The 144,179-nt window shown below is 39.5% G+C and overlaps 1 protein-coding gene across 2 annotated transcripts; it reads left to right on the forward strand.

Annotated features, from left to right (window-relative positions):
• The first annotated feature begins 10,288 nt into the window (after positions 1–10,288).
• On the forward strand, positions 10,289–70,912 carry si:ch211-51c14.1 (protein kinase C and casein kinase substrate in neurons protein 3). Of its 2 annotated transcripts, XM_039774258.1 has the most exons (10): positions 10,289–10,522; positions 13,451–13,537; positions 33,927–34,083; positions 34,372–34,607; positions 35,394–35,549; positions 42,428–42,603; positions 52,624–52,744; positions 52,829–52,914; positions 53,270–53,349; positions 69,629–70,912. In XM_039774258.1, exons 2-10 carry the CDS (start codon positions 13,478–13,480, stop codon positions 69,739–69,741), a joined length of 1,185 nt encoding a protein of 394 aa, XP_039630192.1. In that variant the 5' UTR covers positions 10,289–10,522; positions 13,451–13,477; the 3' UTR covers positions 69,742–70,912. The 2 variants fall into 2 exon arrangements, with proteins under 2 accessions (XP_039630192.1, XP_039630193.1); XM_039774259.1 differs by lacking the exon at positions 53,270–53,349.
• The last annotated feature ends 73,267 nt before the right edge of the window (positions 70,913–144,179 follow it).

Here is a 144,179-nt window from a genome sequence, read left to right on the forward strand (position 1 = left end):
ATTGCATAATTATACAATATACTCTAGCATATTGTGGAAGGGAGTGTCTCACTTTCCCAACCTTCTTTTACAATGTCCAAAATATCACCGGGCCATCTTCCATACAACTAGTTAAAAGGCAAGAATCCTATGGAGGCTTGCAGGACTTTCTAATATGCAAAGAAAATGAGAGGGAGTAACTGTGTAACACAATCTATGAGGACCAGAATATATATATATGTGTCCTCGGGTCGAGGGTTCAAGGAGCTCAACTGTAACAACCACAATCTGTTCAAAGCAAATATGAATTAAAGGCAGGGGGACTAGAGGAGCACAGTCCCGTTGAGGAATCTGCCATAGCTGACACTTCAGACAAGAGCTAAAAAACAGTGGACCTCTTTGTTTATCCTCAGCCAACATAACTGTAACTTCATCCTTACTAATGTCTTATCAGAGACCAAATGGGCTTCTATGAGATAGGAGTGTGTTATTTTGCAAATGTGCTGCTGGTAAACTTACAGTACTAGCAGCAATGTCTAAACGTTACCCACATGTTCCACTACTCGGTATTGGTTTAACAGAACATTGAGCACAAAAGGTTAATCCTGCAGCTTTGAATGTGTGGTCTTTAGAACATTTATTAGTACAACTGCATATTATGCAAATTTAAAGGATTTGTTATTTCACTACTCCCTTTTGTAAGACACTCGCAAATATTTAAATTAGTAGTGCACTTCAATGAGAGGAGTGGTTGCAACCTCCCTGGGCAAAACTTCAGAACCTCTGGGGGAGTGTCAGGGGTAGATGAGGGATATCTGCTGCATCACGCCACACCATGTCTTTGTCAGCTGTGAGAAGTACATGATGTGGAGACATCCTGAGAAGGGAATTCCTCATCAACAGCCAGACCCATGGCTATTACATGTGGCATTCCTGCCCATGTGTGACTGGATAAAGACTGCAGATTAAACCCACCATAAGATTTCAAGCTTACCTAACAGTTTTATACCAAGGGGTATCTCAGTGGATAAAGGAAGGATAGTCTTTCTGGATCTGTACTGTTATGGAGTGACATATCAGTAAACAATAATAGAAATATTACTTCCAGAAGCTATGAGAGTGCTGGTCTTGTGCATATTCATTACCACTGCAAACATATAGGTAAGAGTAAGGGGGTTAGCAACCATCAATCCACAGTACCATCTTCCCTTGTGCCCATCCACAGCCTATTGGTTTTTCCATGCACAGACAGTGCAGTGCAATGTTTCCCACCTCACTGCTCTTGAAACAGTGCATGCATTTAGGTGAGGGTGTTTTTTCCTTTGGTTGAGAAATTAGGCCTTGGTCACATTTAGAAGGCTTGGGAAGGCTTGGTGGCATCTTTTTACGTGGTTCTGGGAAGAAAAGGCAGGTCCATTGTCAGCAGCAGAAGTGATGTGAGAACTCCTGATCATCTGTTCTGGGGCCAAGAAAGGTGAGAGGACATAAACCACACCATCAACCTCTGCTTTGGAAAGTAATTACCATTAACAAATTCACTATTCTGTCTTCTTACCTTATTATGAGATTAAACTTGTACCTGAATATCTAAATAAAATATTTTCAAAGTAAAATACTATATGACAGTTTCAAAACACAGATGCTGTCACAATCTGTCACTGAAGCAAACATTTCACTTGAAAGCCTCCATTGCCACAGCCATACATGCTGATCCATGTACTTGACAAAAAAATGATTTCAAGCATGATCTCTGATCTTTGGATGAGCCTGCAATTTCTTAAACCCTTGTAGTCTTTTAGCCACTCTACAGCTTCCTTTCTTTCAATTCCACTTGGCCTTGTCCAGTCTTTTTTTTATAAACTACCTAGGTGGTGGTAACAAACACCCATTCTTTTTATACAGTTTTATTCATACAAAAATGTGGCTCACTGGTATGTTGGGCATAACTTGGATACCCTTGGCCTCTCCCAGAAAAATGAAATGCATAAATACACACAGTGGCAAAGTTTTTTGGGTAAACTTTGCTGATGAGTGAAGTATACACAGTCTACTTTAACCAAAATTACTTATCAAATATGTATAGTTCTAGAGCATCATCCTATTCTGTAGCTTGCTTCTTCTTCCCCTTTCCTTGTTAGCCTGGTCACTGCCAGTAAATGCCCTTCCATGTGGTTTTTTATGTAGTACAGAAAGTTCCAAATTATAAGCAGCTGTCATTCAGAACTTATTTACACTTTTGTGTTTCAGTACAGCTAAAATAACCCGCCACTTCAGAAAAGAAGAATCAGCTTTATCCTTAGTGAACACTATACATTTTACAGCAAAGTTACTTATGTTTCCCTTTGTATCATGGAACATTGTCTATCTATTTTCTCTTTACTTCCTCTCTATATGTCTACTATTTATGTGCCCTTCTCCCATTTCTCTTAGTTTTCAGACTTTTTCCTGTGGTTTTCTCAACTTAGTCTCCCCAACAGTTGCTTTAAAGGTCTAAAGCCACATGCATACCTGCCAGCTCCATGCTGGTACAATGTTATGTTAGTTACACAGCTGTATAATGATCACTTACTCTTCATCTCCAAGTGGTTTGAAAAAATTATGCAGAACATTACAGAAAACAACACAAATTTACAGACAAATGAAATTAAATAACAACCCGGATCTGGTTCCAATGTTTACAGTGCATCTTTGTTATACTATATTGCCTTGGATAAAAATCTAGTTCTATTTTTAGTGGACTTTTTGCTCTCTTTCTATATTTGTCACTGTCCATTATATTATGCTATTGATTAGTTTCAATTTTCTAAATGAAATTTTCTCAATTTAAAAGACTAGGGGGCTTTGCCCCCTGCTCGCTTTGCTCACCAACCCCCATTTTTGTTTTTCTGGATACGCACTTTTAAGATTTTTCTTTCTTTGAATTGTTGCTATTTCATTAGTTTTACTTTTATTTCAGAACTTGTGTAAAAACAATATTTGGAATCTTTCGAGTCCCAACGTTCTGAATCTTTTAAATGAGGTCCGTGAGACATGTGTTTATTGACTTTGTACCATAATTCAGGATAGCTTTCTCTGTTTGGAATTTCAGCACAGACAATACAATCTACATCATCAGCAGTTAATAATTTTTTTTGCAAAGTAACCAATAAATGCCTGTGAGGTAAACTCCGTTTTTGAAATTCTCTTGATTTAAACTTCAAAGCCTTACAATATTTACATACTTCTGACATATCATCTATGTCCATATATTCAATCTCTATTCACCTTTTCGTTATTTCTCAGAGTAATAATTTCTCTTTATTTGCGCTAATGCAATGTTTACTTCCTTTGTTTTGACACTGTCGTTTTTTTCTGCTTTCATATTCTGTATCTTGCTCTGCATGTGTTTCGCGCCTACATTTTTTTGAGTCCTTTGAATTCCAGTTTTCATTATCTCTAACCTGCTCTGCATGTGTTTGGCCCCCTTGTTTTTTAACCTTTTTATGATGTTTTACTTTGTTTTCTACTCTATCTTTTATTTCTGACCTCGCTTAATCCTGCTGTTTTTTTAATAACACCTGGTCCGTGGTGATTATTTTCCCTTTTTCAAGTAATAATTTCCATTTGTTTGTGCTCCTGCGATCTTTTTAGTTTCTTTTTTTTATACTTTCTAATTTTCCTACTTTCATATTCTTTAACTTTCTCCACATGTGTATTGCACCAACTCTTTTTTTTTTACCCTTTCGAATTCCACTGCTTTCATAATCTCTAACCAGCTCTGCATGTGATTGGATGTGCTTTCTTTTCAATTCCACTTGTTCCGGGCTGATAATTATTTTCCTTATTTTCTGAATTTGCACCTAGATTATTATTTTTCTTTTTTGTCTCTCCAATGCTTTTGTGTCTCTTTTTTCCACGCTGTTATCTTCTTCATATAGTCGTCTACCTTTCATTTATAACGTATTGTCCTTATACGCTTTATATGCGCTGAGAGGCCTGGATCTGTGTGTGCTCAAAGCTAAAACACGACTGAGTGTGTTGCTGGCTGCCCTTGCTCTTATTTATTTGTAAGTAGGGCATGTCTTGCAAGAATCTCATGTTCTACATCATAACTACGGTCCTGGGTCAATCTCTTGGCACAAAGTCTCATGTTTAAGGTCCCCGCGAGACACTCCGTGGCCAATGTCTCTAGTCTTGTGGGTCTTTTAAGTGTCTTCTGTGATCTTAACGTGAAGATCACGTATCGTTGCCCTACTGTTTCTCTCCAGGATTTTTTTTTATAATAGATAGTTATATAAAGGTGTTATTTATTAATAAAATGGGCTCTTCTAAAGAAAATGCTTTAAAGGTTATTTCATTCCAACTGCCTTCTCATTGGATGGCTTACATATTTGTCTGTGTTCATTTGTTTAAAATTTCTGTTTCAAAAAAAGAATAATATTTAAAAAGAATTGTGCAAGAGAGTTGTACGAATAAGTATACGGGCCATTGCTTAAACATTTAAATGCTGTGTTCTGTCAGTGCTTAAATATTCTTACAATCATAGTTGTTCTACTGATAAGAAAACAATATACTTCTGAGGCTAGGGAGCACATACTGATAGATAGATAGATAGATAGATAGATAGATAGATAGATAGATAGATAGATAGATAGATAGATAGATAGATAGATCTTTATCTGTCCCCAGAGAGAAACGTCACTTTTTATAGAAGCTCTTTAAATAAATAAATAAATACACACATACATAAACAAGTCAAGTCAAGCTGAGGACCATGCTATGGTACAGTGCGTTGGCGCACCAACTACACAATGAAACAACTCAGGATCCCAGTTGGCAACCCCCTAGACAGACACGCAGTCCAGTCCCACCCTCCAGAAATGACCCTCTATCTGCCGCAGCCAGGTGTTACGTGGGCGACCCCTTGGCCTGGTCCAGTCACTCGGGTCCCAACAATGAGGATCTTATGAGCTGGATCACCCTCTGGGAAATGCGCCACATGGCCATAGTGCTGTAACTGACGCTCCCTCACAATGCAGGTAATGTGCCTCATTTAAAACTCCATGAGCAACTGCTCATTCGACACAAAGTCAAACCAATAGTTTCTAATAATAATAATAATACATTATATTGATATAGCGCCTTTCCCATGCTCAAGGCACTTACAGAATATAAGAAAGAACTGCAGGGTATACAGTGTATAGCATTGTACAAACCAAATAAATAAAGAAGATTAAGACAGTAAATTCAGAGAAAGCCTAACAGACAACAAATTTGATGGCTTAGCACACACACACACAGGTTACATGAGAATCTTGACAGAGAGGTAAACTGAGAGAAGGGTAATAAAGTCAAGTAGAGCTAAAAGCCTTCCTGAACAGATGAGTTTTGAGTTGTTTTTTAAAAGAATACATGGAGTCAGCTGACCTGATTAATTTTGGTAGGTCATTCCAAAGTCTGGGTGCTATACAGCTGAAGGCCCTCTCACCCATGGAGTGTAGATTAGTGTGGGGCATAACAAGATTGGCAGAATCGGAGGACGTTAGTGGGTGGGCAGGTACATATTGATGGAGAAGGTCACTGATATAGTTTGGCGCGAGGTTATTTAAGGCTTTGTAGGTTATTAGTAGGATTTTATATTCGATTCTGTAAGACACAGGAGCCAGTGAAGACGGAACAGGATGGGTGTGATGTGCTCGGTGCTGCTGGTTCGAATAAGGACTCTTGCAGCTGAGTTTTGAATTAGCTGGAGCTGTGATATAAGATTAGAAGGGGCACCTGCCAGCAGCGAGTTACAATAATCTATGCGGGATGTGACAAAAGCATGGACAAGTTTCTCAGCATTAGAAAAGGAGAGGAAGGAACGAACACGGGATATGTTATGGAGGTGAAAGTAAGAAAGTTTTTTAATGTGATTTATTTAGGCGGAGTAAGAAAGGGAGGAATCAAAAATGACACCAAGATTCTTTGCGGTAGAGGCAGGTCTGATGAGATCACCACAAAGATTGACTGGGAAGGAGCTCATTTTATTAAGTTGCATTTTAGTCCCACGTTGCAGGAGTTCAGTTTTGTTGCAGTTTAATTTTAAAGAGTTCTGCTCCATCCAGGTTTTAATTTCACTAAGGCAGGTTGTGAGCTGAGAAAGCTCTGATGAAGTTTCACTTTTAACACTGAAGTAAAGTTGAAGTTGAGTATCATCTGCATAAAAATGATAGCCCAGTCCATAACTACGAATAATATGGCCAAGGGGAAGCATATAAATACAGAAGAGAAGAGGGCCAAGGACAGAGCCCTGAGGAACTCCTTGTGTGACTGGCGCCAAGCTGGATCTGCTGTTGCCAAGACTAACAAACTCTTGCCTATCAGTCAGATAGGACTTGAACCACTGGAGGGCAGTGCCAGAGATACCGGACAGTAGAATGTCATGTCTGACAGTGTCAAATGCTGCACTGAGGTCTAATAGAATTAATATGCTGGTTTGTCCAGAGTCTGCTGCCATAAGCAAATCATTGGTTACCCGTAGCAGAGCAGTTTCACAGCTGTGCTGTACCATGAAACCAGACTGAAAGGGTTCCATCAAGTTATTAGTGGTTAAATAATTGGTGAGCTGGGAGGCTACAATACGCTCAAGAGCTTTTGACAGGAAAGGTAAGTTGGAAATAGATCGGAAATTGTTAAAATTGTCAGCACCAAGACCAGACTTTTTTAACATTGGATAGGAACTTTAACTAAGGATAGGAACAGTCACCAGAGACATGAATGTCACTGCCAAGGTAAAGAAACCTCTCGATAAGGTCAACACTCCCTCCACAAACAGATACATTGCTGATGGCTGTGCCCAAGAGGTCATTAAAAGCCACTATACATATACATAAACAGATAGATCGATAAATAAATACACACACACACACACACATATATATATATATATATATATATATATATATATATATATATATATATATATATATATATATATATATATACCAGCACTGTAGACTAAACACACACCAGAATGACTAAAAAGCAAGAGGATTAAAAAAGAAGAAAACTGCTGACTTGGCTTTCACAGACACAGGGAGGCATAATGCAGGCATATTGCTGTTGGTATAAACAAACCCCTGTAGCGTTTCTTAACACACCTTTGCTGAATAATACGTTAGGTGAAAGTCTTCAATGTTGCTGTGTCAGAAGGGGATGTGCAGAATTATTTATAATAGCACTTATTTGTTTTTAATTCTCTTTTTTGCGACTATCTCCAGGGGGTCCAGAGTGGTTCCCATAACTAAGCCTCCCTTTTAATTATCTTGTTGATTCAGTGGGCCCAATATAACCATATTAGAACAGTAGTGAGTGAAGAAGTACAAAAAAGTAAACTATCCATAGAAACATGAGTCAAATCTAGTTAGTCATTTGTTTTTGAATTTACTTAACTTGTTGACTGAGACAGTGACAATAGGTAAATTTGTTCTTGATGTCAATGTAAAATTAGGGTGTTATTTTAAAGTATTATTTAAACTTATTTTTTGTTATTGAGCAAAATACACAATAAAAATGTATTTTCTCTAAAATTCGAGTTAACTAGTAGATTGCATATGGGACAGAAAACTCTCTCAACTTGTAGTTGACATGATTCATCGTCATAGTTTGGAGCAATGATCACAGCCTAGGGCAATGAGAAGACTATCCTTAGACGGTGTGCCAGTATATTACAAGGCAGGTACACTCACACACATGTATACTTGGCCAGTTTAAAATCTCAGAAAAACATATCACATGCACTTCTTTAGGATGTAGGAAAGAAATAAGAGCACCAGTAGAACAATTCACACAGAAACAAATTGAATGTGCAATCCCTTCCTAAGAGCAGTGAGCACGCTAAGACTGAATTCTAACAAAGTCTCTTAGAGTTGTAAGGCAAGTATTACAAATACTGTGTAAACATTCCTTCTTATAGTTTTACACATAATTCTCAAAATAAGAAACCATTTTTCCAAGACTAGACATACAAAACCCAATGTCAATCACCACTTCCCCAAAACCATAAACACACAAGAAAAAAAACTCATCTTTGCTGAAAAAATCTACAAGGCATCTTCAAATTCAAATAATTTAGTCAAATTGCACACATATAGAAGACAAACATTTATCATAGTGAGCACTATTTAGATATTATGTTTCAAAAAACAAAACTATGGCATAAAAAGAGGATTTTCTTTAGGAAATTAAAGATACTACAGTTAGAACCCCATCAAAAAATCACAGTTATTTACAAAAATGCACATAGAATGATATATATTCAGTAATCCATTCGTCCATTGTCTTCACCCACTTTCGCAGGGAAGGGTCACGGGGCAGCTGGAGCTGGGCTCAAAGCAGGAGCAACAACAGTTCATCATAGATATACACAGCAATGATAGATGAAAAATGAAATTGCTACAGTAAATATTGTTCAACTACCATGCAAACATCTAGAATACAAACACAAAAAATGCATTGCATCTATATGGTGTAGCCAGGGCTGATACCACCATTAAGGCACATTACGCATTTACCTAGGGCACGGATTATAAGGGGGGCCAAAACCCAGCCTGGCCTATGGTGCAAAATAACCTAGCACTAGCACTGGGTCTTGCATACCATAAAGTACAGAAAGCTCAGTGGTAAACAGTGCAGACAAAAACAGAAAACTCTGGCATCATCCTGCCTAATGGTTCAAATTGGGCTGGACTTGCTGCCCAACTTCTCACATGCTTATGCCTTCGTTGATGATGCTGTCAATCGCAGTTGCTCTTACAGCATCTTAGTTGAAATGTTTCTCTTTCACCTCTGCATCTTCTTTTTCCTCTTTGTTGTTCCATTGTGTTCCTAAGTCACTGTGTGATTTTTAGATAGATAGATAGATAGATAGATCTTTGAACCTGGGTAGAAATCTAGCTTTTTACAGAAGCTCAATAAACAAATAATCCACCTGTCTGTCTGTACATCTGCCCAGTTGCTATGTCTCTGTTTCTCTGCTTTAACAAATCACATACCAAACTAACATACTGTATAGCTGACATTACATGGTGCATTGGAAATGTTAACGCGGAGGTCTGCGTTATTTATTTATTCAACCCATCTTAGACATGTAGCACAGCTAGTATTATCACATTATGACAAACAAAAATCCTCTCTCGAATATACAGCAAAAGGACTAAAAAGAAACAAACCTTGGTCACAAACACCATAGTAGCGCTTCCTGAGGCTGAAAGAACTCAGTATTAGTGTGTCTGACAACAGATGGGCACTATTGTTCAAAATGGCATTAAGTTTTGTTTTTATTTTCTCCTCCTGCCAGGGGGTCCAGGTGCTTCCCACAACGGAGCCTGCCTTCTCAATCCGCTTGTTAATTCAGTGGACCTCACTTACCAGCCCAGCATACCATAGTGTGCAAAATTGCACTGGCCATCACAGAGTTTGCCTGCTTATACAGAAAACGGAGTATGTGATTGGAGTTGATTGTGCTTGTACATGTGATGTTTTAGTGCATTGGCATACTGAGTTTTGTTTGGTAACTGAGGTTTTTCTACAAATGAATGGTGTGCTCACAATGAAAATGAGTGTATCAGATTTGAAAACTATGGTGATACAAGAATATGTTTTTGGTTTCTGATTGTAGAGAAACAGTATATACCTTTGTAGTGTCAGCATGAGCAGTTGATTACATGGTGTATTCATTCAATCACAGTGTGCATCGGATTAGAAAAAATTAAATTACACATTCACACACCCTACTAAAGTCTCAAAAGGTGAAATTTTTTATCTCGGTTTTCTAGGATATACACAACAAGTACACGAATGATATTTAGATGCTTCATTGAGTTGCTACTTAATACTGGTGTGTACACTTTTTTTGAAACGTCCCCTAATTTTATCTACGCAGGACCGCACCCACATTCTGATGTCACTTCCGTGTACTGTGCCGTTATCGCGGGTACATGAATAAGCGAGCTGCAGTTTGTTTTATTGTTGTTTAGTTTCGTATCCGACACGTTATACATATTGGTCTTCCCAACCCGCTTATTCAGAACAGGGTTAAAGGGTACCTGCAGCATAGTCTTTCTTTGTTTGCTTTTCTTAATGTCATCATTTATTGTACTCTTTTTCACACTTTTTTAGATGTGAGTTGACAAAGACTAGCATTGCCACATAAATTCACCGCTTGGAAACTACAGTATCTGGAACAAAGTGCTGGTGACTCCGACAATGTTGCGCATGTGTGATAGACAGAATTTAATTTTAAACTGAGTAAGTGAATGTGTGTGAGAGAGAGAGAGAGAGAGAGAGAGAGAGAGAGAGAGAGGACAGACAGTCCCAACTGTTGCTGCTTTCCAAACAGGATTCCACATCATCCTCCGCCCTTTCCGCGGTTCTAAGACTGTGCCGAATGGGAGGGCGAGGATCGAAAGGGGAATAACTGAATAGGTAGGCAGCGTTTCCCCAGGATTAAAAGAGACAGGCAGGCAGACTGTGGGTGGCCAGAGGTTGAATCCAGCGGTGCAGGCGATATCAACTGCAGGAGGTGAGTCCTAAAAGTGATGAAAGCGGCAGATTGTACTTGTCTATCTCGATGTTGTTTTTAGGTTCGGTGTGCGTTGTCAGTCAAAAGCTAAAAACTTAAGCAGTGAGGGGACATGCAGAATGCCAAGTTCCAAGTCAGTTATATGAAGCGCTATAGTGGCCTGGGACCTTTCGCGAAGTATTTATAAAAGGGAAGAGAGTTAAAGAAAAGTGCGTTAAATGAACATTGAAATTATTTTACATTATGCGGTTTGCATGCTGGATTTGGGGGTGTGTGGGGGTAGTGATCTACAGTAATGAGCTGACTTCAATACCACAACCTCTTTTAAGCTCCTCCTGTCATGTGAAGGTTAGTTATCAATGCACGCACACTCATGTAACATTACTAAGTTCTCAAACCCTACGAGTCCGGTCCATGGTTATGGAGGCTGGAGATTATCCTGACGGCCGGAGCCATCTGTGAAGAAGACACCATTCCATTTCATTGCTCCCTCATGCACTTACCACGCTCAATCACAAAGTCAAATAAGAATAAACAATTAAACTAATATATTGTGCTGTGAACTACATGCTGTTCCCATAATTCAAGCAATAGGAATTATAGGTTCTGCATCACTTTAATAATTGTGTGTCATTTTGCCTGCAGTGCTTTGGCTAGCGTGATTCTAGATTATTTATGAAGCAGACACGCTCCCTGACTAAAAATACACGTTATATTTCTATTTGTGTAAAAGGGCCTGTTGGCATTCTGGAGAGGGTAGAGGGATAGGGATATGGAAAATATTTGGCTCATAACAAGTCAAGGATTAAATTACAGAAGCAGCGCTTGGAGACTGGGTTCAGAAGAGTGGAAAAAGGGACAGAGAGATACTTAAAAGATAAGAAACAAGACTTATCTGATTAGCTAGTACTGACCTAGTTGTCTGATCTAGCCTTTTGATATCAGGCAGGAGAAATGGGTTTTGGTTCTATTTCATTTAACCAACTGCAGGATACTGTACACAGCTGTCAGTGCAGTGACTGTACAGATGAACTGAAAATAGTCCCCACTCCCTTCTTTAAAGTGTGTCACTCTGAAGACCCTATGGGGAATTTTGGGATAACTTTAGTCCTACCACTGGGCATGGCATGTGAAACAAGTTGCTCTCTTTGTTGTGCACTGGTATTTAGAAAAAAATAGTTAATAAGACAGTAAGAAATAATTTTCTGTATTGAAATAATAACAGAGAAATAACACTGACGTCTTTCACTGTGAATAAAATAAAAAAGAGCACCTTATGCTGATGCATGGAAAAAGCAAGTAGAACAAGATAATGAGAATCAAGTGAATCTGTCATAAAATATGTCACATGTGTAAAGATTAGCAAAGTTTTTGAAAATGTAAGGGCTAGGAAATGGTGCAAGATTGGGATCAATAGCAGTTGAAGCACAAGTGTTCATGTATAGTCTTTCTGGTGTCGAAAATAAAATGTTTGAGCATACAGAGTGCTTTCCTTATTTTTCCTTTTGTTTTTGGCATGAGCTTGAGTAGGAATTGTTCCTTTTCAGTTTCTTAGTATTTTTCCTCTTATTCCATTCCATATTTCAGCTGCATATAATGCAATAATTGGCCACCATTCAGAGTTAAGTTTTTAACTTCTTGTAAGCAATGTCTAAGCCTTTCCCAAAGCAGCACAGTTTTGTTTGGTTTACATAAATTCATTGATTAGTGATGCTGTAAGGGATAAAATTATTTAATTAAGATTAAGGTAAACTAGACTTTCTAGCATTCATATGCTCATCTTTCCTTCATTTTCCAGTGCATAGTAGCCAGAAAGGGAAAAATACAAAACCGTTAAAAAGTCAAAAAAGGTTATACTGTATACATACCTTTTTTTCTTTTTTAAATAAAATTTCATTTGCATTAAACTGCGAGAGATCCCAAGAGGTTGTTATCAGTGTACATTTTGCTTTCTGAAAGGATCAAAGATAATTTTATTCTGTCATTTGCTAAACCTGCAGAGCCCATTTGACTTTGTTGAGTGCAAGGCAGGTATCAAAATCTAGATTTCTAGTACTGTGACACACACATGATTGTACTAGCATAATTTAAACTCACCAGTTAGCATTGTTTGGGTCATGGAAGGAATAGTGAAGTATTCCAGGTAAGGGGAGGGCAGCATGCAGACAAGAGAGGAATAATAAAAATACAAATAGATAGTGACTGGGTTTGGATTCAAACAGTGCAGAAACAACAGTTATTTTTGTGGCACCTGAAAAATAATCAGATTGTAAGAAGAAACATCAGTCAGCTGCATGCAGTAAATCTGTATAGTTAGTGGATAAGGGATTAAACATATTCTCAGTCTCTTGTCTAAAAGACGACAGGTTATCCAGTTGATTAAAGTGGAGTTACATTGTTTGTTTCTGAATTTTCATTGGGAGCCTCTGAGGATTATAGAAGTCCAAAATATTGACTAATATCTTAGTGAGTTCTTAAAGCAGTCGTTTTTCCTAAGGATTAAAAGCCCAACGATGCCACAGAGCCTTTTGTGTCATGCATGTGGAATTCTGGGAATGGGGGATGAATAGTTTGATCACACTTGAGCATTCCTCCAGCTGATACCCGAGATGAATGAAGAATGATAGATATGTAACAGTAGTCTGAGAAGAAGGTGTGTATAGTAAGACCCTGCTTCTTAGAGTCAGGAAGGGTCCTGTCCCATGAAATGCTCAACTTCTTTAGTTAGATATGGTAAGAAGAAAATGAGCTCGGCAAGCTGGCTTTTTCAGCTCTTCAATGCTGACGGCACTACTGTATGTCTCATGCAAAAAATTTATTAGCCAGACTAACAACTGTCATATGACCAGCTGTGTCTAAATGTGTCATTAAAGTTAGTTGCCTTTCCCCTTTGTCTGCTGTTCCTTTGAATCCTTGGTCTGTTTCCAGTCCCAGTACACTGGCGTGGAAGGAGACATGTCGGCACAGATCAATGAAGTGACTCCTAATACTGCAACAGATGAAAGCTTCTGGATGGTAAGAGGACTCGTATGTTTTTTCATATAACGTGAGGTAATTTTCCTCCCTTTGTAAAGTTATCTAATAAGAATTATATTTAGAATATTATACACTGCTGCTAATAATAAAATTGTGTTTGTTTTTGTTGCAGTTTTTATTTTTCCGTTTTTCTAGTAACATGTTTGCAAAATAGTCACTTAAATCAGGCATGCAGAAGGTTGTCATAGGACATAACGTTATGTTATAATGTCTGTTTTGCAGAGTCATACTTTAAAGATGTTAGAACAAAATGTATTCAAAATACAGACACTATACACAACTGGATGGATAATATTCAATTTTAGGGAGTTATTTCTTTTTAAAGGATTGTCATAGACACGTCTTTATTTTGACCAGGAACTATGAAATTCAGCCTTTCACAAATATTATTATATTTATTATTTAGTTATTTTATAAAACAAAGAATTAAATTACATTTTTTGGATAACATTAATTATCACTGATTATTAAGTGAATTGCAGCTAACATTAAATGATAAACCTTAAGCTTGGCAGAAACACACACAGACCTTACTTAAAGGAATATTTTGCATAGTTTACACGGTAAAAAAGGACTGCCATAGGCATTTTGGAATTATCCCTTTTCATTCTGAATGCTGTGTTTTGTATTGATGATCTTTCATATTAATGTACAAATACAAAAATGTTAATGGTATTAAAGTACAAGAGTGGGGAAGTAAAATGATAGACCACTTTACATAAGGATTTAATGGTTAAACTTCACCTGCAAGAGTGTACTTTCTAATTATTTTTATTTACTTAGTTACTATGTAATTTCATTATGTTTTGATATACTGTATATGTTTTCTACTTTTGTTTCTAGTTTCATGTATTTAATGTATTAGACTTGTCAGCTAAGAGATAACAAAATGTTAGAAAGAACAGAACAAGAAAGAAAGGATGAACAATCAAGCTAGAAGGAAGGATACTGTGAAGATAGGTAGAAAGAGAAAAAAGAAGGAACAAGACAGAATGTCAGTCTGAATTTTAATTTCTTGGATGCCTTTCTTTTTAAGCTGTCTGCTTTCTATATTTCCTTTGGCAAAGCTGTGCAAAGTTGTGGTCTGCCAAAAGGCAGTAAGAAATCAGAGTGAGGCTAATAGAAAAAAGAGCTAAAATGAAAAAAGAAGGGGTTGGAAGAAAGAAGAATTAAGTAATGGGTGAAAGGTGTGCAGAATAAGGATTGGAAAGTTGAAGGAATGTTGTGGAAGTAAGTGAAGATAACTGATTAGTCAAGTAATAGTGAAGCAATGACAGCTACAGAGAGAAAGACAAAGGTAGGGTGGAGTTTTTTAAAGGATCGTTGTAGCCAAGCTCCACATCAGCAAACAGTGTATCTGCTATAAGATTTTTTTCCCTTGCAATATCATATGAAGTTTGAATCCTTATGACAGCTTGTATTTAACATTTATTGGTTCACAGTCTAACTGTGAATTCTAGGCCAATTTAGTCTGGACTAAAAATACTTCAAAATGGAAGATGCCTTTGTTTTCTTTCATGATCTGTCAAATATTTTCTCAGTCTTTTCATTTTGCTTAAGTGACTGCTCAATAAACCAGTCATGCATCCATATACTGGCAGTTTTAAATGATGGTTTTATTATTTAGGGAGAAAAAAATCCAAACCTACATGGCCCTGTGTGAAAAAGTAATTGCCCCCTGAACCTAATAACTGGTTGGGCCACCCTTAGCAGCAATAACTGCAATCAAGCATTTGCGATAACTTGCAATGAATCTTTTACAGCGCTCTGGAGGAATTTTGGCCCACTCATCTTTGCAGAATTGTTGTAATTCAGCTTTATTTCAGGATTATCATGAGCAGCCTTTTTAAGGTCATGCCATAGCATCTCAATTGGATTCAGGTCAGGACTTTGACTAGGCCACTCCAAAGTCTTCATTTTGTTTTTCTTCAGCCATTCAGAGGTGGATTTGCTGGTGTGTTTTGGGTCATTGTCCTGTTGCAGCACCCAAGATCGCTTCAGCTTGAGTTGACGAACAGATGGCCGGACATTCTCCTTCAGGATTTTTTGGTAGACAGTAGAATTCATGGTTCCATCTATCACAGCAAGCCTTCCAGATCCTGAAGCAGCAAAACAACCCCAGACCATCACACTACCACCACCATATTTTACTGTTGGTATGATGTTCTTTTTGAAATGCTGTGTTCCTTTTACGCCAGATGTAACGGGACATTTGCCTTCCAAAAGTTCAACTTTTGTCTCATCAGTCCACAAGGTATTTTCCCAAAAGTCTTGGCAATCATTGAGATGTTTCTTAGCAAAATTGAGACAAGCCCTAATGTTCTTATGGCTTAACACTGGTTTGCATCTTGGAAATCTGCCATGCAGGCTATTTTTGCCCAGTCTCTTTCTTATGGTGGAGTCGTGAACACTGACCTTAATTGAGTCAAGTGAGGCTTGCAGTTCTTTAGACGTTGTCCTGGGCTCTTTTGTGACCTCTCGGATGAGTCGTCTCTGTGCTCTTGGGGTAATTTTGGTCGGCCGGCCACTCCTGGGAAGGTTCACCACTGTTCCATGTTTTTGCCATTTGTGGATAATGGCTCTCACTGTGGTTCACTGGAGTCCCAAAGCTTTACAAATGGCTTTATAACCTTTACCAGACTGATAGATCTCAATTACTTCTGTTCTCATTTGTTCCTGAATTTCTTTGGATCTTGGCATGATGTCTAGCTTTTGAGGTGCTTTTGGTCTACTTCTCTGTGTCAGGCAGCTCCTATTTAAGCGATTTCTTGATTGAAACAGGTGTGGCAGTAATCAGGCCTGGGGGTGGCTACGGAAATTGAACTCAGGTGTGATACACCACAGTTAGGTTATTTGTTAACAAGGCGGCAATTACTTTTTCACACAGGGCCATGTAGGTTTGGATTTTTTTTCTCCCTAAATAATAAAAACCATCATTTAAAACTGCATTTTGTGTTTACTTGTGTTATATTTGACTAATGGTTAAATGTGTTTGATGATCAGAAACATTTTGTGTGACAAACATGCAAAAGAATAAGAAATCAGGAAGGGAGCAAATAGTTTTTCACACCACTGTATTTTCGGAATCTGCTATGATGGTTGGTGGACATGGGGATTGTTGGCAGAAAAAGATGACAGAAAACAGGAACAGTTCATAGCAAAGTCATTACAAAGACAAAGAGAAAGAGGAAGATGAACTCACAACTTGGTGCAAGCCACCATTCCAGTTCAGAAGGAAGGATATTATCTGGGAAAATCTCCTTAGCAGCCTTGAATATCCTAGACATTTTACAGGCAGGGATACTGTAGGAAGTGTCTTGCAGATGGGATGGTGTACTTGGGAGTTAACAGGCAACAGTTCTTCAGAGCAGTAGAGAATAGGCAAACCAACAGACCCCAAAGATCCCTGACGTCCTTTAAAAAGAAAATGACACCATGTAAGAGGAAACATTAAATTACCCTCTGGTCAATAAAAGGCAGTCGTTTACATGGTACACTTGCTTACACCTGACTAATTTTGAGATACTAATCAACGGGAAACTTGCACATCTTTCAAATGTGGAGTACTCAAAGCAAACCAACACACATTGACAGCAATGCACCATTACAAGATTAATATTTATGCAAAATCAATTATTATTTATGCAAATAAATACTAGTCAGGACTGAATCTGGAATTTTCCTAATATGTTACTGACCAGACCACACTTATTGCCAGTGTGAAGTATATGCTTCTTTTTACAATTCTAAATAATAAACATTTAGAAAATACTTACATGTATCTGGTCTTTAAACAGTGCATGTCTCAGAGCTCTGCATCATAAGGCTATTTACAAACCAAAACAGTATAAGTTAAAAAATAAAGTACAGTACAAAATCATGAAAAAGTTAAGTTAAGCAAGAAGAGAAAGCAAACAGCAAGTCATTTACAGTAGTGCATGCTTCTAACTGGAAAATTTTACCATTGTGAGGTTCTTAACCTGTTTGATACTTTTTCCAAAGGAGAGCATCTTAACTGGTGAGTGCCATCGTTCTCTGTTTCTCACCTCCTCATTTCCGCACCTCTATCTCTCTCTGTGTCTATGAACCCCCGGTAACTCACCCCCCCCATCTCAGGTCTGATCAACCAGAGTTACAAAAGTTTTGGTTTCATCGTCATTTTTAGAACAGTGTTAGAAACTTTAAGACTAATGTAGAAGAATATACATTAATAAACAAAGGTGAATGTTAACAATTATTATTAAAATAAACATTTAAAATTTCTTTTTAGTGTTCATTAATATTAATCAATATTGTTTGATCCCTTCATCATTCCTTAAAAATAAATGCAGGAACAAGCTAACATAGTGGCAGTATTGCAGAGATCTGAAGGAAGCACAGCTGTCACATTGACTTTAAGATCTTTTACTCTTTTTTTTGAGCTGAAGTCGTTTGTAGCTTGCATGAGTTTTCCTGATTGTCATTCTGTAGTCCCTTGTTAAAATCCCTAAATGCAGTATCAAGGTCGGGGTGGGTGTGGGTAAAGAAATACCACCTTTAGTTCTGCTTAATAAGAGTTCAGTAATTTAAGAGCAGAAATTGCATTTGCTGGAGGGGTTACACCAAGAAAAAAATGAGAGAACCCCTGGCCTTGTTATATCACACAACATTTGGACATACAAATGCCAACAGTCTGCTGTAGTTAAGCATTTGCTTTGATTAATAGGTCTACTATTATCCAAAATCATGCCATTTGACTTCTGTTAACAGTTGCCAATCATGCTCTGCTTCATAACATTAGGTTTATATTAGTGTGAAGCCCTGACCAGATGGTACAACAATTTAGGAACCCCTGATCTAGAGCAGGTATCTGAAGTTCACACTGTAACCAGTTTATAGGACCTATATGGCACTTTTACTGAAAAAATGGATAGTAAAAATTTTTTTTTTGCATAAGTAAATAAGCCATAATGAACACATGAAGAAGAGTGTGAGGTGGACCTAAATATATAAGTTATTGGATATAATGGGAGTTATATTATGAATGCAATTAGCAAGTTTACAAAAGAGTCTAATCAAGGCCAGTATATCCAAAAGTGGACCAGGTGCTTTATGTATAAAACCTTGCTTAGATTTTATACTAAACTTGTGCCTGTGCTCAAAAGGCAAAAACGGTGTGCACACAAAAAATATATATATATATACGTACACCATGTGCCACACCAAGTTACTTTGTAAATTTCAAATCAGCTTAAAATTATGTGCTCGTGCATGCACTTTTAGATACTGCCCATCACCATCTGTCAGTTGCCATTTACTGCTTGGTGTAAAAATGCTTTTTTGAATATTCACAATCTAATTTACCCACATTTCTGAGCAACTTCTTTATTACAGACCACCACACAATTCCATTCCCGACAACTGCACCCACTGATGTGTTTTGGGGTTCACCTGCTAACAAACTAGGCATCTTTAGCAGTATTTTGCGGCATCTCTTGCTGTATCTATGACCACTTTGTGTCACTGTCAATTAATTGTAAAATGGTTTTAAGTGTCATTGCTACTTGAATGTCCCAAAAATGAGCCTTTTGAATTAAAGGGGTCTTAGTAGAAGAAAGGACAACTGCCTGTGTGTTAATAACCTAGCATTTCAACACTAAATCTATGGGAATGTCTTCAGTACTTTAACTGTTTGTCATGATGCAAAAAGTAGCAGCAGGTGCAGTGACTTTAATAGACTCATCAATGAACATTAGCACTTGTCTCCTAAACTCTTAAATCTCATATAAATGAATGTTAACTGATAGTGCCAGGGGGGTAAGGGCTATTTTCCTTCATACGAAATCAGCATTACTCCTGTGGCCTTGATTTTTTTTTTTAATTTTGAATTCTTCAGCCTCATATCTGTTATTTGCTATTCTGCCAGCGTTTTTTTTAAACTTGAGCACTACTTTTATTACTCTCATAACTTATTCAAACCTACCACATTCCCTTTCCATTTATTATGCTTACCTAACAAAATTAACTTTTCTGTCTTTGTTTTATTAAATTACAAGCTTTTTTTAAACATGCTGACACTGATATACTATAGTATTTATGTTGTATCTTATCAATTTTGCCTTAATACTTTTTCATGTTTTATATACCAGCTGACCTGGGCATGGATTCCAGTCCTTTTTATTAATCATTCCCTCTCTTGTCAATTTTTCTTAAGATATGCAGAGTTCCATTTTCTTTTGTATGTACATTTCCAAACATTTCTGGCTGATGCATGCTAATAGCTTTGGCAGCTCTTCATGTAGTGCATGCTAACTCTAACTCTGGAATTCACAGAAGAAAGTAGGGTGAAATGACACTTTCTATTGGCTAACTAAAAAAAGAATATCCAAGAAGAGGTCTACAACTTCATTCTTCTCCTGGAGAAGAACTTGCAAGATATGGTTAAATAGCTGCAATTATATTAAAAGAGACTCCAGAGACTTCTGATCAAAAACAAACAGAAAAAGCTAAAAGACTGAGAGAGAAAGCTGGACGCTTACCCACATTATCAATAAACATGGAGCACCAGACCTGTATTGTTAATCTTTCTTCCTACCCACCGAACGAAAATGAGATGTCAGTGCTCTCAAAGGGCCTCTCATTCTGTCCAGCTAAACCTATCGACAAAATCAGACACTGCAGTGATATGGAAGAATTTTTCAGAATGCTCAGACTTAAAGAATTCTTCCATAATAAGGAGGACAGTAATACATAGGAAGCAAGCATGAGCTGATACAATAATTCCACCAAAATACCCACATGGACACCAAAACCCGGAAGAAACCCCACTCTGGACAGATATATAGACAGCTTCCGACAGAGGGTCAAAACTGGGATCCTGGACTGAGAGCAGAACCAGGTATACAGTATCAGTTTACAAGAAAAGCAAGCCATATATTCACTAGTATCTATTTAGTTAGCAAATAAAAGGTGTCATTTCACCCTACTTTCTCCTGTATCAATCTATGGCTAACACGGTACACCATTCTATTGCTCTGGAATTCACAGAAATGTGCTTTATGATCATAGAACCTAGTCTGTTTACTGGGCTTTTTTTTTTAGCATTTTCACACACAATGAGGTGCAGCTTTTCAAATAGGTTGTATAAAGGGGTGACATGTTCAAGAATATTGGTCTGATTGGTATATTGGTCACTCCCACCCTCCTGATTAAATCAAGGATTCCCTGAAGGTTGCTTCCTATAAAGTAATTCAAAAGGCGAAATCCCTGTGTATGCCTTTGGATGCCTTCTTTAACATTTCTCTGTACTAGTTGATATGTTCAAGTAGACCATCAGATTGGGAGTGATAGACGGATGGTTGTCTTTAAATATTTAATATGTAATAATGTGGTAATTTATGTAAATGGTTTGTATGCAAATGGTAAACCTTAACTAGTTGGGATCACCTTAGATATATCACACTCCCACCAACTCCCAAGCAATAGATTTGGACATGGCCACTCACAGTGAGGTGGCTTATGGATACTGTGTGACATACATGACCGATATACCCCTGGGCCTATGGTTCTAATGGTCTTACTATATTGTGACCTTGTACTTGTACATGTTATTTATATTCAAACTAAAGTCAATGAGGCAGGGCAGTAAGCAGCAGAAGCTGACACAGGCATCTCAGTAAGTAAATAAATGGCTTGTAGTGACAAATAGTTATAAGTAACAGAAATAACAATTCCTTAGTGGGGAAAAAAGGTAGTGTCTTACTTCATTGTGGTAAAGAGTAGAGCTCCACTGCACATAAGCAGGCTAATAGCAGTAAGACGCCAATTTTTTTGTTTTACCATTTAAGTTAAATCATTTAATTTTAGTTAAAAGAAAGTGTTAGTAATTCACAGTCAAATTTTAACAATTAGGCCAGTGCAATGCAAGTCCTGTCAGATGTTGGACTTTTTAGAGAATGGTTTGGAGTAGCCAATCTTCTGCAAGTTAGTGAAAGTTGTGGACTCAGCCATTAGGAGGACTGAAACACAGGTTTGCTCAAGAGACAGACAATCTCACTAGGTGCGTTGCCTTCCAGGTGCAAAGGTTGGAGACTTCCCTGGATTGGTTGATAGGCTCTTGGCCAGAGAAAGGGTTGAATCTTGTGGTCATTGTCCATGTTGGAACAAATGACTTATACAAGGGTTCTGCAATCCAAATTTAAAGAGTTTAGTTGCCAGGCTGAGTAGCAGAACTAACGAGGTAGTATTCTGCAAAGTTATTCCTGTACCATACTTCGATCCTGGTAAATCTGAGGAGATTAGAAGGCTTAATGCGTAGCTTACATCTTGGTGTAGGTTAAAAGGTATAGGTTTGAGGGACATTGGGACTCCTTTTGGAACAGATGGGACCTGTTCCTCAGTGACAGGTTACATCTGAAATGGAGGGACACCAGTATGTTGGGGAGGTGTATGCGTAGGTTAGTGAAGGATTGGTTAAACTAGGATATGGGGTAGGGGATTGTTTATGACAGACTAGGTTTAGAACTGTACATGAAGGAACAAACAATGCTGTAAAAATAAAAGTGCATAGTAATGTAATTTATATCCCAACATTTAAATGCAAACGTAAAATGAGTTACAAATTAAAAAACAGTTTGCCTTAATGCTAGAAGTATCAAAAATAAGTTTAGTGAGTTGGAGTTGTGTGTAGCAGAGCATAGTTACGATACTATAGCAATAAAAGAAACCTGGCTAAATAACAAAGAAGAGGATGAGTATAACATACAGGGATACACATTTTTAGGAAGGACAGCAAATCAGAAAAGCAGGTGGGTTGCTGTTTAAGTCAAAGAGAATTTAAACACAAGTCCTATTCTGTTAGACAATGAGGACATCTCGCTTAGCCTGGAAAGCATTTGGGGAAAGAGGCTTTATTTTAGGAGTGTGTTTTGACTGCCCATGCAGACTAATTTCAATGCAAATCTTTTTACTAATATTAAAATGGCAAGTTTACAGAGGGATACACTGGTCTGCAAAAAAATATCTTTTGTTTGCTACTGGGAACTTCAGACTAGCTCTCTATTAAGTTTTCTACACTGATTTCATATATGAAATTGGAATTAAGCTAGCACATCATATTTTTGAGATACACATCATTGCCATTTTGACACTTTTAAATATCAATATAATATCTAAACAGTATCTAGAGTTTGAACTCTGTCCCACCAAAATTGTTTGAATGTGTTTACTATGAAAACAAACTAGAAGATGATACCAGAGACACTTTAAAACATGTTTATGTTAATTTACCTCAATATAAAAATGAGGTCAGGGTGCTCAAATTTGTCTGAGGCAATTGCTTGGAGTAAATTTTCCCTGATATTGGTTTTCTATCACCTTTGTATCTTGATGAAATCTTTCCCCATGCTCATCTCTGACATCGCTTAGATTTGGTGGTAAAAAGTCGAGATGAGAATGTAAAAAAAATGTGTCTTCAGTAACATTCTGGTTGCCATAAGCTAAAATACTTTCAGCATATTCTCCACAAGTTCAGCATATTTCTCTGCTCTGTGACTGTCAAGAAAATTCTGGACAACCATCACGAATGAGGGTGCTGATTCAGTTAGCTTCATTTTTCTTTTGAACTCATCGTCAAGCATCAGTTCACGGATTTCAGGGCCAACAAAAACACCTTCCTTAATTTTGGCTTCACTTTTCTCGAGACTAAACTTATTTCTTAAATGCTGAAACACATCACCTTTACTGTCCAGACACCCTAGTTGTTCAAGACCTGGAACATCATAACTTAAAAATGGGACGTGCTGGAAAAAATGGTTTTCAGATTTGGAGTCAGCAAGTGCAATTTGTTAAAGTATAGGTAGAGAAAAGCCAAGCAAAATGACACATTTTATTGGCTAACTAAAAAGATTATCTTTTTAGTTAACCAATAAAAGGTGTCATTTTGCTTGGCTTTTCTTCTACATTCATAATGGCCAACACAGTACAACACCCTAGTATTAAAGTACAGGTGAAAGAATCCCAGTAGCAAAATGCTTGTTGACCAGTGATATAATAGACATGGGAGACTACATGAATATTAACTGGGATAACCTTGCAAATAGTGGAGCACAAGGGTAGGAGTTTTTAGAAGTAATCAGTGACTATTTTTAATACAGTATGTTTAAAGGACCAATGTGGGGTAAATCCTGTCTGGATTTAGTATTTTGAAATAATCAGGATTGAATTGAGCTAGATTGAATAATTATGGTCAAGTAATCCTAATATAATACAGTTCAAAGTATTTTGGAAGAGTGCAGATGCAAAGACTAAAACTGTTACAACCAGTTTAAAAATGTTTTATATGTAGTGCAGGACAGGTACATATTTAAATTTGGAACTTGTAGGAAATTAAAAAGAAAAAACTTTGCAGTGGGTTAATAAACAGTTAATAAAGAAGCTGCAAAGGAGCTATATGTCTTTTAAAATGAATAACTCCAATGTGAACTGTAGGGAATTTGATAGAATGAAGGCAACCATTTAGAAGAACATTAGAGAGGCAATAAAGCAGTTAGAGAGGGATATTGCTGACAACGCAATAGATTACCCAATGAGATTTTTTCGGTATTTTAGTAGTAAAAGAACGCCAAGGAGGCGATGAAGTACATCAGGAATAGTATAGGGGAATTTAAAAATGCAGACAGTGAAACAGCAGATGCTCTGAACTCACATTTTTCTGATGTCTTCACATGTGAGGAAGTAGATAACCTCCCAATGGTAAAAGAGACTAATAAGGAGGTACTAGGGGATTTGAAAATTTTAAAGGGAAAATAATAAATATTAATTAATTTTATAAAATTAATTTTAATAAAATTTTAATAATTTTAAATTTAAAAGTGGATAAAAAAAACCAAAACTTGAAGAAGGCATTAAGAGATATTTGGGGAAAAATCACTATTTTTTCTTCTGTAGGCCCATCGGAATTTCCTAATCTGACATACCCACTACCCAAATGGAATTCGCCCACCATCATTTAAATTCCCCCAAATCTACAGCCGTTTAAACCCGTGACGATCCTGACCTCACCCCTGCTCCCTTTAAAACCCTTGTTTAAAATTTTTTTGGACTTGTGATTAAGTTGCCGAAGAAAAGCAACTTTGCAAGGTTTTACAATATCTGGTTCCCAAATTTTATCTTGTAATGTCTTCCTGTTGAATTCCAAAGGAGGAGTTCGGGGAGGAAACCTTTCTTTTCTTACTCCGATTTTCCCCGTGGAGACCCGGGTTTCTCCCCCGGGCTGCTCCAGCATTAAAAAATTTGGTCCAATTTGGGGGGTTGAAATTTTAAGTTGGGAAAGGAAAATTAATAACTTTGGGAATGTTCTTTAAAACAAAAATTTCCCCTTTAGGCCCCAATCATTTGTTTATCATATTATAGCGGAACAACAAAATTGGTCTTATTGAAGGCAATGGAAGGGCATGCCCAATTTAAACTACCTTGAGCGGTGCTTTTTTGCTTGAAAAGTTTTCCATTACTTCACCCCCGTTTAAATAAAGAGACCAGGTCGGTTGGGTTAAGAAAAAACCCTAAGGGGGCCCTCAATTGGGCAGAATTTAACAAAAATTCAGCGGGGGTTCCAAGAAAAATGGGGAAACCCCGGCCGTGAATCCAAAATTTGAACAAGCCAAACGCTTAGGCAGGAAATAGGTTTTAAAAATTGTTTTGCTTGTTAGGCGTTCCCATCTGGCTTTACTTAGGGAATTTCTAGTTTGAAAACTGGACAACATTTAAGGCCCCCTGACTATTAACAACTTGCTAAATTTTAACCAGGTTATAACTGTGAAAAAATTTTTGGTAAGTAAGTTTAATCAAAATTTGGAGGTAGTGTGGCCAAAATTTAATTGATTAAGGGGTTTATATTAGGGGAAGGGAAAATCAAGGTAAAAACCAATCGGAGTTATATGGGTGACGGGCAGAAAAAAACCCGTTGGGGTCCCCCTTTTTCCCCTCAAAGGCAACAGTCGCCAAAAAATAAATCACGGACCCGGCAACCCAAATTTATAACCCAGCGTAAAAAGGCCCGGGGCCGTACGGCACCCTCCTCGTCATTGCTTTAATTTTAAAAGCCTTTTTTAAGAACAATAATATCCCAATTTTAAATCTTTTTACAACCACCACCATTCTCGATCCAGGGGCCCCTACTTTGTGTGATAACCTCATTTACTTAGCATATGGCGGAAAGCGGTTCTATGCCATTTTGGGTTCCCCTTTTGTAAATGTTTTCGCTCCTTTTAAGTCCCAAAATGGCCCGAAAAAGGGGCATAAGGCAACATTTTGAATTCTTCAGCCTCATATCTGTTATTTGCTATTCTGCCAGCGTTTTTTTTAAACTTGAGCACTACTTTTATTACTCTCATAACTTATTCAAACCTACCACATTCCCTTTCCATTTATTATGCTTACCTAACAAAATTAACTTTTCTGTCTTTGTTTTATTAAATTACAAGCTTTTTTTTTTTTTTTTTTAAACATGCTGACACTGATATACTATAGTATTTATGTTGTATCTTATCAATTTTGCCTTAATACTTTTTCATGTTTTATATACCAGCTGACCTGGGCATGGATTCCAGTCCTTTTTATTAATCATTCCCTCTCTTGTCAATTTTTCTTAAGATATGCAGAGTTCCATTTTCTTTTGTATGTACATTTCCAAACATTTCTGGCTGATGCATGCTAATAGCTTTGGCAGCTCTTCATGTAGTGCATGCTAACTCTAACTCTGGAATTCACAGAAGAAAGTAGGGTGAAATGACACTTTCTATTGGCTAACTAAAAAAAGAATATCCAAGAAGAGGTCTACAACTTCATTCTTCTCCTGGAGAAGAACTTGCAAGATATGGTTAAATAGCTGCAATTATATTAAAAGAGACTCCAGAGACTTCTGATCAAAAACAAACAGAAAAAGCTAAAAAGACTGAGAGAGAAAGCTGGACGCTTACCCACATTATCAATAAACATGGAGCACCAGACCTGTATTGTTAATCTTTCTTCCTACCCACCGAACGAAAATGAGATGTCAGTGCTCTCAAAGGGCCTCTCATTCTGTCCAGCTAAACCTATCGACAAAATCAGACACTGCAGTGATATGGAAGAATTTTTCAGAATGCTCAGACTTAAAGAATTCTTCCATAATAAGGAGGACAGTAATACATAGGAAGCAAGCATGAGCTGATACAATAATTCCACCAAAATACCCACATGGACACCAAAACCCGGAAGAAACCCCACTCTGGACAGATATATAGACAGCTTCCGACAGAGGGTCAAAACTGGGATCCTGGACTGAGAGCAGAACCAGGTATACAGTATCAGTTTACAAGAAAAGCAAGCCATATATTCACTAGTATCTATTTAGTTAGCAAATAAAAGGTGTCATTTCACCCTACTTTCTCCTGTATCAATCTATGGCTAACACGGTACACCATTCTATTGCTCTGGAATTCACAGAAATGTGCTTTATGATCATAGAACCTAGTCTGTTTCGCTGGGCTTTTTTTTTTAGCATTTTCACACACAATGAGGTGCAGCTTTTCAAATAGGTTGTATAAAGGGGTGACATGTTCAAGAATATTGGTCTGATTGGTATATTGGTCACTCCCACCCCTCCTGATTAAATCAAGGATTCCCTGAAGGTTGCTTCCTATAAAGTAATTCAAAAGGCGAAATCCCTGTGTATGCCTTTGGATGCCTTCTTTAACATTTCTCTGTACTAGTTGATATGTTCAAGTAGACCATCAGATTGGGAGTGATAGACGGATGGTTGTCTTTAAATATTTAATATGTAATAATGTGGTAATTTATGTAAATGGTTTGTATGCAAATGGTAAACCTTAACTAGTTGGGATCACCTTAGATATATCACACTCCCACCAACTCCCAAGCAATAGATTTGGACATGGCCACTCACAGTGAGGTGGCTTATGGATACTGTGTGACATACATGACCGATATACCCCTGGGCCTATGGTTCTAATGGTCTTACTATATTGTGACCTTGTACTTGTACATGTTATTTATATTCAAACTAAAGTCAATGAGGCAGGGCAGTAAGCAGCAGAAGCTGACACAGGCATCTCAGTAAGTAAATAAATGGCTTGTAGTGACAAATAGTTATAAGTAACAGAAATAACAATTCCTTAGTGGGGAAAAAAGGTAGTGTCTTACTTCATTGTGGTAAAGAGTAGAGCTCCACTGCACATAAGCAGGCTAATAGCAGTAAGACGCCAATTTTTGTTTTACCATTTAAGTTAAATCATTTAATTTTAGTTAAAAGAAAGTGTTAGTAATTCACAGTCAAATTTTAACAATTAGGCCAGTGCAATGCAAGTCCTGTCAGATGTTGGACTTTTTAGAGAATGGTTTGGAGTAGCCAATCTTCTGCAAGTTAGTGAAAGTTGTGGACTCAGCCATTAGGAGGACTGAAACACAGGTTTGCTCAAGAGACAGACAATCTCACTAGGTGCGTTGCCTTCCAGGTGCAAAGGTTGGAGACTTCCCTGGATTGGTTGATAGGCTCTTGGCCAGAGAAAGGGTTGAATCTTGTGGTCATTGTCCATGTTGGAACAAATGACTTATACAAGGGTTCTGCAATCCAAATTTAAAGAGTTTAGTTGCCAGGCTGAGTAGCAGAACTAACGAGGTAGTATTCTGCAAAGTTATTCCTGTACCATACTTCGATCCTGGTAAATCTGAGGAGATTAGAAGGCTTAATGCGTAGCTTACATCTTGGTGTAGGTTAAAAGGTATAGGTTTGAGGGACATTGGGACTCCTTTTGGAACAGATGGGACCTGTTCCTCAGTGACAGGTTACATCTGAAATGGAGGGACACCAGTATGTTGGGGAGGTGTATGCGTAGGTTAGTGAAGGATTGGTTAAACTAGGATATGGGGTAGGGGATTGTTTATGACAGACTAGGTTTAGAACTGTACATGAAGGAACAAACAATGCTGTAAAAATAAAAGTGCATAGTAATGTAATTTATATCCCAACATTTAAATGCAAACGTAAAATGAGTTACAAATTAAAAACAGTTTGCCTTAATGCTAGAAGTATCAAAAATAAGTTTAGTGAGTTGGAGTTGTGTGTAGCAGAGCATAGTTACGATACTATAGCAATAAAAGAAACCTGGCTAAATAACAAAGAAGAGGATGAGTATAACATACAGGGATACACATTTTTAGGAAGGACAGCAAATCAGAAAAGCAGGTGGGTTGCTGTTTAAGTCAAAGAGAATTTAAACACAAGTCCTATTCTGTTAGACAATGAGGACATCTCGCTTAGCCTGGAAAGCATTTGGGGAAAGAGGCTTTATTTTAGGAGTGTGTTTTGACTGCCCACGCAGACTAATTTCAATGCAAATCTTTTTACTAATATTAAAATGGCAAGTTTACAGAGGGATACACTGGTCTGCAAAAAAATATCTTTTGTTTGCTACTGGGAACTTCAGACTAGCTCTCTATTAAGTTTTCTACACTGATTTCATATATGAAATTGGAATTAAGCTAGCACATCATATTTTTGAGATACACATCATTGCCATTTTGACACTTTTAAATATCAATATAATATCTAAACAGTATCTAGAGTTTGAACTCTGTCCCACCAAAATTGTTTGAATGTGTTTACTATGAAAACAAACTAGAAGATGATACCAGAGACACTTTAAAACATGTTTATGTTAATTTACCTCAATATAAAAATGAGGTCAGGGTGCTCAAATTTGTCTGAGGCAATTGCTTGGAGTAAATTTTCCCTGATATTGGTTTTCTATCACCTTTGTATCTTGATGAAATCTTTCCCCATGCTCATCTCTGACATCGCTTAGATTTGGTGGTAAAAAGTCGAGATGAGAATGTAAAAAAAATGTGTCTTCAGTAACATTCTGGTTGCCATAAGCTAAAATACTTTCAGCATATTCTCCACAAGTTCAGCATATTTCTCTGCTCTGTGACTGTCAAGAAAATTCTGGACAACCATCACGAATGAGGGTGCTGATTCAGTTAGCTTCATTTTTCTTTTGAACTCATCGTCAAGCATCAGTTCACGGATTTCAGGGCCAACAAAAACACCTTCCTTAATTTTGGCTTCACTTTTCTCGAGACTAAACTTATTTCTTAAATGCTGAAACACATCACCTTTACTGTCCAGACACCCTAGTTGTTCAAGACCTGGAACATCATAACTTAAAAATGGGACGTGCTGGAAAAAATGGTTTTCAGATTTGGAGTCAGCAAGTGCAATTAATTAATGGAAGGATTTATTAAGGATAGATTTAGCAACACATGACAAGAACGGGCGTTTTACTGAACAGTCATCATGGATTCAAAAGAGGGAGGTCATGTTTTACCAACATGCTGGAATTCTGTGAGGAAAAAACAAAAGGATATGATCAAAGTGGAGCATGTGATATTACTTATCTTGACCTTCAGAAACCATTTGATAAGGTGCCACATAGAAGGTTGAGTGCCAAACAAAAAGAAGTGGGAGTTCAGGGTGTTGCTTGTAGATGGGTGCCAAATTGGCTCAGGCACAGGAAGCAGAGGGTAGAAACCTATCATAATTGGCTGATGTTAGGAGTGGTGTTAAACAGGGGTCAGTGCTAGGGCCACTGCTATTTTTAATATATATATATATATATATATATATATATATATATATAAATGATTTGGATAGGAATATAAGTAGCAAGCTGTTTAAGTTTGCAGATAATACCAAGATAGATGAATTGGCAGATAATCTGGAATCCATTGAATCATTACAGAGGGAGTTGGACAGGCTGACTTGGTCAAATTTGTGACAGATGAAATTTAATGTCAGTAAATGTGAAGTATTATATGTAGGAAGTAAAAATGTTTGAATACACAATGGGAGGTCTGAAAATCAAAAGTACACCTTATGAGAATGACTTAAAAGTGTTAGTGGATTCGACACTATCAACTTCCAGACAGTGTTCAGAAGCCATTAAGAAGGCCAACAGAATGTTAGGTTATATAGCATGATGTGTAGAGTACAAGTCCAAGGAGGTTATGGCCATGCTTTGTAACTCCCTGGTGAGGCCTCATTTGGAGTACTGTATGTGGTTTTGGTCTCCAGGCTATAAAAAGGACATAGCAGCTCTAGAAAAATTCCAGAGAAGAGTGACTAGTCTGATTCCAAGGCTATAGGGAATGAATGATGTGGAAAAATTACAGAGCTGAGCCTTTACAGTTTAAGCAAAAGAAGATTAAGAGGTGACATGATTGAAGTGTTTAAAATTGAAAAGGGAATTAGTACAATGCATCAAGACTTTTATTTTAAAATTAGTTAATTAAGGACAGGGCGGCACGGTGGCGCAGTGGTAGCGCTGCTGCCTCGCAGTTAGGAGACCTGGGTTCGCTTCCCGGGTCCTCCCTGCGTGGAGTTTGCATGTTCTCCCCATGTCTGCGTGGGTTTCCTCCGGGCGCTCGGTTTCCTCCCACAGTCCAAAGACATGCAGGTTAGGTGGATTGGCAATTCTAAATTGGCCTTGGTGTGTGGGTGTGTTTGTGTGTGTCCTGTGGTGGGTTGGCACCCTGCCCGGGATTGGATTCCTACTTTGTGCCCTGTGTTGGCTGGGATTGGCTCCAGCAGACCCCCGTGACCCTGTGTTTGGATTCAGCGGGTTAGAAAATGGATGGATGGATAATTAAGGACATGGGGACACAGCTGTTAACTTGTTAAGGGTAAATTTCACACAGACATTAGGAAGTTTCCTTTACAGAGAGAACTATAGACACGTAAGCTACCAAGTAGTGTGGTAGACAGTAGGACTTCAAAACTAGACATGAAGTTATTTTGGAAGAATTAAGTGGATAGGGCTGGAAAGCTTTGCTGGCCGAAAGGCCTGTTCTCATTTAGATTGTTCTAATGTTCTAGAGGTTCCTGGTAACTGCAATGCATTCTCTTTCTGAAGTGAATATGCCAGACTTTTGATAGGTTTTTATACAGTGCATACAGAAAGTATTCACAGTGCATCACTTTTTCCACATTTTGGTATGTTACAGCCTTATGCCAAAATGGATTAAATTCATTTTTTTCCTCAGAATTCTACACACAACACCCCATAATGACAATGTGAAAAAAGTTTACTTGAGATTTTTGCAAATTTATTAAAATAAAAATTGAGAAAGCACATGTACATAAGTATTCACAGCCTTTGCAATGAAGCTCAAAACTGAGCTCAGGTGCATCCTGTTTCCCCTGATCATCCTTGAGATGTTTCTGCAACTTAATTGGAGTCCACCTGTGGTAAATTCAGTTCATTGGACATGATTTGGAAAGGCACACAACTGTCTATGTATAAAGTCCCACAGTTGACAGTTCATGTCAGAGCACAAACCCGATGGTCACTCTGTCAGAGGTCCTCTGTGGAGAGAGGAGAACCTTCCAGAAGGACAACCATCTCTGCAGCAGTCCACCAATCAGGCCTGTATGGCAGAGTGGCCAGACGGAAGCCAATTCTTAGTAAAAGGTACGTGGCAGCCCGCCTGGAGTTTGCCAAAAGGCACCTGAAGGACTCTCATATCATGAGAAACAAAATTCTCTAGTCTGATGAGACAAAGATTGAACTCTTTGGTGTGAATGCCAGGCGTCATGTTTTGAGGAAACCAGGCACCGCTCATCACCAGGCCAATACCATCCCTACAGTGAAGCATGCTGGTGGCAGAATCATGCTATGGGGATGTTTTTCAGCAGCAGGAACTGGGAGACTAGTCAGGATAAAGGGAAAGATGACTGCAGCAATGTACAGAGACATCCTGGATGAAAACCTGCATCAGAGTGCTGTTGACCTCAGACTGGGGCCAAGATATCAACGGAGTGGCTTCAGGACAACTCTGTGAATGTCCTTGAGTGGCCCAGCCAGAGCCCAGACTTGAATCTGATTGAACATCTCTAGAGAGATCTTAAAATGGCTGTGCACCGACGCTTCCCATCCAACCTGATGGAGCTTGAGAGGTACTGCAAAGAGGAATGGGCGAAACTGGCCAAGGATAGGTGTGCCAAGCTTGTGGCATCATATTCAAAAAGACTTGAGGCTGTAATTGCTGCCAAAGGTGCATCGACAAAGTATTGAGCGGCTGTGAATACTTATGTACATGTGATTTCTCAGTTTTTTATTTTTAATAAATTTGCAAAAACCTTAAACTTTTTTCACATTGTCATTATAGGGTGTTGTGTGTAGAATTCTGAGGAAAAAAATGAATTTAATCCATTTTGGAATAAGGCTGTAACATAACAAAATGTGGAAAAAGTGATGCACTGTGAATACTTTCCGGTTGCACTGTACATTCACAGAAAACTATGTGGAACAGTGCTCATATTGAAAGTGATTTGGTTGACATTTACTACAGCCAGTGATATAGACCACTCAAATTACGGTATAACTGTAATTAATGAGAGAAGCACAGTGGTTAATTGTGGTATCTCAGAGCTATAGGGTCCCAAGTTGAATTTTCAGCACGGTGACACATATAATCTCTATGTGCATGCTTAGGTTTTTAAAGGGTATAGGCACATGCTACTTGATGACTCTAATGTGTTATGAATGTGCCCATTTTTGACTGTTCCCTGGATTACTCTGGTGTCTCTTCCATGGCCAATTCATTCTTTGCACCCTGGGCTACCTGCATAGATTTGTCCCCCTCTCAGAACTCTGTAAGGGGCGAATATGGCTTCAGAAGTTGTATGGCTCACAGTGTGGGATTATAGGAACAGAGAATTCCCATATAGATTTGATTAGCAGAAATTATTACTATATGTTAAAGGAATTCTGCTTCTCTCCATTTTTTCATTTTGATGAACAGAAACACACAAGATGTTTATATGAATTTTTCTTTTAAAATTTGGCTCAGGGATTTATTGCTTTCTTTAGGCTTCCTCTCCAGTTTTATTATGTCAATGAAATAAAAAAAAAAGGGTATCAAAGTTAAAGGTTTCATGTGAGCATAAAATAAATTTGTCTGAAAGTTATTGTTGAGATGTATTAGAGATGCATTATGTACATATCAACATGACAAACTGTAGACACTTCAACAATTTATCCTAGAATAGAAATGACTTGAATCATTTTGAAATTGCCCAATACATACTCTTTATTTTTGTATTATATTTTTTCTATACATTTGTTACTGTTTTTTTAAGATCTTCATTATGAAAGTGCTATATATACTCATAAGTTAACAGTTTGCTTTTATGTATGTTGTCTTTTTCTCTGCAATGCATTTGTAGTTTATGACAGTTATGTGTACGGTTAAGAGTATACAGTACTTTAGATGACACAATGAAATACTATATCACAGAGAATACTAGCGATCATATTTTTGTGTCTTTCAGCCCGGTAACTACCAGGTCACTGTGAAGCGCTTTGATGATGCATACCACACCTGCAATGAAGTCATCGCCTGCTTCCAGGATCGGGCAAAAATCGAGAGGCAGTATGCCCAGCAGTTAAGTGAATGGACATCAAAGTGGAGACCTCTGGTGGATTCCAGTGAGCATTTAAGTATTGTGCTTTCAGAGTTATTTTTGTGGTTTTGACAAAGGATGAAGAGCAATGCAGAAGTTGGATCATATGTGTAAAGAAATTACAAATAGCCTAGCTCCTAAGAGGTAGGATCAAGAACAACAGACCAAGACTATTGTCATGCAGATGCAGAGAGGACAGTGTTTTCTGTTGTAGGTGCTCTTTGCTGTGTGTAGTCACACAACCCCATGCATCTTGTCCTGCCACCTCCTTGAACTCTTGTTGTTCTCTTTTTTTATTGTCCCCACCCACCAGGCCCCTTGTATGGCTCTCTCCTTCGTGCCTGGCAATGTTTTTTCACAGCAGCTGACAAGCTGACTGTGCTTCATGGCTCTATATGTCGCTCACTTGTATCAGAGGATGGAGACCGTGTGCGCACTTGGCAGAGAGAGATGTTTCACCGAAAATTGTTTGGTGGTTTCCGTGAGTCACATGATTTGGAGGCTGGTTTTGCACGCGCACAGAAGCCTTGGGCCAAGAAATTGAAGAAGGTAAGGTAGTGGTTTGTTGAGATTGATGGAAATGGGTTTGCAAATTAGAGTTTATAGCAGAATGTAAGGTCACTACATTGACCAAGTTAGTCCTCATAGCCATGATGGAGGCAATGACATTACTATTGCCAGACCCAGTATTGCACCACTGTATGAATTTTATTGGAATAGTATGCAGTACCTTAATCCTTATGATATTTTAGAATGCCCAGTAAGGTAATGAATGGTCAGCTGGTTCAGCTCAATGAAATTTTGACTTTGCCCAAGAACTGCGGGTCTTAACTTAATGTACTCTACATTTTTACTTACATATATTATTACAGTTAAAAACAACATTACATCTAAATATATAAACAGATGCTATATACAGTGTATGTTTTTCAATGTTGCTTTGTCTTATTTTTTTTTTACTACATTTGCTCTGAACTTGCAACGTAGTTACCTTCATTCACTTTACTTACTTTATGAGCTATAACGGGCCATAAGCACCTGAAGAACCTTGAAAATATTATAAAAATTTGAGCCTGTATTTTTTGTGTATTATCTCCATGGTACTTATGGTACTCCTTATATTTTAAAATGTAAATGTATTTTATAAATAGATACAATACTCTGAGCTTGTCTAATGGGAAGAATAAATTAAACTGAATTTAATTCTTTTAGTATATAATTCTTAAAAAGCCTCTGAAAATAACATTTTATAAAACAAGTAACTCCAAATACAGTACTTTAAATAGGTACATAAAAATCCAGTGATTTATTATCTGTTTCTTTCATGTTGTTCAGCTGGAAAAAGCCCGTTCAGCATTTCACAAGGCCAGTCGTCGTGAGCACCAAGCTTCTATGCGTGAAAATCATGCCAAAGGGAACCCAGATGTCTCTATTGAGAAGCAAAAGAAGATCCAAGAGGAACGAGAACACTGTAGCCAAGAGTCTTTGAAGGCAAGTCAAAATTGGTGGCATGATATTTTTTAAGTATGTCTCAAATGAAGGCTTAAGTCAGTGTTTGTGGTTTTGTTGATAGAACATGCTGTAGATGAAGATAGAAATATCTGCTTTTATGTGCGATAGTGTTGCATTCAAGTCCTGTATATTACTGAGCTAATAAAGTCCAATATGTCACACGGATATAGCAGAGTAACACTAAGTAGAGTGGCTCCTAAGTGACATTACAGTGTAAACTTGTTGACACTAGTGCACACAAATGTCATCAACCACTCTCTCTAAATGTTACTGTGTTCATCCATCCATCCATTCTCTTCCACTTATCCAAGGTCGAGTTGCGGGGGCAGCAGCTTGAGCAGAGTTGCCCAGACTTCCCTCTCCCCAGCCACTTCTTCTAGCTCTTCCAGGGAGATCCCGAGGCGTTCCCAGGTCAGCCGGGAGACGTAGTCCCTCTAGCGTGTCTTGGGTCTTCCCCAGTGCCTCCTCCCGGTTGGACATGCCCGGAACACCTCACCAGGGAGGCGTCCAGGAGGCATCCTGATCAGATGTCCCAGCCACCTCATCTGACTTCTCTCGATGCAGAGGAGCAGCGGCTCTACTCTGAGCCCCTCCCGGATGACTGAGCTTCTCACCCTATCTTTAAGGGAAAGCCCAGACACCCTGCGGAGGAAACTCATTTCAGCCGCTTGTATTTGCGATCTTGTTCTTTCGGTCACTACCCATTGCTCATGACCATAGGTGAGGGTAGGAACATAGATCGATGGGATTAATTGAGAGCTTTGCCTTACGGCTCAGCTCCTTTTTCACCACGACAGACGGATGCAGAGCCCACATCACTTGCCAATGCCGCACCTATCCGCCTGTCAATCTCATGCTCCATTCTTCCCTCACTCGTGAACAAGACCCCGAGATAATTGAACTCCTCCACTTCGGACAGGATCTTGCTCCCAACCCTGAGAGGGCACTCCACCCTTTTCCGGCAGAGGACCATGGTCTCGGATTTGGAGGTGCTGATTTCCATCCCAGCCGCTTCACACTCGGCTGCGCACCGATTCAGAGTATGGTACTCATGGTACTGATTATTTGTCTGTATTTGACCTGCATCTTTTCCTACTTTTCTTTCATATACACTGGCTTCCTGTTGCGGCATGTATTAAGTTCAAAATCTTGATTATTGCCTACAGAATGTTTCAGTGGGTCAACACCTTAAATATAAAAGATAAAAACACTTGCCTGACTCAAAGCTTCTTCTTTGAAGTCCTCTCGAAGCATTGTGTCAGCTTCTGCTGCTGTTTTCCCCAAAAGGAAACAAAACTTGATGCAAACATGTTATTCTGCCATCACAAAATCAACGAAGATGGTAAAAGGGGCTCAAGGAAAGACTTACACTGACCTTACAGACCTTTCCCCAAGGAAGCCTGTGATGATGCGGGTTCATTGCATGCTCCCATCGTCTGTCCAGGAGCCCTTGAACCCTACACTGTTGGTCATGTTACCGATGAGCTTAGCAGTGAGGCACAACAAAGCAAGGGGATGGTGCAAAAGTGTAAAGTGCTTTTATTAAAATCAACAACAAAAACAATGTTCAAATTAAATAAAATGCAGTGCCTTTAATAAGTCAATAAATAAGTAAAGAAAAAATCTTCTAAAAACAATGAGGTTAAAATAGCATATGAAGCAATCCGTTAAAACAACAAAGCCCGGTGTCTTCTTTTACCTGGCGGCTCCCCTGCTTCACCCATCTGGGCTTCATGACAGGAGAATCGCCTACCTGCAGGAACAGCTGCCTTTCACACGGGTTCGGTAGCCCTCCGATCATTGGCTACATCGGGCTCCAAACCGGACCGAGACTTGGGTTTCTTCTCCAGTGGCCAGGGCACTCACACTGGGAATCAACACCCAAAGCCTCCTCGACTCCTGCTCCTTTCAGCGGTCAGTCATCTTCTCTACAGGTCACTCCAGCTCCATAATCACTCAGCTGGAGCGAACGCTTTCTTTAGCCCCTTTGAGTGTTGGCCAAACACTCCCCTCGAGGGCTCACCTCCCAGCTCCCTGCTCTCCATTGATCGAGCCTGCTCTTGCTTGCTCTCCTCGCTCGCTCGCTCTTCTTCTCCCTCACTCCAGCTCTCTCCACCTGCTTCCTGCCTTCTCCTACCACCTCCCATTCTTTCTCTTTCCATTTTCTTTCCTTTCCTCCCCATAGCTGACTCGCGCTTCTATTTATCTAGAGGGCATGGCAGCTGTGGCAAATCAGTAGCCCCAGAAACAATCACGGATGCGGACTGTTTCCCACCTGTGCACTTAGGTGAGAAACGCCCATACCGCGAATCGCCCTGAGAACCGCTTCAGCCACACTACCACGCTCCATCGGTAAGCAAAGAGAGTGGTGATTATTTATTTAAAACTGGACCTGCTACACTACAAAGCCCTTTGGCCAAATGATGCAGAATGCAGTCTAGTACACACAGTTAATGGCAAACGTCAAAATTAACAACCCCGGAGCCCCCCCTCAAAAATTCTCATTAATTGTGGTTCCCCTATATATATATATATATATATATATATATATATATATATATATATATATATATATATATATATATATATATATATATAGAACTACTTAATGCATTTAGATCGGGTTTTTTACTATAATTTGCTTCAACATTCCAGTTGATTTTTCTCAATGTGCTAAGTATCATAGTTTGCTTGCGGTGATGATTTATTTGTGCGAATCCAAGAGACAAGCAGCAAGCCGAAGGGTGGGGGGCAGAGCCCTCCTCACTCACGCGCCAACCTCAGGGCGTATCTTACATCCACTTAGGTAGCGATCGAGAGCATTACTTAACGGATTCAATTCCGTTTCTTTTCTGGAATTTTCTTGAACATTCCGGTTGATTTTGTGACTTCTGTCATTACAGTAAGAATCATAGTTCACTTGCAGGAGCAATATATTCATGCTAATCCGAGGCAGAGACTGCGGGCTGAGGGGGGGAGGAAGTGTGACGTCAGGAGTGAGGTGCTGGATGGGGCCTTCCTCACTCACGCTCCAGCCTCGGTTCGAATTGCTCTATCTCTCACCACGTTTTGGAGCGGACCTTGCCTCCACTTAGCTAGTGATACCTGTTTGTTTATTGATTTTTAAAGTTTGTCCTGTTTCACTAGTAGAGACTTTACAGCACTGTGGTTGAACAATCCTTCCCCCTACCATGTACCCTAAATATTGGGCCTGTGTTATCCCAAAGTATCTTTTTTTTTTTTCTGGAGCCAAGCTTCGAAAAGTGTGAGGGCTGTTTTAGCATGCGGCACGTGCACCTGTCATATGCCTGAATTGCTGACCACATCATCCAGGTAGGCGACACTATAGGAATTGTAGGGCCGTACCACATTATCCACCAGATGTTGGAAGGTGGCTGGTGCCCTGTGCAAACCAAATAGGAGAACACAATACTAATGTTATATGCAATCAGTGAGGTCCTGCGTGGGCTGCTTCAAGCTCCAGCTATTGTTAGGACATCAAATTAGGCCCAAAGTTTAATAAATCCCTATGGATAAAGAGGGAGAGTAGCTGGCTGGATTAAGGATCTGGCTCCTTTTCCCTCAATGATTTCAGAAAATTGATGTGATAACCATGCTTGGGAAGTCAACAATTTGTTTGTTTCACCAGATTGTCTATCAGTCCTTTCCTCTCTTCTATCTCATAGGGTCCTTGCTAATGGGCCAATAATTTAGAATCACTGGTAGGAATAAGAAACGTGACTCATTCCCTGGGATAGAACTCATGGAAGGTTTAGCCTGTACTTCTTGTGAATGCATCATTTTTTCTTTAAAGATAAGCAGAATTTTTGTGACTCTGTCATGTAAATGTGTGATATATTTAAGGATATTAGTCAAAGGGAGTGCCTCACCCTTCTATCCTTGCTATAGGATCTCCAATACCATGCACATAATTTGATGGAAATGAAAATTATCAACCTACAGAGGGCTGAATTCAAAGGCACCCCAATAATGAAAGTGAAAAAATGATGTGGCAAGCTAGTCCATTTTGCTGAAATTTCATTGCAGCAACTCAAAATTGTACTCAACATTTTTTATGGCCCCCACGTGCTTGTATGCATGCCTGACAACATCAGGGCATGCTCCTAATGAGACGACAGATGTCGTCCTGGGGGATCTCCTCCCAGTTCCGGACCAGGGCATCACTGAGCTCCTGGACAGTCTGAGGTACAATCTGGCGGCATCGGATGGACCAAAATATAATCTCTCAGAGGAATTCTATTGGATTTAGGTCAGGCAAGCGTGGGGGCCAGTCAATAGTATCAATTCCTTCATCCTCCAGGACCTGCTTGCATACTCTCGCGACATGAAGCCAGGCATGATCGTGCTCCAGGTGGAACCCAGGACTCACTGCACCAGCATAGGGTCTGACAATGGGTCCAAGGATTTCATTCCAATACCTAATTGCAGTCAAGGTGCTGGTGTCTAGCCTGCAGAGGTCTGTGCATCCCAACATGGATATGCCTCCTGAGATCCCCGATCCACCACCAAACCGGTCTTGCTGAACAATGTTACAGGCAGCATAATGTTCTCAACGGCTTCTCCAGACCCTTTCACATCTGTCACATGTGCTCAGGGTGAACCTGCTCTCATCTGTGAAAAGCACAAGGCACCAGTGGTGGACCTGCCAATTCTGGTACTCTATGGCAAATGCCAATTGAGCTCCACGGTGCCAAGCATTGAGCACAGGGCCCTCTAGAGGACGTCAGGCCCTCAGGCCACCCTCATGAAATCTTTTTATGATTGTTTGGTCAGAGACATTCACACCAGTGGTCTGCTGGAGGTCGTTTTGTAGGGCTCTGCCAGTTCTCGTCCTGTTCCTTCTTGCCCAAAGGAGCAGGTACCGGTCCTGCTGATAGGTTAAGGGCCTTCTACGGCTCTGTCCAGCTCTCCTAGAGTAACTACCTGTCTCCTGGAATCTCCTCCATGCCATTGAGACTGTGCTGGGAGACACAGCAAACCTTCTGGCAGTGGGACATATTGATGTGCCATCCTGGAAAGTTGGACTACCCATGCAACCTCTGTAGGGTCCAGGTATCGCCTCATGCTACCAGTAGTGACACTGACAGTAGCCAAATGCAAAACTAGTGAAAAAACAGTCAGGAAAGATGAGAAGGGAAAAATGTCAGTGGCCTCCACCTGTTAAACCATTTCTGTTTTGGGGGTCGTCTCATTGTTGCCCCACTAGTGCACCTGTTGTTAATTTAATTCACACCAAAGCAGCTGAAACTGATTAACAATCCGTTCTGCTACTTAACTGACCACATCGATATCCCAGAAGTTTAATTGACTTGATGCTATATTCTGATTAAAAAGTGTTCCTTTCATTTTTTGAGCAGTGTATATGTGTGTGTGGAGAAAATTCTGAGGTCATATGGTCCTTCTTGATCAGCCAGGTCTTTTGTTATTTTGAGCCTTTGTGTGGTATCAAATGTCAGTCCAGGCTCTTTCCATGTGTCGCTCCAGGCTGGTGGAATGAGCTGCCCACTTCCATTCAAAATTCGGACTCCCTTACCATTTTAAAGAAGCGGTAAGACTCTTGTGAATTAGTTTTTAGGTTATTGTTACCTAGGAATTGTAACTTGCTTGCTTTCTGTTCTGAGCTCTTCACTTGTAATGATCAATTTTGTAACTTTGTTCTGTTACATTGGTTTTCAAACAGTCCCCCAGACCTCTGTTTACTCAAAAATATTGACCACTTTTGCAAGTTGGCTTGGATGAAAGCATCTACTAAACAAAAAAATGTAAAACAAAATGTAAAATCTAAGTAGCCAAACCCACCTTATGACTTACAGTACATTATATCTGGCCTTTCGTAGGGAACCTTTCAACAAAATACTTTTTTCAAGACTATTAAATTTCTGGAAGGAATAAATAAAATAAAAAATATCACAGCTTTGTAAAAGAGGCACATAGGACACCTAAGATATACCAAACTGTAGGCTAAAGGTAGACTCTGTAGTTTGGACTTTATTGCTAGGTCCAATGAATCTTTATGGGCAGATTCTGAAGGGAGTTGTAGGCAGCGATTGCCACAAAAAGCTTATTTGGCTATGAAATTGAACTTTAACACTCCAAAAAAATTATTCTAGTGCTGTCCTTTGAGCAGAAGATATACCTGGCTATAATGTCTTGTACGTACTGTATCTTGTCTCTACAGGCAGAATTTTTAATTTTTAAAGTTTGTTTAGTGGGAACACCATGAGATCAGCACAGATTTTTCTTAGCTTTCTTACGATTCCGACCCTGCATTTCAATTAGGTTGTGGTTTGGACTTTAATTCGGCCATTCAAGGACTTGAAGGACAATCTTCATGCTGTGAGGTCTGGTTTCAGTCAGACTTTTACTGTCAGACATATAGCCTCACATTTGTATTTATAATACTCTAGTATGACCATGATTTTATGATGGACTTGGTGATTACCACCTTTAACATGTGGAGTAGTTGAGTATGTTCTTGTCATGTCCTCTACGAAGCAGAAGTTACTCTCAAGTGTACAGATATCGTCAACATGTGATTTCTCTCATTCCCGGGATATAAAGACTGAGCAATATAGGAGGAAGGAGATTTAGGAAGAGGGATACCACTCACAGTGGATCTAGAAACAGTTTAACAGGTGTAAAATGAAGTAGAAAGTCAGTAATATATCTCTTAAAGGTACAGGCTATAAAGGGTAATGAAGTGCCAGATGAGTGATTTAGATAATAAAAACAGAGGAGATAATAAAAAAGCAATGTTAATATATACTTAGTGATGTTAGGGTTTAGAAAATCATACTATAGGGATAAAATATATGGCCCTCTTTTGTGTGACACAGATGCGTGCCCGCTATGAGAAAGTACTGGAGGATGTTAGCCGCTATGCCCCAAGGTACATGGAAGAGATGGAAACAGTATTCGAGAAAAGTCAGGAGATGGAGCAGAAGAGGATCAGCTTCCTGAAGCAGGCATTCCTTTCCATTCACAGCCACCTGGATGTGACTACCAATGAAAGGTCTGGAACTGGCCCAAATAATTCACCTGTACTCTGATTTCAAGTGAGAATTATTATGAGGTTAAGTAACACAGGAGTCAATAAAACAGGTATTTCTTGAGATCTTCAAAGTCGTGGGATAAGTAACTCTTTTTGGCTACTGGAATCTTCCTTCCCTACCAGTGTGTGGTTAAAAACATAACTTCTCTGCTTGTCTAGTACATTTAAACATTCTCCTAACAAATAGAACACAGTAAAAAATGTTCATTAAATATCTTAAATGCTTCTTTAAAAATGTATTAATACTAATTGTAATTACCATTATTATAATTGTTTCTTATACAGCCTCCCCTGATGTAATAGTTGGTAACAATTTGTGCAATTCTGACTCCTTGAGTTCCTTACTTATTCATAAAAAGTGAACAATAAACAGTACAGTGGGTTCAGAAAGTATTCTGACCCCTTCTCTTTTTTTTACACTACTCTATGTTTCAGCCTAGTTCTAAAATCACTTAAATTCATTATTTTTCCTGATCAAGTAACACTCTGTACTGCTTAATGTGGAAAAAAATAATTTAAATGATTTAGGCACAAGGCTGAAACAGTAAAAAGTGAAGGGGAATGAATATTTGCTGAATCCACTCTAAATCTGATGTCTACCATGAAATTACTGAAAGACTGTGTTGGCTTACATGTACTAAATAAAATAATAGGTAAAAGTTATTCCAACATTACATTAAATAGAAAAGAAGGTTAGGTACCACTTGATGAAGACTATACTGCTGAAACTGTGTTCTCCTAGATTTACTTTTATTGTTTTTCAGCATGGACATAAACTTAACCTATACTTTCTACATTTATAACTATTTGAAATAATAATCATTATGCCATCTTTTTTCTCACCTGCTCAGTCCTTTACAGGATTGTGAATGTCCGACCAAATTCCGACTGGATAAGGGCCAATTTAGAGGTGCCAGTTAACTTAACACATCTGTATTTGTGATGTTGAAGGAAAAAAAAAAGTACTTAGAGAAACTATTGCAACATAGACAGTTTCCATTTAATATTATATTTATTAGCTATTTACATATTAATTTTATATCTAAATTTATTAATAGTAATTGTATACTTGAACATGATTAAGCTACCTTGATAATAGAAATAATATCAAACCATGAGAAATCTCTTGATAGTAACATTTTACATTAAATCCTATTCATTTTAATTATTTCATATTATGTCAATTTTAATTATTATAAATAAATCATCATATTTCATATTATAAACAAAGTAAGTCATACAGTGTTTACAGAAAACTATTCACCCCATTGAGGATAATAAAAGTTTTCACATTTTAATATGTTATGGCATTGAATCATCACTTCTTAGTGTATATCCTGCTTACTATAGGTGCAGGGTCTGCTTTGGAGCACGATTGTCATCATTTCTTCTGATCCAGTGTATTTTGGGGGCAGCGTCCACTTTCCACTTGCTGCATATCATTTTTTTGGTCACCTGTATAAGCATTTTCCTTTTGGGGTTAGACATAGTGCTGTGTTTGCCACTGTATGATTGTCACTTTTGACAACATGGCTATACCAACACAGCTGGTTTTTGAGCATTTAGTGTTCAATTCTATTCCTGTTATTTTGCTTGCATCCTCTTTGGTGACAAAATCAAGACAAGTCAGGCCAAGAATCCACTGGAGCATGCATATCTCCGTGTTTTGTCGTCGCTGGCCAGCATTCTGATCCATACAGGGCAACTGGACTGAAGACTGTTTTGCAGATCTTTGCCTTAAGGTTGAAGGACTTTCACTATTTGATCCATAAGCACTGACACATGTACGGGTGTCTGGTATAGTGTCACCATCTGTGCAGACGAGTGAGCCAAGTGATCTGAACTGGGTAGTTTTGTCTTGCCCATCAACTTGTATATGTGCTATTGGAATGATGAGGCTATAATTTGAACATTCTCCACTTCTGAATTTGAACAATAATGCATGTTGAATGGATTGTTTGGGGAATGCTGTTTTCAACATTGCTATTGAACACTGTTGTCAGAAGTTCTTCACCTTACCGCCCAAGCATCTTCAACACTTTGGCTAGAATATTGTTGGGGCCAATTGCTTTTGTATTCTTCATCTTTCCAATGGCATCCTCAACTTCTTGAATGGTGATAGCCGGCACTGGTCCTGGGAGTGGGTCTGTGGCTTGCATCAGTGGGCATGGAACTTCCTTGTGACAAGCTTTTGAGAAATGTTTGCTCAACCTTTTCAGGATGGTGGGTGTGTTGCACAGAACTTGGTGGTCTTTCATTTTGTTATTTGTTATTTGTTATTTGTGTCATATTGATATGATAGATCATGTTTGTGCCTTTGAGCATGTTGAGCTTGTGGTACAGGTCTTTATAGTGTATGACATTTACAGTGGCCACAGCTGTCGAATTTAATGACCTAGAGGATTGACAGTCAGCATCAAGACACAATTTTTTGCAGATCTTTTTTATATATTTATATTGATTTTAATTAGAAACAGATAACATTCCTTACAGTCAAGACAAATTTAACAAATCAAAGCAAAATTTGGCCCCCACCCAAGAAAAACAAAGAGGAGCCAGCAACCGAAGCTACTGTATAAAAGGAGCAAGAAAAGAAGGGTATTCTTTTCCCTGAAATGGAAGCTTATTGTAAAATGTAATTGATTAGATCCTGCCAATTTTTTTAAAAAAGTTTTGAACAGATCATCTAAGTGAGAATTAGATTTTTTCCAATTTAAAGTAGTATAGAATAGTATAGTAGAATAGTAGAATATAGAATAGTATAGAATAGTAGTCTACATGCTTTTAGTGTAGTAAAGGAAATTACAGTTTGTTTGTCCTTCTCCACTTTAAGGCTGTATGGAAGTACACCAGACACAGCTTCTAATGGGTTAGGAGTGATTGTGACACCAAGGCTGTCTAATAAGCATGCAAAGATTTTTTTCATCCAAAATGTTGTTAATTTGATGCATACCCAGAACATGTGGCCGAGTGAGGCTGGAGCTAGATTTTAACATTCATAGGTTGAATTCTGCCCTGGAAAAATTTTGGACAACTTTAAACAAGATAATTATAAGCAGACTGACTGAATGCTTTGCACATATAGAGCTTGAGTGTGTTCTGTGCATGGCTGCCTTCTACTCCTTTTCTGAAATATTGGGTGAGAGATCCTTTCCCCAATGTTCTATGGGGTCTTTGAAAGGAAGGGACATCAAAATATTTTTATAAATTGTAGAGATGCTGTCTGAATAATCAAGACTGATCAATAATTCTTCTGGAATAGAACAAGGTGGAAGGTGAGAAAGATTGGGCAGGTTCTGTTTTAGCAGTTTCTAGCTTGAAAGTAATGGAAGAATTGTGTTGATGAGAAGTTGTATTTGAAGTGTAATTGTTTGTAGAATGCAAACAAATTATCTGGGTACAGGTCTCTAAGTGTTTTAATCCCAGACATTTTGTAGACATTGAATAGTATATATGTTTGAAAGGGTGAAAAAAAGCGATTGTTATGCAGAGGTGCAACAGATAAAAGCTTCTCTGTCTTAAATTGTTTACTACATTTGTTCCCTATTCTGAGAGAATGAAAGGTAATTGGAATTTTAGTGTAATGACGGTAGTTTGTATTAACTGGGGGACAGAGCAGGGAATATAAAGAAGTACTACAAGATTTTATTTCTATTGCAGATCAGACTTGTGGATATTCATCAATTTGTGTCGATGTCCAAGCTAGCCTCTTGACCTTGACAGCTGAGTGGAACGTATTGTCAGTCCTCTATATTTGCTTGTCATGAACCGCTTTCTGGGTTAAGTTTTGACAAGGACAGCAGGAACATTGTAGATTTGGCTGATGATGCCTGTGGACACCAGGGGCGTACAGCTCCCCAAACCCCAGACACAACAAACACAAAGCCCAAGTCCAGCACATAACACGTATTTATTAAGAGTAGGAAACGCTTTTGTTTCATTTCCCACCTTATGTAGTACATAACAATAAGCACTAAATACACAAATCACAGTCCTTCTTTCTTCCTTTCTCTCACTTCTGTCTCTTGTCTGCCACCACTCCTCCTCCCGCAAACTTTGTCCTCCATCCCTGTCTCTGGCTCCCTGAATGGAGTGAGGCGGCTCCCTTTATAGTGCACCCGGAAGTGCTCCAGGTGTTCCTTAAGCTCTTTCCAGCCACACTTCCACATGTGGTGTCAGCCCTGCAAAGGAGGGCTCGGCCATTCTCCATGGACCCCAACAGAGTTGAGCTTTCATGCTCCAAGCTCATAGTCCTGTTGCAAGCCAGGAGGGCTGCCCTCAGTTTGATCTGGGAGAGGTATTGCCATGTGCAAGCTCATTCCCCCGGTCCTTCCGTTATGGAGGCATCCCGGCCAGGTAAGAATCCCAGCTGTCTGTTACATACCGTTCAATACATCTTTCAGCTGGCCTGGTCCACGTTGAGTGTGCAGAGAGCAGCTCTTTATAAAACTGTTCAAGCTCTGTCAGATTGTATATTTTTATTTTTATATAGCACAAAATCACACAAGAAGTGCCACAATGGGCTTTAACAGGCCCTGGCTCTTGACAGCCCCATAGCCCCCAATTCCCCCCACCTTCACTCACTAAGACAAGGAAAAACTCCGCCCAAAGAAAGGAAAAAAATGGAAGAAACCTTGAGAAAGTCAGTTCAAAGAGAGACCCCTTTCCAGGTAGGTTGGGCATGCAGTGGGTGTCAAAGAGGAGGGGGTCAATACAATACATAGAATAGAATAAATCTTCAATACAGTATAACAGTAAAATAAAAATATTACAAGTACAGAGCAGAATTTAACAGTAGATGATATCACATAATAAGATTTGGAATCTGTCTTGGCCACTCAAGGACATTAACAACTAGCATTGTGAAATGCCTGTTTATTAAAATGGGCACAATGGTTCAATTGTAAGTTTGTCTTTTTCGATCACATTATGCACTTAGGAACCTCTGTTCATTGGATATGCAGTCCCTTACATCTCACTTTCTTTGTGCTTCATTTTACCTTTGTTCATCAGACATTGCTGTCATCTTATGGATGCCAGATGACATTAAACCTGGTTATGGATGCCGGGTGCAAATGTTTTATTGTTTTATAGTGTACTGTAGATATACTAGCTGTGCTACCCATCTAAGACTGGTTGAAATCTAACGGATCAACATAGATCTCAGTGTTAATGTTTGTAGTTAACTATCTATTGAAATGTATTTTGTAATGCATGTAGTAAACAAAATGCATTGCATTTGTCATTCCAACATATGGCACATCACAAGCATTTGTAATATTACTACAGATGTTTGTGATGTGCTATCAGTTGGAATGACAGAGACATAGCAACCAAATGAATGCACATGCACTTAACCTTTTATAAATGTGGATAGATATAGTTTTTAAATAATTCCTATGTAGTTTTGACTTTATGCTTGGGGTGAATATCTTGTTGGTAAACAAATTGTTTCCTAAGTTGCAGATTTCCTGCAGACTCATCAGGTTTTACTACAATAATTTCAACCTCTTACGTCACAGACCTTCCATGGCTTGCTGCAGAGAAACATCCACACAGCATAATGCTCCCAACTTCATGCTTATTGGTGGGGATGATGTATTTTTGATGATGTGCATTGTTTGACTTATGCGAAATATGGCGTTTAGTGTAATAGCCACAGACCATAAATCTTCTTCCAGTTGAAGTCAGAGTCGGTGTGCCTTTTGGCAAATTCTAGATGAAATGTTCTGTGTGTGTGTGTATGTGTGTGTTTCTTTATTTTGTGTGTCAGATTGCTGTATTCACAGTCTTTCCAATCTCTACCACTGTAGCTTGTAACTCCTTCAGAGTTATAATAAGTCTTTTGATTGTGTATATGTGTAATCTCCTTCTTGAAGAGCAGATTTACAGCTGTGCCATGCTGTTTCCATTTCTAAATGATTGATTTTAACTGTAGTCCAAACAATATTCAATTATTGGATATTTTCTTGTATCCATTCCCTGACTTGTGCGTTTCAATCTCCATTTCATCTTGTTGCTTGGAGTGTTGTTTGTCTTCACTGTGTAGGATAGACTACGACACTAACTCAGCAAATGTTGGCCCTTCCAGTTACAGGAGGATTTATACTAGTTTGTTGACTTCCCTTGACAACAAACAGGTGATACCCATTTAACTAATGATGTGACATCTAAAACTAATTGGCAGCACCAGTGATGATTTAGGTGTGTCACATTAAATTGGGTGAATACTTATGCAATCAGTTCTTTTCAGTTCCATTTAGTTTGTTGCCAAGCACTGCAACATGTTCTCAGGTAAAATGCTATTTTAAAGTAGTTTACAAATTATTAATTACAGAATAAGTACACATAAAGAAAGAGATTTGTTTAAGCACACTAGAAAACAAAGTAGTTTGAAACTGTCTGACATAGATGCAGACCAACAACACCTGTCAGTTCATTAAATGTTGTAATTTGGCCAGTTAGCAAAGGAAGAGAAGAAAACAAAAACTGTAGTCAGTAACACTGGGGGAGTAAGCGGCTGGTGGATCCATGGTCAATTGTAAGAGAGAAAGTCAAAGCCAACTCAGACACAGTCACAGTTCTAGAGGCCATGGCCAACTAGCCACCCACCGCCTTGTGGACATTCTATAGTAGAATCTGTGCTGGGGAATTATTTTGTGTTTTGAATTTGTAATGATTTTAAAACCACTTAGCAGAGATCTATGTTCTCTTTGACATTAAAATGTCTTTTTCTGTTGATCATTGTAAAAAAGCCAAATTAAATTTACTGTGATTCAGTGTTGTATAATAGTAAAATGTGAAAACTTCCAAGGAGGTGAAATCTTTTTCTATGTACTGTATTTGAGTAATATGTAGTTAGTATATTTAAATTATTACAAAAGCTCATCTTCCTTTATGTCTGTGACATTCTAGATCTCTTTATTTGCTACCAGAATGCGTGTGAAGTCTAAAGGATTTGAAAGTCAAATTTGATCAAATCATTTCTGAATACTCTAATGACATCAACATAGCATATCTATCTATCTAGCTATACTCAAAATAACACCTCATAATTTCTTTCAAAAAAATCAACCATTGTGACACTATCAATATGAAAAAACTGTGGGTGAGAGATTTGCTTCATAATTTCCCAACAGAGGAAACAAACTATGTTGACTCCAACAAACATGTTGTGTAAAAGTTCACTAGAACTTTACAAATATACTTGTTTATATTTATGGAAAACATAATGCAAAATTTGAAATGAGAAAACTGTAATTATGGCTAGTATATTTTTACAAATTTGTTTAAACCCTCTGACAAATAATATGAAGTGTTACAATTTGACAGTAGTAAGTAGGCACACTTTTATCCAACATGGTCCAGGTGTCACAGTGCTTGATTAGGTCTCATTTAACAGACATTCATTAAAAGCTTAGCACACAGTTTGCATAACGCCTTGAATGTCACCAGAAGAAAGGAAGAGGGCTATCACATGCTGCAAGTAGGCATGTTATGAGCCACCATTGCCACACCTTATAGATAAAGCCTTTCCAGTGTTTCCCAGCTGGAGGCAGTTTCAGCAGACTATTTCCAATCTACCACCAGAGCTGCTACTGAAACTGCTGACAGACAAAATTCCTGCATCAGTGATAGGACAGTAAAGGACAGGGTTCATGCCGCTGGCTAAGAGTAAGGTGATCTTTCAGAGGCCCTCTCCTCATACCTCCTACCCACTCTTCCCACGCTTACAGCAAGTCAGTGCCAGCTGCCCTGAGGAGTGAATGTTTATATGTAGCTAGTGCCTTGGCATTCCTCCTGGCCACTGGCTAATCAGGAGAACCAGAAAAGTAGCTATTAGACTAATACTGGTGCTGCTGATTAAGACAGCCCCCAAGAATTAATCCCAAAAAAGCTTCTAGGAAAAAATAGAAAAGATGTTGGGAAAGGCAATTCAGTGAGAGAACCCCTTTCAGGTAGGTTGGGTATCAAAAAATATAGTACATACAATACACAAAATAGAACACAAGTAATCCTCTTCACAGAGCTGGATGGCTGGTCTATCATTGCCACCTCAGAAATATATTACAATAGTAGAAACTACTTTGTTCTTGCACAGTGCTTCTCACCGTGTGCAGGCACATGCCCCGTGACAACTCTCAAGGTAAAATGCAAGAATAGATTATGCCACTCACTAAATACAGAACTACTGTATCACATATTAAAATAGAAATTTGTTCAAACACCTCAAAAACAAAGTAGAAACTAACAAAACTAATAAGAAGCAATATAAATATTAAATGCATATAAAGATATAAATTAATAAAAATATTAAAGCCAAATGAAATAATTAAGATAATATCAACAGAATTGTATGTACAGATTATTCCTGCATTTAATATTTATTTCCTACTCTTGTCAATGGAAGGCATGGTGAAATAAAATACTATATGAGTCTGTTTTCCACAGATTTCAAACCAAAGTTGATTGCCTAGTTTTGAATACACCTCTTTGCATCCTAGTCTTCATTATTATAATCTGGCATTGCACTTACATAGTCAAGAAATCTGCAAATAATTAAATTTATATAAATGAAGCTGCATTTTATAGTGACCAAGTAAATAATAGGAGATATTGTATGCCTAATAACATATCATAATTTAAAATCCACTTCATCGTTACTGGATTAATACCTAATATTTTGTTGAAAACCTATTATGAAGTGTATAAATAAACAAGTTTCAAAACTCATGCACAATATTTATTTTCTATGATGCAATGAGCTATAAGCTATGAGCATACATCAATTGATAATATTGAGTGTGTAGCATGTAGTGTGCTTAGTTCTTCCTAGTTCAAGTCAAGATGGGTGCCATTTGTGTGTAGCTTATTCTTTCTTCCTTTATGTATGAGACTTAGTGTCTGTTTCAGGATCTGGATGATATTGTTCCAAGTGGTTTTCTTTACATGTTCCAAGATATGCATGTTGACTCAGTATGAATGAGCGTGAGTGTGTAAATGTGTCCTGGGATGGACCAGTATACCAAATAAGAAATTGATCCTACTTTACATGTGATGCTTCTGGGAAAGGCTTTGGAGCTTTTTGACGTTGTAATGGAGTAGGCAGCTATGGAAATAGATTAATTAAGCCATTATGCATTTTAATCTAATTCAGAAATACAGAAACTGAGACCCTGTAAGATGCCCCTGGCCCTAAATTTAATTTGTGATTATTGCAGTTATTAATATTAATAAAAGTAGCAAAATAATAGTTCAGTACTCTGCAGTCTCATGCACATTCTCTTACACATTCATTGTTTGAGGCCAGTCCACTACAGAGACAAAAACACAATTGATCATACTACCATAATTCTGCACTAAAATAAGCAGGTTCTGAAAATGAATGGCTGAACAGTAATTACTCACAGAAAAAGTAAATTACAGTCATAAAGAGAATAATATAAAGGATATCAACAAACCAAGATGTACTGGAAATTGAGGAAAAATTAAAACAGTACAATACAAATTTAGAAGAAATACCCCTTTAAGGATACACAATCATTGTAGAATTTAGAATACTCACAACCAGCTTCATTAGCAAATACATATCACTTAATTAAATATAAATATATTTCAAACAAAAACCTGATCAGGCCAAACTTTCTTTCCTTACAATAACTCAGAATCTCCTTTTGGTTAAAGGTATAATATGCCATGAAAGATGATTGGCTAAAGATTGGCTTAACTTTCCACTCCTGTGTTCAGAAATTTAAACATTAGCTTCTGCTAGTCCTTCCAGATTATTTGCAGTCATGCATATGCTAATTAAATGCTAGAGAGCTCCAAAGCTGAAGTCGTGTCCTTTTCCAAGTACATCCCCTCATTGACTTCCGTCTTGCTTTTTCCTATTTTTTTCTGTAATGCCCAGGTTTTGTTATCACCATTTCCCTTAAACAGTAGGTGTCCCCTCTCTATCTCTCTGTCTCTCTCTTTGTTCAGTGTCCAGGCTGTCTACAATGAGCTTCATCAGACAATCATGGCCATTAGTGAACAGGATGACTTGCGTTGGTGGAAGAATAAGAATGGACCTGGCATGACCACACACTGGCCACAGTTTGAGGTATGTGAATTATCATTGCCTGAGTGTTTGTGTGGGTGCATTATAGAGGGTAACCATGCTCATCTCCTATTTTCTGTCTTGCAGGAATGGGCTCCAGAAAGAGACAGGTTGAAAAAAAGCAAGGAACAGGATAAAGTAAAGCTTCAAGCTGATACCTTGACTGAGAAAAGGTAAAAATCTGACTGCCAACATGCTCTTTCTTTGGTGGATCTGTTCATTCATTCAGTCTTTCACCTTCCACCTGAATTTCTACCACACTTTCACCAATTCTTTGGTCTGTTTCCCCTGAGGGAAGCTACTGAGACATCTCCACCTTTACTCACTTTGCTTTCACAATTCTAAACTTTGCAAAGCTGCATTCATCCACCAGGAATCTCCTACAGGGCCTTTTTCTTTCTACTTTGGTTCATCCACCATTTGGTTCTTAGACATTCAAGTCTTTCATTTTAATCATCGACAGCTACTTATTTGTGCCTGCTTTAGCAGTACTGAGAGAGTTAACGCCTCACCTGTGTTTTCCTGCAGCTATAGCGGGCCTGGGGTTCGAGTGAGAGCGCTGTATGACTACAGTGGTCAGGAGGTGGATGAGCTCAGCTTTAAAGCAGGTAACTTTCAGATGCCCTTGTCTACCAGTAGAGGTCCTCTATTGCCTGCCTTCCTGCTTGCCTGGCTGCTGTGTAATTGAGTTAAGGAAAATGAAGCGAGAGAAGACCACATATGTACTGTTTCTTTCAAATTTGTTGAGTGGCAGCCAGGCAATTGAGTTGGCCAGATTTGTTTAGATGCTCAACAAAAACATAAGTCGGTTTTGCTGGGAGGTTGTGCTGGAGTGTGAAATTAAAGACCAAAATTGAAGAGGATGCAATATTTTTAATGCCAGTTAACAGACCAACTGTATGAAACTGCAATGAAATAGTTGGCATGTGCCATCCTGATAAAATGGACCTCTGCTGGACCACTCCTGCTGTGCTTTCCACTTAGCTTACTGCTGGATTGCTCTGCCGCGCTCTCGCTCCCTCTGCCCATCAGCTGCTGCATTTACCATGTCTTCCTTCCAGTCTTTGTCTTCCTCACTAACCAGCATCTCCCTTTTGTCTGATGGTGCCCTACTTCACACAGCTAAGGAACTTTTCCATTTGCTGGTGACCCACTTCACACAGTTAGGAAATATCCCATTCTTTTCTGATAACCGACACATGCTAATGAGAGTCCTGCTTTAAGACTACAGTGCAGAGCCCCGATGAAATGTCTTTTCATATAACGAAAGGTAAAGTGTGCAAAAGGTGTAGGCCAGAGGCAGTGAATTTCTAGAGCTTGTTACATTTTTCTTTAAAAGTGTGAGTTCACATGCCCAGAACTAGTGATCAGGTATTAGATTAGTTTAGATTAGTTAGAATTTTATTTGTCCCCAAATGGAACTTTTTTACAGAAGCTCTTTAAATAAATAAATGCATAAATAGATAGATAAATAAATATATATGCACACACACACACATTATGGTCTGAACACACACCAAAATGTCTAAAAAGGAAGAACATTTTAAAAAGAAAGAAAACTTCTGACCTGGCATTCACAGTCACAGTGTGGCATATACTGGTGTATTGCTATTGGCATGAAGGGTCTCCAGTAGCGTTCCTTGACACACTTTTACTGAATAATTTGTTGGCCAAAAGTGCTCAGTGTTAGTGTCTCAGGGAATGGATTTGCAGCATTGTTCATAATGGCACTCAGTTTTGTTTTAATTCTCTCCTTTGCTACTACTTCCAGGGGCTCAAAGTGTATCCCATAACTGACCCTGCCATTTTTATTAGCTTCTTAATTCGGTGGGTCCTCTCTTGAAGTGATGTTACCATCTCAGCAGATTACAGTGTAGATGATGTGAAAGATGTCACTTCCCCATTTAAAGGAATGCAGTCTCTTAAGGAAGATGAGACGGTTCTGCCCTTTCTTATAAAGTTCCTCTGTATTCCAAGACCAGTCCAACCTATCATTGATGTGTACCCCCAAGTTTATGTAGGAGTGCACCACCTCAACATCCACTCCCTGAATAGTGACTGGACATAAGAGCTTCTTTTGTGTGGTGAAAGTCTATAACCAGTTCCTTTGCTGTTTTTTTTTCTATTTTATGATGTGATGTGATCTGATCTCTTTTAGCTCTGTTTCTTTCTTTTACACTTCACATAAATTATACATAACGTTTGTGCTTATAGCTTTATTGGATGTATAGTACTTGTAAGGTTGACACAGAAAACATGCAAATAACAGTCTACTTTGTGGTGCACTCACCTAAATGTGTCTTATTTGGTAGCATGTATTAGAACAAGAGTCCTTGATTTTAACAAATTCACTTTTTACAATTTTGAAGCCCGGATTTCTTATTTTTTATGCTTAGTCACCTGCCAGTTAACAATATGTCCAATGTGAACTGAACCATACCATCTATTTAACTGTTCCACAGTATACCTTATGGAAGTGGATTTTCACTCTTTTATTTTTAAATATGGGCTCATGAAGCCAGTGCAATAACTGCACTTTTGTTGTTTAAATAACTGTTCTATTTTTACTCATTTTTTAAGTTTACTAATCTGGACAAAAAACTAATTTATTTACCATGATGTTGACAGCACATCGAATAGCAATATTTACCATTTAAAAAAAAAAATAAATGTCAATGGATAAAAAATGTCTTTTTTGCCAGTTCCATCATGCCTTTTTATTTTTGATTATCATCACTTTCTAATAACTTGCCCACTTTGGAAGCCAATTTATTCTTCAGCTTGTACTTTTCAAAATGTAAGAAGGTATAAATTTTGAACAACTTAAATGATATTTGAATTAAATTGCAAGAACATTTGACTTGTAATGATTACTGCAGCCATTTAAATGAGGTGGGTGTGTTTACAGGAATGCTTGAAGGACTGAAAACCTCAGATGTTTGATTCCAGACATTTATAATATGATATTTCCCTTTTTCTCTGTACACAATTTAGCTTGCATTTGAATAGCCGTGCATAAATTGGGAATGTCTCATAAATAGTAGATCACATGAACATACATCCAATGATGTAATCAACCACTGTGTCCAACCTCAAAATATCAACTATTAAATTTAATTTCAATAAGACTCATTTTGAGAAGATGCAGTAAATAAAGTCTTATTGTAATAGCCTGGGATGAACCTCATTGTGTGGAGACAGATGGAAATATCACAGTAGTTGCTGAAAATGTTAATGATGTAGTAAACAGTTTGGAAATCACAGAGGGAAGTGGTACTATGATTTTTAAAAAGCTAAAATCAAGTAACTTGACAAAATTCATGTACGAGTGCTCTAAGAAGCTAGTGATAACTTATATGAGCCCTCAATATTCTCCCACTTTATAAAAAAAGCGATTGAATCAATTATTGTACAATCATCTTGTGTTTAGACAGGAGGAAATCATATTTCAGTAATTGAATGTCATGAGAAACATGATAGGCAGTGATATTCAATCATTCAAATGTTCAAATGATATCACTGTCAACTGTCCATACAGAGTGCTTTATTACAGCTAACCAAAGTTGCACTTCAAGCTATAATATTATAATGTCCATTTTTCTTAATTTTTTTCTTTTAAATTCATGTTTTTCCTCAGCCTTTCCTTTTCTTTCATTTTTAACCAATATGTGCTTTTTCAGAATAGTAAGGATTTCAAGAGCAAGTTAGATTCTCTGTTAAAGAGCTTAGTTGGTTATTTACAAACAGGTAAATAAACAGACAAACAATCTATCTATCTATATATCTATCTATCTATCTATCTATATATCTATCTATCTATCTATCTATCTATCTTGTACTGGTATTATAAAATGGCACAAATGACAATGGCAAAATTTCCTCTCAATCTGTAAAAAGACTGTTTCACTATAGTTTTCAATAAGTGTAAGTGACACTATTAGAAGAAAATTAGGTGTTTTACTGTTTTTCTTTACATTCTTCATATTAGCCCAGTCATTAATATACAACTTTAACTAAACTTAATATGATTTTTGCCGTTGTCATTTGTGCCATTTTATAATACCAGTACAAAGTGTTAAAAATATAAATAAATAATAATATTCACTTTAAGAAAAGAAACCAAAAGAAACAAGGAGAGTGGTTAACTTATGAAAGTATTAGAACTTACATTCAATATTTACATAGCACCCTTTTCAGGGCAATTTAGAATCTTTGGTGATTGCAATAGCACAAAGAAATTACATATCCCACAAAAATATATTGAAAATACTTAACCTTATATAATATAATGTTGTAATAAAAGGTTTAAAACAAATTGAAAATTAATGCATTTTTGATATACAGTCACATGAAATGCTTATTTTTTAACATATGTGGACATATCAAGGTTTGATCTTCATTTAAGTGGTGACTTTAGATTAAAGTAATGTAATGAAAGAAAAAACATTGAAAATTTGACTTGAAAATCATCCTTCCATTTTGGTCTATGAAAAAGTAAGTATACCCTTGACACTAATTGCCAGTATCGCACATTTTGGCAGAAACAACCTCAAGTTTGTGTTTCTTATAACTATCTACCAATCTCTGACTGGTAAAGTTTTTCTCACTCATCTATGGAGAATTCTTTCAGCCATGCGATGTTTGACGGTCTGTCTTGCATGCACAGTCTATTTCAATTCTCCACGCAGCATCTTAATAGGAGTCAGATTCTGGTTTTAACTTGGCCATTTTAGAACCCTTAATTTCTTTCTTTTCAGCTATTCCTTGATGAATTAACAAGTATGTTTAGAGTCAGTGTCCTGTTGGAAGGTCCACTTTTATCTGTATAACGCAGTATACATACTTTAATGCATTTCATCTTAAAAATGATATCAAGAGCTCCAAGACGATAGCTCTTGGAAATCTAAATTGACTTAGAAACCAATTGTCATCATCTGTAAATATGCACTCTCTTCTATTAAATTGAATTGAATTCCTTTCTTGTTATTATATGGTACAATGAGATTCAATATGCAAATTATTCATAAACGTATTTTCCTATAAAATGATAAAATAACAATAATATTAATATGATAAAAAAATGAAAATATGCAATATGAAAGCATAAGTACAATATACATGTACATATAGTGGAGATAGTGCAAATGGTTCATAAAGTGGCTCAGGTTGTGCAACATTACAACTGTAGTGCAAGTTTATAGTGAGGTAATTGTACTTATAAGTACAAACAGTTCTACCAGGAGCATATGATGGACTGATTGAGTGCGTTTAGAGGTCTTGGGATGAAACTATTTTTGAACCACAAGGTCCTTACAAGAAAGGCTCTGAAGCGATTGCCAAATGGGAGAAGTCCAAATAGACTGTGCACATGCCTGAGGCAGCGTGTGCTATAAATGTTCTCCAAGGTTAGATGCTGTATCCCGATAATCCTACGCACTCTTGGCACAATCTGGTGTACAGCTTTCTGATTAGTTGCTGTACAGTTGTGATTCCACACTCAGATACAGTGGGTTAAAATGCTCTGACTGGTGCACTGAGTAGTAACAACGCTAAAGCAACTATGGTATTTGGGATAGTTTGGCCATTCCATGGATCATTATATTGTTATAGTTTGATTACAATCAGATGCCTTAAATTTATAAACAATATGCGGTTAATTTCAGTATATTTGATAAACCCGTGTCAGGGATGTAAATCTAAAAAAGAAAGGGAAACCACACAGGAAAAGTGGCACTGCTTTGATGCTGGGTGCCATCAGTTTGCAAAATGGATTGTGCTATCATGAGAATGTGTGTGGGTTTACACCAAGTTTAATTTTTATACACCGTGATGTGAGTGTGGAAACGAGTGTACACAATATTTTTGTGTGTACTCACCATTTATACATGAGGTCCCTGGTCTTTGTGTAGGTGTTTCTGGGCAAACTTGTAAATCTAATTGTTGCAGCCTTTTTCTAATTGTATACCTGTGTGCTTTTATATCAGCATTGGCAAAAACTAACTATACCTGCTGTGATTAAATTTTGGTGTTATTAGAGACTTCTTTCAGCAGCTTATGTTCTGGTGCTTAACCTGCTGGGGTGACCTGTCCTGAACAAGCTGGAAGCTGTTTGAAATCTTCTCAACTTGTAGATGATCTTCCAGACATTGGAATGATTGGTTTCCAACTTCTTGGAGATCTTTTTAAATTCCGTCCCAGACTCATATTCATCTATAACATTCTTTCTGAAGGCATCATTTAGGTCTTTCAATCTAGGCAAGATGGTAACATACACTTCAACAATAAAAAGGAAAGCAGACTACATGTCTGAGGTTTAAACCAGACAGATTCCTTTAAGATCCACTATAATGATATTCTAATCATTTTGCACTTGATCTGATTCTAGGTTTGGGTATTAGATGTAGTAATTAATTTTAGGAGTGCATTTTTTCACATGAGAAATTTGCTATTACATTGTGTGACCTCTAAAGGGGGCGTTGCAGCACTTTAAACCCCATACACAACCACAATAACATAAGTATTAGTGTAAATACAAAGTGTATCATAATTATTTTACCATAACAAAGGATTCCTTGCAACAAATTAATAAACACATTATTACAACTCCATCTTGCCTGAATGAGGCAGAGTGGCTTCTTTCATCTGTGACCCAGGAATACTTTTTACACATACTGTATACAAGCATACTCAACTCTGTTTGAGCCATTTTAGAGGGTCAAGTACAATAAAATGTTCAGTAATATACTGTTATATCCTTTACATCAATTAGCATTTCTTTCAGGTAAGCTCCAGAACTGCTGCCTGTACTGCTGACTGTAGGCTCCATCTCTTGATGAACCTTAAACTAACTAACTTAAACAAACTAAACAAGTTCAGAGGATGAGCGTGTCGTGAAAAGTAGATGGATATGCTGCATGTGGTTAAGGCCAATTGCTAGTGGAGGACCAGAAAATGAAACCTGTTTGGGGATGATATTGTGGAAAATGTAAAATTTTGGGTCAGCATTCTGAAATTTCTATTCTGGCCAACCTATCCAGTCACTCATCTATACTCAAGATAATATATATCTAAATGTTAACATCTGTTTTAATTTAAGGAAGTATAGCATGAACACTTTAAACTATCTTTGTTATCTATAGCTTGATGCTATTTGTTCCTTGCATGGTGGATGACCATATCCTGCATTCTAACTTTCCTATTTAATAAGCCTATTGTAACTACTTAATTTGCAAAAAAGGTCACAAGAATTCGTCACCTGAAGCTACTGAGCAAATGTAAAGTTCCTGTGCCTTGTTTTCAGTGACAAATATTTACATTAGGGGTGTGAATTCCGAGACTAGGACAGACAGATCAAGGCCCAACTACAGTCAAACTGCTATGGGTTCATCTCAGATGAACAATGGCTTTACTGAATCTCAGTGTTTTTCTGCACTCTTTGTGTCTACATAGACTTTTTACAGTTTTTCAGTACAGAAAAATTTCAACTACTGTATGTTCAAATGTGAGCAAAAATGTATTGGAAATGCAAGATCTCATTGTGTTAGCCAGATGCCATCAAAGCTCTGATGATATCAAAAATAATTTAAAAAATGTCTAAGATGGAAGTGAAAGCACAGCAGGCCTACATCTATAACCACTTATGTTTTGAAATAGAATTGTGTGGCTCTTCGCTGGATGTGAATTGTAATGTTCCAAAAGTCACCAGTTAGTATTCTTTTTCCAGTCTTTTTAACACACTATAGCTTTGCTGTCACATCAACATTTCACACATAATTAGTTAGCTAATGAGAGTAATATTTCTGACCCAAAACTGACTTTTTACAGTTCTTTTGTTGTTTTGTGAATAGCTTATTCTGAATTCCACTTTTTTATATAATGCCTGAAGTTGAGTCACCATTTTTTGAAATGCACAGATACATTAAATTTCCCAGATAGTTATGGCAACAATAAGTAAAATAAATACAGTGTTAAAAAAATTAATTCTACAAAAAAAGTCTAGTCTATGGTTTATGTGCATTACTCTGCTTGTCTCCAACTACATTTATTTATGCTCCCTCTCTCTAACTCTCTGTGCTCTCGGAATGAGAAGATATCAATTCAAAATAGTCTTTACAAACTAGATACTTGTTGTCTGAGGGTTTGTGAAAATAGCTATCATTGAAGTTGCTATTTAAAAGTTTAAAAAGTGATGTGCTGTAACTGAATTTTTTGAAGATTGACAAGGTTTTTACCCATATCTTGGCAGCAATTGGAGTGAGACCAGAATCTGGCCTGGGTGGAATGTAAATTGTCACTGCCACACACAAATGTATATATATATATATTATATATATACTCCTGGCGTCGCGGCATTTTATTGGGGAGGAGCCGAAGTGGAGGAATGCGGGAAGGACCGCAAGGGAGGATGGGAAGGATGGCGTCAGGGCAAGATGGCGGAGGAAGGGCGGAAGTATCGCATCAATCCAGGCCTATGGTGCAGGAAGGTCTTTCTTTCTATGAGGAAGCAGAGGGAGAAAGTTAATACCCCACCATTCCCTGGCGGCGCAGTGGTTTCCCAGGTGCTATCGAATCAATCCGCTGCCTCCTACTGGCGTCGCGTGACCACGATCCCCCTTAGCCCAGGACCGTCAGGTGGGCGGACCTAACCGAGAGGTCGTGAATACGAGAGGGCATCGGCATTGGCCTGAAGGGTGCCCGCCGATAAGTGATATATATACCAGCGGATTCGACTCTTTGTGTAGGGACATCCACTGAAGTGCAGCGTGATCAGTCACCAGAGCAATTCGCGACCCAGCAGGTAGTAACGGAGGTTTGCCCACTTAATGGCCAAGGCCTCCCTCTCCACTGCAGCGTGCGGGTCACATCACAGGGTGCTCGACACCATCGGCGCTTTGGCTCAAAGAATAAGCGGGAGCCCAAAATCGGCCCCGTAACACAGGTGCCGGCGTTAGGGCCTTCTTTAGGTCACTGAGCGCGTGTTCTGCTTTGTCGGTCCACACCACGTATAGGGGGCGCCCTTTTTGTCAGGTCAGTCAAGGGTGCTGCTCTTTGAGAAACGAGGAACAAACCGGTAGTAACCCGCAAGCCCCAAGAAAGCCTGCACCTGTACTCGGACGGGGCCATTCTATAACTTTGGAGCTCTGTGGCGCACCTGTCCTTGTCCCACGAGGTAGCCTAAATATTTGGCCTCCTTTAATCCAAAAACACTTCCGGGGTTTATGCGGAGGCGGCTAGCCAGTGTTAGGAGGACAGCTACCTGCAGTAGATGCTCCTCCCAGGTGCGGAATAGATGACAACGTATCCAGGTAAGCGGCGCTATAGGACTGGTGGGGCTTCATCTATCTACCAGGCGTTGGATAGCCCAAATGGGAGGACCTTGTACTGCCAGTGCCCGCTAGGGGTGCTAAAGGCCGTTTTCTCCTTTGCGGATGCCGTTAAAGGAATTTGCCAATACCCTTTTGTCATGTCAAGGGTAGTCAGATACGAGCCGTACCCAGCCGCTCAAGGAGGTATGGGGTATCGAACTTGGAGATCTGATTCAGGCGTCTAAAGTCATTACAGAACCTCCAGGAGCCGTCTGGCTTGGAGACGAGGACAATAGGGCTACCAGGGACTATGGCTCTCTTCATTATGTCCATGTAACATCGTTTCACCTCCAGTTCGACCTCTGCGTTTTGCCTCCGGAGTCGGTAGGGCCTCTCCGGACGATACTATATGTGCTCAATCAGCGCGGTCCGGCGGGTGACTCGCTCACTACCTCGGGGATGGCTCGGAGTGTTTGGGCTAACTCCTGCCGCTGCTTGGGGTCAGCTCTTCGCCGAGGTAAGGGCAGTTGTGCTTGCGAAAGGGAGAGTGACCTAGCTCCTCTCTATCTCTCAGGGCTTTAACAGGTTGATGATAGATCCTCTCATTGGGCTGTTTCACCAAATAGTCGGCGAGTCCTTTCTCTCCTTAACCTCGTAAGGCCCTTGCCATAACTCCCTGAGGGCGGAGTTGCGGTTGTAACACCGGGCCTGCGCTGCTTGCGCACGAGTCCGTGCTCTTTTAGGAGGGGCCTATCTTTGTGAGTGGTCGGCGCAGTTGCGCGTAGCCTTCTTTTAGGATGTCGAGGATTCCCGGGGTTGTCGCCCGTATAGTAATTCAAAGGGGAGAAGCCTGTAGAGGCCTGGGGTACCTCCCGGTAGGCAAAAGCACGGCGGGAGGAGCTGGTCCCAGTTCCTGCCGTCCGCTGACTATATCTGCTTATATTAAATCGCTCACCAACCCGTCAGTTTGCGGGTGATAGACTGACGCTTTCAGGTGCTTTATCTGCAGTAATTTGGCTACCTCCTTGAGCGTATCCGAAGTGAAGGGCGTACCCTGGTCCGTGAGGACCTCCTTGGGTATGCCCACGCGGAAAACAATTAACCAGTTCCGTGCGATGCTTTTAGTATTAGCGGGCGCGGGGAACCGCCTCTGGGTACCGGGTGGCATAGTCCACCATGACTAGGATATACTTGTGGCCACGGGTTGAGGGCTCCAGGGTCCCACCAAATCGACCCCTATCCTTTCAAAGGGGATAAATTTCATCCATCCATGCATTCCTTTACTAAACTGCTTTATACACAACAGGTTCATAGGAAGCTAAAGTCTATCCAAACAGTAGTAATTATAAAGCAGAAACCAATGCAGGACTAGAGAGAAATAAAAACAAAAGAATAACTTTATGATAAAAAGCAACTCTCTGCCAAACCAGGACAGCTAACCTGACTGTATGTTTTTTAGATTGTGGGAGAAACTAAAATTATGTCAGTACATCCACAAAAATCACATTGAGGAAACACAATGTACAGGTACAAGGGACTCCAACTTTGATTCAAATCAGAGTGCAAGCTCTGTGAGGTGTCAACAGTATTAACTGTGCTACTTGTTAAAGTTGCTTGTATTTGACATTGATTTTTCAGTATCTGCTATGAGTTCTTGCTCTGGGACAAGTACAAATCTCTTTTTCATGAATTTTAAATTCTTTGTTAAAACTGCTTTTCTGTGTTTTAGGGAGTACAAGAAAGCTTTTACAACTGTAAATCCTTTCCACTCTTGTCCCACTTTTCCAGCAATTTTCAGTCACATATTTCACTTACATTATCTTGGCAACTTGGGGACAGTGGCTGTGCATGCCATTCATGTAGTTTGAAATTCACAGTGACTCAGTCATATGAACTGACTTGTGTGAATGCGAAGGCTGACAACCAAGGAGTATGATCGTGAGAAATGAAAGAACACAGATGTTTTGGACTACATAAACAAAACATAGACTCATCTGCCTGATGTCTCATGTTTGTTGTGCTATAACAGAGCTGAAAAAGGAAAATAAAGGGATCTAGATTGTGGTTAACGACACATTACATGAGTTCTAGTTGGAGGGGATGTCAAACCTAATGATTGCAGCGGTTAATGTTGTCGCCAGAGGATGTTAGATTACAAAGAGTTGAAAATTGCAAGGGATGACAAATGACATGATTTTGACATAACTTTTCAGCACGTCTTCAAATTTGTAAAGTATTGTGATCTTGATAACAGCCAAATAACATGCTGCCTGACAGCACGGGTGGCTGTACAAATGTTTTCAAGGTATACAAGTTCAGCAACAATCTCAGTCCTAACTGTCCTTTTTCCATTCCATTGCCCATTTCTGTTAATTCCTGAATGTGTCCTTTTTTCCATTCTGTTTTCTATTTCTGTTAATTCCTATTGTGACCTATTTCCATTCTGTATCACAAGCACAATATATCAGACCGATGAATGTCTATTGTGTTTGCATGGTCCAAAACATCTGTGTCCCTTAATCCTCATTCCCGCATTCTATTCATTGTACCTCCCGTTGAGTGATCATTGGTTGTCAGGTCTCACACACACACACACAGACCTTCCCCTATGACTTGAGACAAAATCAGACCTGTTTTATTTAGTTGAGGTGCGCTGCAAACCACTCTGACTGAGTCACTGAAAAAGGCCAAACTTTATAACTGAAAAATCAGTTGACCACATCAAGACTGCCCCTGACTCACTAAGATTATGCAAATAAAGTCCAAAAAACCAAATGGACTGGAAAAAAACTGTAGTGTGATAGTGCTTTTATTTGTTATCCTCTGATATTTGTAGTTGTGTAATCTAGTTTGCTGAAGGCATCGAGATCCATCAACTGCAGCCATTAGGTTTGACATCCTATCTGACTAGAAGTCATGTAATGTGCCACTGGCTTTAGTCATATGCTAAAATCTTGGACTGTATCATGTGAAATAAGGACTAGTGTGAGTTTTCTACTTGGCTGTAAATTAAGAGGTTTTGGAAATCAATGATATGAAGCCCTGTGCACATGACGTGTAAACCTTTTGTAGTAATCTAACAATAATTTCTGTGCATTTTGTGTAGTTTACCAAGAATTATTAGTAGCTGGTGTCATTTTGTAGTACAGGAACTTGGGCCTCATTTGTAACATTGTGCATAGAATTTACACTAAAACATGGTGTATGAACAAAAACAGAAATGCGCATACACACAAAAACATCAGATGCATAAAACTGCACGCACTTCCCAATCAGTATGAATTTTAATGCACATATGTGTGCCTACATCCCTACTCTGACTCCTCCCAGAATTTTGCATATTTGAATATGCAAATCAATATAAATAGCCACTTCCATTCAGTGTTTTGTTAAAAGGCAATGGTAAAAGCACATTTAAAAAAAGAGTTTAAAAAAAAAAGTGTTCAGATGGCCGACACTGATCTCCACGCAGAATACGTAACATTCATGATATTACAACTCCTTGAACATTTTAGAATACTAAGATGTATACTTGATATGATTATCATGAAGAAGTGCATTAAAGTGTATTAAACATGTGGGGTCATGGTGACACGGCGGTAGCAATGAGCTGTCGTCCTGCCCAGGGATTGTTCCTGTCTTCTACAAGATGCCTGCTGTGATGCGTATGACCCTAGATGGTATAATTTATTGCAGTAGTACTGTGTCTGTCAAATGTACCAACCCGCAATTCCAGTCCTTCCGCTTTCTTTCTCCATGTATCTAATCGCCACACAATAATTATCTGTAATAAATCAAAACCAGCTGCAAGCTTAGAACCCTGATTCTTTAAAACTTTTAAGAAAAATTGATAAATCTTTGTTATACATGTTTAGTTAGTCCATCCATCCATCCAGGGTTGTTCCAGTTGCAGCAAGCACAGAGCGCAAGGCTCTGAAACAAACCCAGGATAGGGCACCAGCTCATCGTTACTACTGTGCCACCATGCCCCCACATGTTTAATCATTAACAGTGTACATTATTTAAATGAAGTTAACAATTTATTTGTAAAGTGTAATATATATACTTTAATGCATTTCATCATAAAAATGATGTCAAGTACCCTAGTACCTAGTATTCTAACCGCACACAGCTCTTGGAAATATAAATCAACTTAGAAGCCAATCATAATCATCTGTAAATATGCACTGTCTTCTATTGAACTGAATTGAATCCTTTATTGTTATTGTATGGTAAAATGAGATTCATTATGCAACTCCTCCATAATCTTATTTTCCTACAAAATGATAAAAAAAAGAAAAATATACAATATGAAAGCATAAGTACAATAAACATGTACATACAGTGCAGATAGTGCATATGGTTCAAAAAGTGGCTCAGGTTGTGCAATATTGCAGTTGTAGTGCAAGTTTACAGTGAGATAATTGTACTTATACGTACAAACAGTTCTACCGGGAGCACTTGATGGACTAATTGAGTGTGTTTATAGCTCTTGGGATGAAACTGTTTCTGAGCCTTAAGGTCCATGCAAGAAAAGCTCTGAAGCATTTGCTGGATGAGAGAAGTTCAAATAGACTGTGGCATCGGTAAGTGGAATCAGTGCAGTTGCTGGTGGCTTTCCTGAAGCAGTGAGTGCTATAAATGTCCTTCAGGACTGGAAGCTGTATCCTCTGTGCTCTCGACACAACCTGTGGAGCTGGTGCCCTGAGAGCAACAATGCTAAAGCAGCTACGGTATTTAGAATCACTTGGCCATTCTGTACACCATTATATTGTTACAGAATAATTAAAATCAAGTGCCTTAAATTTGTAAATGATATACAATTAATTTTGCTGTATTCGATAAAGCCCATGTCATGGATGTGAATCTAAAAAAGAAAGGGAAACAACAGAGAAACAGCATTGCTTTGATACTGGTTTCTGCCAGTTTGTGAAACCTAGAAGATAAGTGCAGACTCATGGTGTGAGGCTGCTGTGAAAATTTGCATGTCTTTAGGCCAAGTTTAGTTTTTATACATCTCAAAGTGAGCGCAACATTTATACATGAGGCCTCGTATGTTCAAGGACAGAAGAGAGAAAACAAAAACTTTACCATGCTGAGGAGCTCAGCTCATGTCATCTGTTACAACTTTTTAGTGTTTCATTTGCGTAATATGTAATGCTTCCTGACCAAACCAGCCAAACCAACATAGCAGCCATCAGCATTAACCTTGCCTTTTTTGTTTATTTGGTTACCATCACCTCCTTTAATATAATGCAAAAATAAAAATACTTTCATTAGCAGAGAATATGTGTCAAAGATTTATATGTCATTGCATCACTTTTCAGAAAATTACATTTATTAGTATGATTGGATTTCAAATCAATTACGTTTCACCATTTGTCCCATGGAGTTTCTACAGGTGTTTCACTACCTCTTCTTGTCACAGTTTATAGAGTTTTTCTTTTTTTCCATCCTGCATTTTAATTATGTTGTTCAGTTTAGTTTTAGCATAATATAACATTCTCAAACCTGCTTAATCCAATGTCATAAGGGACCATAACCTATCGTGGTAGCACTTGGCACAAGAAGGGGAAACTATGCATTGCAGATCCCACTCACAGAGACATCAACAGTAACACTGGGAACAGTTTGAGATGGGCAGTTAAACTAACAAATATGTCCTTTGGATGTGGGAGGAAAACTCGCAAAGGAACAGTGAGAATGACCAGACTCCACATGTAAATGTGGGAGCATGGAATTCAAACCCAGGATGTTGGCTCAGTGCCACGCCGCAATGGTTTTAATTGTCGGAAATGTTTCACCAAGGTTTTTGTCTGGAAACTCTTTTCATACCTAGGTGTGTTTGTTTCTTCTGTAATAGTAGCTCACAGTTATGGATGTTTTCTTTAGGGAAAAAGGTTAAATGCTATGGCTTATTTTCACATGGAAACTGCTTACCTCTTTCTCAAGGTTCTTGATTTTTGGGTGAAGGTGCAAGTTCATACTCCTGCGGTATACAGGTATAAGAAATACACTGACAGATAAGTAGAAAAATAAGGTTAAGAATCAACAGAAATGAAGCAGTGTCTATTTTATGGAAGACAGAAGATTTTAGTTGCTCCTTAGAGTCACACAACTCAGTTTAAAAAGAAAAGATGGAATGAATGCAAAGTTCTGTCATATATTAGTAGCTCTAACATGATAGGTGAAATAGCATAATAACAAAAGCTTTTTTGTGAACTTTTTTCTTTAAAAATCATCACATATTTTTGATACCACATAAAATAGACATTAGAATACAGACAGCAAAATAATTCCATTACACAAAAAGATAAAAAAAACAAGCATTTCTTAATACATTTTTAGCATTTCTTGAAACTCTCAAAATTATATATTTATAATCTCTAAGAAAGAAAAAAGCAGAAACATTGTTTTAAGGTAATGACAGGTATTGGCCTTTGTGATATTAATTGACTGAGATAAACACACACACACGCAGACACAGTAGCTACAGCACCACCAAGGGGACAACTTCAATAACTTTTTTTTGATTTGCTACTTTTAGAGACCTCGATTTGATTGCCAAATCAGACATTGTCTGTGAGGTACTTACTGCATATTTTTGTGTTTTTTCATGCTTCTACCTTGACTTGAGAGGTATGTATGTTTGGTTAATCGGATTCTCTACACTAGCCAAATATTAGTAATTGTCAGTGAATAAGAACATTAAAATGAAGACAGCCAGTCGTGCTGATAAACTCTTGTGTATTGTGCTTTCCATGAGCTTAATATCCAAATTTAAAATTTACAGTCAATTTTTCTAACATGGCGAAAAGGTGTTATTAGCTTTGAATATCAGGTTATTTTTCTGGAATTGTTCACTGAACTTGGACACTTTGCTTTTGTGTTTATTTTTGATTAAAACTTTTATTGAAATGATGGAAACAAAAGGGGACTTCATTTACAAAAGTTCAGAATTACCCATCCATTTACCAACCCGCTGAATCCGAACACAGGGTCACGGGGGTCTGCTGGAGCCAATCCCAGCCAACACAGAGCACACACAAACACCAAGCACACACTAGGGCCAATTTAGAATCGCCAATAAACCTAACCTGCATGTCTTTAGACTGTGGGAGGAAACCGGAGCGCCCGGAGGAAACCCACTCAGACACAGGGAGGACCTGGAAGCGAACCCAGGTCTCCTAACTGTGAGGCAGCAGCGCTACCACTGCGCCACCGTGCCGCCCAAGTTCAGTATTAACTGTGTTGAATTTGTTATTTAATCCAGTGCTTTACACAAGTATAATCCTATTTTTGTGTATTTGTTGTACATTCATAGCCTTGTGTGTCAACCTCTTTTTCCTATGTTATAAAAATGGATTATTAAGACTTTGAATGAAGAGTTCCTGTTATAATTGTTTTATATATGCATATCTATCTATCTATCTATCTATCTATCTATCTATCTATCTATCTATCTATCTATCTATCTATCTATCTATCTATCTATCTATAAGTTAATCTTTTTGTATTCACAATACAGTAAGTTTTAAGTTTCTTACTGTATTTATTTATTTATTCATCCCTTTATTTATAGGGGAGGAGTTCCTGAAAGTTGAAGATGAAGATGAGCAGGGCTGGTGCAAGGGCATTACTAACTGTGGACAGCTTGGCCTGTACCCAGCCAACTATGTGGAAATCGTGAACTAGCCAAAGTCAACCACTAAAGTGTGCTACTAAATCCCTACAAGTTTATGACAAACACAGTGCTGTACTAGCATGTGTAGGAACTGAGGTTATGAAAAACGAAGTGACTCTAGCTGTTCAAATTTTAAAGTTTGCAAGTTGCTATTTGTTTTGAAGTCAGCCTTCTGACAATGGACCCCATTTTTTCTGCTCAGTTCCCAACTTATTGTATAGAGTTATATATTACATATTGGTTTTTCATGCAACCATAGTGTTAAGGAAAACTATAGTCCCCCTTCCCTGGCCAGCAGTATAAAAATACTTGTTAATATTGAATTGAAAAATGCAAAATGTGGCTGCTAAATAACTTGCTTTTGGACCATGCAGTATACAGGCAACACAACTGTGCTGTCAGCATAAACACTAGTTTAGTCTGGGAGTCCCTCCATAGTAGACATTAGAACAATGAGTATGTCAAACTGCTAGAATGAACACACCCTTGAATATCTGGTTATAGAAGATCCACGTGTTTTGGGATCAAGCCAAACCTTAAAAAATTCAGCACTTCGTAAATCTCACCCTCATACACTTGGGATCACCATCCTCTAATGAGACTGTCTTCCATTTCTTATGATTTCTTGGAGTGGAAGTTTCAGTATCTGGCCTCCAAGGGTCAAGAACATGTTGTACATGTCATTCTTGTAGGGCTTCTTCCTGGCAGATATGCTTGAAATGAGCCATAACTGAACCAGTAATCTGAGAGTTTTCTTGCTCACACTTCTTTTGTTATGCTCTCAGTATTATATGTATGCAATAATGTATTGATATTTACAATTTTTATTTATGTTTTTGCAGTGTGACTGAAAAAGGTAGAAGTGTGCAATACTTAAACATCACAATAGTACATTGTGAAAAATTGAAGGAGGCTTTCAATTTTATGTTTAAACAAGCTTCAATCTTGCATGCTGTTGTTTCTACTGTTCCTTTTGCTGAAGATCCCAATGGGAATTAAAAAGGCCTGGAGGCTGATCTGAGATTCCGTTCACATTCACTGAAGTGATAGAGTATTCCAGACGAAGGGAATCACTTACAGTAAGTAATGATAGCTGTGGGAACAAACAGAAAGCGTCTTTAAAATGCACTTGCTCATTTATGTATTTTATTTTTAAAATCTTAGTGTTGCCTACGAATATTTGCACACCCCAAAAATCATTAAAACATTGGAAGTTAGACAACCAAGAGGAGGCCACTGTGTCCATTAAGGGCATTTGGTTTGCTAATACCTATATTGACCCAGTATCTCACTTAGATCCTTTTTAAGGTTGTTGAGCTGTCTTTAGCAAGTGAGACTGATATGTACCCAGACCTATTTCATTGTGAGACTTGCTCTACGAACTGCTTGTCACATGTTGTTTTTACTGATAACATTTTATTAAAACTGTATTTTCCATTCATTATTAAACAAAAAAAATATCTAATAAATAAATGACACATTTGCCCTCTAACCTGAGTTCTAACTTGTGCTAAATAAACAACTTTTTGGATTGTCTGTGTGAGCTGATTTTTTCATACATGGGTGGACATCTTTGGAGATGTTACTTGCTCAAAAGTTTGCATGTTTTTTTAACAGACAGTTAAATCTTCTCTGTCAATGTGTCATTCTTTTATAATGTTACTAGCAAAATACCCGCGCTTCGCAGCGGAGAAGTAGTGTGTTAAAGAAGCAATGAAAAGAAAAGGAAACATTTTGAAAATAACGTAACATGATTGTCAATGTAATTGTTTTGTCACTGTTATGAGTGATGAGTGTTGTTGTCATATATATATATATACATACATATATATATATCTACATATATACACATACATATACATACACACATACATACATACACACACATATATACACACATATATATATATATATACATACACACACACATATATAAACATATATATACATATACATACATATCTACATATATACACACACAGCTATTTCGTATCAGTGCAATACGCTGCTTGTTAAAACGGATAACTCCGCTCTTACGTGCAAGTCTGCGTGGATATTATGAACTATCATATTTGTTCAAGTTCTACAGTATTTAAATTTTAAATAGAAGGAATTTTTATTTAGTCGACAGAAATATCTTTGGTAGGAATGGTAAAACAGACAGGAATATTATTCCTGAATAAATCAACTCAAACCTTAAACAACTTATAATATTTTGCTCTCCATAAAAATATATCCTGTCTAAATTATACAAGTTAGAAATAAAGTAAACGTTAAAAGAACAAACATTCAAATTTCTTTACTCTTATGTAATTTTATATAAAAAATAAACTTAGATTTTAAATATCCCAAAAGATTTTGCTCTCCATAAAAATATATCCTGTCAAAATTATACAAATTCAAATATGAACATGCTGCATAACAAAACCTGGAAATATAATTAAAATGTGTTCCTTTCAGCAATAACAAATCAAATCATTCAGTTGTCTTTGCTCATATGTCATTTTAGAGCTGGACGCCTGGCATCTTTTTTTGGCAACAGGTTCGTTTCTGTTTGCTGTGAGGTTCTGTGTTGTAGAGATTCTCAGGATGGATTGCAGGTGCTCATCAGTGAGGCGACTCCTGTGTGCTGTTTTGTTAGTCTTTATCACTGAGAAGAGCTTCTCACACAGATATGTGCTACCAAACATGCACAAGGTTCGAGCCGCATGTAGGCGGACTTTTTTTGTTCTTCAAAGTCACCAAAGCGCCGTGCAAACTCAGTGCGCTCAGTTTATCAGCAAAGTGCGTATTTGGGAACACCGTAGTGACGACTTGGTTTAACATTACTTGGCAACAGGGAAAGTGGGGCAAGTTGCACTGGTGCATTTGTGTCTCCCATAAAAGCAGCTTCACTTGAAATCACTTTGTGATTGTGCACGGTAAAACGTCCGCTGAAGTGTCAGATTCTTATTTAATTATTCTGCTTTCTGTATCTTCTGCATTGCATTCAGGTCTTTCAGGTTACCCTGATGTTTTGTTTCATAGTGCCGTCTTAGATTAAATTCTGTAATTACAGCCACATTAGCTCCACAAATGAGACACACGGGTTCAGTAAACATATACTCAGCCTCCCATCGGTTTTAAAGGCTCTATTTTCAGAATCAACTTTTCTCTCAGCATCGTGTGAGCTAGCTTCGCAATAACTTGCAGCATCATAAGCTAGACTTGATTAACGGTAAGTGTTTGGGCAAGGCAGCTGAAGCGCTGCATTATGGGATCTGTAGTTTATTGTGTTACCAGCGCTTCATATACCCGGGCCATTAATAACAATAATGCAGTATATAAAATGATCTCGCGGGCCGGATGTGGCCCATGGTCCTTGAGTTTGACACATATGGACTAAATAGAACTTGAAAAGATATATTTTTTCAAATGTGATCGCAATTCAGATAGAGTTGGCGCAAGACTACAGCCTGCATGCCTCAATAAGTCATCCTCCCTCGCTCTTACTTTTTACCGTTCATCTAATGAATACACTGAGTATGGCTTTACCAAAACAATCATTGATGGCGAATAAAGTATCCATTATTCGAGTATGTAGATCGGGATATATATATATACATATATATATACCCGCGTATCATAGCGAGAAGTAGTGTGTTAAAAAGCTAGAAAAGAAAAGGGAACATTTTAAAAATAGCGTAACATGACTGTCAATATACAGTATTTGTTTTGTGAGTGTTACTGAGTGTTGCTGTCATCAAGGATTTGATTATCATTATTTCTTTCAATCAGGTTCGTATTTGTAGGATGTGTTGTGTTCAAGTTACATTCCGTGTTTGTCAATCGTTGTAAAGATGACAGGTTTCATTCATCGATTAGTTTCTTACTGCATCAATAAACAGCTCGTCTTCTTCTTTATCTGAGACCTGACACACTGCATGCACGTTTTTTTACACTGTCTTCCTTTAGCGGGACATTGACTTTTCCACCGTGTGCTTTGTTTCGCAGTAGCTGGATTTATGAATATGCTTGTTATCAGGCGCTTCATATTTTTGCTGCCTTTTCAATTGTGTAATTCGGTTTTGTTCAGCTCTTTGGAACTGTTGCTTTTATCTGTGCACTGCGTCAGTTCACGTGAGCCGCCGGTGTACATGCATCGAAGGTTCCCAGCTGTGCTGGTGCCATCTCGTGCTATGTCCATGGCTGTATTTAATGTTACCTTAGTCCTGGCACTTAAAACTTTCTCTCGCAGTTTAAGCTGAGTTTGTGTCAAACACCACCCTGACCATCTCATCTTCCTCTCCATAAACACACTCCTTCACCCGTGAATATTTAGTGGGAGTTTGCTATTGGATTTCCGCTGACGGACGGCCTTATATGGGCAGGCACTAAATTACAAGCGCCAGCGCAGCCTGTCTATGAACTTAATTTAAAGTGTAGGTTTACATCGTGCTTTGTTTCCGTAGTAGCAGAACTCATGAATATGGTTGTGTATGTCACTTTCGCCGCTTCTTATTGTTTCGCTGCCTTCTCAATTATATAATGCATGTTTTCTTCAGCGCTTTTTTGAGGTCTTCCTGGTTTTCTATGTACTGTGTGATTACGTGGGAGGCGTGATGATGTCACACGAAACTCCGCCCCCACGGCGTTGAAGCTCATCTCCATTACAGTAAATGGAGAAAACAGCTTCCAGTTATGACCATTACGCGTAGAATTTCGATATAAAACCTGCCCAACTTTTGTAAGGAAGCTGTAAGGAATGAACCTGCCAAATTTCAGCCTTCCACCCACACGGGAAGTTGGAGAATTAGTGATGAGTCAGTGAGTGAGTGAGTGAGGGCTTTGCCTTTTATTAGTATAGATTACCTACACTGGCCAATGTAGCTCTGCTTCTGAAAATGTGATCACCAGGTAAGAACATATTTGGTAGATCATTAGAAAAACTTTGACAAGAACTGGCCTTTCATCCTAACAAGCTTGCCAATCCTATTCACCTGTGGCCTCATGCATAACGGCGTGCGTAGAATTCACACTATAACATGATGTAAGCACAAAAGCGGAAATGTGCTTACGCACAAAAAAATCCAGATGCATAAATATGTGTTTTCGACAGCTCCCACGTTCTTCCGGCACATAAATCCCGGTCAGCATGAAAATTAACGCACGTGCACGCGCCTGCTGCCCCACCCCTACTCCTCCCAGAATTAATCCTCTTTGAATATGCAAATCAATATAAATAGCTCTTAATCTCAGCATTCTTTGAAAAGGCAATGGCAAAAGCACGAGGGAAAATAGAACTTCAGCGAATACCAAGTGGAGGCAAGGAAAAACATACTATTTGTTGGTTTAAACAGTGATATAAACAAGAAAAGCAAGTTGATTGAGTGACATAGCATATCGGAGAAACTCGAAAGCTCAAGTTCACAAAGTCGCACAGTGCCCGAAATAAATTGTCAGATATCAAAGTTGCTGTGAAAAGTCGTGTCATATGAAAGCTTATTAGGGTACAGAGAAAAAAAAAGGCACACAGTGGGGAAAAAAGCATGAAATGTCAACTTTAATCTCGAAATTTCCACTTTAATCACGTAGTTTATATTGTCATTAAAGTAGAACATCATAAACTTCATCTTAAAATTATTTAATTTACTAGTTTCTCAAATCCCATCGTACCTAAAGTAGCACGTTAAATGCTTTGTTTTGTATTTGATCTTTTATGTGTGTGAATCACTATGTGCTTCTGGGCTTTCTCTTCCTCTGACAGGACACGGAATCCATTGCATTCGTGATATTACAGCTCTCTGAATAATTAAAATACTAAGATGTATATGTGATATCATTTTCATGATGATAGGAGTTAAAGCATGTTATTAAACATGGGAACACGGTGGCGCAGTGATTGTTCATGTCTCACGCAAGATGCTTGCTGTGCCATGCGGGACCTTCGATGAAATACTTTATTGTAGCAGTAATGTCTCTTTCAAATGTACTAACCTCCAATTCCTTTCCTTACTTTTCTTTCTCCAAATACTCAATCGCCATACAATCAGCTCTGTAATAGACATTAAGCCATCTGTAAGCTTAGAACACCAATTCTTCAAAACTTTTAAGCAACATTGAAATATCTTTGTAGTACATGTTTAGAAGAATGCAGAGCCCGGCAGGAACAATCCGTGAATGGCTAGCACTACGGCACCGTGTCCTCACATGTTTAATTATTAACAATATAGATTATTTAAATGAAGTTAAAATTTTATCTGTATAACATAATAAACATTTTGCTGCATTTTATCCTAAAAATGACATCGTCATCATATGTAAATACGCGCTTTATAAAGTGGCTCAGGTTGTGCAATATTATAACTATCACAAGTTTACAGTGAGGTAATTGTACTTATACTGTAAGTACAAACAGTTCTACAAGGAGCACTTGATGGACTGATTGAGTGCAATTGGGATGAAACTGTTTCTGAACCGCGTGGAAAGGCTCTGAAGCGTTTGCCGTATGAGTACAGTTCAATAGACAGCATGGCTGAGGCAGCGTGTGCTTGATGCTGCATACCGATAATTCTCTTTCCGATCAGCTGCTGTACAGCTGTGATTCACACTCAGATACAGTAATATAAATACTCCGAGTGGTGCAGTGAGAGTAATACGGAAAAAGGTGATCCGATGTGGCAGGAGCAGCTGAAAGTAGAGGAAGGTGAAGTGAGAGTAACAACGCTAAAGCAGTTATGGTATTTGGAATAGTTTGACCATTCTGTGGGCCATTATATTGTTAAAGGTTAATTACAATCAGATGCATTAAACTAATAAACAATATGCGGTTCATTTCAGTGTATTTATAAAACCATGTCAGGTATGTGGATCTATACAAGAAAGAGTAACCACACAGGAACAGTAGCACTGCTTTGACACTGGGTGCCACCAGTCTGCAAAACCGAGCGCAGAACTTGTGTATGACAAGGTATGAGCTACCGTGGAAATGTGCGTGGCTTTACGGCAAGTTTAGGGTTTATACATCGCGATTTGAACATGGAAACGTTCTTACGCAACAGTTTTGTGTGTACGCACCATTTATACATGAGGCCCCTGGTTTCTTCAAAATAACTCCAGTTTTAAAGATTCCTAAAGTCCTACTGTCTACAACACTACTTGGGAAATTATTCCATGTGTGTATTGTTTCCTATTTGAAGAAAAAAAATCCTAATGTTTGAGTGAAATCTACCACTACCAAGTTTCCATGCATCCCTGTGTTCTTTTGAAGAGTTTATTTTAAAACTAGGGGGGCAAGCCCCCTGGCGAGTTATGGCCAGAGTATTAGTAAAATCTGTAAATGTACAAAAGAAAAATTATTTTTTGGAGTCAAAATCACTAAATTCTATAAATATGTAAAAGAAAAATGAATTATTATTTAACAGAGTAAAAATTATGAAATGAGAATATAATATTTACTCTCTTACTGATTGGAGTATTCCCATTAAACTGAGGTCCACTATACTCGATTAGTATTTATAAGAGACTAAATAAATGATCCATTCATTTTAAATGACATTCTTATAGATAAAAACCACTTTTTTTTTAAAAAAATGACTCATTTAAATAACAGAAAAAAATCACATGAAAACTAAAGTGGTATGCAATTGGTCATCATAACTTGACCTTCAGCTAACTAAATCACCTAAATACAAAACATTGGTGTTATGAATAGATCTTTTTTTTTAAATAGTTTGTTCCTGTGAAAGAAAGCTTAAATAAAAATCATGACTTTCTTGATATTTTAGTTTATAATTTAAAATGGAATAAAAACCTGAAAATGTAACAACATCACATTAAAGTTCAATAACTTCTGAAAATAATGATAGCAAACATATATACAGCATGTAGGTTTTAAAATAAGCCCGATTTAAAGTGTGACAAAAAATGTGACATAAAAACGTCACATAAAATCATTGCACAAAATTGTTGCACTTTTAGGCCTAGGATTTTATATATATTAAGTAGATAACAGGACATATACTTATTCTCTTCAAAAACTAAAAAGGTCTTTAAGACTCATAACCTCACAGTCATGAAATCAGTTTGGATGTTTTTCTCTGGACTTTCCCTAGTGCTATTATTTATTTATTTTTTTTTTGTAATATGGAAACTAAAACTATACACACTACACCAGGTGAAGCCTCACTAGTGACTTGTATACCTTAAGCATAAGCTCCATAGACTTGTACACCAGTATGCAGTATAACCTAATATCCTATTAGCCTTCTTAATCACTTCTATACACTGTTTGGATGTAGATAGTGATGAGTCCACTACAACTCCTAGATCTTTTTCATAAGATGTATTTTCATGTTTCATACCTCCCATTGTTCATTCAGATTTTTTTATTTCTCATGTGTAATACTTCACATTTATTTAAATTAAATTCCATCTGCAACAAATCTACCTAAACTGTTATATGTTTTGCTTTTTATTTATTTATTTTTTAATTTTTTATCATTATGTTGAAATTTTGGTTGTTAATGGATTTGATTTAGAGTTCATTTGGAAGGTGTTGAAATATTCTCCCTTCTTTCTGTGACACCTTCCTAGATTTCCATGTGTATCATCATTTTGTGGATATTTTTTCTTAGCAAATTGCTACTGCTTTTCCAGGATACAATGACCACTTCAAAGTTCACACGTGTGACAGTTTAAAGGTCAGTGTTGCATATGTACATCCTGGTAGTATGAGGTTGTAGACACATCTAAATTAAAGAGTATGTGTCATAGAAATTATTGTTATTAGATTTAGGTTCTGAATTCTTGAGTTTCAGTTTCCAATTATGTATTGGCTTTATGATACTAGGTGTTCTATCTTCTCTGGAAATTACTTTGGCCTGATTTTTTGCTAAAGGCTTATATTGCCCATGTCGTTTCTCTAATTTTCTCTCCCCACACAAGTCTGCATTCTGTCCAAGCCTCTCTGTAAGGAATTGGCTGATTCCAAGTTATCTTCCTTTTCATCTGCCATTTAAGTAGTTTGTTATTTATATACTTACTAGTTGCATGTGATGTTTGGGACAAAAAACAACCCAAAGACTTCCTATCAATTTTACTATATTGGTGAACTTGCAGAGGTGTCAGTTAAGTGGGCCAGGACAGCTTGTATCTAGTCCACGACGGACTCTGAGGTGATATGTGGGGATGAGGAACCCCAATGGGTGACCTTTAAACCAGTCTCCAAAAAGACTGAAGTGGTGATAATGGAGTACTCAGTCATTAGGGGGACTGAGACACAGGCTGTCTTGAGATTCAGAGAGTCTTGTTTGGAGTGTAGCCTTCTAGGTAAACAGGTTGGAGATCTCCCTGGAAGAGTGGATAGGTTCTTGGGAGAAGTAGGGGGGATGTAGTTGTCATTATTCATGTTGAAACAAATTACATACATAAGGGTAGGCTGTCAGTTCTGCAAACCAAATTCAAAGAGATGACAGAATGAGGAGAAGAACTGACAAGGTGTTCTTCTTTGAAGTTCTTCCTGTGCCACACACCAGTTTAGATATGACTGAGAAGATTAAAAGGCTTAACACAGATCTTGATGCGATATAGAGGCATATACTGTAGTTTTATGGGGCATTGGTACTCCTTCTGGAAGAGATGGGACCTGTTTCACTGTGATGGGTTACATTTGAATAGAAGGGGTACCAATAAGTTGGGAAGGCATACGAGTAGGTTAGTTCAGGATCGTTTAAACTAGGGAATTGTTGAGGGACACAAAGTTTAGGACAGGCCAGGTTTAAAACTGTACATGAAAGGACAAACAAAAAAAAGTAGTGTAAAAACACAAATGCATAATAAATTATTGCACAAATGTAAAGTGACAAACTAAAATAAGTAATACATTAAAAATGCTTACCTTGATACTAGGAGTATTAGAAATCAAATGAATAAGTTGGAAATAGATGTAGCTGCACATAACTTTAATTTAGTAGGAATGACAGAAACCTGGCTAAATTAAAGGGATGGGCAGAAGTATAATGTAGATGAATACAAATTATTTAGGAAAGTCAGGCAAAACCGAAAAGGTGGAGGAGACACTGTTTTGTGTTTGTAAAACAGAATTTCAATGCTTCTTCAATTAGCTGGTAAACCACGGCCCAATAAGAGTGTTTGAATTCTAATAGACAGCGTTAGACAGGCAGTGTTGCATGGTTAAGGTTTTGGATTTTGGACCTCAAATATAGAGATTGTGGTTGTTCAGATCATGCTGCTGAAATGGTGTGACTACGAGCAAGTCACTTCACCTACCTGTGTTACAATTAGAAAAATAAAAAGAAATGTAATCAATTGTATCTCAGATGTTGTAGGGTTCCTTGGATATAGGCATCAGCCATATAAATAATAACAATAATAATAGAGACCAATGTCTTATATTAGGATTGTGTTTTAGAACCCAAAATGCAGACAATACTTTAAATGTACATCTTTTAAATAATATCAAAAAAGCAACTTTAGATGGGGATGTTTGGGGGGTGTTAATTACCCAAATATTAACTGTATTAACATGACAAATGTCAGACAACAAAAACAGGAGTTTTTAGTTTCAATCAGCGGCTGTATGTTAATGCAACAACGAGAACAGAGGCATGAGTAGCTTTAGAATTCTGTAATCACCATAGAATTGAAAGGGCAAAAGTAATTAAGCCACTAGGATCTAGTCACTGTAATATAAAAGATTTCACAGTGTTTTGCCAGAGTGCAAATTATGAATCAAAAACAAGTAAATTTAATTTTACTTGGGCAAACTTTGAAAAGGTGGGGCAAAGCTTCAGTAAGGTTAAATTGTATTAGAATTTTAAGTGTGGACACAGTCAGCGTGATGTGGGGCAGGTTTAAAAGTGTTTTACTTATAAGGCAGGAGAAGTTCATCCTGAAATTTATAAGCAGTATGAAATTAAAGAAAACTGTGGTGGATGTATAAGTAACTACTCCAGTGCTAACTATAGGGGCTATGACAGCATGAGAGCAACAGCTTTAAACTTGCACTTTACTGAAATATATACATGTGAAGAAGCAGATAACATTCCAAAAGAAATAGGGATTACTAAGAAGGAACTTAGAATTTTGAAAATTGTAGAGGGCCTAGATTACATAGAATGAAATCCAACAAGTATCTAGGACCATATAACATTTATCCTCAACTGCTTAAGGAAGTTAGTAAGTACAAACTGCATATACAATTTATATAAATATAAATAATTTTCAAAAATCTCTGCACACTGGGGAAATTCCTTAAGAGTGAAAGATAGCAAATATCATCTTAATGTATAAAAAGGGTGGTCAGGCTAATCCAAGTAACTATATGCCAGTAAGCTTAATGTGCATTACAGATAAACTAAATGAAGCAATTATTAATGAAAACATTGATCAGCACATGTCTAGAACAGGGGAATTGGCAAATACTTGAAATGGGTTCAGATGAAGAATGTCCTTTTACACTAAAACGCCAGAATTCTATTAGGGAGCAACACAAGAATACCATCAAACAAATACATATGATGTTATTTTTCTTGATATTCAAAATGCTTTTGATAAGTTACCTCAAACTAAAAGAAGCTGGAATTCATGGTGCAGTCTTACTTCTTTTTTTGCCTGCTCCCATTAGGGGTTGCCACAGCAGATCATCTTTTTGCATATCTCTGTCCTCTGCATCTTGTTCTGTTACACCCATCACCTGCATGTCCTTTCTCACCACATCCATAAACCTCCACTTAGGCCTTCCTCTTTTCCTATTACTTGGCAGCTCTAACCTTAACATCATTCTTCCAATATACTCAGCATCTCTCCTCTGCACATGTCCAAACCAATGCTATCTCACCTCTCTGACTTTGTCTCCCAACCGTCCAACTTGAGCTGACTCTCTAATGTACTCATTTCTAATCCTATGCATCCTCATCGCACCCAGTGCAAATCTTAGCATCTTTAACTCTGCTACCTTCAGCTCTGTCTCCTGCTTTCTGATCAGTGCCACCGTCTCCAACCCATATAAAATAGCTGGTCTCACTACTGTCCTGTAGACCTTCCCTTTTACTCTTGCTGATACCCGTCTGTCACAAATTACTCCTGACACTCTTCCACCCTGCCTGCACTCTCTTTTTCACCTGTCTTCCACAATCCCCATTACTCTATACTGTTGATCCCAAGTATTTAGACTCATTCACCTTCGCCAACTCTACTTCTTGCATTCTCACCGTTCCACTGACCTCCTTCTCATTTACACTCATGTATTTTGTCTTGTTTCTACTGGCCTTCATTCATCTCCTCTCCAGAGCATATCTCCATCTCTCCAGAGTCTCCTCCAGCTGCTCCCTACTATGGCTACAGATTACAATGTCATCAAGCAAACATCACAGTCCACTGGACTCCCGTCTAATCTCGTCTGTCAACCTGTCCATCACCATTGCTAATAAGAAAGAGCTCAGAGCTGATCCCTAATGTAATCCCACCTCCACCTTGAATGCATCCATCACTCCTACCACAGACCTCACCACTGTCACACTTCCCTCATACATATCCTGTAAAACTCTTACGTACTTCTCTGCCACTCCTGACTTATTCATACAATACCACAGGTCCTCTCAAGGCACCCTGTCATATGCTTTCTCCAGGTCCACAAAGACACAATGCAACTGCTTCTGGCCTTCTCTATACTTCTCCATCAACATCCTCAGAGCAAACATCACACCTGTGGTGCTCTTTCTTTGCATGAAACCATACTGCTGCTCACTAATCATTACCTCACTTCTCATCCTATGTTCCACTACTCTTTCCCATAACTTCATGGTGTGGCTCATCAATTTTATTCACCTGTAGTTACTACAGTCCTGCATTTCCCCCTTATTCTTAAATATCGGCATCAGTACACTAATTCTCCACTCCCCAGGCATCCTCTCAGTTTCCAAGATTCCATTAAACAATCTGATTAAAAACTCCACTGCCATCTCTCCAAAATACCACCATGTTTCCACAGCTATGTCATCTGGACCAACTGCCTTTCCATGTTTCATCCTCTTTATAGCTGCCCTTACTTCCTCTTTGTTAATCTGTTGTACTTCCTGATTCATTATCTCCACATCATCCAACCTTATCTCTCTCTCGTTCTCTTCATTCATCAGCCTCTCAAAGTACTCTTTCCATCTTCTCAACACGCTCTCCTCACTTGTGAGTACATTTCCATCTTTATCCTTTATCACCCTAACCTTCTGCACATCTTTCCCAGCTCTGTCCCTCTGTCTAGCCAATCGGTACAGGTCCTTTTCTCCCTCCTTACTTTCCAAACTCTCATACAATTCATCATACGCCTTTTCTTTAACCTTCACCACCTCTCTCTTCATCTTGCATTTTATCTCCTTGTACTCTTGTCTACTTTCTGCATCTCTCTGACTATCGCACTTCTTCTTCACCATCCTCTTCCTTTGCATACTCTCCTATACTCCCCTATTCCACCACCAGGTTTTCTTTTCGTCCTTCCTCTGTCCAGATGTCACGCCAAACAGCCTTCTTGCTGTCATCCTTACTACATTTGTTGAAATTACCCAACTGTCTGGTAATTCTTCACTGCCACCCAGTGCCTGTCTCACCTCCTCCCTAAACTCAACCTTGCAGTCTTCTTTGTTCAACTTCCACCATTTGATTCTTGGCTCTGTCCTCACTCACTTCCTCTTCTTGATCTCCAACGTCATCCTACAGACCACCATCCTATGTTGCTTAACTACACTTTCCTCTGCCACCACTTTGCAGACTTCCATCTCCTTCAGATTGACTATTCTGCATAGGATGTAATCTACTTGTGTGCATTTTTCTCCACTCTTGTACATCATCCTATGTTCCTCCCTCTTCTTAAAATGCGTATTCACCACAGCCATGTCCATCCTTTTGGCTATCCAAAATGATGATCCACTATCATCTGACCTACCTACCCATCGCCTCTTCTTCTCCTCGTTTCCCTTCATCAACATGCTTTTTGAAATCCACTCCAATCACTACTTTACCGGTCCCTTGGGTACACTGTTCATCACTTCATCCAACTCACTCCAGAAAATCTTCTTTTTCATTCATCGCACACCCAACTTGTGGGGCATATGCACTAACAATATTCATCACACCTCCAGTTTACAGCTTAATAATCATTACTCTATCTGACACTCTTTTCACCTCCAAAACACTTTTGACATACTGTTCCTTCAGCATAACCCCTACCCCATTTCTCCTCCCATCCACACCATGATAGAACAATTTAAATCCACCTCTGATCCACCTGGCCTTACTCCCCTTCCATTTAGTCTCTTGCATGCACAATATATCAACCTTTCTTCTCACCATCATATCTGCTAACTCTCTCCCCTTACCAGTCATACTGCCAACATTCAAAGTTCCACTCTCTTTACCTTCCTCCTCTCCTCCTGCCTCTGGACACGTCTCCCCCCCTCTTCTTCTCCTTCTTCAACCAACAGTAGCCCAATTTCTGGCAGCACCCTGTTAGCTAACAATACTGGTGTTGGTCATTGTTAACCCGGGGCTCGACCAGTCCGGTATGGAAATTTGTATTGTTGCCCGCATATTGATTTGGTAAATTTCACACTGGATGCCCTTCCTGATGTAACCCTCCCCCTGCTGGGCTTGGGACTGGCATGAAGAAAACACTGGTTTGTTCAACCCCTGTGGCTAGGTTATAGTGCAATCTTACAATGGGTACAAAATTGACATGATGCAAAGGATTAAATGTAATGTAACTAAATGTAAATGCTAAATTTAAACACACAGTGGGAGTTCTGAAATGTGAAGCACACAAATGAGAAGGACCTAGGAGTCACAAACATCGCTGTCTACATCCAGACAGTGTACAGAAACAATTAAGAAAGCTAAAGGGGTGTTAGGTTATATATCATGACTAGCAGAATACCCGTGCTTCGCGGCAGAGAAGTAGTGTGTTAAAGAAGTTATGAAAAAAAAAAGGAAAAATTTTAAAAATAACGTAACATGATTGTTAATGTAATTGTTTTGTCATTGTCATGAGTGTTGATGGCATATATATATATATATATATATATATATATATATATATATATATATATATATATATATATATATATATATATATATATAAACTGCTCAAAAAAATTAAAGGAACACTTTGAAAACACATCAGAGTAGTCTATTTTGCCAAAATTTAATTGCAGCAACTCAAAATTGTACGCAGCACTTTGTATGGCCCCTGTGTTCTTGTATACATGCCTGACAACATCGGTGCATGCTTCTAATGAGATGACAGATGGTGTTGTGGGGGATCTCCTCCCAGATCCGACCAGGGCATCACTGAGCTCCTGGACAGTCTGAGGTGCAACCTGGTGGCATTGGATGGACCAAAACATAATGTCCCAGAGGTGTTCTATTGGATTTAGGTCAGGAAAGTGTGGTGGCCAGTCAATGGTATCAATTCCTTCATCCTCCAGGAACTGCCTGCATACTCTCAACACATGAGGCCAGGAATTGTCGTGCACCAGGAGCCACTGTACCAGCATAGGGTCTGACAATGGGTCCAAGGATTTCATCCTGATACCTAATGGCAGCCAAGGTGCCTTTGTCAAGCCTGTAGCGGTCTGTGTGACCTCCATGGATATGCCTCCCCAGACAATCATTAACCCACCACCAAACTGCTCATGCTGAATGATGTTACAGGCAGCATAATGTTCTCCATGGCTTCCCCAGACCCTTTCACTTCTGTCACGTGCTCAGGGTGAACCTGCTCTCCTCTGTAAAGCACAGGGCACCAGTGGTGCATCTGCCAATTCTGGTATTCTATGGCGAATGCCAATCGAGCTGCATGCTGCTGGGCAGTGAGCTCAGGGTCCATTAGAGGACATGGGGCCCTTGGGTCACCCTCATGAAGTCTTTCTGGTTGTTTGGTCAGAGACATTCACACCAGTGGCCTGCTGGAGGTCATTTTGTAGGGCTCTGGCAGTGCTCATCCTGTTCCTCCTTGCCCAAAGGAGCAGATACTGGTCCTGCTGATGGGTTATGGACCTTCTATGGCCCTCTCCAGCTCTCCTAGAGTAACTGCTTGTCTCCTAGAATCTCCTCCATGCCCTTGAGACTGTGCAGGGAGACACAGCAAACCTTCTGGCAATGACACGTATTAATGTGCCATCCTGGAGAAGTTGGACTACCTGTGCAACCTCTGTAGGGTCCAGGTATCGCCTCATGCTACCAGTAGTGACACTGACTGTAGCCAAATGCAAAACTAGTAAAGAAACAGTCAGAAAAGATGAGGAGGGAAAATGTCAGTGGCCTCCACCTGTTAAACCATTCCTGTTTTGGGGTCATCTCATTGTTGCCCCTCTAGTGCATCTGTTGTTAATTTCATTAACACCACAGCAGCTGAAACTGATTAACAACCCCTCTGCTACTTAACTGACCAGATTAATATCCCATAAGTTTCATTGACTTTATGCTATACTCTGATTAAAAGTGTTCCTTTAATTCTTTTGAGCAGTATATATATATATATATATATATATATATATATATATATATATATATATATATATATATATATATATATATATATATATATACTAGCAAAATACCCACGCAGCAGCGAGAAGTAGTGTGTTAAAGAAGCAATCAAAAGAAAAGGAAACATTTTGAAAATAACGTAACCTGATTGTCAATGTAATTGTTTGTGAGTGATGAGTGTTGTTGTCATATATATATATATATATATATATATATATATATATATATATATATATATATATATATATATATATTGTAATAACTGGAGACCAGAGGCGGAAAGGTTTGGGGCAGCCACCCGCTTAATGCGGTTTCCTGGCTGCAATAGAATTGAGACATTTCAAAACAGTTGTTTACACAACAGAGTCCAAGACAGAACTGCCTGCCTAAGCAAAGGCAGTGAGCTTTATAGCTCAGAGGGCGGAAATGATGTCGCCCTCTGGGCCGGAACTGGAAGTGACATCACCCTTGGGGCCGGAACCGAAGTGACCTCATTCTTGGGGCCGGAACCGAGGTGGTGTGTCCTTCCTGGAAATGGCGGCTCCTGGTGGGATTTCCGGTAAGACCTGCAGAGAACTCAGAAAGAGCGCCAGCGCACCCGCCCTGGGCAGATGTATAAACAGTATTGTCTAAGCCCTTCAGCTGCTTCCCATGCACACGCAGGTGACAAGACTCCCCTCAGCCCAGACCCGTCGGTCGGGCGACCTGCACCGAGAGGTCGTGGGCCCGGAGAGGGCATCGGCGCTGGCATGAAGGGACCCCTGTCGATGAACGAGCGTATATTTGTACTGCTGCAGGTCAAGAAACCACCTCGCGACCCGCGGATTCACTCCCTGTGAAGGGCCATCCACTTTAAAGGCGCATGATCCGTCACCAGAGTGAACACGCGACCCACGAGGTAGTACCGCAGCTGCGCCACCGCCCATTTGATCGCCAAAGCCTCCTTCTCCACCGCCGCGTACCTGGTCTCCCGGTCCAACAGTTTCCGCTCAGGTACATAACGGGTGTTCAACACCGCCGACGCTTTGGCTCAACACGGCTCCCAAGCCTGTGTCCGGCGTCCGCCTGGAGGACAAAAGGGAGAGAGAAGTTAGGGAGATTAAGATAGGTGCTGAAGTCAGAGCCCTTTTAAGTCACTGAATGCAGCCCCGCTTTATCAGACCATACCACCGTATTAGGAGCTCTTTTCTTTGTCAAGTCGGTCAAGGGCGCCGCTCTCTCGGAGAAACGAGGCACAAACCGGCGGTAGTACCCGGCCAAACCGAGAAAGGATTGGACTTGCCGCTTGGTTTGCGGACGGGGCCAGGCCATTATGGCTTGCAACTTGGAACACTGTGGCCTCACAGTACCCGCCCACTAGGTAGCCCAAATATTTGGCTTCTCTCAACCCAAGTAACATTTCTTGGGGTTGATGCGAGCCCGCCTCTCCAATGTCCGTAATACTGCTGTGACCTGCTGTATGTGCTCCTTCCAGGTGCTGGAATAGATGACAACGCCATCCAGATAGGCAGCACAGAACGAGTTATGGGGCCGAGCACTTTGTCCACCAGACGCTGAAAAGTCGCAGGCCCGTGTAACCCGAATGGAAGGACACGATACTGCCAGTGTCCGCTAGAGTGCTAAACGCGTTTTTCCTTTCGGACTCCGCTAAAGGAACCTGCCAGTACCCCTTTGTCATGTCAAGTGTAGTCAAGAATTTGGCTGGTCCCAGTCTCTCGAGGAGGTCGCCCACGCGAGGCATGGGATAAGCATCAAATCGGAAACTTGGTTGAGCCGACGGAAGTCATTGCAAAACCCTCCAACTGCCGTCAGGCTTAGCAATCAAGACGATGGGGCTGGACCAGGGACTACTACTTTCCTCGATCACTCCTAGTGCCAGCATTCGCTTGATTTCCAGTTCCACTTCTACTTTCTTTGCCTCCGGGAGTCTGTAGGGTCGCCACGGACGATCACCCCGGTCAGTCACTATGTCGCGGCGCAATCAGAGAGGTCCGACCTGGTTGTTCACTTACCACCTCTGGGACCGAGCGGATAGCTGCTTCGAGCTCCTGTCTCTGTCTGGGAGATAGCTGTTCGCGAAATTAAGGGCACTTACTTCCGAAGAGAGAGCAGGGCTGTCCGGAGGAGGGATCGGGATCCCTCTCCTTCCACGGTTTCAGCAGGTTTACATGATATATTCGCCAGCTGGTCGGCGATTGGGCTGTTTCACCAAATAGTCGCCCAATCCCTTCCTCTCCTTAATTTCGGAGGGGCCTAGCCAATGTGCGAGCAGTTTAGAGTGTGAAGTAGGAACCAATACCATGACGCGATCCCCGGTTGGAACTCCCGAGAGTCGTACACGGTCATACAGGCGGCCTGTGCTGATTGTGCCTCCTCGATATGACTTTTAGTATAGGTCTTATTACATCAAATCTATCGCAACTGGGCGATATACTCCAAAATGTTAGTGGAGGGCTGTGCCTCCCTTCCCAGCCCTCTTTTAAAATATCTAATAAGCCCCGGGCTGTCTTCCGTATAGTAATTCAAAGGGAGAGAACCCGTAGAGGCTTGAGGACTTCCGGTAGGCAAAGAGGACAAGGGGAGGAGTTGGTCCCAATTCCTCCCATCCTTGCTGACTACCTTACGTAGCATTTGCTTGAGAGTTTGATTGAATCTCTCCACTAGCCCATCGGTTTGAGGATGATACACCGAGGTTTTAAATGCTTTATTTTCAGTAACTTGGCAGTCTCCTTGAACGCTTCCGAGGTGAAAGGCGTTCCTTGGTCCGTCAGGACTTCTCTAGGAATGCCCACGCGAAAAGACTCCTACTAGTTCCCGTGCAATATTTTTAGTGGTAGCCGAGCAATGGAACGGCTTCAGGGAATCGGGTTGCATAATCCACGAGGACGAGTATATATTTATATCCTCGGCTGAGGGCTCCAGGGTCCTACTATATCCACCCCAATCCTGTCAAAGGAACGCCAATAAGGGGAAGGGGAATCAGAGGAGCACGGTCCTTCCTAGGAATTTGCCGCAGTTGACACTCCGGCAGGAAATGCAAAAGCGCTAACCTCCTCATTAATCCCCGCCAAAAAACGGAGCTTAATGCGCTCTAATGTTTTATCGGAGCCGAGATGGCCTCCAAGAAGGTGAGAGTGGGCTAACTCGCAAACCTGCCGCCGGTAGGTCCGCTGGACTAGCAACAACTTCCGGACCTTCCCTCATGTTCAGCAACCCGATACAATAATTCATTATCCATGACAAAGTGAGGTCCCTGTGGCATGGGCAAATGCGCGCTGGCCGTTAACGAGAACCACTGCATTCTTTATGTGCTTCAGAGAGTCGCCATTCCACTGTTCTCTCTTGAAAGAAGCCGGAGTCGCTCTAAACTGAAAGTGCAACTCAGAGAGCGGGTCCGGTCTGACCTCAAGGGGCGGAGAATCCTCCTCGCTGCCGGGGCGCTAGTGGATGACGTAGTAGCCCGCGACGGTCCGGGAGTATCTTCGTCACTCTCTTGGCCTACCGCCCCACTCCCTGTCGGCTGATTACACGGTGTGGAAGCAGCTTGAGATGAGTCTTTATCATCTATAACGAGGCCAAAAGCTTTTCGGGGAATGCTTTCTAAACTACCGCGGTTACTGTCAGACCAGTCTCCGCCGAGGATTACGGAAACGGAGGATCCGGTGTACCGCTACGTAAGCCAAGGGTTCCTCCGAGACATACGTAATAACCGGGCGGTATTGTACGAGCGGATATCTCCGTATACATTTTAGACTGGTCTTTTTAATCCATTGTTGCGGTAGAACAAAACGGCGAGCAACGACAGACACGCTACTGCCGGAATCAAACAGCGCTGTTACCATATGTCCATTAATAATAAGCTCTCCCGTATGTTTATCCGCCAGGGATTGCTAAGGGCACACAAACAACCCCGCCATTGTCCCCTACGGTCCGCCTTGTTCCCGACAGGTCGCAAGCCAGACGGCCCGCGACTTCGAACAGGCTCTGGATTGCGTGGAAGGGACTGTTTTGTAGGACATAACTCCCGGTAGTCCACAGAGCGGCTGGTCTGCCCTCCCGGTTTCACAGCCGGCCTCTGGGTTGCAAGAGCTGTAGCAGCTCGTCCAGGGAATGGAATTCTCCCCAGGCCGGCTGGGCAAATTCCTGGGGTATTCGCTGTAGCAGCAAAAAACAGGCCACTTGCTGCACTATTTGCAAGGGGGTCAAATCAAATGGCCGTAGCCACTCACCCACCTGTTGCCAGAGAGCCATAGCCTGCTCTGACAGCCCTTTGTTGGGTTAAACTCCCAGTCTATTATATTCTTTACCTGCCGGCCTGGGGACAGCCCATCGCTAACAGGGACCTTGGTCCCGGGCGGCTCGGCTTTCCTACCCAGAAGAGCATACTGAGCCACTCGTGTGTTTTCCCCAGAAGCCAGCCCACGCCTGTGGGTCCCCTCTACCTTCTCCACGAGATGGGTTGGTAGCCCCGGGTTATGCTCGTGGAGCAGAGCCTGCACCGCCCTTCCTGACCCTCCGCGCACTCCCTGCCCCAAACTCGCCCCGTACTCACCCACCTGGTTCCTTGAAGGTCCGTGTCCCGGTTCTTCGGGACACCATCCTGCCGCTACGCCACTGTAATAACTGGAGACCAGAGGCGTGAAAGGTTTGGGGCAGCCACCCGCTTAATGCGGTTTCCTGGCTGCAATAGAATTGAGACATTTCAAAACAGTTGTTTACACAACAGAGTCCAAGACAGAACTGCCTGCCTAAGCAAAGGCAGTGAGCTTTATAGCTCAGAGGGCGGAAATGATGTCGCCTCTGGGCCGGAACTGGAAGTGACATCACCCTTGGGGCCGGAACCGAAGTGACCTCATTCTTGGGGCCGGAACCGAGGTGGTGTGTCCTTCCTGGAAATGGCGGCTCCTGGTGGGATTTCCCGGTAAGACCTGCAGAGAACTCAGAAAGAGCGTCAGCGTACCCCGCCCCCCCCTGGGCAGATGTATAAACAGTATTGTCTAAGCCCTTCAGCTGCTTCCCATGCACACGTGTGTGACAATATATATATATATATATATATATTTACACACACACACATAAACATATATATATATACATATCTATACATATACACATATATACATACATATATATATCTACATATATACACACACATATATACACACATATATATACATATACATATATATATACACACACAGCTATTTCGTATCAGTGCAATACGCTGTTTGTTAAAACGGTTGACTCCCGCTCTTACGTGCAATAACAAATCAAATCATTCAGTTGTCTTTGCTCATATGTCATTTTAGAGCTGGACGCCTGGCATCTTTTTTTGGCCACAAGTTCGTTTCTGTAGACTGACTTTTTTTGTTCTTCAAAGTCACCAAAGCGCCGTGCAAACTCAGTGCGCAATAACTCTAGCTTCGCAATAACTTGCAGCATCATAAGGTAGACTTGATTAACGCGGTTAGTGTTCAGCAAGGCAGCTGAAGCGCTGCATTATGGGATCTGTAGTTTATTGTGTTACCAGCGCTTCATATACCCGGCCATTAATAACAATAATACAGTATATAAAATGATCTCGCGGGCGGATATAATTACACACGGGCGGATGTGGCCCATGCCCTTGAGTTTGACACATATGGACTAAATAGAACTTGAAAAGATATATTTTTTCAAATGTGATCGCAATTCAGATAGAGTTGACGCGCACTACAGCCTGCATGCCTCAATGAGTCATCCTCCCCTCGCTCTTACTTTTTTACCGTTCATCTAATGAATACACTGAGTATGGCTTTAACAAAACAATCATTGATGGCGAATAAAGTATCCATTATTCGAGTATGTAGATCGGTATATATATATATACATATATATATACCCGCGTATCGCAGCGGAGAAGTAGTGTGTTAAAAAGGTAGAAAAAGAAAAGGGAACATTTTAAAATAACGTAACATGACTGTCAATATACAGTATTTGTTTTGTGAGTGTTACTGAGTGTTGCTGTCATCAAGGATTTGATTATCATTATTTCTTTCAATCAGGTTCGTATTTGTAGGATGTGTTGTGTTCAAGTTACATTCCGTGTTTGTCAATCGTTGTAAAGATGACAGGTTTCATTCATCGATTCGTTTCTTACTGCATCAATAAACAGCTCGTCTTCTTCTTTATCTGAGACCTGACACACTGCATGCACAGGTTTTTTACACTGTCTTCCTTTAGCGGGACATTGACTTTTCCACCGTGTGCTTTGTTTCCGCAGTAGCTGGATTTATGAATATGCTTATCAGGCGCTTCATATTTTTGCTGCCTTTTCAATTGTGTAATTCGGTTTTGTTCAGCTCTTTTGGAACTGTTGCTTTTATCTGTGCACTGCGTCAGTTCACGTGAGCCACTCGGTGTATATGTATCGAAGGTTCCCAGCTGTGCTGGTGCCATCTCGTGCTATGTCCATGGCTGTATTTAATGTTACCTTAGTCCTGGCACTTAAAACTTTCTCTCGCAGTTTCGCTGAGTTTGTGCCAAACACCACGCTGACCATCTCATCTTCCTCTGCATAAGCACAGTCCTTAACCCGTGAATATTTAGTGGGAGTTTGCTATTGGATTGCCGCTGACGGACGGCCTTATATGGGCAGGCACTAAATTACAAACGCCAGCGCAGCCTGTCTATGAACTTAATTTAAAGTGTAGGTTTACATCGTGCTTTGTTTCCGAAGTAGCAGAACTCATGAATATGGTTGTATATGTCACTCGCTCGCTTCTTATTGTTTCGCTGCCTTCTCAATTATATAATGCATGTTTTCTTAAGCGCTTTTTTGAGGTCTTCCTGGTTTTCTATGTACTGCGTGATTACGTGGGAGGCGTGATGATGTCACACTAAACTCCCCCCGGCATTGAAGCTCATCTCCATTACAGTAAATGGAGAAAACAGCTTCCAGTTATGACCATTACGCGTAGAATTTCGATATAAAACCTGCCAAACTTTTGTAAGGAAGCTGTAAGGAATGAACCTGCCAAATTTCAGCCTTCCACCCACACGGGAAGTTGGAGAATTAGTGATGAGTCAGTGAATGAGTGAGTCAGTGAGTGAGTGAGGGCTTTGCCTTTTATTAGTATAGATATACACATACATACATGTGTACATATATACACACACACATATACTATGGGGTGCCAAACAGGCAAATAAATTGATTTTGTGAATATATAAAGTCGGAGTCAGAATATATAAAGTCAAAACTTGAATATATAAAGTCAGCATCGGTATACATAAAGTCAAAACTTTTTTCTGAATACATAAAGTCAAAACTTGAATATAGAAAGTCAGCGTTGGTATATATAAAGTCAAAAGTTGAATATATAAAGTCATCGCTGGAATATATAAAGTCAAAACCTGATTATATAAAGTCAACATCAGAGTATATAAACTCATTCCTGAATATATAAAGTCAAAGTCAAAATCTATTGATTTAAACGACTCTGAACTGAACTAAGTGAACAAAAACGTATTCAGAAAAATAAATTAAAAAAACACTGTTCGGTTAATGTTTTGAAAATGATGCATGTGCCCTGCCCAGGATTGGTTCCTGCCTTGCGCCCAGTGTTGGCTGGGATTGGCTCCAGCAGACCCCCGTGACCCTGTGGTCGGATTCAATGGGTTGGGAAATGGATGAATATTCCAGCGCTTACTTTATATATTGAAATTTTGACTTTATATATTGCAGCGCTCTCTTTATATATTCCGACGCAGACTTTATATATTCAAGATTTGACTTTATATATTCCAGTGCTGACTTTATATATTCCAACGCTGACTTTATATATTTAAGTTTTGACATTATATATTCTAGCGCTTACTTTATATATTCTGAAATATTCCAACGCTGTCTTTATATACTCAGGTTTTGACTTTATATATTCAAGTTTTGACTTTATTTATTCTGACAGTGACTTTATATAATCAAGTTTTGACTTTATATAGTTAAATGTAGTCATCATTGCATAACTTTTTCTTTACCATAGAAATTTAAAGACTAAATTCAACTTCCATTCCTAACAAAGATATTTCTGGTGACTAAATAGAACCTACTTATATCCAAATTCGAGCTATTGAGCTGTCGCCTGCCTGCCTAAATAAGTCATCCTCGCTTCGCTCTTACTTTTTTACCGTTCATTTAATCATGGCTAGTGGTGGAAAAATTATAAAATGGAAGGAGGATTACACTGAGTATGGCTTTACCAAAACAATTATTGATGGCGAATCGATTATTCATAAAGCTTCAATTGGTGATCTGTTTTTCTGTGTTAACCTCATATTTTTTCATACTTCTTCTCAAACCAAGGGGGTGCGAGGTTAAAATGAATCGGGAAGCACTGATCAATGTAATCGGTGTACCAGGAAATCATGCATTGAGAGAAGTTCCCCTTTGCTTGTAATGCAAAGTGTGATTAAATGCGTGATTTTTTAACGCGTTATGGAGCATATGCATCGAAGCTTCTCAGCTGTGCTTGTGCTAAGAAAAGGAAACATTTTAAAAATAACGTAACACGATTGTCAATGTAACCTTTTGTAAGTAGTGCCTGGAGGATTTAGTGTGGAGAAACTGTAGAGACAGCGTGTGTATTAACTTGTGGATTTTTCTGTGAGTATTTGGTGGCAGCGTCACAAAGTCGCTTCGTAACACTGCGTGCGTTAGCTGCGGATCTAAGCTCAGAGTGAAATGAGGTGAATGGGAGGGGAGATGATGACGTGACTCCCCCACCCGCCTTAACTATCAATCCCCCACAAACACAGTCTCTCGGAATTTGAATAAGCACAGCCCTTCATGTGCAATTTTAACTTAGTTACAAAGTGATCAAAACTCTCGTTTATATCCTGCGTCCTCTCTTTAAACTTGTATCCCGCATTACCCGTGGGCATGAAAAATGCCAGCGGCAGCCTGTCTATGAACTTAATTTAAACTTTAGGTTTACACCTTGCTTTGTTTCCGAAGTAGCAGCACTCATGAATATGGTTGTATATGTCACTCGCTCGGTTCTTATTGTTTCGCTGCCTTCTCAATTGTATAATGACTGTTTTCTTCAGCGCTTTTTGGAGCTCTTCCTGGTTTTCTACGCACTGCGTTGACAGTCAGTTCACGTGATTACGTGGGAGGCGTGATGATGTCACACGATACTCCGCCCATCCACGGCTTTCGAGCTCAACTCCATTACAGTATATGGAGAAAAATAGCTTCCAGTTATGACCATTACGCGTAGAATTTCGAAATGAAACCTGCCCAACTTTTGTAAGGAAGCTGTAAGGAATGAGCCTGCCAAATTTCAGCCTTCTACCTACACGGGAACTTGGAAAATTGGTGATGAGTCAGTGAGTGAGTGAGTGAGTGAGTGAGTCAGTCAGTCAGTCAGTGAGGGCTTTGCCTTTTATTTGTATAGATTTGTTGAGTACAAGTCAAGGGGTTATACTCAAGTTATATAACATGCTATTGAGGCCTCACCTGGACTACTGTGTTCTGTTTTGGTCTCTATATAACAAAAGAAACATAGTAGTGCTAGAGAAAACTCAGGGAACAGCGACTAGGTTGATACCAGGACTAAAAGGTATGAGCTATGAGGAATGATTGAAGGATTTGAGCCTTTTCAGTTTCAGCAAATGGATATTAAGAAGACATATGATTGATTGAATTTAAATTTATGAAGGGATTTAGTAGTAAATTCTGCAACAGAAAACGGTTACACAATTGAAAAGCTGTTAAGGGCACAGCTGTAATTTGACACATGTCATCCTTGAAAGTTTTTCCTCATGCAAAGTACCATAAACACATGGGATAAATTATCAGGTGGAGAGCAGAACTTTAAGACCTTCAAATTTCAACTTGATGTTATCTTGGAAAATCTACTGTAGATGAATAGGATGCACAAGCTCGTTAGGCTTATGACTTTTTCTTGTCACAACTTTTCTAATGTTCTGATGTTCTGTCATGTGGCATCTTTTCACTAGATTTTAGAAAATCAAGAGAAATATTATTATATGCCTTTCTCTTATCACATGATTTTGTTGCTTCATCATACTGTATAAACCTAGCATACTATTACACCTGTTCTTGCATGTTGATGCTTGATCTTTTCCTTAATAGTTACTTCTATTTATTTAATCATGATTTACATTAACCTTACTTACCAGTAGTTAACTTGATCAGCCATATCACCTTCTAATGTAATAGGATATTGCAATATTTTCTAGCTTGCAACTTTTTAGAAATTCCCCAGTATGCAGAGATTAAAAAAAAAACATGTGTCAAGGGTTTATATTCAGTTTCTACTCAATAACATCTTTATGAACTCTAGCATTTATGTTTTCTGGTCTTGGCAAATTGATTGTTTTAAGCCTTTTTAGTTGAATTGATTGCTTTAAGCCTGTTTAATCTATGTATCACTACTCTGTATAAAATTTCCAAGGCACAAGTGTCCCCTTCATAGTCCTTGTAACTGCTAGGAGGTCGATTTCTTCACTTGTGAAAACTTCAGAATAATCCAAATTCAGAGCATTAACAATGTCATTATCTACATATTTTAGTCCTTCTTCACCATTCCTAATAATCTCCAGTTCCTTCATGACTGTTCTGTTACTATTAAAATACTGAAAGAACATGTTTTATTTATGGTTTGCCTTTTCCACAGTATTTCTCAAGGCATTGTTTAAATTATATTTTAGTATTCCTAATTATTTTAACCATGGCTGTCATGCTCATACATTTTGAGGTCCATGGTTAGCTCTGTGCCTGTTTTTGAAACTTCTTTTTTATCCCTTTACTGGTTCTAAATATAGGTGAACTTGTCCTACATTGAAAGTAAAATGCTTTTAAACCTGATCCATTGCTCTTCGAATAACACCACACTTAGACCCTTATCCCAATTGATCTTTATTTGATTTTGTTTAATCTGCTTTTAGTTTTCCCTATTAAAGTTAAACTTAAAATCCCTTGGATAACAATTAAACAAATCATTAAGAAGTGAAAAGAGTATGGCATAGCTGTAAATCTGCCTAGAAAAGGCAATCCACAAAAAATGAATGATTGTGCAAGAAAAAGACTTAGTGAGGGAGGCCACCAATAGTTAACTCTAATTGAGTTACAAGCTACAGTGAATAAGATTAGAATGACTATGCATACAACTGTTGCTCAGTCACATTACAAGTGACAGATTTATGGAAGAGTGGCAAAGAGAAAGTCACTGTTAAAAGAACATTCATGACATCTTGGCTGGAGTTTTGCTGAATCTGAAGTCAGTTGGAAAAAGGTTCTGTGGCCTGATAAGACCAATATTGAGCCTTTTGGCCATTAAACTAATCGCCATCTTTAATGTCAGTATAACACTCAAATAATCAAAAACATACCATCCTCATCATGAAGCCTGGTGGTTACATCATTAGGCTGTGGGGATGCATCTCTGTAGGAGATCCTGGAAGGCTTGTGAAGGTAGAGGGTAAAATAAGTGGAGCAAAATACAGACAGACCTGGAGGAAACATAATGCATTCAGCAAGGAAACTACACTGTGGGAAAATATTAGTTTTCTAGGAAGAAAGCAAACCCCAAGCATAAAACCAAAGCAACACTGGAATGGCCTAAACAAACAACTGTAATTAATGTCATAAAGTGGCTCAGTCAGAGTCCAGATCTCAATCTAATTGAGAATATGTGGTTGGACTTTAAAAATGCTGTTCACTCCCGAATACCATGCAACCTTACAGAGCTTAAGCAGTTTTGCAAAGAAGAATAGGCACAGCAGTAAATCTGCCTAAAGCAGGCCATCCGCAAAAATTTGAATTATCATGCAAGAAGAAGACTAATAAAGGAAGCCACTCTAAAAACATTAATGATGTTACAAGCTACTTGGCTGAGACTGGGGCGACAGTGCATACAACCACTGTTTCCTGGTTAACTTATTAGTCACAACTTTATGGAACAGTGACAAAGAGAAATCCACTTTAAAAAAAAAATCTGTCCAGATGAGTATTGCTGATAGAGATCAATGCACTCAGACTCAGGGCTAGAATTGATGCCAAAGGTGCATCTCCAAAATACTGACTTAACGGGGGTGAATACTTAAGCAATTAGTTATTTTGTATTTTATATTTGTAATTAATTCAGATTATTTTGAAGAGATTCACTTTGACATTAAAAAGTCTTTTACTGTTAATCACTGTTAAAACTAGCCAAATTAAATCCACAATGATTCCAAGTTGTATAATAATAAACCTCCAAAGAGGTTAATACTTTTTATAGAGTTTGCTTTTTCAAATAAACAAAGGTTTACTTCCTTCATCTGAGTCTGAGTGTGCATAGGTGTGTGCCCATTGTAACTTAGTTGTAGTGAACATTAATAAAAATGCATTGGTGCCAGAACGGGAGTAAAGAAATTACATAAAATCCAAAGCAAGAAACTTCAAAAAAAGGCCGGTTTCTCAGTCAAAACACAGAATGGAATATTAAAAGGATTCTTCTGCTGTTCTGGTTTGCCGCAAGCACCTCTATGATGACACCCTTTGTGTCTTTCAGTTTGCGGATATCATTGTCGATGAATTGTAAGTGGAGTGCTGACATCTCTGACAAGGGTAACTGCCTCCACATTCTCTGTTAAATTTGAATTAATATCAAGTCTCTCATCTCGAGCACAGTCCAAACTCATATGCCATATGCCACCTGCTCACCCCAGTTTGACCAATGGCAATGATGAAGAACAGTGAGGAATATTTTCTATTTCATCATCAAAACTTTTAAATGTTTTACTGAACCTTGCAAATCTTTCCATTGTAAAAGTATCTGATATGTAATCTTGGTTCCTGGGTTGCACATATGTGAAAACATGTATTAAAAATCAAATCTAGTAAGATTACGTATAATGAAAGATCATTACCTAATTATGGACTATAGCAAAACATTCTTTCAGGCTTAATGCTAATGAACAAGTGAGGAGACAACTAAAGAGGCTACATACAGGTGTGACAGAACCACTAGGGGGCATTCCTGCCACCCAACCCGACACAGACAGACACAGGAGGCACACTTATTAAAAACACAAGTGCTTTTATTTTTCTTCACTCGTGGAGAATATCTGCCCCGTTCCCACAACACAGTCCTAATGCATAAGCACAATATTCCCCTTTTCCTTCTCTTTCTTTTTTTTCTCCTCCACTCCTCAGCAAGCTTCGTCCACCTTCCACCCGACTCTGGCTCACCGAGTACTGTCCTCTGGCCCCTTATTAGAACAATCTAGACGAGAACAGGCCATTCAGCCTAACAAAGCTCACCAGTCCTATCCACTTGTTTCCTTCAAGAAAACATCAAGTCGAGTTTTGAAAGTCCCTAACGTCTTACTGTCTACCACACTACTTGATAGCTTTGTGTAAAGAAAAACTTCCTCATGTTTGTGCGAAATTTACCCTTAACAAGTTTCCAACTGTGTCCCTGTGCTCTTGATGAACTCATTTTAAAATAACAGTCTTGATCCACTGTACTAATTCCCTTCAGAATTTTAAACACTTCAATCATGTCACCTCTTAATCTTCTTTTGCTTAAACTGTAAAGGCTCAGCTCTTTTAATCTTTCCTCATAATTCAACCCCTGTAGACCTGGAATCAGCTTAGTTGCTCTTCTCTGGACCTTTTCTAGTGCTGCTATGTCCTTTTTGTAGCCTGGAGACCAAAACTGCACACAGTACTCAAGATGAGGCCTCACCAGTGCATTATAAAGGTTGAGCATAACCTCCTTGGACTTGTACTCCACAGATCGTGCTATATAACCTAACATTCTGTTAGCCTTCTTAATGGCTTCTAAACACTGTTGGGAAGTTGATAGCTTTGAGTCCACTATGACTCCTAAATCCTTCTCATAAGGTGTACTCTCGCTTTTTCGACCACCCACTGTGTATTCAAACCTAATATTTTTACTTCCTATGTGTAATACTTTACATTTACTGACATTAAATTTCATCTGCCACAAATCTGCCCAAGCCTGTATGCTATCCAAGTCCTTCTGTAATGATATAACGGATTCCAAATTATCTGCTAATCCACCTATCTTGGTATCATCTGCAAACTTAACCAGCTTGTTACTTATATTCCTATCTAACTCATTTATATATATTAAAAATAGCAACGGCCCTAGCACTGACCCCTGTGGAACACCACTCTTAACATCGGCCAGTTCTGAAGCGGTTCCTCGCACCATCACCCTCTGCTTCCTGTGTCTGAGCCAATTCTGCACCCATCTAAAAACATCACCCTGAACTCCCACTTCTTTTAATTTGATGCCCAACCTCTCATGTGGCACCTTATCAAATGCTTTCTGAAAGTCCAGATAAATAATATCATAAGCTCCACTTTGATCGTATGCTTTTGTTGCAACCTCATAGAATTCCAACATGTTAGTAAAACATGACCTCCCTCTTCTGAATCCATGCTGACTGTTCAGAATAACTCCTGTCCTTGCCATGTGTTGCTCAATCTTATCCTTAATAATTCCTTCCATTAATTTTTCTGTGATACATGTTAAGCTTACTGGCCTATAGTTGCTTGGATCTGCCCTGTCACCCTTTTTATATAATGGGATGATATTTGCCATTTTCCAGTCCTTTGGAATCTCTCCAGTGCACAGTGACTTCCTAAAAATACGTGTCAAGGGTTTATATATGTACTCACTAACCTCCTTAAGAACACGAGGATAAATATTATTGAATATGTTGGTTATATGGCATTCATCTCTTCAATTAGATAGAAAAGAGGATTTCTAGAGATTTTTAGTTGTAGTCACGGCACACTCCTGGGACTGCCAGTTATGATTTGTAACACTACCAACCACTTAGTACATAATATTATGTGACTTGACCCCGTCTCATTTTGATTTTGTCTTAAGTTGGGCTCATGTGTGTGCAAAAATAAAAAAACAACTAATGAACACCCATCAATGAAAGAGAATAAAGGAATGAAGAGCAACTCATGTTATGCAGCAACAAGAAAAAAGGAAGAATCTAGTGTTTTGGTAATTGGTAAAAAGAAGGAAGGTTAGGTTCCTTGAAAAAGGAAAATGACAGACTAAGATCGTGCCTGAACTCACCACGCCAGAAGTTTGAAACTGTGCTGAATGGTTGTGAGGAGGCTGAGTAATCCATCATTTCTTGCTATCATGTAATTTGATTTCCTATGAGATTCAGCAATTACAATCACTAAGTTAGATGTGCTATCCAACTTTTTTGTCTAATGTTCCGTCAGCCATCGAATATATTTTTGTGCACTGCACTGCACATTTGCACATTAACTCTTTTCGTGCCTTCATGACAGTGTGATCACCTTGCAGGCCTGGACATCTACAGCAAATACAGATTAAAAAAACTAAGCAGAAAGAGTAAATTTAATCTGTTCCTTTTCCCTGTATGAAAAGAAATTCTACACTTAAATTAAACTGAAAAATAAAAGCTAATTGGGTAATTATGGTTTATGCTTTTTCAGCCATGTTTTAGTGCTACAATTGCACAATTTTAAAACAAAAAACTGGCAATATTTTACAAACTTTATAAAATATTGCACCTATTTTTTTAGTCTTTGTTGGCCGTACAACTGCTGTCTTCTCCTTGTTGGTTATATACTGTGCAGTGAATTCAGAAAGCATTCAGAGCCCTGCATTTTCTGCACACTTTATTGTGTTGTAGATTTAATTTGAAATACATACATTTTCAATTTTTGCTCATCAAGCTACACTCAGCAACTCATAGCGATAAAGTGAAATATGTTTTCAGAAAATTGCAAATTGATTAAAAATCACAAACTGAAATCTCAGGTAAGTATTCACACCCTTTGCTATGTCATTCCAAATTGTGGTTAGGGGCATACAGTTTGCTTTAATTATCCTTAGGATGTGTGTCAAAATTCATTGGAGACCACCTGTGGCAAATTGAATTAATTGGACATTGTTTAGAAAGACATACACCTGTATTTTTAAAGTAAAACAACTCACATTGCATGTCAGGACAAAAGCTAAGCCATAAAATCCAAGGAACTGCCTGTAGACATCCATAGTAAAATTGTAGTGAAGTATAGATCATGACAAGGGTATAAAACCATATCTAAAGCTTTGAGTGTTCCTAGGAGCACAGTGGCCTCAATAATTGTGAAATGGAAGAAGTTTGGAATCACCAGCTGGGGCCTCATGCATAAAGGCGTGCGTAAAATTCACACAAAACATGCCATATGGACAAAAGTCGAAATGTACATCCATCCACTATCCAACCCGCTATATCCTAACTACAGGGTCACGGGGGTCTGATGGAGCCAATCCCAGCCAACACAGGGCGCAAGGCAGGAAACAAACTGCTGGGAGGGCACCAGCCCACCACGGGGCACACACAAACACACCCACACACCAAGCACACACTAGGGACAATACATGTGCACCAAAAAATTCAGAGGTAGAAAACCATACGTAAGCAAACTTCCATGAACTTCCACCACATAAATCCCGGTCAGCGTGAAAGAACAAGAACAATCCCTGAACAGGGCATCAGCTCATTGCTACCGCTGTCCACCATATCTACATGTTTAATTATTAACATTATACATTATTTAAATGAAGTTAAAATGTATCTGTATAATCTAATATACATACTTTACTGCTTTTCGTCTTAAAAATGATATCAAGAGCTCCAAGAAGATAGCGCTTGGAAATCTAGATTGAGTCGTCATCATATGTAAATATGTGCTCTTTTATATTGAAATAAATTGAATTCCTTTGTTGTTATTGTATGGTACAATGACGTTCAACATGCAAATCCTGCATAAACTTATTTTCCTATAAATGATAAAATAACAGTAATAATAATAATAAAATGATAAAAAAAACAATGACAAATTTACAATATGAAAGCGTAAGGGGCTCAAGTTGTGCAATATTACAACTGTGCTGCAAGTTTACAGTGAGGTACTTATTATCTTATTTATAAGTACAAACAGTTCTACCGGGAGCACTTCATTAACTGATTGAATGCATTTAGAGCTCTTGGGATGAAACGGTTTCTGAATCGTAAGGTCCCTACAGGAAACAGTCTGAAGCGTTTGCTGAATGGGAAAAGTTTAAATAGACTGTGCCCATGGCTGAGGCAGCGTGTGCTAGATGCTGTATCCCATTAATTATATCTGCTCTGGACACAATCTGCTGTAAAGCTTTCTGATCAGCTGCTGTAGAGCTGTGATTCCAACAACGCTAAAGCGGCTATGATATTTGGAATAGTTTGGCCATTCCGTGCATCATTATATTGTTATAGATTGATTACAGTTAGATGCCTTAAACTAATAAACGATATGCTGTTAATTTCAGTGTATTTGATAAAGTCGCATCAGGCATGTGAATCTAAAAAATAAAGGGAAACCACACAGGAACAGTGGCACTGCTTTGATGCTAGGTACTGACAGTGTGCAAAACTGAGCCAAAAACATGCATACACAGTGGTTTGAGCTGCCGTGAGAATGTACGTAGGTTCACGCCAAGATTGGGTCTTATACATTGCGATGTGAGTGTGGAAACAGGTGTACGCAACATTTTTGTGTGTATACACAGTTTATACATGAGGCCCCAGGACTCTTCTTAAATCTGGCTGTCTTTTCAAATTGAGTAACAAGGGAAAAAGGAACACAGTAACAGAGGTGACCAAGAATGGAATGATTACTCTAACAAAGCTTCAAAGGTTTTCTACTGATGAGGGAGAATGTGTCAAAAGAACACTGCAGCACTCCATAAATAAAGTGTCTAGTTAGAGAGGCTAGAAAGAAGCTACTCTTGAGTAAAAGACACGTGGCAGCCTGAGAGAATAAAGAAAAATATCTGCTGGCATGATGAGAAAAAAATTAAAACCTTAGGGCAAATCTTCAAGCACTATGTCTGGCAAAGATCAGGCACTGCGTTATACACATCTGCCTTATACCATCATTACGGTGAAATGTGGTGGCAGCATCATGCTATTGTGATGTTTCTCAGTAGCAGGGACAGGGAGACTGGTCAGAATTGAGGCAAAGATGAATGAGGCCAAATACTCTGAGGTGTTTGAAGAAAACCTGCTCCAGAGTGCAAGCGACCTCAGACTGGGGTGACAGTTCACCTTTCAACAATGACCAGAAGCATACAAACCTTGCAATGTTGGAGTGGCTTCAGGATAGGTCTCTGACCATACTTGGGTGGACCAGCCAAAGCCACGGCCTAAAACCCATAGAGCATGTCTGGAAAGACCTGAAGATGGCAATTTACAAATGATTCCTGTCCAGTTTAACAGTGCTTGAGAGTATCTGCCAGGATGAATGGGATAAATTTGTAATTCCAGTTGTGCAAAGGGCCGAAAGCTTATCTGAATGAGAAATTTCAGTTTTTCATATTTAATCAATTTGCAAACCTTTCTGTAGACATGTTTTTGCTTTGTCATTATGGGTTATTGAGTATAGATTGATGAGCAAAAATGGTACATTTGTCCACTTAGTGTGCAAAAAATGAAGAGGTCTGAATACTTTCTGGTTCTACTGTAGATAATACTTTATTTCTTCTAAACCCAAAGAATAATACTGAGGTATTTTGAAATTAACATGTTTCAAGTTTAACATGCTGATGATTAGTCCTAAACTTTGAAAAAAACCTGACTTACATGTTTTATAATAATAAAAAATATAAATTGCTGCCGTGGGATGATGCCCTGCCCGGGGTTTGTTTCCTGCCTTGCACCCTGTGTTGGCTGGGATTGCCTCCAGCAGACCCCCGTGACCCTGTAGTTAGGATATAGTGGGTTGGATAATGGATGGATGGATGGATAATACTTTTGAGAATACATTAAAATATTCTACAAGGGTAAATTAATATACAAACCGGATTCCAAAAAAGTTCGGACACTAAACAAATTGTGAATAAAAACTGAATGCAATGATGTGGAGATGGCAAATGTCAATATTTTATTTGTACTAGAATGTAGATGACAGATCAAACATTAAATCCGAGTAAATTTATCATTTTAAAGGAAAAATATGTTGATTCAAAATTTCACGGTGTCAACAAATTTAGCAATAAGAGGCTGGAAAAAGTAAATTTGAGCATAACGAAGAGCTGGAAGACCAATAAACACTAATTAGGTCAATTGGCAACATGATTGGGTATAAAAAGAGCTTCTCAGAGTGGCAGTGTCTCTCAGAAGCCAAGATGGGTAGAGGATCACCAATTCCCACAATGTTGCGCAGAAAGATAGTGGAGCAATATCAGAAAGATGTTACCCAGCGAAAAATTGCAAAGACTTTGCATCTATCATCATCAACTGTGCATAACATCATCCGAAGATTCAGAGAATCTGGAACAATCTCTGTGCGTAAGGGTCAAGGCCGTAAAACCATACTGGATGCCCGTGATCTCCGGGACCTTAAACTACACTGCACCACAAACAGGAATGCTACTGTAAGGGAAATCACAGAATGGGCTCAGAAATACTTCCAGAAACCATTGTCAGTGAACACAATCCACCGTGCCATCCGCCGTTGCCAGCTGAAACTCTACAGTGGAAAGAAGAAGCCATTTCTAAGCAAGATCCACAAGCTCAGGCGTTGTCACTGGGCCAGGGATCATTTAAAATGGAGTGTGGCAAAATGGAAGACTGTTCTGTGGTCAGACGAGTCACGATTCAAAGTTCTTTTTGGAAATCTGGGACGCCATGTCATCCGGACCAAAGAGGACAAGGACAACCCAAGTTGTTATCAACGCTCAGTTCAGAAGCCTGCATCTCTGATGGTATGGGGTTGCATGAGTGCGTGTGGCATGGGCAGCTTGCATGTCTGGAAAGGCACCATCAATGCAGAAAAATATATTCAGGTTCTAGAACAACATATGCTCCCATCCAGACGTCATCTCAGGAAGACCCTGCATTTTTCAACAAGATAATGCCAGACCACATTCTGCATCAATCACAACATCATGGCTGCGTAGGAGAAGGATCCAGGTACTGAAATGGCCAGTCTGCAGTCCAAATCTTTCACCTATAGAGAACATTTGGCGCATCATAAAGAGGAAGGTGCGACAAAGAAGGCCCAAGACGATTGAACAGTTAGAGGCCTGTATTAGACAAGAATGGGAGAGCATTCCTATTTCTAAACTTGAGAAACTGGTCTCCTCGGTCCCCAGACGTCCTGTTGAGTGTTGTAAGAAGAAGGGGAGATGCCACACAGTGGTGAAAATGGCCTTGTCCCAACTTTTTTGGGATTTGTTGACACCATGAAATTCTGAATCAACATATTTTTCCCTTAAAATGATACATTTTCTCAGTTTAAACTTTTGTTCCATTATTTATGTTCTATTCTTTTTTTTTTTTTTTAATTTTATTACAATCAATACATAGCAATCACATTTTACAAAAAAAGAAAAAAGAATTATGCTAAGAACAGATCAATCCCCACCCTTGAGAGAGAGAGCAAGCCAAACGGTGTAACATTTAAGGCTTTTAAAAAATACCTAAATCAACAAATTCTCTGTACTTTATAAACTTATTTCAAAATTTTACTGATTAGATCCTGCCATGTTTTGAAAAAGTCTGCACAGATCCTCTAACTGAGTATTTGATTTTTTCCAATTTTAAATAATATAACACATCAGTTTCCCACTGACTTAAAAGAGGAGAGTTTGGGTTCTTCCAGTTTATCAGAATAAGTCTGCGTGCCAAAAGTGTAGTGAATGCAATCACAATTTGTTTGTCCTTCTCCACTTTAAGACCCTCTGGAAGAACCCCAAACACAGCTGTTAATGGGTTAGGAGGGATTGTGAGTCCAAGACTGTCTGAGAGGTAATTAAAAATTTTTGTCCAGAATAATGTTAATTTGGTGCAGGCCCAGAACATGTGACCTAGTGAGGCTGGAGCTAATTTGCAGCGTTCACAGGTTGGATCATGTCCTGGAAACATTTTGGAGAGTTTTAGTCGAGACAGATGTGCTCGATATATAATTTTGAGCTGTATAATTGTATGCTTTGCACATATGGAGCTCGAGTGAATTCTCTGCATTTATGTTCTATTCTGAATAAAATATTAGAAGTTGGCACCTCCACATCATTGCATTCAGTTTCTATTCACGATTTGTATAGTGTCCCAACATTTTTGGAATCCGGTTTGTATTAATCACTGTGAATACAGAAAGAATACAGAGTTTATTTTAGCAACATAGTCTTAGCTTATTGCACAGTTCGTCCAACAGTTACACATCTCTTTGCCAGAACCATGTCACAAACACATTCAATATTATAAGCACTACTGGACAAGTATTGATGGCCTAACCATTTTTTAACAGTGACACTCATGCGGCCATTCTTGGAATTTTCAGTCATTTTTTAGATACTAAGGCAAAATGTTGTTTCTATACTGTGTCAAGGATGCCAGGGGCGACGACCCGGCCGGGACGCCTTCAGGGACCGTAAGTGGGCGTGCGCAAAACTGGGATCACGTGGGGGCCGCCATCCTGGTTGCTTTGTGGGCCATGGGTAGAGGGCTTGGAAGCCCAACCCTGTAGGGACCCGTGGTCACCGCCAGGGGGCGCCCCAATGCCTTGGGGACCCTGGACCTCAGCACTTCCGCCACACCAGGAAGTGCTGGGGGGAAGAAAAAGAGGGACACCCGGAGAGCTTCCGGGACAACAGCCGGCATTTCCGCCTGGGGCATGTCCAGGGAGGAATGCCGGGACGCACCTGGAACTCATCCGGGACCATATAAAAGGGGCCCTCTCCCTTCATTCAGGGCTGGAGTCGGGTGGAAGCAGGACAAGGCAGAAGGAGCAAGAGTGGAGGCGGCCCGAAGGAGAAGGCATTGTGTGTTGGCTAGGACTTTGGGGACATTTGGGGGTTTGTGTGGCACTTGATTACTTGTAAATATTGTAAATAAACGTGTGGTGGTGGAAAACAACATGTCCACCTGTCTGTGTCCGGGCCGGGTCCACATCTGGCGTAGTCGGCAGGATGCTCTGTCTGGTTCTAGACGGGGACCTGGTATAAAAAATCTTGTTGTGGACAGCCCGGCGCATCAGGGGACCCCACGCACGTGCCGCGGGAGCGGCGTGCACACAGCCCCGCAGGGTAAAAGTACCCCACGGACTGCCAGGGTTCCGCAGGTGAGCCGTTTTCCCCTGTCGCGGGCGGGCGGCGTGCATAGCGTGAGTGCAGCGGTCTCCGATAAGTGCGCCGTTGCTGGAGGCACCCGGGACGGCATCGCGTCCAGAGAGGCCACGCCGGGGACGTTTCCTCGGTTGGACGGGACCTGGGAGGTAAGTTCCCTGCCTATTGGCAGCCGGCCCGGTGTGTTTTCTGTTTTTCAGGCAGGGGCTTCCCGGATCCGCGTCAGTGGCGGGCGCATGCCGGTCTACAGGGCTTCAACAGCGCGGTGGCAGCTACGGGAGCTGCGGAGAAGGAGACGCTGCAGCTTGAGAGGCGCTGGCAACAGCAAGGCTGCCGGCAAGCATGTCGCCGCCGCAGGAGAGGAGCCAAAATGGCCGCGGACCAGAAGTCCCCCCCCTTGACAGGCACGCCATTGGATGGTGTGTCTTACGTGCCCGCTGATGACTGGAGAGAGGCGGGACGAAGGAATGTCCACCACGTGCCTGGGGAGACCCGATTGGGCCGGAAGAAGAGGCCCATGGGAAGTTGCCGGCGTTTGGGGCTGACGGACAGGTAGGCTCCGCGTCGGTTAACTTCCTGCCTTTGCCGGCTGCTCTGTCGGAACTGGAGGCGTGCCTTCAGCCCGTGGAGCAGCATGTGTCGCAGGTGCTAAGAGCCCTCCAGGCAGAGTTGCGGGTACTGTAGATGAAGGCGGTCGTGTCTTTCGAAGAGCTGCTGAAGGCGATCAGACGGCGCAATGCTGGATTCTTCAGCCAGAGGTGTACGGTGGGGAAGGTGAGTTCAGCCGTCCCCGTACAGCATGAAGGAGGGTCTGCTGAAAACAGCTGTGAATCTAATGATCAGTTTCAAGCAAGCAGTCCTCTGACAGTGGATGCGGCGCAGGGAGCTGCGCGCGCAGTGAGGGGAGAGACAGCGAGGGGGCTAGTAGGACACGGGCTGTTGAGAGCCCCAGGTCCTAGTGCCCTCCACCCTCAGTCGGCAGCAGTCTCACACCGCTCTACAGGGATGCAGACGGGAAGGAGGCTCTTCCTTTTCAATAAGGAGACTCAGACTGTCAGGGCGTCCCAGAGCGACAGGAGGAATTGGAGGGTGAATGCCGGTTCCTCCGATAGGATGGGACGTGGTGCTGGGTGCACACGTCCGGGTGCTGGCTGCCCTCTGCGGGGGCAGAGGGAACCCTTGAGGTCAGCGGAGAGGAAAGAAGTGCAGGCGGTCCCGTCAATTCCAACAACAGGAGAGACACGGAACCCGCGGAAGGGGTGCCGAACAGGCAAGTGCCGGGGTGCCGAATGGAGGGGGGAACGCTGCCAGTGAGTGGCACAGAGGGATGCCAGGGAAGGGTGTCCAGGCAGCAGTTCTGCCCCTTTCTTTCTGTCTGTTGCAGGACTGGACCCTGGACAAGCAGTAGGACTCACTTCGTTGGGAACCTGCCCTCAGGAGACGGGCCGTCTGCTGGAAGGACTCTCCGCTGGCATGCGGGTGCCGCCACGGCTGGAGGAGACTGCGAGGGAGCGAGTGGCTCCAACCAAAGGAGCGCGAAAACCTCAGAGGTCAGTGGGCACCGGGGTGCCGGTAAGAGGGGGAGCGCGGCCTGTGCAAGGCACAGGAGGACACCAAGTGGTGGTGTCCAGGTGGTGTCTCCACCCCTATCCCTGTTGGGAGAACAGGGCCGGACCTCGGCTGCCCAGGAGTAGGACCCGCTTCGGGGGAAAGCTGCCCTCGCGGGACGTGTCGCTCCTCCCGAGTGGTCTTCGCTGGCTGTGGGGCACTGTCAGGGATGCCAGGGGCAACGATCCGGCCGGGACGCCTTGAGGGACCGGAAGAGGGTCTACGCCCGCCATGGATCACGTGGGGGCCGCATCCTGGTTGGTTTGGGGGCCACGGGTAGAGGGCTTGGAAGCCCCACCCTGTAGGGACCCGTGGTCACCACCAGGGGGCGCCCCAATGCCTTGGGGACCCTGGACCTCAGCACTTCCGCCACACCAGGAAGTGATGGGGGTAAGAAGAGAAGGGACACCCGGAGAGCTTCCGGGAGAACAGCCGGCATTTCCGCCACACTGCGGCGTATCCAGGGAGGAATGCCGGGAAACACCTGGAGCTCATCCGGGATGAGATAAAAGGGGCCGTCTCCCTTCATTCGAGGCTGGAGTCGGGTGGAAGCAGGACAAAGCAAGAGAGGAGAGTGGAGGCGGCCCAAAGAGAAGGCATTGTGTGGCCAGGACTGTGTTGGGGTTTGTGTGTGTGCACTTTTGGACTTGCAAATATTATTTATAGTGTAAATAAATGTGTGGTGGTGGAATTGCAACATATCCGCCTGTCTGTGTCCGGGCCGCGTCCACAACTGTCAATCTGTGCTCCTGATATAGACAGTACCATCAGCATCACCCCCTCACTCCCAAACTGATAATAATACACCACTCTTCTTTGGTGCATTTGGGAAGGGGAAAGGCCATGTTAATAATAGTATAATATGGCAACAGTTAACCAGTCCACTTTAAACCTTTATTATAGCAGCTTAGGCAATCATTGGTCCATGTGCAACTATCACTGCAACCCATAATATAAAGATTTTAGAATAATATTTTGAATCACCTTCACATGCACACATACACAAAGATACATAGCCACATAGAGTGTCTATAAAAATATAATGTGAATAGGGCAATACCCGGCATTCATAAATACTAAGATTATTATTTAAACCAGAGGAAAAAATCCTATGCTATGAGACAAAAAAGAAAAAAAAAACACTACAAAGTAAATGTTTTCTGCATGAAAAAAACTGACAATAACAGCAGGAGATCTGCAGTGCTCAATATAACATTTGCATTTACATTTACATTAACAGTTAACAGTATGATCACATTTATACATTTTTCCGTTGAATGTAAAACTAGGGGTGGCACAGTGGCGTGTCTGCATGGGTTTCCTCGGGGTGCTCCGGTTTCCCACTACAGTGCAAAAACATGCAGGTTTGGTTGCATTAGCGATCCTAAAATTGTCCCTAGGGTGTGCTTGATGTGTGTGTGTGTGTGTCCTGCGGTGGGCTGGCACCCTGCCCAGGGTTTGTTTCCTGCCTTGTGCCCTATGTTGGCTGGGATTGGCTCCAGCAGACCCCCGTGACCCTGTAGTTAGGATATAGCGGGTTGGATAATGGATGGATGGATGTAAAACTACTTTGTCCAATACAAGGTTGCAGTGGGCCAAGTCTAAGAGGCATTAATCAGTCCTCAACAAGTCATCAGTTCATGAAAGGGCAACAAATAAAAATAATAAAGGTATTTTCCTAGATTTTAAAATCCTCTTTGTTTACTGGAGCAGCAAATTTAGAACTATGAACACCTCAGCTGAACTACAGTCAATAAATTCATCCAAAATAACATTTAAAGGGACAGGAACAATGAGCATTGGTGGTATTTTCCTCATGATCAACATCAGAATTTACCAAGCAGAGGTTTTACAAATGCTCTGGGTTACCACAGTTTAAACATGCCCAATTTCAAAGGGAGTCCACATCTTTCAGAACTGATTATTGAATTCTCAGGAGTCTCCTTATCATTTGGTGTTGGTATAGATATGTAAAAGCAACATCGAATTAATATTCTTAGGAGCACACTTCTCAGAGACTAAAGGAAACTTAAAAAGAAGTAATACATAGTACAGTGCTTTCAGACCTTGACGTTTCCTTGAAAAAAGTAGAAAATTGGAGCTCCTGTTTTTGTTCCTAATAGAAGCAAATAAAGATCCTGATGCTGAAAACACAGGAATAAAAAGTGTAAGTAATACACTGTGGCGGGCGGCTGGGGGCTGTGCCCAGCCGGGACGCCTGGAAGGACCAGGAGAGGGACTATTCCTCCCCCGAACCACGAGAGGGCAGCCGCCCTGGTTTGTATGGGGGCCACAGGAATTAAGCATGGAAGCTCAACCCTATAGGGGCCCATGGCCACCACCAGGGGGTGCCCGGACGATTGTGGAGCCCTGGATGTCAGCATTTCTGCCACACCAGGAAGTGCCGCAGGCAGTTCATCAGAGGGCACCTGGAGCACGTCTGGGTGGGGATAAAAGAGGCCACCTCCCTCCACTCATCAACAGGAGTCGGGAGGAAGAGGACAAAGCTCGGAAGAGCGGAAGAAGGGCGGTGGAAGAAGTTAAGGTGCATTGAAAGGCCTGGAATTGAGGGTGATTGGTGCAGGGGCACTGTGTGCTATGCAGGACTGTTTTGTGTAAATAGTGTAAATAAATGTGTGTGTTGGATTTATTGGTGTCTGCCTATCTGTGTCCGGGCTGTACTTCCACAACACATGACAAATGATAGGGGCACAAAAAGAAAAAAAAATGTTTAATCATAATCATGGCTATGTAATCCATCTTGATACATCAGAATGCAGCAGAAAATGATAAATAGATAGCTAAAGATGTAAGAAAAATTAAAACCTGGTATATGCAAGGCAGGAACAGTATTTGGACAGGGCACAAAACACTCACCCCACCAAATACTACCAGTTTACATACTACCAAGGCCACTTTAGCTAACACCAGTTCAATTAAGTTTAATCAGGTTGAAGTTTAGTATGTTCAGTTATGATGTTTTAACATAAGCAGAGAACGTTCTGATTCCTGCCTCACAGAGTCATATTCTGTGCAGTTTGTATTTTTTTCCCTGTGTATTTATTCACAGATTGACTGACGTCAGTGTCAAATCAAACATTGTGCTCACTTCTTTTATTACCATACTGTCGGCATGAGCGATTCATCTTACATTTACTGTAAAACAACGATACTGGGTCGAGGTGCTTCAGTCTGATTTATTGCACAGTCTGCTTTTTTCATTTTCTGCTTTTTTTGTTTTGTTTTTTTGAGCATATGTACATAAGAAACACTATGGAAAAAGTGACTTGGTTTTCTCAAAAATCTATGGTTTTTATTAAAAATACAAGAACATGCCAAGTGTCCAAATGAGGCACTTCATAGGGAAAGACAGGCTCTGCATTCAGAACTCAACCACTTGACAACTAAAGAAACAGAACACCTCATTTTTAAATCAAGACAGCATTACTATGAACACTGAGATAAAGCTAATAAGATTTTAGCTCAACAAATCCACAAGCAGGAAGTTCACAATGTAATCCCAGCAATTACCAACACAGATGGAGATAAAATCATTGACCGTAAAAATATAATGCACACATTTAGAGACTACTACAGGTCCTTATATTCTACTCAGGTTAAAGAAGTCAAGACACAACCTAATGCACTTCTGGATGCATTACAGATACTAAAATTAGATATTCCCATGTGCAGATGAATTAGATAAACCTCTGGCACTATCAGAATTACTAGATACTATAAACACACTTCAAAGTGGCAAAGCAGCAGGCCCTGATGGCTACCCTGCCGAATTTTATATAAAATTCTCAATTAAGTTAGCTCCCCTTTTATTAACAACATATAGTAGCTAGAGACAATAAAATTCTACTTCAAACTTTTTGTCCTAGCTAGAAGGACTGAGAAAGTGCTTCCTTTGGTAATATCACAAGACCAAACTGGATTTATTAAAGGCAGACACTTAGCTTCCAATCTTAGATAGATAGATAGATACTTTATTAATCCCCTTAGCTTCCAATCTTCGACCTCTGTTTAATGTAATATATATATACCGACAAAGTTTAACACCCCAGAGATATTATTATTGTTAGATGTAAAAAAAGCATTTCATATGGTTGAATGGAACTACCTTTTCACCATATTGGAGAAATTTGGGTTTGTCCTGAACATTTGTGCATGGATCAAACTACTGTATACCAGTGCTGAAGCTTCAGTTTGTATTAACAACAATAATTCAGACTACATCAAACAAGAACATGGTACTAGACAAGGATGTCCCTTGTCATCACTGCTTTTTGCAATCGTCATTGAGCCACTGGCAGCTCACTGTCGAAATGCTTATGAGATAAAGGGGATTATTAGAGAAGGACATGGACTGAAAATTTCTCTATATGCAGATGATATGGTATTGTATACATCTGATCCACAAAATATTGTGGCTGCCATCCTAACAGCACTAACAGAATTTCAAAAGATTTCTGGTCTCAGAATTAATTTGAACAAAAGTATGCTCTTTCCAGTGAATTGTCAAGCACACAATGTTAGATTAGACACCTTCCCATTTATCATCACAGATCAGTTTAAATACCTAGGGATAAACATCAGAAATAAACATAAAGCAAATTTATCAACAAATTTTTTCTGTCTGCATGGAAAAAATTAAGCAAGACCTGCATAGATGGTCTATCCTCCATCTCACTTTAGCTGGAAGAGTTAACATTGTCAAGATGAATATCCTTCCTAAGCTTCTTTCTTTTTCTATTTCAAAACATTCCAATATACATCAATAAATATTTTTTTAAGAAATTAGATTTAATCATAACCTAATTTATTTGAAATTCAAAACATTCATGTATTCAAAGAGTGACCCTACAAAGACCTAAGGCAGAAGGTGGCATGGCTCTACCTAACGTTCAGTTTTATTACTGGGTGGTGAATATACAAGGCTTGATCTGCAATAGAAATAAAATCCTGCAGTACTTCTTTATATTCCTTGCGTTGTACCAGTCATCACCAATATACTAACAACCCAATTGTACTTCACTCACTCAGAATATGGAACCAATATAGGAAGTATTTTAAGACAGAAAAGCTTTTATTTGTGGCACCTCTGCACAAGAACCACCTTTTTCCACCCTCTCAAACATATGCAGTTTTTAATTCGGGATTAAATCACTTAGAGATCTGTACATAGACGACATCTTTGCATCCTATGAACAATTACATTTCAAATTTAATTTTCCAGGAACACAAATCTTTCACTACCTTCAAATTAGAAATTTTGTAAAACAAAACCTGCCCAATTTCTCTCACATCCCACCTACCTTTATTCCCGAAAAAATATCGATCAGTCTTGAGGACAGCATTTCTGTAATATATAAAACATTTTCAAAGATCCCAGAGTACAGTGGGAAAAGGATCTCTCACTCAACATCTCAGAAAAGTAGTATAAGGTAGCAATGCATAGAATTCACACTTGAGCTCCATATGTGCAAAGCATACAATTATCCAACTTAAAATTATATAGAGAGCACATCTGCCTCATTTAAAATTGTCCAAAATGTTTCCAGGGCAAGATCCAACCTGCGAACGTTGCAATCAAGTTCCAGCCTAATTGGGTCACATGTTTTGGGTGTGCACCAAATTAACATTATTCTGGATGAAAATCTTTAATTGCCTTTCAGACAGCCTTTGTGTCACAGTCCCTCCTAATCCACTAACAGCTGTGTTTGGTGTACTTCCAGATGGGCTTAAAGTGGAGAAGGACAAACAAACTGCAATTGCCTTTCACTCCACTATTACTACGTAGACTTATCTTGCTCAACTGGAAGAATGCTATGCCACCTCTTTTAAGTCAGTGGGTAACTGATATTATATATTATCTAAAATTGAAAAAAATCAAATTCTCACTTACAGGATGTGTAAAAAACTTTTTCAAAACTTGGCATGATCTAATCAATAACATTTTAGAATAAGCACTTAAATTGAGGAAGCGGATTCTCTCCTCTCTTTTTTATTCTATTTATTTTTATTCATTTATTTATTTACATATTTTTACTATTGTTAAAGTTTTGCTCTGTTGGACTGGTTCTCTTTCTTATGGGCCGGGGTTGATTTGTTTCAAACCTGGTTTTGTTAAACTTGACTTTCTTTATTGGATTGTTGTTTGATTCTAATAAAATGTTTAAAAAATATAAATAAATAAAATGCAGCTTAATCAGTTCAGTTAAGATGTACTGTTATGACAGATAGATAGATAGATAGATAGATAGATAGATAGATAGATAGATAGATAGATAGATAGATAGATAGATAGATAGATAGATAGATAGATAGATAGATAGATAGATAGATAGATAGATCAGAATGACTAAAGGGAAAACAAATTAAAAAGAAAGCAGAGAAAATTTCTAAAGTGGCAGTCACACTCCCAGTACAATATGCAGGTGTATTGCTATTGGCATAAAGGAGCCACCATAGAGTTTTAATTAACATGTTAATTTGGTGGGTCTCTCCTGAAGAGATGCTAACCATCCAACCACACTACACCACAGTGTAGAAAATTGTTATGGGTAGAAAGTACAATGAAACTCAAATGTGCTCTTTTCGCTACACTCCCTCTCTTCCTCCCTCTGGCTCCATAATCTTGGGTGTTGTGATGTCATAATTCCACCCAAACATAATAGAACCAAGAAGCTGTGATGAAACAATTCTTTCTAGTTTCCTTTCATTATTACAAGGATGCTTCAGAAACGTAGAAGTCATGTTTTCTTGAATCAATACTCTTGCTGCTTAAAGACGTATTTAGTACATTTGTAGGCTTTTCTTTCACCTTTGGACGAAAACATCCTTTTGTAAACTCCAAGAACACACAAAACATTTTTCAAAATTTATGAAAAATGCTTCACTTTTGAACACACTTTCAAGTGGCAAATGAATGCAGACCATAATCATGAAGAAATAACTGATTTGAAAAATACCAAACATTTTTTAATAAACTATGAACTTCAAACCTATTAAATGTAGAAACATTTTAAAGAAACCTTATACATCCATCAGTTTTGCATATCTTTGTATCCTGAGCAGGATTGCGGGAGGTGGCCTTTCCCAGTCAGTACAGGGAACAAATCAGGAACAATACCGAAACAGGGTGCCAGTCAATCACGGGGGCAAACACACAGACACAGGCCAATTCAGCATTGGCAATCCACCTATCCTGCATGTTTATGCACTGTGCAAGGAAGCCTAAGAACCTGGGGGAAACCCACTAGCACACAGGGAGAACATGCGAACTCATCACAGGGAGGACCTGGGACGTGAACCCCAGCCTCCAGTGCTACAACTGTGACATTCTGCCACAAAACAAATATATTACATACAAAAATAAATAATACAAAAATTAAAAACGAAAGTTAAATAACTTTTTTGGACAGAAAATGTATTAACACTAACAAATTTGAAAATACCTTTTCTGTTTAAAAGGTTTTCCATTCACATTAGAGATTTCTGATTGTTTTCTAAAAGTTTATCATCCACTCTGAATCGCCAAAAATGTGTAGATCTTTCTTAATAAGCATGGATTAGCCACGAGAGATAAAAATATGAAGTCTTTCCGTGGAGAGACGATGAAGTTCATCTGCTTTTAAAGTTTACAAACGACTGTAAGGTTGTCAGCGCCTTGGAAAATGTGGACTGGAAATACCGACAGAAATACAACGAAATAATGCAGCGTTTCATGGTGCAATACCCGTCAGCGGATGCAAAGAAGACAGAAAGGCGTATCTTCATAGTTTAGATGAAATCGGGGGACACAAGTGACATCGGTGCCTGACACATGAAAATCATACGGCCATGTCTGCAGAAAGCTCTACTTTCCCCCTCAGTATTGCTGCACGAGACTGGGTGTTTCCAGACTTATACACATTGCAGATTTAAGGCAAGGACAAATACAAAAAAAAGAATTTTAAAATGTGTCCATCAGTGTTTTTGTGGAGTGTGTCTAAGAAACGGGACTCATTTTTTTTTTAACACCAGGGGTCTCCAAAGCACCACAGTTTTACAACACTGTGTTCTCTAAGAAAGAATAATCCCGTGCAGAAAGCACAAAAAAAAATTTAATCCAGAAACCGCAATGTACTATTATTAATTGAGTCAGTGAAGTGCACACGTAAACAAGTGAGCAACTGAAAGTTACTTTCTTTGCTTAAAAAATGCTAAATACATTTGAAGACACAATGCTTCTGTCGTACATCTTTCATTAGGGTTGTAACTGAAAAAAGACAATTTCTAATTAATCTGTCCATATTTTTCAGTCATTCGACTGGATATCCTCCTGTAAGCCTATTATCCCCATTAAAGTAAGAAGGGACTTTGGGAGCGCACTAAATCAATTGTATAACGAACGTTACAAAGACTGCATCAAGTAGCCTAACAAAAGGCAAGGCGTCCCATTTCTTGGGACATTATTGCTATCAGTGCTTAAAGGTGAGCAATTTTACTGTCTGTACTTAATTTTTGGCGATACAGCGATATTCGATCGAGTTGATTTCCCCCGTGAAGATTCATGAAGAGGTGCCGGTCCTCACCAGTAAGCGAAGAAAGTGCGCAGATAGTGGTCGAAGTGTTGTGGGATTAGGAGCTCCACTGAAGGGGTATGCTGGTATGCTCCCCCCTCATTGCCGCATTGCCTCTGAAAAGCCCACTTGAACAAAAATTGTATGCGGAAAAAAAATCCTAATTCAAATTTTTTATTGAATAGCTAGTTAAGAAGCTTACTAATTTTTATTGACAACCTAACGTACCACCTTTTATGAATAAAATGTGTAACTGTTAGTTGAATCCCAATGTTTGTGTGTTCGTTTAAGTCCTGTGTTCGTGTCGTCGTCCGTTTCTAGTGCTCATCATGGCTGCTCGTGCTCGCGTATTTCACTTCTGAAAGTGAAATTACACAAACATTCCCCACGATGATGGCATATTGGCATGTGAAATGTACTTCAGACAACATGATTTACCCACAAAGTCAGTAACAGAAATGATAAAATTCACTCTGACACATAATCTATTCTCTTTTGGACAAGATTGCTACTTGCAACAAATAGGGACTGCATTGGGCTGTCGGTTTGCACCTCACTATGCAAACCTATTTATGCCAAAATTGGAGGAAGATTTCATGTCAATGTGCATCTTAAAACCAATGTTGTATCTCCATTAAATAGATGACATCTTCATAATCTGAACTGCTAGTGAGAAGGACCTCCTCCATTTTCATAATGAATATAATTCCTTTCACCCCAACATAAAGCTGAAGCTGAATTACTCAAAAACAGAAGTCAACTTCCTTGACACCACCGTTCAAATGAAAGACAACACTCTTGTAACTTCTGTTTTTCACAAACCAACAGACAGACGGACCTACCTAAGAAGTGACAGCTTCCACCCCTAGCATATAAGTCGCTCCATTATTTTTAACCAAGCAATACGGTAGTACAATCGTATTTGCTCAGACCCGACAGACAAGATCAACAACTGCAGGAGCTCAGACAAGATTTAATCAGACAAGGTTATACCCCCAAAACAAAAGACACTAAAATAAGAAGAGCTACTACCATACCAAGAGTCAACCTTATGGAATATAAAAATAAAGACAACAAGAACCACATCCCCTTTGTTGTCACCTACAACCCACATCTTGAAACACTTCGAAAAATTATAAAAGAACTTCAGCCAATGCTAAACAATGACCAAACACTGAAAAATGTATTTCCTGAACCTCCCCTCCTGGGATACAGACAACCACCAAACCTTCAGAAATTTATTGTCCGAAGCTCCCTAAATGAACTGACAGAAAATGGCACATCTCCCTGCGTACAAAAAAGATGTAAAACGTGTGCCCACATCTACAATACAGACCGTATAGTTATACCACACTGCCGACTTGAACATCACATAAAGGGATCTTTTTCCTGCAGATCATCTAATGTGGTCTACCTAATTCTCTGCATGAAATGCCCTGACACTGAACTCTATGTGGGAGAAACTGGACAAACACTCCTCCAGAGAATGAATTTGCACAGATTCCACATTAAACATGGCGACACCGATGTTCCTGTAGCGGCCCACTTCAACAGCCATGGATACTGTGAAAGTCACAGTGCTTATGGGCAACTTCAAAACACAGCAAGAGAGAAAAGAATGGGAAGTTAAACTCATGTTAAAATTTAATACATTACTACATGGCTTGAATAGAGACAAGAGTTTATAGCCAGGTATGAGGACAGTTTGCATCTCTCAGACTGACACAGATAACCTGTCTGCAGACCCATATTGTTTTGAAAACCTCATCACAGACTTCAAAGGACTTTGTTGGACAGTTATCTTATCCAAAGATCTTGACCATACATTGTTCTTCTCTCTCTTGTTAAATTAATCTCAGCCTGAACGAATCTATTAATTTTTTACATTTAAGATTTTTCATGTAAAGATTTACCAATGTCGTTTCTTGTCCTAGTGTGTGGATATAAACACAGGAAACTTGAGTTTCTGTATTACATCTTGCCTGAAGAAGGGGCCTGAGTTGCCTCGAAAGCTTGCATATTGTAATCTTTTTAGTTAGCCAATAAAAGGTGTCATTTTGCTTGGCTTGAAAGTGAAATGATAATGATAAAGAGTTGTCAACTGTAAATGACCGCAAAATCATTCAGCATGTAGGAGATGTAACGACGTAGAATACTGGAAGTGTGAAGAAACTGAGGGTAAATAACGGAAGACAAACGCTATCTCTAAAACGGTAATCTTCAAAATTGTTGCACTCTTTGTAAACGGAGCGAGGTGCACAATTGATTATATGTTGTTTCATTGATTGTGTTTCTTTGTAACATGTTAAAACATGTATGTTTATATTCTTGTTTATAGTTTTTACGTCGCTTGTGACAGTATAACAACGTTAAGAAAGAATGTAAAGTTTAAGACGTGAATAAAGATAATGGCACCAGTCTGAGACTCGTGTCGATTCAATTAAATCAACGGCTGATACATCGACTAACAAGGTACAGTAGGTCATATCTGCATTCTAGTTTCATATAAAATGACATGATATATGTAACTAGAATGCAGATATGACCTACCTAAATTAAACGATTTTAAGATTAAATTTATGATGTTCTGCTTTAATGACAAACTACGTGATTAAAGTGGAAATTTTGAGATTAAAGTTGACATTTTGTGCTATTTCCCCACTGTGTGCCTTTTTATTTTTCTCTGTACCCTAATAAGCTTTCATATGACACTCAGACGGTGGGCTGTGACTCACCTTTTCACATGAACTTTGATATGTGACTTCTTTTTTATTTCGGACACTTCGCGACTTTGTGAACTTGAGCTATCGACTTTCTCCGACACGCTATGTTACTCAGTCAGCTTCATTTTCTTGTTTATACCACTGTTTAAATCAACAAACAATACATTTTTCCTTGCCTCCACTTGGTATTCGCTGAAATTGTTCTATTTTTCCTCGTGGTTTTGCCATTGTCTTTTCACAGAACACTGAGCTGAAGGGCTATTTATATTGATTTGCATATTCAAAGGGGCACAATTCTGGGAGGAGTTGGGGCGGGACAGGAAGCGCGTGCACGTGCATTACTTTTCACACTGACCAGGATTTATGTAGTGGAAGAACATGGAAGTTTGACTACGCACAGATTCCTCCATCTGGATTTTTCTGTGCATACGCACATTCTTTGTGCTTATGCCATGTTATAGTGTGAGTTCTACGCACGATGTTATACATGAGGCCCCTGGTCATAGGAGGCATCATTTTCCAACATGGAAGATGTTATACCACAACATGAACTTCATCAAATCATCATTCCAATAATCAACACAATCATTTTTCTATCTCCCAGGAATGGAAAAGGAACACTAAAAGATATAACAAGAAATAGAAGAGCAGACATTCACTCTGACTACCATATTGTAGCCACCAAAATGACACGATAGTTGTTGCTTTCTGTTTTCCACTATTTGGGTCTTTGGTTCTCCAGAGGTAGTCCTCCTATATTGTATATATTGCAATAAATTTAGAGTAGTAGGACATTTTTGATATTCAGTATTCACTGGCATTTCTCACTGTCATCCACACAAGCAATATAAACATCTAATCACATACTCAGTAAAGAGGCTGAATGAGCAGTCATTACGTCTACAGAGATGTTGCCATATTGCACGCTTCATTATGTATGTTTGTCCAGTTAGTGTTTCATGGGACTAAAGAAGACAGCTTACTGTCATTTTTATTTTTAATTATGATGATAATTACTATTGTTTTGCTGCACTCATTTCTGAGGGTGGTGACGCTAATGCCTTAAAACTCCACACACATGAGTATGTTTTTTTTTTCATCTTCAGAGTGGACGTTTTTATGAATGAGAGTGAATGTATGCATGAGTGGGCCCTGCAATAGATTAGGATTTATTTCTGCTTTACTGCTAACAGTGCAAAGATGAAGTTTAGCTTCTCATGAATCAAAATTTATGATAAATGTGATCAGAAAGTGGTAGGATGCTTATTATGATGGCATTTGTTTTGCTCCCAGTGTGCCAAAGTTGAAAGCATAAATAAATAAATAAATAATAATATTAATTAATAATGGAAAATTTGTACATCTGCAACATCTTTCTGTTTTGAATTATTATCTGAATTTATCTACGGTATTGTTGAAAAAACTTAGGTACAAATAAAAATTCTGTAAAGTGAAGAAGCTTTTAAAAATGACAAAATGAAAAGATATAGATAAAAATAATATTATAATAACCAGTAAATAATTACATTAAAATACTGTAATGAGCAGTAAACTAATAAATCAAAACAATATTTGGCATGTGTACATTTTGTTTAAAACTTCAATCAATTCTCTTTGGTTCACTGTCATGCATTTTTATTAGAAAATGCTCTGCTAGTCTTGGAGACATTGCCACATTTCATCTGCAGTTTGGCTGTCTCACCTTTGTCTCTACAGGAAATTGCAGACAGCATCGGTGATGTTCAGAACAGGGCTCTGTGATGCTCGTACTATTTGTTACAGAACTTAATGCTCTTTATTTTGCTGCAGATAGTCCATTATGACTTTGGCTGTATGTTTGCAGTTATCATCCTGCTCAGAATGAAGTTGGAACTGTTCATGTATCAGTTGTGGTCCTGCATGATGAACAAGAACTGCGATGTCTCTAACCTCTTCACCACCTAACAGCTAATGTGTAGCAAGTGTACTGACGCAAAATAATAGCCATCACATCATCCAGGTGGTGGTTAATATGGCTCCCCACTCACTATGCAAATTGCTTTGAGTAGTGATAAAAGCACAATATAAATGTAAAGAATTAATAATTTTATTATTATGTGTGTTTCTTTGCATGGAAGATTCCATTAAATATAACTAGATTACCAACTCCACAGTCAGAAATGCAGCCTCAAACCTGTAGGGAGCCTCCTTCATGTTCCCTGTAGACCCCCATCCATGTAGCACTGTCTAGCTCTTGTATGGACCAACTGTCTTAATACAAGAGCTCCGTATTCACATTTTTACTTGTCACGTCAGAGCACTTAAGTGCACTGTTTGGCACACCAGTCCTTGTGTTTTTGTGTGTTGGTGAGTCTCGTGGCTTTATTTCCTCTGTGGTGTAATGATATTTTAAGAGCAAGTCTTTCATGAAGACCAGTACTGACAAGACACCTGCAGACAAGACTTGGGTTCCAGTGGTTTCTGTGAGTTAAGAACTAATAGCAGCAGTGACATTTTTGGCATGATAATTCTGGTGAGGGCCATATCGGAATTTTCCTATATGTGTGTAAATTTTCCAAATGTTAACATTAACTTTTCAAACTAGAAGAATCTTCCCCTATTTTGCTTATGACTGGCAAGATGTTCAAGTGCACACACCGTTCACACTTTTAAAAAAATGGAATGCTGGTGCCTGTTTTGTCTTGATTGGTGGTACCCTTTGACAGTATCTGAAAAATACAGCAATATTGATTTCAACTTTAAGTAAATTGACAGCCTTGCAGCAAGCTGCTACCCAGGAAAAATTATTTGCTTTGAACTGCCTAAACTGAAACAACACCAGAAGTTTAAAACTGAATGGCTTTTTGAGGTGTAAAGGACAGACCATAATAACATAGAAAGAACACACAGAATACAGACACACTGCACAAATTAATAAAAAATTACTCTGGGAAAGTCTAGTAGCAGTGATAACCACCATGCAGTGTGGAGTGTGTTGGACAGTGTAAAGCTGAGAAATAATTCATACTTGTTCAGATTGCACGAGGACTTTGCATTTCTTTGAAACAGAGGCATTATACACATGTAAGGCTTCCTTGGTGGTTATTTCATATTTTGGGCCATCATGCACTCCATCTGAGCGGTTTGTGAAAATATGCCAGTCACATTGTCATCTCTTAGAGCTTTCCAGATATCCATCTGTTATGTTATTTTATTTTCAAATTATTGTACCTACTTTTAAAGTAGAAATGCTACTGGACATTTTGTACTGTACATCTTAACTGACATGCATTGTAGTTTTGACTGGGAAAAGCTGGATTAAAAAAAAAAGTTCTTTATTTTCATACCATTTCTTGTGACATAATGTTTTTCCTTAATTGAGTTTTTCTTTCTAAAGTAATTTTCAATTTTGGGTTAAATTTTATGGATAGAGACATTTAGAGAGGTATTCATAAACAAGGGCTGCACAATGGATTTGTGATTTGCACTGCTGCATCACACCTCTATAAATGCTTTGTTTTAAATCTTTGCCTGGTCACTCTCTTTGTGGATTTTTAATATTGCCCCAGTCAATGCTGTTTCTTTAATACTTCAGTTTTCCTCCTAAATTAGTGAAGGTGACATTGATTAGCCTACTGTATTCAAATACTGAGGTGTGTAAAAGTATTTAATCCTAGAGGTGTAAATGCAGTAGTGCAAACCACAAATCCATTGTGCTGCCCTTGTTTATGAAAGTGTTCTTTATCTTGACATTGGAAATGTATTGTAATAGCATACGAGTTCACATTAAAAATACTGAATGGATAAATATGTGTACAAATATTTTGTAATACAGAAAATTCAAGGAGATTGAATTCTTTTGCACACCACTGTATGCATGCACTGCAATCTCTGCGATTTGAACAATTAGGAAAGACCTTTGTTTTCATCATGTTCTCAGTTATCTTTATCAGAACTATATGATGGGGCCCTCATGTAAACTGAGAAGTTATTAGTCAGGTCCCAAAGATATGGGGACCTCTTTTTAAACTGGACATGTGAACTAATGTGGTAGCCCACAGAAATCTGTGGAGTAATTTCTTAAAAAATGCAAAAAGAACACCTATGTGTTTGATCTACTAAAGCAGGGGTGTCGAATTCCAGGCCTGGTGGGCCGCAGTGGCTGCCGGTTTTCATTCTAACCCTTTTTCGTAAACAATGACCAGTTTTCACTGCTAATTAATTTCTTTTCCCTTCATTTTAATAGCCCTGTTTTTAAGTATTTGGTCCTCTGAATGGATTTGTTTATTCATTAAATGGCAGCCAAAAAGAAATGATATGTGAAATGAGCCAACAGATAACCAGCTAAATTGGGGCTTCAAACTGCAACCAATTTCACTCCAACCAGTCTCTTAATGAGAAGATGATTCTTGCTGTTAATTAAACCCATTACTTAATTCCACGGCTAGTTGCTGCTCTCATTCTGCCACAGCAGACATTTCCCAAACTGTTGATTTTCTGTTTTTTCTAAGAACACCGTCAAAATCCTTTGGTGACCTGAGAGTTCAACCTTACCGAGACCTTCACCTTTCTTTATTTTCAGGTATTGTGTGATGGGCACAGGTGAGCTGCTCATGTGGTGGCTTATTTCATGTCTCATTATTGTTTGGCTGCTAATTAAGGAAAAAGAGATAACTAAGGGTTCTGAATCAAGTTAATTAAGACTAAAACAAAAGAAGTTAATTAGCAGAAAAATCTGGTCACTAATTAAGAAGATGGTTAGAATGAAAACCTGCATCCACTGCTGACTCCAGGACTGGAGTTCGACACCCGTGTACTTGAGCAGGGGTCCTCAATCACACTCCTAGAGGGCCGCAGTCGCTGCAGGTTTTTGTTTTAACCCGGTTGCTTAATTAGAAAGCAATTCATGCCAATAATTTAATTTCGTGGCTTGTTTGTGCTTTAACTCTGCTATGTCAGGTAATTCTCATATCCTAGATTTTATTCCCCGTTCTAAGGATATCATCCAAATAATTTGAAGGCTAAAATAGATGAGTAATCCTCAGTCCTTCACTTTTTTCTCTTCACTTTCCATCCAAATATTTAATTAAACCCAATAGTGCATGATAAATACACACAGGTGTAAATGGTAACAAGCTAAATGGAGAAATGCTGGTCTCTTTTGTCATTTGTATGTTAATGCTAATCAGGAGCAATTAAAAACCAAGAATACAGCTGTTCAAGACTAAAATAAGCAAATAGGGTTCAATATCTTAATGAGCAAAACAACTAAAGTGAAGCAGAAGTGTTACTTGAGCAATAAGTGCTTCTTATTAGCAACTGGGTTGGAGCAAAAACCTGCAGCCACTGTGGCCCTCCAGGACCGTGATTGAGGACCCCTGTACTAGAGGATCTGGAACTCCCTGAAATTCACTTGTGCTCACTATCCCAGCCTCACTGAATGTAATTAATAGACCTGTTGTTATGGAAGCATGCTTTGAGCAAATTGCAGCAGAATGCTTTATATAGGTACGTTTGTTACTTAGATAAACCCAGTTGCTATACAACTGCCTTTCTGCGCTTCTTGTAGTATGTCAGAATTCTTAAAAATGTAACATATATTTTGGGATTTGATTCACTTGACATAGTCCTTGGAAATAGCTGATCTCTCAGTTCTGTTTGTTACGTTAGCACAGTGATGAAATGTACATGTTATCCAAGGTTATGTCTGATTTTTTGCTGATGCCCTTGGTGTTTGAGCCATTATTGTTACTTTACTGGATTAAATTGTGGGCGTTTTATCTTTCATTCAATATTTTTAGTAGGAGCCTATTTAAATGCTAATTTTAAAACCGAGCTAAATCCTTTGCATGTATGGATCATTGCCTGCTTCCCTGATATTCAACATTTTATTTTATTTTTTTTTTTCTGCAAACTACAATTCAGCCTCAGCTGTCAGGGTTCATCAGTGAGAGTGCTGTGCCTAATGCAGATTTGCTTCAGCGCTCCCTCTGGCGCATTTACTTCAGAAGGATGAATCGTGGATGGGGTGTCGTGCCGAACCGCTCCTCTCTCACATGTACGTCCACCCTGTTCTGTCTCTCGTCACGTTTACACTGCCGTGCGCCGCTCAGTCCCCCGCCTCCAAAAGAAATCTATTATTAGAAAGTGTAAAAATAGCGGCTTGTCTAGCTGCTCTGAAAATGCACTGCATATGGAAGCTCCAGCGCTATTTTTGGACGCGTCTTTCTGTCAGCCAGTGGAGATGTGTCGGATAGTCAACTCGAGCAAAATCTGCATTGGCGCAGAAGGGTAATATTCAGTAAACCACCCTTTGACTTTTCCTTTTGATAATTTTAGACATTTAAATATTAACTAAAATGTCCTCCCTAGAGGACCCGCGATTTACTCGGTGTATTTTATCTAGGATGGCCACTCCAGTGTTCTTTAATTACCTGAAAGGCGAACGCGTTTAGTTAAACTGAAACGTTAAACTGGTTCAGAATTGCGTTGAACTGCCCCACTGCCATGTGACTGAGAAATCTTTTAATTGGATGCTACCTGAATGGGCTCCGGCATCGCACGATCTTGAAGTGGATTTGGATTAACAGGGTTAAAAAATAAGAATTTACAGAGTCGTACCACATGGAGATGTATACCTAAGGTTTAAGACAAATTTGGTATTTTGCGGTCTGGATCCAAATAAATATAAATAACATACACTCTCCAAAATAAATGTAAGGTAAAATGCTTTTAATAGTGCCTCATGGGTACAGGCACTAGAATTCCACAGCCTGAGGACTAATTGTGCCTTTCTTATTATTTGGATTGCGTTTATGTAGTTTTTCATTTGTGTTTCTTATATTACCAATGTGTGTTAGAGTAAGTGAAAACTCTGAACTGGCCTCTTGCGACTTGTTTTGGATTTTTTTCTGCCTTCCCCTAAATGCTGGCAAGATAGGTCCGGGCTTCCTGCAACCATCCACTGAAGTTTGAATTAAGTGTGAAATACAATGAGGACTTCAGGAACCCCAACATTTCCATCTGAAAATTCAAACCTGATGATGTTTCTGGAATGAGCTGTTACACACAAAGCATCAGGTAAACCCCACTGAATTATGCAATAACTAGATTAAAATAAAAATCAAAAACCAAGCTGCATCCCCCTGTTGTACTCACTCCCTGTGGGATTGTGGATGCATTCTTTTGATTTTGGTCAGGTGTAGTGGTTTTCTCTGTTTGTCTCTCTAAGAAGCTCCCATCTCTCTGAAATGTTTGCATAACTCTGAGGCTCCTCTACACCACTGTAAGCCTTAACACAAGCAAAGATCTTAGACTTATGAACAACTGTGTGTTTTCTACATGTGCACTTTTTTGTGCACTTCTGGTGATACTCACTATTGAGTACAACTCCTACAGTTTTGGGGAGTTACCAGTGACAAGGAGGAGTCCATGTATTTCTCCACTTAAAACACTGTATTATGATGGCTGCAAACTTATCCTTTACACATTTATGTTGAATAGATTGATTCATTACTGTGTTTTTGGGATTTCTCTACTGAACCAAGTCTCCCCATTGGATGCCTATGCATATCCCTATCAGACAAGCTCATTTTGCTGTGTCATATTTGTTTACAATACTTACAATTTGTCAAAATGAATAGCCGTATAAAACATCGATAGTCCAATTGGTCTATCCATTGTCTTTTTCTCCATTTTGCATCTTGATGTTTATTTCCTTCCAATTATCTGTTCATTAATTCCTCCCAAGGGTGTTCTGGTTAGCTCCTTTATAAAGTATATTTATCAAGTCCATCAGGTAAACAAGTGTGTCCTCAGGAAACCTCTTGGGGCCTGCTGTCTTTAAGGAGGTTTTTGCCTCCTGTTTCTCTTATGTAAGTTTAAGCTTTTTGCAACAAGAACAGACAGCTTAGGACATTTCCTCTATAATACTGTACATGCTGAGTAATGTGCCATCTCACTCTTATTTTACTATATTTCAGAATATAGTTGCCCCTTCACAATTTTCTTTCTTTTTACAAATTGTGCAGTACTTTGAAAATTGCTGGTGAGCAACACAGTGAGAAAAATAAACATTCACTAACTTGGGCATATTTTTATATGCATGAGGATTATACACACTTTATTCGTTAAAACACACATTTTAAAATAGTAGTGAAAGCAGAGCACTGAAAATTTGTAAGGAGTAACAGAAGAAACAGATTGATGCTTAATACAGCGATTCTGCAGGAATGAGTCTCTGGGGCATCCAGAGTATGTGCCTAGGCCTGCAGAAACATAAGCCCTCTTTAATACATCACCTCCTAAACTCAGCAAGGTCAAGCAAGTAGTCATGCAAGCAAGGTTAGCATCAGCTGAAAAATGCTAAAGATTCTGTGGACCCTCATGAGGACTGTGTGGACCAAGCAGAGTATTCCTTCAAAGTGGCAGAGGACAATGGTGGTCAATATACCCTAACAACAAAACTCCAAGACCATCAGACAATTTAGGAGCATAGCCCTATTGAACACTGAGGGGAAAAATTTCCTCTGTGATGGTAAAAAGAGTGACCATCTTCTTGACAGAAAATGAACTCATAGATACCAGTTGCCAGAAGGTGGAAGTCATGGGTTGTATAGAACATGTGTCCATGAGTGAGGAACAAATAAAGAATGACAAGAGAGAGAGAAAGGATTTACATTTCATATAGTTAGACATTATTAACACCTATGGGTCAATCAACTAGTTTGTTGCCTTTGGACTGGACTTTTCCATATCCCAGACAACATTAAAACTAATGTTAAGGCTATTTTGAGGACAGGAACATGTGCTTCATGCTGGAAAAGTACATTATTTTCAAGAAGTTGGGATTGAGATGGGTTTATTACACCCATCCAGTTTGTGACATCAATCAAGTCATCCTGATTTGAGCAAGGCAGACAATTTGTTGAGTACGCCTACCCTCCAGCTGGAGTCTTCCACTGATCTATGGATGATGTTACATGTTTACTATGAATGGCTAGGTGAACCACTAGTCAAGGAGTGTCTTTTTGTGGAAAGGTATACAGAATGATAGATTGATCTGCACTTTTGGGGTAGAAAACATCCCATGGATTGCAGACTAGCCCCACTGAAGCATGCGAGGCTATATACATCAAACCTAACAGACAAGGAAGACGGTAAAGATCATCCTCCAGCATCTTGCAGAGGGCCTGATAAGAATATGCTTAAGCCTCCTGCCTGGAAAGTTCAAGGTGTGGTGTTATAATTTTACCTTCTACCAAAGGGTGATATGGCCAGTAAAACTGCATGAAGTAGTTTCAAAAGATGTAAGTAGAATGGATTACAAAACTAACTAATTCATTCAGAAATGGCTAGGGCTCCCACGGTGCTTCTTGGCAACAGTCCTGTATGTGTAGAATGCTCTCCAACTACCCACAAAGTTAATCTCCCTTGGCAACAAGCAAGAGAAGGCACAGTTGAAGATGGAACTTAAAGATTCCACAGACAAGGCAGTGAAGGAAACTGAAGTCCAGGTTGGAGTGGAAGACTAAAGAAGAAGTACAAAAGGCAGTGAACAGGCTTCAATACAAAAAGGTGGTAGGCATCATGCAACAGGGCAGGAAGGCCTAGAATGGCATGATCCACCATGCTTATGGCACAGGACTAACAGAGAGGAGATGAAGGGTGGAGAAAATGACTGGTGGAAGGTGGTGGCACAAGAACAGCAGGGGAGCTGGGCAAAGTGGGAAGAAATCACAAGTTGTGGAATCACCTGGGCAGGTGTTTTGAGGCTGGCAAAGGCCCAGCTTAGTTTCCTAATTGGGGAAACATATGATACCCTATCATGCCCTCATAACCTCCATCAGTGGTTCAGGACAGAACGGGCCTTTCACCTCTGTGGGACCACCAATGCCTCTCTCCAGCATACTCTGTCATGTCGCAAGACAACACTTAACACAGGGGAGCAAATAACTCTTGAGACAGATTAGCTGCATAGGGTTTCAGGGTGATATCCCAGTTCACTGTTCCACCACCAAGGGACGTTCTCGGATAAGGGGTGAAACAGCTATGAACAGTGGCCCCCAGCTGATGACGCTGAACCAAAAAAAAAAATGGGTACCAGTGGAGGTGTGGCAGACCTAGTATCTGGCAGTTAGAATATCAACCTGTAAAGTTTGTACGTATTTTACAAAATATGGAGTGTGGTCATCTCTGCATACTTCATATTATAATTCTGGAAAATGAAAAGTGTAAATGAAATCGTCAAGTGTTTAAGTTGTGAAAAACAGGTGCACATCCTCTTAATATTCAGTGCACGTGTTTATTACCCTTTCATGACTTTATGTTGGAAGAAAGGTGTTTAACATCAAGGCCTTGGTAGAAATTAAATGACATTTCAAAGAATTATTGTAACCAATATCACCTCTAACCACATTTCTTTGGCTTCTCTCTCAGGCTCATCTTGTTCAATTTCAGTTTGGTGTATCTCTTCACCCAATCAACCTCTGCTTTTTGCTCTTGTGATCACCAGGGCACTCAAGCCGACCCAAACACACCAGTCACAGGCACAAGTTTTTTGCAGCACACATTCTATTTACAGTGGGAACACTTTCCAACCCGTTCTCAAAAGCAGCATGGTATAATGTAGAGCACACAGGACCTTCTTTTCTTTTCTCTTCTTCCTTAGCTTTCTCTCTATCTTTCTCCTTCCACCTTCACTCCTCCTGTGGCCTTTTTGTCTTGTCCCTTCCAACTCTGGCTCGTCTCTGTGAGGCAACAGTCTTCTTTTTAAGCCGTACCGAGGAGCATTCCAGGTGGCTCATTATGGAGGTCTGGAATTACCCCCAAGTGTGGCAGAAGCCCAAAACAGGGCTTTGCAGCTCCCCCAGCAGCATCCATAGAACCCAACAGGGCTGTAGAGAACTCCCATGAAGTCCTGTGGAAATCCAAGGTGCTGCATTTGGGGAAAGACAGTGAGCTGTGTATATCTGCTTCCCCAGTTCTTCCAATATACAAAATATATGTGTACTGAAGTGAGTTTAGCTGCAGGTGGAAACTCCTGTCACACCCTATGCAACTGTGTTTGATCTTATTCAGGAAAAGACCCCAGTTGCTCCACGGGAGAAAGACTTTCCGAGACATTTCTGGACAAAGGAAGAACCGTAACAACAGTTGCGTAGAGTGCGACAGGAGTTTCCACCTGCAGGGATTCTAGGATTTTTTTTTTTAAATGTTTTCTATCTACCTTTACACTTATTACATTAGCATTCAGCACCCGCTTCGTAAACTTTCTATAAACCAAGTCAAAATTACTGCTTGTATACTACCCATCATACCACTACAGGGGATCTTTTATGTACTTATTGCTGACAGGCTGTGAACTGGATTGAATGTCTCCCAACACACTCCAAACAGCCTTGCACCCACCTTACCCACACTTCCTACATTTGCCCTAAGACCTTTTGCTTAAAACTACATTTACAATTCTGTCATTTCTGTTTCAGTTCCATCAAAACACTAGATGAATCAATGCCACCTTTTAACATATTGGATATGAGTTTTACATTGGTGAGAAAATTATGTCATCAATATAAACAAAAGTATAAACTCCTAAAATGTCTCTATAATCATCTTTGACAAATAACTGAAAACTACTGATGCTTTTGCCATGACGTAAGTCATTACTTGGTACTTATAAAGTACTAAAAGCAATTTTCCTCCCATCTTCTTTTCTAATTAGAATAAGATTATATGCACTTCTTAAGTCTAATTTAGTAAAGACAATAGATCAAGTAAACTAAATTATAAGTGAAGGCAGTGTGCAATTGTTTTTTTTTATTGTAATTTAATTAAGCCTTTGTTCGTCTAAGCAAGATCTCTCTTAAGTGAAGACTGGCCTCAGTACGGTGAAGGGAGACAGAAACTTAAAGGTGACAGGATTAGATGTCTGACCAGGAGAGCTGTCGCTATTATCTCCTCAGCCGCACAACATTTACAGATGTAAAATTTCCCTTTAACATGGCATAATAGCAAAAAATTCAGTCCAGCAAAGAGTTAAAAAATTTTTTATTTTATTATTATGCTGTCTTAAGGAATTGTTCTGTTCTGTATATTGTATTGTATTGACCCCCTACTTTTGACACCCACTGCACGCCCAACCTACCTGGAAAGGGGTCTCTCTTTGAACTGCCTTTCCGAGGTTTCTTCCATTTTCCTACAAGGTTTTATTGGGAGTTTTCCTTGTCTTCTCAGAGAGTCAAGGCTGGGGGGCTGTCAAAAGGCAGGGCCTGTTAAAGCCCATTGCGGCACTTCCTGTGTGATTTTGGGCTATACAAAAATAAACTGTATTGTATTGTATTGTATAGTTGAACTCTGAAATAATTTTTCACAGTTTTTCCATGATCTGTAAACACAGCAAAGATATGGAATATGTCATTGCTCTTACAAAATGAACACAGACTGCACACAATACATGGTGCTTTAAGTTTAACAAAACTTTTAAATGTCTTTAAAAAATATTATTTAAAATAAGCTTACTTTTCAGTTGTGATACATGAACTTAATGGTACAGGTCATACAGGGGAAACAGTCAAGCAACATCCATTAAGTGAACAAGAATATGGAAAAGATAAACAGAAACTAACTATAACTGGGAAGAAAGTAAAGGTAAAAACATACAAAAGTTTTCACATTGCTCTGTACATTGCTGCCATTAGTGGTCACCATTTAGCCATCAAAACTTTTGTAAAAAAAAACAAAACTGAATGAGTCCACTTACCCCAAGCAGTAATCATCCAATTGCCACACACAGACTTTGGCCTAACATAGGGCCTGGGTATTTAAACATTCAAAATATATGTCATATTCAAATAAGTCACAAAAATGCCCTTCAGGAGAGAGGACTATCATCAATCTCTAGCTTGATAGAAACATCAAAGATACTTTAAGAAAGAAGGAGAATTTATCTGAAATAAATCAAAGCAGAGCAAAAATGAAGAAACGATTTTCCTAAAAAGATAATGCAGAACAAACAATTTCCAATACAAAATCTAGGAATTTAAAAATTGAGAACAGAAGCAAAAAGTTCACAACACCAGAAGATCAAAAGAAGACAATACTCACACTTCTAAACTTCAATAACACTCAATGTCACTCTGGAGGAATGTGTCTTCCTAGTCACAAGATAAAGGCAGGAGGCCATTCTTCAGAAGTGACATCTTGGTGACCCCACCACTTGTGGGTTCCACCCACAGAACAAAAATAACATATGCACACTTAATCGCACAATATATAAATCTTCTTCTTTTTTTGGCTTCTCCAATTAGGGGTTGACACAGTGGATCTTCTTCTTTCATATCTTACAGTCCTCTGCATCTTGTTCTGTTACACCCATCACCTGCATGTCCTCTCTCACCACATCTATAAACCTTCGCTTAGGCCTTCCTTTTTTTCTGTCCCCGATTTATTTTAGAAAAAAGTTCAGCTGCGAAATTCACAGGGTTTGGACTTTCTCGATTCCCAGGCAGACCTTCAATTCTGACATTATACCTTCTGCTTCCATCTTCCAAAGCAGCCAGTCTGTCTCCGAGTTTTTTGCATTCGGAGCTGACATTTACTGCTTTTTCTTCGGCACTGGCAGCTACATTTTCGGCTATTTCAATCTAAGTCGCGAATGTCTCCTTGAGATCCTCCAATTGAACAGTAAGCGTGCTCAGTTTAACCGAGTTTTACTGAATGTGCTCTTCAATTTTACCCAGGACCTGTCGCAGCTCAAGTTGCATCTCCTGTCGCAGCCTTTCATTTGCCTGTTGCAGTTCCAGCCGCTGCGTTTCGTTTGCCTGTTGCAGTTCCTGTCGCAGCCATTCATTTGCCTGTTTCAACTCCTGTTTCACCTCCTGTCTCAGTTTCTCATTTGCCTTTACCCTTGCCTTCTCATTTGCCTTCTCGCTTTTCTTTATATCTTGCATTAGCTCAGCGAGAATCACCTGCAGTTTAGACATTTCAATTGTGCTTTCTTGTACCGTAGATGAAGCAGCAGGCTCTACTGTAGCTGGTGTCCCCGCTGCTCCCGGCTTGCGTGGAGTAATTGAAGCCGCAGACTGCAAGGCCTTTTCCAGTTTCAGGTGATCTTCTCCGATCAACGAGCTATCGAGATCTGCACTCACGATCGTACATTCGCTCCTCTTTTTGCTCTCAGCCGTCGACAATGTAGCAGACCGTGGTCCCGAGGAGTCTGTACTTTCGTCCATCTGATTCAGGTCTGTCTCTGAAAGGCCATATCTTGAACTAGGGCTTGCTGATCTTAGCTTGGGTGTAGCTTTAGTTTTTGATTCTTTTGGACCCCCTTTCTTGTTGGCCATGTTAATATATGCTTACATATACTATAGCAGTCCCTCTCAGGTTGAATAAATACAGGATATCTCAGGATAATAAGCAAATAATATGAAAAATAACACCGCTTCTAGCGGAGCTCCACTTCAAACATCCATCTCTCGCATTGGACGAGACCAACTCCATCTGACCTTCTCTAAACTTCTCCATCAACATCCTCAGAGCAATCGTTGCATCTGTGGTGCTCTTTCTTGGCATGAAACCATACTGCTGCTCACTAATCCTCACTTCTTAACCTAGCTTCCACTACTCTTTCCCATAACTTCATGCTCTTGCTCATGAGTTTTATTCCCCTGTAGTTATTACAGTCCTGCACATCCCTCTTATTCTTAAATATCGGCACCAGTACACTTCTTCTCCACTCCTCAGGCATCCTCTCACTTTCCAAGATTCCATTAAACAATCTGGTTAAAAACTCCATTGCCATCTCTCCTAGACACCGCCATGCTTCCATAGGTATGTCATCTGGACCAATGGCCTTTCCATTTTTCATCCTCTTCATAGCTGTCCTTACTTCCTCCTTGCTAATCCTTTGCACTTCCTGATTCACTATCTCCACATCATCCAACCTCTTCTCACTCACGTTCTCTTCATTCATCAGCCTCTCAAAGTATTCTTTCTATCTGCTCAATACACACTCCTCGCTTGTGAGTACGTTTCCATCTTTATTCTTTACCACCCTAACCTGTTGCACATCTTTCCCAGCTCGGTCCCTCTGTCTAGCCAATCAGTACAGGTCCTTTTTGTCCCTCCTTAATATCCAGCCTCTCATACAACTCATCATACGCCTTTCTATAGCCTTCGCCACCTCTCTCTTCATCTTGTGCCTTATCTCCTTGTACTCTTGTCTACTTTCTGCATCTCCCTGACTATCCCACTTATTTTTTGCCATCCTCTTCCTCTGTATACTCTCCTGTATTTCCTCATTCCACCACCAGGTTTCCTTTTCCTCCTTCCTCTTTCCAGATATCATGCCAAGCACCCTTCTTCCTGTCACCCTTACTACATTTGCTGTAGTTTCCCAGCTGTCTGGTAATTCTTCACTACCACCCTGTGCCTGTCTCACCTCCTCCCTAAACTCAACCTTGCAGTCTTCCTTTTTCAACTTCCACCATTTGATCCTTGGCTCTCCCCTCACTCTCTTCCTCTTCTTGATCTCCAACGTCATCCTACAGACCACCTTCCTATGCTACTTAACTACACTTTCCCCTGCCACCACTTTGCAGTCTTCAATCTTCTTCAGATCAACTCTTCTGCATAGGATGTAATCTACCTGTGTGCATCTTCCTCCACTCTTGTACGTAACCCTATGTTCCTCCATCTTCTTAAAATGTTATTCACCACAGCCAGGTCCATCCTTTTGGCAAAATCCACTATCCTCTGACCTTCTTTATTCCTCTCCTTGACACCATTCTTACCCATCACCTCCTTGTCTCCACTGTTCCCTTCACCAACATGCCCATTAAAATCCCCTCCAATCACCACTTTCTGTCCCTTGGGTACACTGTTCATCACTTCATCCAACTCACTCCAAAAATCTTCTTTCTCATCCATTGCACACCCAACTTGCGGTGCATATGTACTAACAACATTCATCATCACACTTCCAATTTCCTTGCCAAAATATATAAATACTGAATAATAAATAAGTATAATAAAATTAAAATAAATTATATAAAAACATCAAAAATATCTTTAAAATAGCAAAAAAATAAATAAAAAAAATACTAATTAGAAAATGAACATACCCTGGATATAACATTACAGGAAATAAAATATTGTATCACAGATTCCTTGCACTTTTTTCCTGAGACAACTATATCCTCCGTTCACTTGTCTGTTCAAAGGCAACTGCCATTGGTGACGTTTTCACTTAAGCAAGGAAGTAAAACAGCACAGGCATCAAGCAGCCTATCGTAGCATTGCCTTTCTATCAAATTTCTTAATATTTTGGTATTAAAATATTTATGTGCTCATGCAAAACTAGAACACAATAACGGTATCCACAAAAAAAACAAACATCATCCAACACCTTTACATTACAGATGTCTGAAGAAACTTGAACTTCTCCATCTGTTTTCACTAACTTTTACTAGTGCATAGTGGAGTCCATTGTTACTAGCTGCCTAGCATTCTTGTATATAATCAATTCTTTAATAGAGTTTCTTTCCACAGTTCATAAGGTTACCAAGCAGCCAGTCATAATAACAGATGCTGTATGTGTTCTTGCATGTGTATATTGTATATAATATAATATATATAATATATTGTATATAATTGTACACTCACCTAAAGGATTATTAGGAACACCATACTAATACGGTGTTTGACCCCCTTTCGCCCTCAGAACTGCCTCAATTCTACGTGGCATTGATTCAACAAGGTGCTGAAAGCATTCTTTAGAAATGTTGGCCCATATTGATAGGATGGTATCTTGCAGTTGATGGAGGTTTGTGGGATGCACATCCAGGGCACGAAGCTCCCGTTCCACCACATCCCAAAGATGCTCTATTGGGTTGAGATCTGGTGACTGTGGGGGCCATTTTAGTACAGTGAACTCATTGTCATGTTCAAGAAACCAATTTGAAATGATTCGAGCTTTGTGACATGGTGCATTATCCTGCTGGAAGTAGCCATCAGAGGATGGGTACATGGTGGTCATGAAGGGATGGACATGGTCAGAAACAATGCTCAGGTAGCCCGTGGCATTTAAACGATGCCCAATTGGCATTAAGGGGCCTAAAGTGTGCCAAGAAAACATCCCCCACACCATTACACCACCACCACCAGCCTGCACAGTGGTAACAAAGCATGATGGATCCATGTTCTCATTCTGTTTACGCCAAATTCTGACTCTACCATTTGAATGTCTCAACAGAAACCAACAACCATGTCACGCTCAAAATTGCTTAAATCACCTTTCTTTCCCATTCTGACATTCAGTTTGGAGTTCAGGAGATTGTCTTGACCAGTACCACACCCCTAAATGCATTGAAGCAACTGCCATGTGATTGGTTGATTAGATAATTGCATTAATGAAAAGTTGAACAGGTGTTCCTAATAATCCTTTAGGCGAGTGTATATAATGATGGTGTGACAGGTGAGGGGACGCGGGCGCACGCAAGTTGCTGCCGCTCCTCCCTGTTAACAACACTTTTTGCAAAATTTACCTTAATTCTATACTTTCTCACTTTTGTTTTATTTCTTTTATTGTACGTATAGTTCGTGGATACAGCCGACTTTAATTGCATGGATTTGGCTTAAAATTTACAGATTTTATGGACTCTACTTTGACTGGGAAGAGCTGAGTCTGTGGATCACGGGACGAGACCTACGAACATTTCTTTGTACCTGGCAATCTAGGACCTCGAGATGATCTGTCTCCTGATTATATTCTCTATGCTCCTCTTACAATACTCTACAACTGGGAACTGATCTGATGTTCATACTAACCTGGCTTATGGCTTTGGGGCGATCACGCCTGAAATTACCAAGAATTACTGTTTGTGACGGTTTGTTGGAACCTCCACATCCTGCTACCTCCTCCTGTTATGCTTTCTGCTGCTTTGCTATCACCGCTCTTCTCATCTACGCTACCACACCCGCCTGTCCTATGGGTTCCGCTGTGCTGTGCTGCTTCTCTACTTCTTTTCAGATAAGTATTGCTCAGTATCATGCTAAAATACTCTCATGACAAACTCCTTATTAAACAGTTTGTCCAGAGCAAATGGTCTGACTGGAACATCCTAAAAGACGTCAGTATTTTGCCGCTCCCGAAATATGTACATCACGGGTCAGGTCGCCGCCACCGCTGGGCTGTGAATGAAAAGACAACCGGCAGAATTTGCTCTGGAATAAGCCGTCCTTCTCATGGCCCTGGAAATAGAAGTGTCAGTGTGCCAAATTTACATCATGTGGAAATAAATCCTGCTCACGGCTCTGTGGAAAAAGAAGCCTCATTCACTAATATTGCACTGTTTAACTCGAGATCTCTTAATGGCAAAGCATTGGTGCTGTCAGAACTCATCACTGACCCCAAACTTGATATACTGTGTTTAACGGAGACTTGGCAAAAACCAAACGAATTGACGTCTCTCACGGAGGCAACTCCACCTGGTTTCACTTTCCATACAGAACCTTGCAGCTCTAGACAAGGAGGTGGGCTAGAGGTAATTATTAGAGCAGACTTAAACATCAAACAAATCCCAATTGACTGTCCACTGTCTTTTGAGTGCCTGTCTCTTAAACTAATAACGGAATCAGGTCCTGTCTCACTCATTGTTCTTTATCTCCCTCAAAATACAATGCATCCTACTTATCTGATCTGATTGAACCCACCTAAGCTCTTATTCTCAGAGAATTATCCTTCTCGGTGATTTCAACATCCATATTGACACTACTACATCTAAACTGAGAAATGAATTCCTATCCTTACTGGACTGTTTTGACTTGACACAACATGTTGATTTTCCCACCCACTCTGGTGGTCATATACTGGATCTGATCTGCACTTCTGGACTATCTGTTGCCAACATATACAGCACTGATTTAGGACTCTCTGACCATAAAGCAGTATTTTTCACTGCCTCACTGCCTTTCCCTCCTCTTACCTGTAAACAACAAATTTCTTACAGAAACCTTAAAAATATCTGTCCCTCTATCCTTTCTGGATCCATTTCTGATCTTTTACTGTCTGCACCTATTCCGTCAACACTAGATAGTCTTGTTGACCACTATAACTCAGCCCTTCATTCAGCATTAGATAAAACAGCTCCTTTAAAACATAAGGAGGTTTCCTTTAAACGTTCAGCTCCTTGGTATAATTCAGAATTGCGATCTATGAAAGCAGCTGGCCAACGTCTTGAGAGAATGTCATGTAAGACTGGCCTCACTGTGCACATCCAGGCTTTCTCTGACCACCAAAGAGCTTACAGAGAAGCACTAACTGCTGCTAAGAACACCCACTATGGCAGAATAATAGAAAGTGGCCACGATAACCCAAGGGTTTTGTTCTCTGTAGTTAATAAACTACTCCAACCCACATCTGGCCCAACTACCTCTTCTACTGAAGTCTGTGAGGAATTCCTCCACTTTTTCCATAACAAAATTAAAGATCTAAATAATTCAACTAACATAAATACATCATCTGTTTATATCTCTCCCTGTTTTCCCACTCCATCCAGCTTCTTCTGTAAGTTCTCACCAGTCACATCTGCGTTTGTTAATAACCTGCTTTGTAAGATGAGGCCGATTACTTTTGTACTGGACCCCATCCCCAGCACACTAATTAAATCCTGCATTCATGCCATAATCCCGACTGTTACAACAATAATAAACTCATCCCTTGACACAGGCTCTGTGCCGCTCACTTTTAAAATTGCTTCCATAACCCCAATGTTAAAAAAGTCTGGTCTTGATGCTGACAATCTTAACAATTTCCGGCCTATTTCCCACTTACCTTTCCTGTCAAAAGCTCTTGAGCGTGTTGTAGCCTCCCAGCTCACTAATTACTAAACCTCTAATAATTTGATGGAACCCTTTCAGTCTGGTTTCAGGGCGCGGCGCAGTCATGAAACTGCTCTGCTACGGGTAATGATTTGCTTATGGCAGCAGACTCTGGACAAACCAGCATATTAATTCTATTAGACCTCAGTGCAGCATTTGACACTCAGGTCAGACATGACATTCTACTGTCTACTACATTAAGAAACTTTCTTACTTTAACCTCTGTAACATATCCCGTGTTCGCTCCTTCCTCTCCTTTTCTAATGCTGAGAAACTTGTCCATGCTTTTATCACATCCCGCATCGATTATTGTAACTCGCTGTTGGCAGGTGATCCTTCTAATTTTATATCACAGCTCCAGCTTATTCAAAACTCAGCTGCAAGAGTCCTTACTTGAACCAGCAACAGTGAGCACATCACACTCATCCTGCTTTATCTTCACTGGCTCCCTGTGTCTTACAGAATTGAGTATAAAATCCTACTAATAACCTACAAAGCCTTAAATAACCTCACACCAAACTACATCAGTGACCTTCTCCATCACTATGTGCCTGCCCACCCACTAAGGCCCTCTGATTCTGGCAATCTTGTTATGCCTCACATTAATCTACACTTATGGGTGACAAGGCTTTTAGCTGTATAGTGCCCAGACTCTGGAATGACCTACCAAAATTTAATCAGATCAGCTGACTCCATGCATTCTTTTAAAAAACAACTCAAAACTAATCTGTTCAGGAAGGCTTTTAGCTCTACTTGACTTCATTACCCTTCTTTCAGTTTACTTCTCTGTCAAGATGCTCATGTAACCTGCATGTGTGTGTGCTAGACCATCAGTTATGTTTTTTCTTTTCTCTGAATTTACTATCTTAATCTTCTTTATTTATTTGGTTTGTACAATGCTATATACTGTATACCCTGCTGTTCTTTCTTATATTCTGTAAGTGCCTTGAGCATGGGAAAGGCACTATATAAATAAAATGTATTATTATTATTATTTATATCATGTCAGGTACCTTCGGGATTAACACGGGAAAAGCCCTTTCAGATGAAATGGAGCCAACCACCTGATTGACAGCGAACTTCCTAGAAGTTTTTTGTCTGTTCCATATTTTTCTAAGGAGCCCAGTCTAGGGGCGATAGAAGGTGAAGGTGTATTACAGTCTGCATGAGGAGGACCTCAGCATGGATGACAAGTACTGGATTGCAAAGCTGAAGTACTGTGTTCTGCAGAGCAAATAAGAAGATAGGAGTTGGGAGACATGATGATTTATATACAGGAAAAGGAATTGTGAAGAGGTAGCCTCAAGATGGCAGACATGCAGCTTAAGAACGGCCTGGCAGGCGATCATCTCAGATATGTATATAGAGGGGACAATATGGGGTGAGGCATGACTTTCTTCCATTGTTTAGTAGTCTGTTTGTTGTTATGGTTGACATTTTCCATGACCTGTAACAGTGGAGAATTTTACTTAGTCATGAAAGTGTTTAGTGATCTGCATATTATGTGTTCTGATGTTAAACAATAAATATGCTTGGCTATCTGATGGTTCATACCAGAACAGAACCAGAACTAGCATGTTGTATCTGTATGTGTGCATACTTGACTCTTCCATTGTCATACTCATTACCATATGTATTCTATAAATATTGTTTTTTGTATTGGTCTTTTGTTGGCATTGTATTACTGCCATTATTCAGAGGAGACTTGCAAGTAAAAAATAAATTTTACTCTGTACATATGACAGTAAATTTGAACTTGAAGAGCAATTTTGCCTTAATGTCTGGAAACTTTCAATGTGGTAATCACATCACCAGCTGCAGGAAACCTGCTCTTTGATATGAAAGGATTCTGCAGAAGGAGACATACAATGATATGATAAGCTCTGTTGGATTTATATGAAAATGGAAAAATCTTACAGAAATACTGTATAACTCTTTTTCACCAAAAATGACATGAACAAGCTGTGTTACAGGATTCATTCAATCTGAAAATGCAGATCAATACCTGAGAACATTATTGCCTTGAACAATCAACATATTCTGTCAGTTTTAAGACTTGTGTCTTACATTTGTAGTCCATTTTAAACAGTGAATATAGGCACTGTATTTTTTTACATTTATAAAACATGCTTCACATTAGAATTGAACATGATTTCCTCTCGCAAAATAATGTAAAACCATAATTTTGACAAAAAAAAAAGAACTTCATCTTGAATATTATTCAACTTGTCCTTTAAATTCCCAGGTGGCTCTTTGGCATCCCATCTGAGTTCCATGTGAACTCCCAAATGAGATCAATGAATGATTAATAAATATATATATATTGTAATGAAAATAGAGTGTTGCGGTCTGAGACAGAAGCCCTGTTTAATGGTAGTGTGCCAAAAGAATAACTATAACAAAAATACAAAGTCTGTGTAGACTATAATGATTTTCTCATAACTTCAAAGTTAAGCTGTTGCAGCAGTGCAAAAAATGCTAGTTCTATTGTGAACATCGAGTTTCTGTTTGTTGCTTGTTTAAATGGTGGACGTGGCATAAGAGGCGTGAATTCCTGTTTTCAGACTAAAGTGAAGTCCTCCATTCTCCTCAATTCTAGGTTAAAAGAAGGAAAGGTAGATAGATAGATAGATAGATAGATACTTTATTAATCCCATGGGGAAATTCACAGGTAGTTGAGAATGGTGTCACACCCCATTCCTTCCATCTTACATACTTAAAGAGAGCCCATGAAACACACCCTGAATGAGCAAGGTGGACAATATATATATATATTGTCACACAGGTGCACTTAGGGAGCAGCCAAAGGATACAATTGTGAGTGAAATATCAAGAGATGGGAGGGTGGAACAAAGTACTAATACTTTTCTTCCTCTTCCAACAGACCAGCAGAAGAATAAACACTGTTTTCCGCTTCAGTCCATTCCCAGTAACATCACTTCTATCTCCCCAAAGATGACATCACTTCCGGCTCCTTTCGATGATGATA

The sequence above is a fragment of the Polypterus senegalus genome, chromosome 13 (genome assembly GCF_016835505.1).
Source record: "Polypterus senegalus isolate Bchr_013 chromosome 13, ASM1683550v1, whole genome shotgun sequence".
NCBI lineage: Eukaryota > Metazoa > Chordata > Cladistia > Polypteriformes > Polypteridae > Polypterus > Polypterus senegalus.

Coding starts and splice junctions, on each gene's coding strand:
- si:ch211-51c14.1 (XM_039774258.1), top strand. CDS start 13,478: ATGTCGGCACAGATCAATGAAGTGACTCCTAATACTGCAACAGATGAA. Junction 13,538..33,926: donor CAGATGAAAGCTTCTGGATG/GTAAGAGGACTC, acceptor TGTGTCTTTCAG/CCCGGTAACTACCAGGTCAC. Junction 35,550..42,427: donor GTAGCCAAGAGTCTTTGAAG/GCAAGTCAAAAT, acceptor TGTGTGACACAG/ATGCGTGCCCGCTATGAGAA.